A 144,179-nucleotide genomic window follows, 5' to 3' on the forward strand; every position below is an offset into this window, starting at 1 on the left:
AATTGAAGAATCTGAAATACAAATGACTCTTTCTGAATTTAAATTGATCAGTTCTGAAATACATGTGGAAAATTTGTAGTTATATCTTACACCAATCATACTTCAGATGTACACAAATAACTGTTCTTCCTCTGACACATATCGTCAATTGACATGTATTGCCTGATAATAGATAAATTTATCAACCAGAATCTCAATCGTCCGAAGGACTAAATATATGAAATACTGAATTAAGCATTACCGCATAGATATAGAAACATACGACCATACGAAGGATTTCTCAAAAGTAAGAGGTAATTTAATTGGTCATGATTTTCTTAATTTTCAATTCAATTTTAAAAATTCTGGCACTGGCAAAGCATACAATAAATGGGATTTTTTTTTTGCATCACCATCCATTGCCATAATTTTTCTTCTTGTATAAGTAACAGTCTTTCTTCAATGCTGTATACAGCACCTATGAATTCATATTCTTGAATATGTGCCACAGTATGTGCGACGGAGTCCTTCAACTCATCAATTGTCATAGATTTGCTCTAGAACTCTCTTTCATTCAGAGAGTTCCACAGCCAATAATCTGCTGGGTTAATATTGGCGATCTTGCAGGACAAATTACAGGAAAGTGCCTACTGGTAACACGACCACCAGAACAATCAAACTCGTTGTCATGATGATGTAAAAAAATCCCATTCTTGTGCAATAAGCTAGTGTCAGAATGTTTAAGAGCGTGTAGAAAATATACAAGAGAAACCGTACAGATTGGACAACTGAGGAGGAGATGGACAGATCAACATTTTTATCAGTTGCTTCGGAACTGGGAAATCAGTATCCATATCTTACTAAGGAAGAAGAAAAAGATGATGATGAAGGTGGTGGTGGTGGTGATGATGAAGGTATAATTCGTTGTATTTATTTTATTTTATTGGGTTATTTTACGACGCTGTATCAACATCTAGGTTATTTAGCGTCTAAATGAAATGAAGGTGATAATGCCGGTGAAATGAGTCCGGGGTCCAGCACCGAAAGTTACCCAGCATTTGCTCGTATTGGGTTGAGGGAAAAGCCCGGAAAAAACCGAAACGAGGTAACTTGCCCCGACCGGGATTCGATGTTGAATGGGACACAATGTAGAAAAACAATATTAATAAAATATGTGTAATTAGAAAAACGCTGTACGACTCCGAATCCATCAAACACTAAAGTAAGGGATGTTGCCAGATTTCTTTAACCCAGATCCCCTCTAAACTGTGTTGCAACTCTCATTATCAAGAGTTCTGCTCGTACTGAAAAAACTAAAGGGTTGTATCTCACCTAATATTCTTAGAAATATATATTCATCACTATTTCAGTGGCATATAAATTATGGGATACATATATGGGTGCATACCATAAATGTTACAAAAATATTATTACATCAAAAGAAGACACTTAGGATAATGCTGAACAGAAATTATAGACAGACTTGTAGACCTTTATTTATTCAAACTAAAATTATGACAGTGTGCAATTTAAATATATATATATATATATATATATATATATATATATATATATATATATATATATACATACAGTATATCCATCCTTATTTTTCTTATTAATAATAATTTACATGATTATAAAATAAGGTCACAAATACAGATATTCAATACAAAAAATAATTCAAATATTCATATACCATATTGTACGCTCAACTCAAGTTTGAATACATGTTTTATTAATGGAATTAAACTTTTTAATAAGTTATCTGTATCAGTTAAAAATCTGCCAGACAGAATTTTTAAACGGGTTATATATGAATGGCTAATTGTAAGACCTTTCTGTAGTATTAATGAATTTATTGAGTGTGAGATGGATGCTTCTTCTTTTTAAGTTCATTTCTAAAAATAACAAATAATTTGCAGTCATTCTTAATGCAAAAAATGTTATCAATGAATTTTTTTTTGCCAACCGCTCAGTGGAATTTTAAATTTATTTAATCGGTTGTATACATAAAGGAATGTTACATATGTCCTATTTTGTCTACATTTTCATCTTCTATAACTTCTGAGAAAAGTGCACTAAACATTGAGGAATTTAACATTGTAAGGTATGGAAGTACAGACTCCCCTTAATATCAGTTGTTGGACACGTCGCAGAATATGTCGACGGACTATTTGAACCGTTCAGAGCAAAAGTGGTGTAAGTTAAAATTGGGTAATGAGATTTAAAGTAAAAATTCTGTAAAATACAGCGCAAAGTAGCAATTAACATGTCCTTCTTGCAATCCACTGACTACTAATAGTTTAAATAAATTGTATATTAATTGCTACTTTGCGCTGTATTTTACAAAATGTTTACTTTAACCCTCATTACCCATTCTTGACTTACACCACTTCTGCTCTGAACGGCTCATTTAATACCTACTGTAGGAGAAAAGTAATTAATATAAAAAGTATAGGGCCTACACCATTTTAAAAAGTCCAGGAGTAATAATTTATACTGTATTAACATTATAGCTGATAAAACTGTAAGAAATAATAAATGGTATACTGCAGAATAAAAACATCCCTAACTCTATCCTTAATTGCAAAAAATTATCGCCAACCCATCACGTACCTAAAATTGCCTTTTTATGGGATTTTCTTTTGGCTATCTGACAACACTGGAAGTAAGAAGTATATTATAAATTATTTTTTTTTGTATAATGGCATGATCCTTAACTTGCCGTTATTCACACCTACTTTATGAGCGTGGTTCATAGATGTTGCTAGTGCCAAGAAACGTAGATAATCATTATTATTATAACTAGTTTATTAAGACTCAAGAAATGAAATAAATTTGTTAATAACTGATGTCACGATAAAGAACTTTCGTTTTGAATTGAGATAGTGTCCTGCAGTCCCTCACGTCACTAGGTAAAGAATTTTACAGGCGAGGTAATGCAATAGTAATAGTGTAATTATGAATATAGAGTAGTTTTACGATGAGCAACGGAAAAAAGTGTTTGATGCTGATTTCGTAAAGTTGTAAGAAATTAAAAGCGTGATACAAGATAATTTATTTCTAGAAGTAAGCAAAATGTTAAATAGAAGTTGTAGGGAATGTGTGAGCCTTCATTCCTTCAGACTCACCCACCAATTCAACTCAAGAGACGGTGTTACATGGTTAAATTATCAGATGACACATATGTTTTTCAACGCTTTAAATAAAGGGATTTCTTTTGTAGCCCACAATTTTGTTACACATAGTAGATAACTTCGAAACACATCATAGGTCGGAACTAACTCCACGTCGAATAGTATCAGACTTTCGTAAGAAAAAATAGATGTCCGTCGTCATATATGAGGCGAATTAATAGATACTTTAATATTTTTTTATAAACTATTATGATCAATGGAGATAAATGGTACACTATTTATTACATACCAATAATATTCTTATCTCATGTTCACAAAGTCAAATTTTATAACTTTCTTTTTCTGTAAGTTGTTGAAAAGTATGTCGAAACAATCCCGAAGTCAATTCACTTGAAGACATTAAAAACATAACACCAACGGCAGGGTTAGAATCCGCGACTTATTTCCTTTAATGAGAAAAATGATAGCGAAATGCAACGGATATGTTATATTAAATCAGCAAGTAAGGTACACTTATTAATGGAGCCGCCACTGCCTGGAAGCCGCACATCATCTTGCAGGTGGCCCATATTTAAAGATCTCCCCCGTGACTTTATTTCTCTCGCGGTAGACGAAGTTTGCTTTTCCCACACCCTGACATCCTACCGGAAGTGACGATATTGCTCCTTGTCTGGAGTCTGATAACACCTGTTTTGATTTAGTTAAAGGATATCCTCAATTCCCACAATCCTGCGCTCCCGGCTACTGCCTGGGACTCTGCCCCTCCTGGATCCCGCACATGCGATGCGTTTGCTAACAAGCATTGTGATGGCTGGGGCCCATGTTTGCCCTCCTCAATAACTTGGCGCCCCCATTATTACGTTACTGGCATAAGCGCCCCTTGGCTTTCAACGGATTTAGTATTACACAAAGATGGCCGCCTTCTCCTGGCTATTTACGGTCCACTGACTTCAGACAACAATAGGAAACTCTTCTTTTGTTTCTTGTGGTTTGCGAAGATTTGCTAGATGCGATTGAGATAATAAAAAAAAGTTTGCAATGGAACCAGGGTTAGCCGAATCCTTTCCATGAATAATCTGTAAGATTAAAACTAAGAGAACTGCATTTGAAGACAAATGAAGCATTCCTCTTCCCCCCTGGCGCCAACTTTCGAAGCGACTTTACGTACAATTCGGATCGTTTTTCCGTTTCGTGCTTTAGCGCGTGATAGTGTTCATGCTAATTCACTAGATGGTGGCATCAGCTCTTTTTGCACCGAAAGAGGACATCAAGCATTTTTCCGGTTTGGTCTTCGTTTTTGGTTTAGTAAACGTCGAGTTTTATTGCAATACATGTACCATGCGCATTTTATCAAATGTTGTTGTAAGCCGTTTGTTTGTAATTTTTGTATTTCAAATAGTTATACCTCTATAGTTTTCAGGACAGCTTCTATTTCCCTTTTTAAACAAATATATTACTTTAGCTTTTATGCATGCAGTCGGTGTCTTACAAGTTTTCCGAAAGAGATTTATGAAATCTAAAAGTATTCGCTTAAATGCTATTCATGTACAACTATTTTAATAGTCCCATCTATATAAACTTGATCTGGTACTTGGAATCAAAAGCTTTACTCACTCATTTAGATCATTCTTCCACTAAAGTACCCACGTCCTCTGCCGAAATTGAACCTACGTATCTTAGGTCCAGGGTCAGGTACTGCAAAAAACAGATCAAAGAGACAGTTTTAGAATGTTTTATTTTGTATATGAGTAGCCTAGTTCAAAAGAAGGCCAAGTCCATTTTTTTCGAAAGTGGGGTTAAGAGTTATTCTTATGGAAAATTATACGTGGAATCCGAATTTGCTACAATTTTCTACAAAAGTGGACAGCAATGTGTTAAATTAAGCTTTAAAAACAAGCAATCGTTATAAAGACGGCCATCTCCTAAGCGTATGTATAATAATAGCGGCCAACTCCACGCAAAACTATGAGAGGCTTGAATTAGGTCATGTGACTGAGCAGGTGGTTATGGGAGATGGGAGAGTATGTTAATAACATTGATTCCTTTTTGTTCTGTGCAACAATGTTGAAAAGCAATAACTTTACTTTCAAAGAGTCAGTGAATTTCTGCAATTTTTTTCTATAAATTGTAATGTGGAATTACTTTCTATTAAAAGTATGTTTATAACATCGATTTCTTTTTATTCTGTGTAACAATGGTGTAAAGTAATAACTTTACTTCCAAAGAATCAGTGAATTTCTGCAGTTTTATATTTATTATCTTGTAATTTTTTCAACAGTAATCTCACTAGAGGTTTTGACTTATCCACAGAAAATTAAAACTCGAGTGGGATTTAATTGACTATTACACGATTAGAAGAAAGTATATAAAGATTAGAAGTAACGAAGTACTCCAATACAATAAAATATTAATTGACTGTACAACTGTCTTGAAAGTGTATTATTGTACCATCTCAACATTATAAATATTACGCTAGATGGCAGTAGTGTGTTATGATTAGTTTTTTCTTGTTATCAGTTGTGCCAACTATGGAATCTTCATTGAATTCTGTGGACGGTTACTAGTCAAGAAGGCTTTGTTGATTCAGTTTCATTTTTATTAAAACAGTTGCATTCCACTTCAATTATCCAGATCCCAGTAATCAACGTCACTTGACAGATGATTTTCAATAAATCTTAGTATTAAACAATCTCTGATACGTGAAGCTATAACATAACCTAAATAATATAAACAAGTGTTAGAAAAGTTTTATTTAGGGATGATGAAATAAACAAGAAAAGTTTTAATTAAGTGATGAAGTAAAAAATAAACATGAATAATTTTAAAAGGAACAATTATTGAGAGTACAATTTTCAAATTTGAATGTTTTAGTGATTGGTGGTTCAGTTGATGTTATATTGGACGTGTGCGTAATAGAAGTGGAACTAGTTGATGTATATAGTGTATTCCTCAACTTATTCAGGTTTTCCGAATGGTGCTCTTCATTTTTTGTAAATAGGGTTTCAGAAAAGATGCATTGCTATGACCAGTGATCTTTATTAATTCTTGAATGCCAATGTGAGTCATATTTGAAACTGCTGTGCATCGACTGGAGTGGTTTGTAATTTTCTGTTTTTTTTTTTGACGTCCGGACCAGTGCAGTTTGAAATGTTGGCAAACAAAGAAACAAATGCTAGGGTAGTGATAAAAATAAACAAATGCTAGAGAAGTGATAAAATTAAACAAATGCTAGGAACACGATAAAATTGTGCAATAAGCAGCCATGATTGGTTGAAAGACGTCCTTTCGTACCGTTTTATTGGTCAAAAGTAATATGACATAGTAAAAGTGTAATAGTCAAATTAATTTTATGTGGTTGTACTAATACAATGTACTTTTCTTAAAATAAATCTGTTTTAGTTTTTATTCTTTAAGAGGTAAAATATACTGAAAATTTTAAATCACTCTGTTTCCCTATTCAAACACATGAGGTGTGCTGTCACTTATGTTATAAAAACAGCAACCTCTCATCCTTTGTTACATAACCGGCTAAGTCCATTTTTATTCTTCAATTATCTCACTATATATGGAAGATGAAATATTTAAATTAAGAAAATTATTTATTCTAAGCTGCCAACATACTGTAGAAAAAATTGAACTTCCTAAGTTGGCTTAAACAAACTAAAACAGTTTTTGGGATCTACTGAAAATTTTTGACAAATGAACATGACCGTCTTTGTAACTAGTAGGGTGGAGTGAAAATATGAAGTTCATGGAATCAAAATGTAATACCAGGGAAAAGTTGTGGTGATATCATAAAGAACAATGCAAAATATGTTTTCTCTAGATTAACATTTAGAGGTGCCCCAAGAGCATCATATTTTGAAATTTTCACAAAATTTTGAGGCTCGGATTTTTTAGCGAGAGAACATTCTCCGGTGATTTAATCTAAACAGGACACCGGAACATGTTAAAAAATACGTGTTAAAAGACTCGTCATATCTTTGGTCGCCTGATGTTTCATCTTGAAGTGTCACAAAAACCTGAATTTGTAAGAGAATTGGGAATAATCACAAAACTCTTAGGTATGATATAATTAAAATAATGAAATTAATGGAAATTCATTCTTCTTATGTTGCAGGGTATTTAAATCAGAATATCTCTATTATTAATACAAGAAATCCGATCTTCTACCCTGTATTCACAATGCCAGAGGGGCTGAACCCATCACAATTACCTACCTATTATGACGTAATGAAATATTATCTATGGGTCAAAAATGAATTCAAATCTGACTCCAAATCAAAAGAATCTACTGTGGGAGAGATTTCAGAAAGAGTTGCTATCAAAACTAAGGAAATCCAGGTAAAGGCATAAATTCCGAAAGTCAGTCATACAAGAATATTAAAACTGATTCATGTTTACCATGATCAATACAAAAACCTAATGAAGCCTTGTAAGAAACGACATAGTGACGACAACTAAAATGACAACATTGCAAAATTCAAAGAAGAAGCGAACAAACTATTTGATATCTGCAATTGAAAATGCAAAAAAAAAAAAAAAAATAGTAATGCTGTAGGGCTAATTGTGATAAAGACTGTCGTGTTCCAAAACAAGAAAGAATGTTTTACTAAAGCAAAGAACAGAAAGAAGGATGATAATTGGATCCGTTGATTTAGTTACCACTCACAAAGAAATGAAAAAGAAAACAAGAATAAATTCTAACTAAAAAAATAAATACATATTTATTTATTTATTTATTTATTTATTGATGTATATATATATATATATTTATGTATTTATTTATTCAGGTGGAGTTAAGGCTATCAGGCCTTCTCTTCCACACCAGAAGAAATACAATACAACTACAAGAAAAATTATACATCTATGCAATTAATCTACAGTAATAACGAGTGACAGAATGAATATGACATAAAAAACAACTGAACATACAAATGGGCTGAAATGAAATTTTTGTCATTTTATGTAAAATGCTATATACAGGATGTTTCCGAGTTGGTGTTACAAACTTTCAAGGATAATGGGGAAGGGCACATGTATCAATTTGAGATAAGGATCCCTGGTCCGGAAATGACAGTCGAAAGTTACAAGCAAAAATAGTTCTGTGGAATGTAAAATAATTTTATTCCTCTTGTACACCTTATTTATGTGTATTTATCTGTAAATGTTACACATACTGTATTCATCTGACGTTGTTTACATTGTCTACTTACAGTATTCCATTCAGTGCGCTATCTGAGGGATGGGAACAGGAAACTTTACTAAAGCAATGCAAATAGCGTAATGTGTAACGGACATAGTCGGTCCTGATATGCACGTCTATAGGGAGCAGTGTATGTGTACAAGTTGCAGTGTCCAGTCGATCAATCCTAATGAAATGAAGGAGTACACGAGAGCGGAATAAGCAGACCTGATTTTCGAATACAGATGAGCCAATGGGAACAGTAGACAAGCTCACAGATTGTATCGGGTCAAGTACCCACTTAGGAGACATCGGGCCCATACCATTTTTCCACGACTGTTCCAAAAGTTAAGGGAAGAAGGGCACGTGGTGTCAAATTACAATTCCATTTCCACACAACTATTTTTGCTTATAACTTTCGACTCAGTCATTTCCGGATTATGGTTCCTTATCTCAAATTGATACATGTGCCCTTCGCCATCATCCCTGAAAGTTTGTAACACCAGCTCGGAAACACACACACACACACATAATATATATATATATATATATATATATATATATATATATATATATATATATATTCCGTCCCCTCAAAAATTCTCTATACTGCAATTCCAATTTAGAGTCTTCCAAATAAAATTTAAAATATGTGATTTTACAGCAATTCATTAGCTATGTAATGAAAAACAAAATAATAGAATAAATATACAAAGAGGCAAAAAAAAATTATAATTTGAAGAAACTTCAATGCCCTGGGGCCACCTCAAAAGTTAAATATAGAAATTCCATATTTTTCACATTCCTAAGTTAAGTCAAAATATAGATTTTTGCAACTATTCCATTTAGAAAACAGATAAAAAACAATTTCATTTTTAGATTCACTCCACCCTAGTAACTAGGCTACTCATATGTATATGGATGTTACAGACTACAGATGCAGAGCACGACATATCTGTTGACACTTCTGCCCAGTCAGACAGGCCTATTATGCTACCTCTAAATTGCGTCGGGGGAACCCCTTTCATTAACCAGCAGGTCTTTCTTTTCGTAATAAATGTACGACACAGATTTCTATCTTTATGTCCCACCTACAATCTAAAGATTTTCATCATCCTTAAAAACCCGCCACATTTTCCATATGAATCCGGGTTTCAGTTACAAATTTTTAACTTACATGAAAGCAACGATATAAAGTATGAAGTGTATAACAATTGCTACAGCAGGGTGAATACCTTTCGACTCGTATCGAATTATGAAATCAGAATACGTATAAACAATGACCGCATCGCGTTAAAACTCATGAGAGCACTTTAATCAGAGGCTGGTCACATTGTTATAACCCTTGCAGTCCTATTCCGCGGGGAAGGGTAAATACTTGTCTCCCTGGGAAGACCGCTTCCCCTACAATTTAAATTATAGTGCAATAAATACATCTAAAACCTTTGGGTCTGTTTCGAGGTTTGGTTCCGGTGTTTAGCCGCTGAAGCAATTGTAAATCATGCGGCCGCCGCCATAACGCACCATCTCACTTTAAACTAATCGTAACGTAGCGTATAAAGTAGCCCGGATTTTATGTAATATGAAAATGAGAAATATATACATAAATATGTAGCTAAAAATGGCAAAATGTATAGATATACAGTCTATGTAATAAATAGAAACCGGATTTTAAACGGAAAATTTTTAATAAAAAAAGGACAAAAAAAAAGGTAAAGTTATAGCCAAAAAAAGACTTGAAAAAGGTCTATATTACTCCCCAAAACACACTTGATCACATTCATGGATATACACGGCACACACAATCTTACATTTATCTCTTCACAACATAAGGGAAGAGTTTGTATTTGATATAGTCAAGGACGTCAAAAAGGCCTATATTACTCCCTCAAAAGGGTGCTATTTTAATTGAAAACACACTTCAGCACATTCATGGACATACATAGCACACACAAGCATATATTTATCGCTTCACAACATAGCGAAAGTGTTGTATTTGATCACATTCAATATTTCAATAGGTTTCAATATGATTCTGCCTCTTTGAATGTAGAATGTCTTTATAAACAGAAAATTAACTCTCAACATCAACTGAAACCAGACGTGAAATTTTTATTTTTATTCTGAACTCTAAAACAGCACACTTTTTAGTTTTTCAATGTCTGAAATCAGATGAAGAACGATATTTATTTTTTTGCTTGCTCAGGAAGTTATAAGCCTATAGGAAAATTATCTAAATGTTGGAGATATTCTGTCAAAAAAGGACCAAACTAAGAGGTGTTTTTAAAAAAGGGGAAAAAGGGAATTGGACTAAAAAGGGGAAAAAAGGGAACTCATAACTACATAATTTGGTCGGTGGAAGATGGTTTTGAACATCGTAATTAATTATTTCATGTTTGGTGCTGAAATAAAAAAGGGATTCCCTTTAAAATCCGGTCTCTAGTAATAAATAAAAAATATTTAACTTAAAATCCAAGTTTTATTAGATGTATTTTTGCACACTGATAAGAAAACAACTGAAAAAAAAATACATTTGCACATGTGATTCAACCTCATTTAATTATTGTTTGGAGCCGCAATTAATAATTAAATTTTTTTCATATTTTCTGCGGTTATCGATTGCCTTCTCTCCGTTAGAATGTTCTTATAAACGAAAAACGACCTCTCAACTTCACACAAAGTAACTGGTGCGTATTTCAGATGAGAAATGATACTCGAAACAATGTTCTCAGGGCGCTGGACATACTCACCTTTAATAAGTATTTTGGAAACAGTGGAAAAAGTTGTGTATCTTTGGTTCTATACAATACATAATTAAATTTTATTGAAACACACTAACCGATTACTCCCGGCACAATACTCAGTTTATTGGTTGTATCTACCACTATCGACATAGATTCATGGAGGGTTAGTCCAGAAGTTTTCAAGTGTTCGAAATCGAACTGAAGTGATTTGTGATGTATGCTATCGATGAAGCTACTTTCGAATCTTGAAAGGCACTCATGGGCTCACACACAGATGATGCACTTTCAGGAGAAAATATTTCCACCACCGACTTCACTGTTCATTAAAGAAGTCCACAGCTTCTATCCGTGTTCCCCATCTAGTAATCACAGGCTGTGGAGGAAAAGATAGACTACATACTGTACGGTAACTGTATCCTGGAGCACTGCATGCGATAAGGAGATATGCGGAACACTTTTTTTTTTTTGTTGCTGATATTATACCATTCATTTCAGGAAATTTAGCTCTTATGGTCTCAGCCACTCTATGTAGTCCATGTGCCAAACACCATATTGGGGTAAAACACGCAATTTTTAACATATAGGATCCAGCATCTGAATAGAACACCTTTTCTTCGTTAATTCCAAATTCCTTACGTCCGTTGTTGACGAATCGAGAAACTATAGCATGATTTGTCTGTTGCAATAGTTTGCAGTAAATTAAATATCTGAATAGATTATCGGTGTTACCAACATTATTACAATCATTTTTATTCTTCCGTTTTTTGAAGTTGAGTGATTCTCGACACTGTTATTGCTAGTATTTACCAATGTTTAAAAACTGATGTGATTCTCATGCAGGAAAATGCAGTTCTATCTTGCGATTACATTACTGTCCACTCATTTTTAATACAATGCATAGGTGTTAATTGGGTAATTGAAAATTCCCCTACATTACCATAAATGGAAGTAAATTCCTCTACAACTACTCTAAGCGCTCCACATGCCAGCGGTAAATTCCCCCACTCGGAATAATGGTATGACATGTAATTTATCGAAGTCCTACCTTAAATGAATTATGTAAAACATTTGGGAATATTCATGGATCAGCATTTAAGATACGACAGACATATTAATTGCCTATACAATAGACTGAAGAAAATTATTTATACATTTGTGATAATTCGTTCTTTTATGCCAGTTACTGTGTTACGTCTTGTAATTTCGAAAACCACTCTTAACTCACTAACTTTGCTTCAGAAACATATTATAATTTTTTTATACAAATCCCTGCTTTTTCCAACCAATAGAAATAGTCTGAGAAATACACCAGTTATATGATTTAATGTTATTAACTGATTTTCATAAAAGCCGGAAAAACATGTTCTCACAATAATTATCGCAGTAGGCGGAAAGACACAATAACGTTAAAAGAGCCATGGTTTAAAACTACTAATTAGAAAAATAAAACATAGAGCAAATTTAGGCCTAAGATATTACAAAAATGACATAAAAATTCCCTCACCTTGACAATGCTAATATTAATTTTTTAAAGAGAAAAGTAAAATTTATCTTTCGGACCAATCCAACATAAATTTATTTTTAACGCCTTTTTAAGCCCTAAGTAACCGAGCGGGGTGGCTTATGCGTTCCGCATCGGACTTACATTCGGGAGGCCAGTGGTTCGCTTCCCGGACCGACTAACCTGACTGTGGTTTTTCCTTGCTTTTCCACAGTTACTTGGCAAATGCCGTATTGGAATTTTCACTGCCATGGTCCATTTCCCTTCCCATCTTGTATAGAAAAAGAATTAGATTTCATATCATTTATTTTCCTTATCTCATTCAATAGACGTATTCAGGTCAAGACGCATGTCTTCGTCCGCTTACGGGGGTGGGCGTCCTCTCCGGAACCGTCCCTGGGTTTCCAGCCTTCCGCAATATCTCTGTCAGGATTCATTCCTTAGGAGCACTTCCAAGGCACTTCAGCACCTTGGAAGAAGGGTCGTTGGAATGGATCCTAAGCTGCTTGATCACTTTGGCGGTATGATCTTGGGGCGGGAGGAGGTAGGAGGCCATTGGGTGAGCGGGTGAGGGGGTCATATACCGCCGGTGGACTGGTACACTTCATCCTCATTCATCCTATAAATTCGGGGTGCACAATAGGCCTCAGTATAGCCGACGTGCAAAGGGTCGTTCCTAACCTAACCTAACCTAAGCTAACCTAACCTATGTCTTAAGTAGAAGGGTACAATAACACTACACGTCTGTTCTAACATCTTTTTTCTTATAAAACGGCCTATGTAGGCCTCTTCTTCTTTAGGCGTGGCAAGATGGTGACTGAAGATGGTGAATGAGTAAATTGCATGTGTTAAGTAATTATGTAACAATATATAACATATTGATTATGAACTAAAATAAATTATATAGACAGGAAGCTCTTTTTGTGCCTTTTAATTTGCAACAGGTTTCTATTGTATAAAATTGTTCAACATTTAGCAATGTTATACGTCAGTGTGAATTAATTTTATATTTATCTCAGGCTCGTAGATAAACAACATTATTCTTTCTTTCTTTCTCTTCCTAACTCCCCCTTTAGTCCAACCCACACACCACTGCGGGTAGAGGAGAGAAAGCCATCGGACATCTCATTAATGCTGGCCTCCCTGGATATGGGATCGGAATGACGCAGGACCACCGCAGAGACATCACAGGACAATCACAAAACATCAGACTAACACCCAGTCCCGTGGATACCGAGAATCGAACCTCGTACCAATTGGTAGGGAAGTAAACATGCTATGCACATAGCCACAGCAACGGATAGATAAACATTATTCTAAGTTAAAAATATCATAACCATTCTGCTGGTCTTAAGATACCAGTAAAAATATCAAGAAACGATTATTATGTCACATAATTATGTGAATGAATGAATGAATGAATGAATGAATGAATGAATGAATGAATGAATGAATGAATGAATGAATGAATGAATGAATGAATGAAGTGCATTTATTGATACACAATTATACAAACGCATGTACACAAGATCTTTCGCAAGAGCCCGTACGGCCATTCGTGCTAACTATGCACAGTTTGCATTTTCAAAGAAAACAAAAAATAATACTACTAATAATAAAATAGTAAAACAACATTAATTGTTATTACTACTGTTATCATTAATTATTAGGGTAAGCATTGGTAATTTCGTGATAATTTCATGAAAACCAATTTAAAATGCAAATGTGTAAATATATCCTTATTCCGATTTTTCATCTAAACGACGATAATTTGCTGTATAAATATGGAGACATGAAAGATTGGACACGTTTTTGAACAAGTGCCAAAAACCACTTTTACAACTTAAGCTAAAAGGTTGGTTATTTCGTGATAACCTTGGTAATTTCGTAATATTACATTGATAATTTCGTGAGAGGTAGAAGAATTATGAAAAAATTCATTAAAGTCAAATTAAATTCTAATTTATTGTTATAAGACTTCAAACATAGTAATTCCGTCTAATATTCATAGCAAGAAAACATAGAAATACATATCAACACATAATAAGAATGAAATCAAAGTAAAAAATTGAAATTGAAAAGGGATCTTTTTTGCCCTGAAAGGGTGAACACTTTTATTACGGACTTTACTATAGCCTATATTACTAGGGTAACTCCAAAAGTAATGCATAACATTTGTTTAAAAATTATATTTTTGTCCTACAGCTTTGCTATTTTCACACAATGTAGATGCATCCTTTAGGAACAAAATGTCACTTTTCCACATAATCCCGGTCCCTTTCAACTGCCTTACGGAACCTAGGAACGAGGGCCTGTAGACCAGCACGGTAAAAGTCTGGATCAACACGTCTGAGCCACTCTTTAGCAGCGTGCACAAGGGAATCATCTTCTAACCTCGTTCCACAAAGGGATCCCTCAGTTTACCAAAGAGATGATAATCGCACGGTGCCAGTTCAGGACTGTAAGGCGAATGTTCCAGTGTCGTCTATCCGAATTTTCTGAACTGGTCTGTGGTCTTGTGACTGACATATGGCTGTGCGTTGTCGTGCAATAGCAGAACAACCTGCTTCTCCCGATGTCGTCGAACACGACTCAGTCGGGCTTGAAGTTTCTTGAGAGTTGGAACATACGCGTCAAAATTAATGGTGGTTCTGTGTGGCATGATGTCCACAAGCAAGAGTCCTTCTGAATCGAAAAACACAGTAGCCATAACTTTTTCTGCCGAAGGTGTACTATTGAATTTCTATTTCTTTGGTGAAATTGCATGATGCCACTCCATTGTCTGCATCTGTCTCCAGTCCATAATGGTAGAGCCATGTTTCATCTTCTGTCACAGTTCTTGCAAGTAAGTCATCTAGCACTTATCATTGACACTTAGCATGATAACAAATCAAACAGAAGCTACACTGAACCCATTGCGTCTCCGTTTTCTTTTTTGTTATCACATCTTGTCTTCAGATTTCTAAAATTCCTATTGTAATAGATTTTATACTATTTTAAAAATTGTAACACTTAATGCTCAACAAAATTTCGCCTCAAATAGCTAAGATTCCTATCAGTAAAGCTAAGCCTATATGGCGACTACAGATGTATCTAAAATTCCAAAAACATTTCCTAAAATTTCATGAAAATACAGTAAATCTTTGTACCAAATATCATATGCTTACCTTTAGTAATAAGCCTGTAATGTAATTAGAAACATCCACAAAATTTGTATGCCTGAGAAGTCGACGCAAACTAGCTCTCTCCAAACATAAAAGCTCACTGAAGCAACTACAATAGTCACACAAAGCCTAGCTGTATGTTTCTGGAAACTGGACAACATATGCAATCCCTTGGCGGAAATGTGGATCTCGTAACATCATTGGTTAGTTCACAAAAGAGCAAAGAAAAAGTGTCACGAAATAACCATTGCCACGAAATTACCAATGTTTACCCTACAATTACAATTAATTAACTTCATACCAAATTTCACAAAAATAATAAGAAATAAAATAAATGTAACATATGAAAGAAGAAAATACACAATGTATATATATATATATATATATATATATATATATATATATATATATATACACACACACAATTCAATTCAATTCCTTATTGAAACTGCAATAAATAATCCAAATAATAAATATAAAGGTGTCCACACCTGTGGAGTAACGGTTAGCGCGTCTGGCCATGAAACCAGGTGGCCCGGGTTCGATTCTCGGTCGGGGCAAGTTACCTAGTTGAGGTTTTTTTCCGGGGTTTTCCCTTAACCCAATATGAGCAAAATGCTGGGTGACTTTCGGTGCTCCCGGACTCATTTCACCGACATTACCACCTTCATCTCATTCAGACGCTAAATAACCTAAGCTGTTGATAAAGCGTCGTAAAATAACCTACTAAAATAAAAAAATAAATATAAAGGTAAGATATAAAAAATACATACACACGCAATAATAAAGACAATAAATACAAAAAGAACAATATCCCCTAATTACCTCATTCGCTCAGTGTTAATACTACTCATTGCAACACTAATAAATAACTCTTCCCCTTATTTCCTCGGCCACCTCCTCCTCGGCCAGTTCCACCCTCAGCTGTCGAACTTTTGCCATAAATTTTCCCACACTCTTACAGAATTTAGCATTATTTAATATATCGTATGTTGCTAAGTGTCCTCTGCTATAATATGTAATGAAGGACTCTGGCAGGAATCGTTTCCTCAGAGCTTCTGTGGCTTCACACTCCTATAAGCCTATGATTATGTACTGTGTACCATGCGACATATTTGGAAAATCCGCTACAATGTACACTCGATATGGACACAGCTATAGAAAATGTAAAATTACAGTCCATCATACTCGTAATTGGGATCATGATTGCGTTTATTTTTAATGATTGTGCTGTCCAAGTGAAAGAAATACAGAGATTTATGTTTCTAAGAAATGTTTTTTATACATATAAATTGACAATGCTTTCCGTAGAACCAATTACTGTTGTTAACAAGGTAAGGACATGTTATGCTGCGTAGTATTGTGAACTAGTCGTAAAGTCTAACCAGCCGAGATAACTGGGGTGACTTCCCTCATAATACACGCCCGTATTACAAACCTGCAGTAAATTCCTGGATTCATTAAAATCCCATTATAATGACATAGCGTCGTGACTATTCTACCAGCATACAACTTAAATTACGAAGAGGTGTACATTTTTTACAACAACCGTTTTGTGAATCAAAAACTTTTATGTGGAAAAGAACTTTAAATCTACTTTCAATTACGGTTTAAGTTTTTGTGTGACTTAGTTGTGATAATGAATCTTAAGTCAGAATTATACATTGTGTGTATGTGTGTAGTTATAATGGTCTGTGTTGACATTATGACGACGTTTTTTACACCGCCAGATGTCACCTTAAAGGATACGTTGGATTGACAAGATTACAGAGACATTAAAGGTTTTCAGCAGTGCATCAACGGTAATGTTTCCGACTGGAACTCCAGTGAAGCCGAGTTCGGTAATTAGCAAAGAAGTGAAAATTAACCGTTCCCTAATCACTTGATCAAGGAGTGCCGTTATTTTGAATGTTTAATATCAATTAAGTACCTCAACAAGAGTGTTCAATGCAGGTGTCAATAATCACTGAGCAACAAGAATTTTGCTCCGACGTAAAACAATGTGTCCCTTATGGTTTGGTGTGCGCTGAATCCGAAAATGCATCTCTTTTCTTCGTATCACGTAAGGGTTTTAAAATATCCTATGATTTCACTTTTCGATTTGCGCTCCCCCAGGGAACATCTGGCGCGGTTTGGAGATTGTAAACTAAAACAAAAGCTAATGCATTTTATTAGTTTATGACTTATTTCCGATTTCTAATGGTTATTAGCATGTCCTTTTGTACTTCTAATAAATAAAAAGACATTGATCCCTTCTATTCAGTAAATTTCATAACAGTTCAAAGTGAAGCCTACGCAATGAACAAACAAGGGTGTGGTTTTCAATATTAAAAAAAAAAAACGTTTACCATTTTGAGTGAAGGCAAAAAGAAGGCATTTCCATCGGTGCACAAATTCACAAAGTTATGGCTGACCCTTTGTTTGAGGAAAAACTTTCCGTTACAGAAAAATGGCATGATGCGCTTTCAAAGATGTTTGCTGAAATTTCCTTGGAAATTCTAGGGCAGTCAATTACATAGAAACAATGTCAAGTGCATATTAGAAAATGGGGTATAATATTTCTTTCAAAATACACTTTCTACATTCTCATTTGGATTTCTTTCCTCCTAATCTTGGAGCGGTAAGCGACGAACATGACGAAAGATTTAATCAAGAAATATCTGAAATGGAAAGGTGATATAAAGGAAGATCATCATCCAGCATGCTTGCAGACTACTGTTGGTTCCTTGTAAAAGCAGTCCCGGATCTAGTTATACAGAGAAGTCATCCAGAAAATTATTTTAATTTTAAGTTCAAATGCCGAGATTTTTCTCATTATACGCAAAGAAATATTTTTATTGTTATGTTTTAAGCTATGTAACATCATTTTTGTATCCAGTACACATCTTTTAAGTATTATGAGGCATTTTGAATCTCTAGTGTTTTGCAATTTACCAGTAGCAGTGAAAAATTAATAAAGAAGTTTTTTCATAAAAATATTTCAATTTATTTTCCCCGGAAAATGGTATGTGATGGGGAAATTTGGATTTTAAATTCATATTTAGGGTACACACATTAATAATATTCATCTATTTTAATTTCGGAGCAAGACAAAAAGTAAAAATTCGTTGTTCAGTGATAATCTTCAATAATATACAAAAAAGTAAGTGATAGCGTAAGGTACAAAATAATAATCGGCATTATTAGCAGTAGGGATATCAGCTCTACGTGCTTGTCGCCTTTATCCCCAAGGGAATACACTAGTTCCTATCTCTGTTAGGGGCTGAGTAAACTTCAGAGTCATAATGTGCCAGAAGGAATATATCAATATAGAAAATTCATGACTCCATCGGAAATCGAACTATCGACCTTCCGGCTTGCAGCATAATGCCTTAAGATACCTTCAATAGAAACAAATTTTGTTTTGCTTCAACATAATTGAATACCATCAGCAACTTTCTTTGTCGAATAAGTGGTTGTAAAATAAAAATTCTCCTAAGTAACTTCAAAATACAATTATCGACTCAAACAGGAAACACGTGTTCCTTATCGTTTCCGTTGAAGGCCATTAAATTGAAGGATTCGATGTTCTCAAGGAAATTTAGCCTATGGTTTGTTATAAAAAGGAGCAGTAGTAATACAGTTCGAAATCACTCCAGTCACTTAGATGTCATATTTCTTCTTCTTCTTCCTCCTTCCCTTCTTTCTTATTAAGGGCATAAACACTAACGGACGAAGGCACGGATAACCCATTGTGCGCCGTATAGACTAGAAATCAACCTAGAAGACTGCTATAGGTGACCAACGTCACGATTCTGCTGGATTTGATTTCCTGAACTTCCTCGGGAGACACTATGTACAGCGTGAGTATAAATGATTTTCCTGATTAAGAAAATTATTTGTGGACAAACGATTGAACGTAGAAAATTTTTAAATATACGAGTGTACAGTATGGAGAAACTCTCCAAGTTTTTAAACATACCTTATAGGTGCTCGATATGGGCTCCACTTGTGTCCCTGCAGACTTCAAGCCGGTAGTCCAATTCGTCCCACACACGGTAATGGAGGTACAAAAATAGAGACTTTAACATACCCCCACAGGTAGAAGTCATATGGTGTTAAGTCAGGGGAACGTGGAGGGCAGGATAAGATCTGCATGTCGTCTCTCCCCGTGCGACCAATCCAACTGTTTAGTAATCGGCCGTTTAGAAATGTCCGGACTTCGTTATGGATGTGAGGTGGAGCGCCATCTTGTTGATACATGAAATGAGCGATATCACTCTCCAGCTGTGGCATCAACCACTGTTCCAACATATCCAGGTAAGAATGTTTTGACACGGTGGGTTCGAGGAAAAAAAAGGAGCCGTACACCTTCGAGTTGGAAAGTGTACAGAAGACATTAAGTTTCGGGGCATTACAAATGTACTCCACGTAAGCCCGATCAGGAGATTTTCTTTTACACAGGCATCTGTGGTCACTAATTGATTGTACCATCGTCTAATGGTCTTGGCGTCTCGTGGATCATTATCGAATCTCGCTCGAAAATGTCGCTGCACAGTTATGACGGATTTTGGCACGCTCAGCACCAGTCGCCATTTCCTCAAATCCTCTACCGGTAGGAGGTGGAACTACGTCGCGCGGATAATTTGAAATAAAACTTTGAGATATATTCTATTCGGTAATATCAGTACCATTGCTGTGTTATTCACGGTTTGTCTATAAAAAAAACCGCCTAACTAGGGCAATCATTTATACTCAAGCTGTATTTCTCAAAGTATTGATGCCAGATGTAGCATAAACCTGGACAATATAGTAAAATGTGAGTTGATGACTAACATCCATGCCATATTTCCTACAAGTTGGGTCCTGTGTGAGGTTCAATATATGAGGCGTTCAGAGCTAAAGTGGATCAAGTCACAAATTTTCGTAAATTGAGTTTAATTAATTTGCTGATTATCTGAAGTTGGATCTTTTCCGAGCAGTAATGGTTTAAGTCCTAATTCCAAGCATCCATCGGTAAGTAACACCAGTCACTTTTGGCTCAGATTATTTGTTCACGATGTTCTGAGCCATAGTGGATCAAGTCACCAAAGTGGTGCATCAATTAACATCACAATTGTTTATATTTTAAAAGTCTATAATTTTAGAATGGAGCAACATATAGTTCCTGGGGTAGCTCAGTCGGTAGAGCATTTGTGCACTAAGCGAAGAGTCCCGAGATCGAAACCCGGCCCCGGAACAATTTTTCCCTTGAAATTATTCAAGCCTGCTTCACAGGAAGCTTTTACCTGAAAGCCAGATTTGCATAATATATTCGTTACTGGAGGTACGTTAACAGAAAGCCACAATTTAAGTCACACAGAATTGTGTGCACTCAAAGTTGGGTTTCTGGCGTCTTGTCAGCCCATTTGAGTTGAACGGATATAAAGGGAAGAAATTGTGACGATGTCGTGTATAGTTCCTAGTATAGCTCAATCGGTAGAGCATTCGTGCGCTAAGCGAAGAGTCCCGGGATCGATACTCGGCCCCGGAACAATTTTTCCTTTGAAATTATTCAAGCCTGCTTCACAGGGAGCTTCTACCGAAAGCCAGATTTGTTTAATGTGTTTTACTTGTAAACCGACGAATACATATTTTTTTCTTTCAAATAATTCTAAATTTTTAAAAGCTTACTTCGTGTCTAGGCAACCACTAAGTAAGAGAAGTGTTATTAATAAAATATAACAAATAAAATATATATGTACATCAAAAAATAATTTAATAAATAAATAACAAAAATGTAAGTAAGAAATTATTATTCAAATGCTTTGGATCTTGCATTTTTTTTTCATCGAAAAACGTAACAAAATCATAGAAATAATATTTTACAATAAGAAGGAAAACGACTTCTGGTATGCATCATTCGCCACTGTTTTAAAATAAAATTATACTGCGTCCATGACATATGAACAGTAGACACCATGTCATGACCCGTGTGACGTTTTATGCAAGTATAATCTCTGGTTCAAATGTTATTAGCAAAGTCAATCGCAAAGATATGCCCACTTCACAAGTCTAGTTTTCTAAAATGAGGGTAAGACAACTGTTTACGTAACTGAAAAATCTGTTGCGTACACCCTTTGCGACTATGGTTGATAGGAAAGTTGTTTGTTCAAGTCGTGATTACCTCAGTCATATCACATTTAATGCTTCATACGCACTTAATGAACGATTAAGATAATGATGTGGATTTTCTTAACTCATATTAAATTTTAATGTTTCTACAAACAAAGAAACGTAAGACTGGAAGTGACTGGACTTAAATGGTTTCATGTACTGAAGAAGATAATTATACTATCTACATGTATGAACATGGTCAAATAAATGTGGTGGTAATATATTTTCTTTTGCAGATGATACTGTAATAACATTTAAGGGGGAAAATTGGGATAACACTTATTTAAATGCTAGCAATGGAATTAACGTAGTGAAAAACTGACTTGACTCTAATCTTCTGTCCTTAAATACTAATAAAACTACCTATATTCCATTTTCTTTAACAGCGAAAGGTTTACCTCAATCCATGAATAATTATCACTTAGTAATTGAATTAACAAATAATTATTACAATTGCCCACATCTATCAACTTCCACACAAGTCAAATATTTAGAAATTATTATAGATCAGCATTTACGTTGGGATAAACAAATTGATTTTATGTGTACAAGTATAAGAAAGACAATTTATAAATTCACAATACTTCGAAATTTTATCACTAAGGAGAGATTGAGAATAATATTATTAGCTTTAGTACAATCATTAATACAGTATGGTATAATAAATTGGGGTGAAGTAGCATCATCTGTACTTAATCCATTAATTATAATACACAGACGATTAATAAAAATTTGTCGAACCAAAAATATGGATTGCCCAACAAATTCAATTTATACATATTTTAAAGTATTAACTATTGAAGAAATTTATAAATATAGTTTACTAACTTACTACCACAGAATCAAGTAAAACAAATTCAATCGACATGAATATCGTATTCGAAGACAAAAGTCTACTTTCCCATTAATTGAGCCTAAATGTCATACAAGTGCAGCTCTTAAACATGGTGCTAGTTTCGGCCCAAGAATTTATAATACAATTGCAAACCATTTTCCAAATTTGAAATATTTTAAAATTGAACATTTTAAAAAAGAAATTTATAAAATTATTCATGATATATAATATTAACGAATGTGTGTATTTTTTACCTTCTATATTCATGCTTTTATTGAATATCAGTGGCTTCTCTCTATTTGTCAATTTATATTAAATGTATTTTTTCTCTCTTTTTCTATTTCTTCTCGTTTTTTGCTCTTGTATGTTATTTATTGGTTTGAATTAAGTTAATTACTGTATTTTGTAAACTGTCTTTGTAAATTTTATGTTATATCATTGGCTAAGACTACACCGTACACGAGCCTGGCTCTTACGATAGTGGCTAGAAACATTTTTGTTTTATAAATTTAATTTGTACTCACTAGCTAGCTAGCTAATTAATAATAATAATAATAATAATAATAATAATAATAATCCAAAAGCAAACCTTAAATTGTTTAAAATGTATGTAATGTATGGAATTGAAATCTGTTAGCAAAACGAAACCCATGGCAACGTAACGACACAATTTCTTGGAGTTAATGTTGCAGTTAATGGCCACATAATTGGAGTGGTGCAAACATTGAACATTTATATATATATATATATAACGGATGTACGCCTGCAAACAGGTCTGACTTATTGCTGCGACGTTCGAAATGTTCATGGGCAAGTACGAGGGTTGATTCTTATGCTGTAGTCCTGACTTATTTCCAGTTGAACTAAAATTTCTATTTTGTGAACACACAAATGACTGAAATGTGTTACGGATACATGCCAAGATGCAAGTCAGTACATGTTCATGTTGGCTCATAGCAGGTGTTACAATGGTCGGAGATGCTGCTTCATTAGAGAAGCTTAGCCTATCTAGCAAAGAGCTGTGATTAAATACCTGCAAAAGAAGGGAATGTCTCCATCTCAAATTTAGTGCTGCAGGATGGACAACTCACCATAGGGGATATAATAGAGGAAACGGGCTTCTCATACTATAGTGTGCACAATATTTTGGTAAACGAATTGGGCACGAAAAAAATAACTGCAAGGTGGGTATCTCGAATACTGACGCCGACGCAAAAACGACAAAGAGCAGTGCTCTGAGAGCAACATTTAACTAATTTTAGAGCAAATAAAAGAAATCTGAGCGATATGTGACTATGGCTGAAACATGGGTTCACCACCTGAAACAGAAATTCAAAGTATGGAGTGGAAACATAAGGGTTCACCGACCCTTAAACAGCAGAATTTGAATTGCTGGACCATCCACCCATTCACCAGATCTGCCACTCAGCGACTTCAGGCTATTCCCAAAAATGGAATAATACCTCAGTGGGAAGAAATTTACTATCTAGATGTGTTGATTTATATGCGAAGGCTTTTTAAATATGATAAACAGCCCACTTAGAGGTGATTCAGGGCGTCAGCTTTCGGCAATAAAATCTCGTGGCTTATACCTTACATTTACTTTCTTATGGCTTTTAAGAAACCCGGAGGTACATTGCCGCCCTCACATAAGCCCGCCATCGGTTCCATGTCTTGAGCAAGATTAATACATTACAAATTTAATTCATTCGCTTAACTTATAAGAAGTGCTGAAACTATCGACTGCTGGAAATGTATCAGAAGATTTCTTCGTAATAGTCGTATACGCATCATACTTTATGGGTATACGCTGTGTACTATACTGCCATAAAAAACTGAATGAAAGTCAGCTGTATACTAATGCTCTAACCTTGACGTCTATTTATTCTATGTTACTTACCTGTAGGCCTACTAGTGTCGTGCATTTCAAGCTCTATGTTCGGTTCAAGTTTGTCGAGCGTGACAAGAACCGAAGTCTGCTTTGAAGAAGCGGATCTGTCTCGCTCGCTCGGTCTTGCCCCTTGTATGATCTGTGCTCTTGAAGTTCGCTGGCCTCTCCTACACTCCTCTCCTAACCCTTCATACTTTTAGCTGAGTAAGGATTTTAAAACAAATCTTGTGAAGTTTTATTTAGATCTAAGGACAGGTAATTTTTATTAAAAAATATGATTAAACTTCGACAGAAACAAGCTATATGCACATATAAATACACCACATTATGTTTAAAAAATGCATTACAGTTATTATTATAATATCAATTATCGAAATAAAATAGCTATAATTACATTCTTCACATAATATTAAAATAAATCACAGTTGCTCGGTAACAATATTTAGGGCCTATGTGATTATACGGATGATGGAAGCATTACAGGCATTAAGTTCGATTCAAGTTAGTCGAATATGACGAAGTTCGACATTCGTCGATTTTCGCTCTGCAGAAGAAGGGTTGTCGTGTTTGTTCCACTTAGTTATAAAATATTTGCTGTCCTCCACTCCCACCCCTCATGTTTTAGCATAGGCCAGCGGTGACCAAAACGGGTGTCGTGATTACATCGTGTAATCACGACAGAATGGGAAGAGGAATTTATTCGCTGTTCTGTTGGAGAAAATGTAATATGTTGCTTTGCTCAACGGTTCAATTAGTAGTAGTACATAGAAGCGACATTACAGGGCATTACGCTGAATACACAGGCATAACAGGTATTATTATTATTATTATTATTATTATTATTATTATTATTATTATTATTTATCAGGAAGTGTTACCATAATTCTTATATATGTGCCTGAATATGTAGGTCTACATCTTCCCTTGAAGGATAAAATAATTACTAGACTACGCTATATCTCCATTTTAATTTTTTTTTAATCTTTTGATGACTATTATCAGTTATTTACTAATTATTGATATAATAATAATAATAATAATAATAATAATAATAATAATAATAATAATACAAAGAAACAGATTGAATATTACGTGCTAGTGTAGTAATGAAACGAGCTATTAAACTCCAAGAACTGAAATCAGCCTTCAATCACCGTCATGAAGAGAAAGATGACATAAATAAATGTAAGGAAGCCAGCTATCTAGTGGCGAACGAAATAGCTCGTTCTCTTAAGGCTTCCAACGAAGGAGAGTTTTATAAAAGCGTAATGATCAAGGTGGCTGAAATAATTTGTCCAATGAAAGTTGTTAACTAATTTTGAAAAACTGCGCATTTCTCGACTAAATATCCAGAAGAGAATTCAGGAAATTTCTGATTGTGTTCACGAGGAATATTTAAAAAAAAGCAAGAAAATGACAGTAGTGACATTACTGATACAGCAAAGCTTGCGATTTTTATTAATGGACTGATGAAGAACTCAATGTTACTGCACGAACCACCACTGGTTGTAGTTTTTATGCCAAGTACCTCTCCCCCATTTCTTTACTTCATAGACTGTCTCTCGCGTGTAATCACTGCCGTTCGAGTTTTGGTCACCGCTGGCATAGACCTTGCGATTATTTATTTTTTTTTTTCATATGGAATAAGACGAAGTTTGCAATGTTTTGGTTTCTTCTCTCATATTTGAACTTTGCACATACTAGTCGGTACAATGAACATACGCGTCTTGTAAATATATTTTGTTTAATTTCTTTATACGTATATTTATGTGAATGTTTAATCATATTAATAACAAGAAAAATTACTATATACTCATTACTATGCGTAACATTGCAATATATGTGCCTGATATCCTTATGCAACTAAAGAATAAAGGCGCAGGGAGAGGAGGAACTAAGAAGAACATATGTAAGGAAGTGGAAAGATTGAACAAACGCAAAGGGAGCTTCAGTTCTACAAAGAGTTGGCAAACTTTAACCGAACATAAGGCCTCTCACCGGTTTTAATGGACTCGGTTATTTTAGTTTACATGCTTCACTTCCACGTACTGTTGGGATGCCTTAGGGCGAAGATTGTAGTATTTTGATATCCCCTCACATGTTCGAACACATTGCACGACGCTAATCTGTACTAAACAACACAAAACCCTCCCATCTCGATTTAGAGGAAATATGCACACTATTTCCCCGGCAGTCACGTTCAATCTGTAAAAGTACAAGGTCGACGAAATTTACAGATCGAAATCTGTTTTCTGGCGAACACTCTGTATAACAACGAAATAGGAAAGCTGAAGTCTAATAGCATTTTATGGACATAAAAATTGAAACAAAGCTTTTTAAAATAAACCAGTTAATAGTGTAAGAGACACTTAAGATACACGTGAATTAAAAAGAAAAAGTAATTTGTATATGATGAAAACTGAAGCTGAATTTCACCTTGCCAGCCAAGATATCAAGCAGGGAAAAAGTTAGAAATTCCACTTTTCGAGAAAAAAAATTCATGTAAGTTAATATATCCTACATACATACATACATAGGCCTACATACATACATACATACATACATACATACTTCGAAATACTTTAGAAGTTATTTTTGCTTACTATCTGTGCACATATTGTGCCCATATCATATGTAATATCTGAAGAACTTACATAAGAGAAACACATTTTCTTGACCGGACATCGTTATAACATTAGGAATGTGGGATAAATAAACTTTGCCTTTATAGAATCTCTCGTAGAATTAGCAGCAAACTCTACCCTAATCAATTTAAAGGTCCTGAAAAAAAATCTACGCATCACAAGAAACATGGGCATATTATGAAATTCAAATTTCACTTTTTCGTACAATCTCACAAGCTTCCACCAATCTACTTTACTTGGGAAGTTTGTATCCTTGAGCATAATTGGGAGTCTACAAAGTTAAATACTATCAAGACTATGTATAATATATAATATATAAGGCAGCATAATTGATGAGACACACGATCAGATTTCTTGAGAAGGAAGTAATCTTACGTTTCTGTTGAGAATCGAATCATGATCGGTTTGATTTGTAGCATATACTTCGTCATTCGAATCACAGGAGACGACACCGACGACGTTGATTAATTGACGATGATGGCAATAATAATAATAATAATAATAATAATAATAATAATAATAATATTAATAGCCTAATAATAATAGCCTAATAATAATAATAATAATAATAATAATAATAATAATAATAATAAACTTTAATAGTCTGAAGTGTTTTTACTCGTATGAAATTTGTAAGCATGTAGGCCTAAACTTCTTTACAGGTGAATAAAAAAGGAATTGAGTAAGAACTTTCCTTCCTTTGTATGATATGAAATCTGCTATGTGACTTTACAGAAAATAATTTTTAGAAGGAAGAAAAAATTAATTACAAATCAATACGCCTACCCTGATTCTCGAATATGTCATTTATGTTCATCATATTCATCAATTTTATGTTTTAACCAAATACTTGTACTGTCTAATGTAATTAGGGCTTTGCCTTGATAAACAAATAAATAAATAAATAGACAGACAGAGATAGACAGACAGACAGATAGATAGGTAAATAAATAAATAGATAAATATATATAAATACATAAATAAATAAATAAATAAATAAATAAATAACTAAATAAATAAATAAATAAATTAAATAAATAAATAAATAAATAAATAAATAAATAAATAAATAAATAAATAAAACATTTTCTACAGAAGAATTACTTCATATTCTTATGTAGGATCATTGATTTTTTATTAATTTTTCTTCCTCCTCTCAAGTTACGTAAGAAAAAGACACTATTTTGTCAAACGGGGTCCGATCGTATTCTAACAAGTCGTTTTCGATTTCAGATTCGATAGCATAATAATTAAGCTACAAAGTTCGTTCGCCTTGTACTTCGAATACGCGGTGCGGTTATGTTCGAGGTCAGCATCCTAGTAAGGTCGTCTGATCGACCCCCAAGGTCGTAAAATCGAGTCAAATGATTCGAGTTTCGATAACCTTCTTTCAACAACAGCTTTACTAAATCGAAGAAATTAGATTTTACGTGTAAAATAATAAAATATAAAACAACGAATATATAATAGTTATGTATGGAACTTGTCCCTACGGTAGTTGCGTGGTCCATACCACCAACCTGTAAAGCAGAAGAACAAGAGAAATGAAAGGAGAATTTCGATCGGGGATTAAATTTTTGTGACAGTCAATTCCCAAGTTATTTCCCTATACCTAGTAAGGAGAAAATACTTAGGTTTATATAAAAATTCCAAGTGTGATCGGGACTGAAACTTGTACCGTCTTACAGTGAGACATTTTTCGAACTTCCTGTCCAAAACTTCCAAAACCTCCAAAACTTGGCCAAAACCTCCAACAGATGAATCACTACTCTTGAAAAGATTAAGAATGGTTGTAGAGCTGAATAGTTGCAAAAAATCATATTTGGTGATATTTATAACCCTTTATTTACAAATTTTGTAACCTCATTGATATGATTTTAAATAATGGAATTATAATCATCATACAATCCTAAGAACATAAGTGACCAAAGTTTTTTTTAATTGGTTATTTTACGAGGGTTTTTCAACTGTTATGGTTATATAGCTCCGAATGAGACGAAAGCGATAATGCCCAAAATGAGTCCAGGGGGCAGCGCCGAAAGTTACCCAGCATTTCATCGTATTGGATTGAGGAAAAACCTCGGAAAATCCTCATCCAGGATTTGAACCCGGGCCCTCGTTTTACATATGATGTTACTCTACTACGGTGGACTAATTGACATGAAGTAGACACAGTCAGTTTCTATGTAACGTAATTAATAGGTATTTTAGTTTTGTTGTGTGTGTGCGCGCGAGCGCGCGTTTTAGCGCACACTCGTATGTGCGGTTGGTTTATAAATAGGCCTCTGACGAAAATGAATTATTTTGTTTTTCATCAGGAGTCGAAGTCATAGGTTATGAGGTAATGTATTGTAATTAGAGTGAAATGAGTTGACGTAGGCTGAGAGTGATTGTGTTGTATTATAGCTATATCATGTGATAAGATAGAAGATCAACTTTAGGAAAACTGGATGTAATTATTGTGATGTCATTAGGATGATGAGATGAATATGTGTCATGTAGAAATTAAAAAAAAAAGAAAACTAATGGCAATAACTTCCTGTATTACTCGACCAAGGTCAATGGAGTCCTGCAGCCCGGAGACATGGCGCTACTGCTCCTGCGTTCGTAATACCGCATGCGATAGTTCACATTACGCCCGCGGCTCCATTCGCCTTGATCGAGTAATACATCAGTTATTCCCTTTACTGTGTGGCCTAAAATCGCTTGAAATTTTATTTCTACACGTTTTTCAGTAAAATTAAGCTTTATTTTTTAGCTTCAAGAAAAAATTACTGAATTCTTGTGCAGCTGAGCTTAGTGAATATAGCTGGCCTGGCTTGAACAAATAGAGGCGTTAATGATCATAATGATAACGGCAATAATAATAATAATAATAATAATAATAATAATAGTAATAATAATAATAATAATAATAATAATAATAATAATACTCTGTGAAATTAGTTTTGTGTGACTTGTTTGTTAGTTGATCTCCAACTGAATTTTAAAGTGTCAATTATATACATACATATATATATATCTGCAAATTCTTTTTTTCTTGGTTAATAATGTAGAATTTTGTTTGGAATTTTTCCCTTACTGTCGTGAAATATCTTGCAGCTAGCTGTTCTTACATTCATTAACTGCTTCTAAAGTTGCAGTAACTTGAAGCGTCTGTATGATTTCATCATTCTTTTCATAGCCTGACAAGTATAATCTGTTCATCTCCAGACGAATTTGATCTCTGTTGAGGTTAGTTTTTCTCTTTTCAGATTAATTTTCGCCTTCGTGCCACTATAGAGATATCAGTTTGTTGCAGAACTTTGGTCTAATAGTTTATTTCGCGTAATGTACCACACATACTTTAATCATTTTCACGTTTGAAATCACTTGACAGAAATTGCGGAGAAAAATTAATGTGTTAAAATATTTGGAAACTTAAAATTACAAGTCATAGGAAAATTATTAATTTATTGCAAGAAGACAAAAAATTAATATTTAGTTTTCTCAATACTGCTGTTTTGTAACATTCCCTGTTTTCTTGTGGACAATAGAAGTCCAGCGCCGTGGCGTCATGGTCTTCCCTGCCTAGGACTCGCATTACGGATTCGCGCTGGTTCGAGTCCTCATGGGGGGAAAAATTTTTCTCATGAAATTTCCGCCAATGAATGGGACCGTTTCCCATTCAGCATCAGATGCACTTGAAGAACTACGATAGATAGCCAAATCCGGTTACGAAAGCCAGCTCTAATGGCGCTAACCACACGATACCACCATCTAGTTGGATGATCGTGCACCTCCACTTCGGCATTTGGACGTGAAGTCAGTAGCCGGATGATTGGTCTAGTCCCTAAAAAGGCTGTAGGACATGTATTTTTTGTGGACAATAAAAATTTTTTTGCCTGACAATTTAGAATAATATGCAACTCTAGCAGAAATAAATAAAGTTAAAACTCGGTATTCTTACACATATCAGAGAAAAACCGTCAATAATAAGCAATTTGCATAAAATAAAATGCTTCTTTTATCAATTTTAACACTCCATATTTTGTTATTCTTAGTGGATATATCCTGGTTTTTAAGTGCATACCTGCATCCAGATATTACCGTTCCTAATACATAATGAATCCGCTCCCTAAATCTATTGTATCAGCTCAATAAGTGATCTATACTGTTCTTTGGTCCTGTTGATCCTCTATACTTACATACTTACTGGCTTTTAAGGAACCCGGAGGTTCATTGCCGCCCTCACATAAGCCCGCCATTGGTCCCTATCCTGAGCAAGATTAATCCATTCTCTATCATCATATCCCACCTCCCTCAAATCCATTTAAATATTATCCTCCCATCTACGTCTCGGCCTCCCCAAAGGTTTTTTTCCCTCCGGCCTCCCAACTAACACTCTATATGGATTTCTGGATTCGCCCATACGTGCTACATGTTCTGCCCATCTCAAACGTCTGGATTTAATATTCCTAGTTATGTCAGGTGAAGAATACAATGCGTGAAGTTCTGTGTTGTGTAACTTTCTCCATTCTCCTGTAACTTCATCCCTCTTAGTCCCAAATATTTTCCTAAGCACCTTATTCTCAAACACCCTTAACCTATGTTATTCTCTCAAAGTGAGAGTCCAAGTTTCACAACCATAAAGAACAACCAGTAATATAACCGTTTTATAAATTCTAACTTTCAGATTTTTTGACAGCAAACTAAAAGCTTCTCAACCGAATAATAACAGGCATTTCCCATATTTATTCTGTGTTTAATTTCCTCCCGAGTATCATTTATATTTGTTACTGTTGCTCCTAGGTATTTGAATTTTTCCACCTCTTCAAAAGATAAATTTCTAATTTTTATATTTCCATTTCGTACAATATTCTCGTCACGAGACATAATCATGTACTTTTGATCCTCTATAGGGCTTTAATTTAATTTGTATTATTTTTATCAGTGTTCGAATTTTTTGTATTTTTATGTGCTATTTAGTAGGATGGAAGAGAAGGCCTACTTACTGGCTTTTAAGGAACCCGGAGGTTCATTGCCGCCCTCACATAAGCCCGCCATTGGTTCCTATCCTGAGCAAAATTAATCCATTCTCTATCATCATATCCCACCTCCCTCAAATCCATTTTAATATTATCTTCCCATCTACGTCTCGGCCTCCCTAAAGGTCTTTTTCCCTCCGGCCTTCCAACTAACACTCTATATGCATTTCTGGATTCGCCCATACGTGCTACATGCCCTGCCCATCTCAAACGTCTGGATTTAATGTTCCTAATTATGTCAGGTGAAGAATACAATGCGTGCAGTTCTGTGTTGTGTAACTTTCTCCATTCTCCTGTAACTTCATCCCTCTTAGCCCCAGATATTTTCCTAAGAACCTTATTCTCAAACACCCGTAGTCTCTGTTCCTCTCTCAAAGTGAGAGTCCAAGTTTCACAACCATACAGAACAACCGGTAATATAACTGTTTTATAAATTCTAACTTTCAGATTTTTCGACAGCAGACTGGATGATAAAAGTTTCTCAACCGAATAATAATAGGCATTTCCCATATTTATCCTGTGTTTAATTTCTTCCCGAGTATCATTTACATTTGTTACTGTTGCTCCCAGATATTTGAACTTCTCCACCTCTTCAAAAGATAAATTTCCAATTTTTATATTTCCATTTCGTACAATATTCTGGTCACGAGACATAATCATATACTTTGTCTTTTCGGGATTTACTTCCAAACCTATCTCTTTACTTGCTTCCAGTAAAATTCCCGTGTTTTCCCTAATCGTTTGTGGATTTTCTCCTAACATATTCACGTTATCCGCATAGACAAGCAGCTGATGTAACCCGTTCAATTCCAAACCCTCTCTGTTATCCTGGACTTTCCTAATGGCATACTCTAGAGCAAAGTTAAAAAGTAAAGGTGATAGTGCATCTCCTTGCTTTAGCCCACAGTGAATTGGAAACACATCTGACAGAAACTGACCTGTACGTTTCATTGGGAAGAGAAGGCCTTATGGTCTTAATTCTGTCAGATTACACAAATGAGGAGCTCATTTCCAAAACATCTCTTGTTCACCCGATAAAGAAAATGAGATTCCTGTGTCCATGAATTCTTCAAATAAAACTCTACATACAACTGTCCTGATTTGGCTTCAGACTGCCCTCTAAACCACTAAAATCTTGCGTTAAAAGTGACTATTGGAATAAAACTGACTTTTGTCCACAGCAAAATTGCGACGAAATATTAGTTCCAGCTTTGGAATCAAAGAGTCGGATGCTCCCATTTGAATCTAAATGCACCCAATCTCTTTGGTTTCATAATGTCTCTTGTCTAGCTGGTAAGAAATTATTGACCACAAAGATTCGTGATTTCCCACAAAGATATGGAATGGACATGGGTCGTTTTGAAAATAAGCTCCTCAAATAAATTATTATAACTACCAATAAAATTACCTATAGTAATGTCACAAGAGTTCTGAGATTTCCCGATAAATCCACGAACGAAGCGAGAAGCGAGAAATAAATAGGATATTATTCAGTAATGTGAATTGAGGAAAGCGAAATACAGTTTTAACAAAGTTAATTACATGTACTCCGCTTTTCTCTTCTTATTATAAAAAATACATTTTCATTATCTGCTGAAATCATAATTTAATTTAAATATTTTATAACATAATTACAAATAACCTGAATAATACATTAATTAAGTGAACAATTGTTATGAAGGAGTGTCATTTTCTTTAAATACAATGGACATGGAATTAGAAGATGTAGATGTGGAAGTAGGATTTCCCACTTTATTTAGTAAAATGGATTCATTCTCATCGATTTACAGGGAAACAGTTGGCGACACTGACTAAACAAAAGAACGACCATGTGATAAATTGATAGTGATAAATAGAGCTGCAGAAATTATTAGGATGTATGACTGTGATTAGTTGGTATTCAGAATTTAATTACACGTCATTAGTCGAAAATAGAATGACGTCATATAAACAAAATAGTCATTTGTAACATTATAAAAGAATTGAATTATTGCGAAATGCCAAAAACCACAATATGAAAATATATTATCTTCATGACACGGTTGATCTTTTAGATTTGAGACGGTCATAGCAGTGTTTAATAATAGTAATAATAATAATAATAATAATAATAATAATAATAATAATAATAATAATAAATAAAATAATAAATTACAACATCAACTGAACTACCGCTGGGATTATTCAATCTTTAACACCCTGGTGTGTACGAGCATTCTGTGGGACGTGACATATCGCCTCGGGAAAGACGCAATCTTTCAAGGTCACAAAAAGAGCAAGAAGTGGTAACAATGATGGAATGCCACACATACCTAGGTGCGGCTCCGTATTTTATTGCTCGACAATTTTTTTCTAATGCTACCAATCACGCACCCCTTTAATTTTCTTTTAACATCGTCGACCTCGCTTTTTCTTATTTTCGTCTTCATTTTTTTCTACATTACTGAACTACTGTTTTCGATTACAATCTTCGGCTTGTAATTTTGGTTTCTCATAGGAACAACAGGCGTCGTGTTGCAGTGGAAACAAATATTTTAATTGAACGACTAATGCATTAAGGAATTTCATGCTTCAACGAGCTCATTTGAAGAACGAGAAAAGAAGGCTGTAACAGCCAAACGAAATTTTTAGTCTCTTCTTCACATTACTAACCCATTTAAATAAACATACTGCTCCAACGCTGCTGGTCTCTTTCATTCATTCATTATGTTCTGCCCATGGCAAGTCTTTGACTGCAAATTCAGCATTCTCCAGTCTTTCCCATTTTCTGCCTTCCTCTTTGTCTCCGCATATGATCCATATATCTTAATGTCGTCTATCATCTGATATCTTCTTCTGCCTCGAACTCTTCTCCCGTTTACCATTCCTACCAGTGCATCCTTCAGTAGGCAGTTTCTTCTCAGCCAGTGACCCAACCAATTACTTTTCGTCTTCCTGATCAGTTTCAGCATCATTCTTTCTTCATCCACTCTTTCCAACACAGCTTTATTTCTTATTCTGTCTGTCCATTTCATACGCTCCATTCTTTTCCTTATTCACATTTCAAATGCTTCTATTCGCTTCTCTTCACTTCGTCGTAATGTCCGTGTTTCTGCCCCATACAATGCTACACTCCATACAAGGTACTTCACTAGTCTCTTCCTTAGTTCTTTCTCCAGAGGTCCGCAGAAGATACTCCTTTTTCTATAAAAGCTTCCTTTGACATTCTCCTTTTGACCTCTTGGCAGCAGCTCATGTTACTGCTTATAGTACATCCTTAGTTCTTTCTCCAGAGGTCCGCAGAAGATACTCCTTTTTCTATAAAAGCTTCCTTTGACATTCTCCTTTTGACCTCTTGGCAGCAGCTCATGTTACTGCTTATAGTACATCCTAAGTATTTGAAGCTGTTCACTTGCTTTACTGCCTCATTTAGAATTCGCAAGTTTACCTTCTTTACTTTTCTTCCTATGACCATGGTCTTCGTCTTATTTGCATTTATCTTCATTCCATACTGCTCACAGCGTCAATTAGCTCCAGTACTATATCCCTTATTATCGTCTTCTCTTCTGCTAACAACAACCATATCATCATCAAATCTTATGCACTTTATTCTTCTTCCTCCTGTTATCACTCCTCTCATGTTCTGAAAATAGTTCTTCATTAAATCCTCCAAGTAGATGTTGAACAGAGTAGGTGATAAAGAGTATCCTTGTCTTACTCCTCTCCCTATTTCACTTCCTTCTGACATTTCTTCTCCTATCCTTACTGACTCGTTATTTCATATAAAGATTACTGAACAGCCTCCTGTCTTTCCAATTCACGTCAATTTTCTTTAGGATCTCCATCAATTTATTCCAATCCACTTTGTCAAACACATTTTCTAGGTCCACAAATACTACACACACTTCTTTGTTCTCCTCTAGCTATGCTTCGCCGATTGTTCGCAGCAGTCTAATTACATCTCTCGTACCTTTTCCCTTCCTGAAGCCAAACTGTTCTTCTTCCGACTGTTCTTCCATCTTAGAATATAAACGTCGATTCAATATTTGCAGAAGAGCTGGTCTCATTATACTCGTTAAAATTTTCTTCTCATTCTTCGTCGTCATCATATTGTCGTCATTGTTATTACCACAATTAATTTCAAGCAGAAATAACTTTTTTTATTTTGGCGTCTGTAACGCAATTTTTCATGGAGATTTCGGTAACAGTTTTTTATAGTGCCACAGTGCTTCCAACTCATAGTTCGTATTACGAGAAAGTAAACTAAGTTTAAGTAGAAAGAGGACTGAAAGGAGGAAGGAAAGTAACAGTAAAATGCTATGAAGAGAAGTAAAATAATGAAGAAAAGTACTGTAGTAATATAAATTCTATGAAGAGAAGCGGCGCAGTGAGAAGAGAAGTAAAAGAAGAAAGGCAAGTAGTAGAAATGCTATAAAGAGAAGCGACAAAGTGGAAAGAGAAGTAAAAGAAGAAAGCAAAATAGTAGAAATGCTATGAAGAGAAATTACGAAGTGGAAAGAGAAATAAAAGAAGAAAAGAAAGTAATAGAAATGCTATGAAGAGAAACGACGAAGTGGAAAGAGAAATAAAAGAAGAAAGAAAAGTAGTAGAAATTCTAAGAAGAGAAGCGACGAAGTGGAAAGAGAAGTAAAAGAAGAAAGGAAAGTAATATAAAATGCTATGAAGAGAAGCGATGAAGTGGAAAGAGAAGTAAAAGAACAAAGGAAGGTAATATAAATGCTATGAAGAGAAGCGACAAAGTGGAAAGAGAAGTAAAAGAAGAAAGGAAATTAATAGAAATTCTATGAAGAGAAACGACGAAGTGGAAAGATAAGACAAAGAAATTTAAGAAAGAGAGATAAGGTAATTCCGGGAGAGTTGCCCCACTTAAAGATTTTATCGTTTAAAAATTAAATAAACCAAAGCAGATATTTTATTCATGTGTTATAGCAAGTGAAATACATTAAAGTTTTATGTAAAATATGAAACAATCGATAATTCGTACACAATAAGTGGTAAAATAAAGATTAATCAGATACGATATCACTGCAATATACACACATATAGGGGAGAGATGCCCCGCTGTGGTAATTCCCAAATTACACTATTAATTTGATAAATAACACTCTAAATAATGTTGCTTATTTTATTTTTGCAATAAGTTCATTTTCTGAGCTAGTTTTTCAGTGTGACCACACATATGGCACTTAGCCCACATGTTATGGAACTTCTTGCAGAAAAGTCACTGAATCCAATCAACAACTTCCTTCATTTGATAAAATGTTCAAGGCACTCAACAAAGTAGGAACTATCTACTTTGTTTCATTTGACGACACTCTCTTCATATTTTCGCCAAAAGTGTCTTCTATATCTACTAGATTTTGAAGAATTTGACTTTGAGCTTTTTGGAACTGGGAGGCTTTCAAAGATGGTATTTCCATTTTTATCTCCACCTGTAACGCGTTCTACCGATCGCTTTCTTTTGTTCACAGCAAAAGATATTGCTCGCACATAGTTTATTTCATGAAGGGATTTGAAAGGAGTCGCTGTCGCTGAATTTTCCATTGTGGCACTTGAGCCGAAATTACAACTTCTTATCCCGTTATCATCAGAACTTGCAGCCGATAAAGTTTTCTCTTCTTTGAGATTTCCTGAAGAGGCACAGAAAGGAATTTTTACAGCTGTGTTGTTGATTGATGCATCATAAATACTGAAGAGGTGCTCAGGAACTGCATCTGGATGGAAAGGATAGAAACCTTTGGCTCGAAATCCAAATGACCTCTCTATTACTACCAACGCAGCTTTCTAGATGGATAGTCAGGCTTGCTTTTTATAAGCTATCCATTGCTGTGATTCTCTTCTTGAAATAATGCTTGAGAGACTTAAAATGTTAGCGATCAAGAGATTGAAGTGCCTGAGTTGCATAGGTTGGTAGGCAAACAATTGTGATTCATTATCCTCATTCTAGCACTTTATGTTATATAAATGTGCTGAATGTTCATCCAAAATTAAGAGAATCTTGCCAGGATTCTTTCTTGGAGTAAAATTTTCCTTCAATCGCTTCATAAATAATTCTGACGGAACATAGGACGATTTTGGATTGATATAAACCCCCGTTTCTGCTAGGAATCCGTCAAAAAACTTCCATTTTCCCTCTCAAACATTGCCGGTGGAAGAAATGTTCCCTCGGAATTGCAACATGTTATGACAGAATCACTTCCACCTTTTTCGCTTGAAGTTAAGACTTGAACATTTTTGGATCGCTTTTTCTCAACCACTTTTCCTTCTAAATTTGTTTAGTTGGATGCCACTTTCCTCTATTTTATGTGGCTTTCCTACAAATTGCCTTCACATAGAGTTGTTTCCAGTAGGTCAAAATACTGCTTGTCTCGACATACCTTGACCTCTTCAGAGAGATGGATGATCCTTCTGACTGCCTGACAGGTAACTCAAGGTTTCGCTCTAGGAAGAATTGCAGCCATTGGATGTTTCTTGAAGACTCCACTAGATTTCAGTCGGTTGATTGTTCTCTAAATAATTCCATAACAATGCGATGCTTCATTAATTCCCAATTCCCCAAAAAGTTACAGTAAGATCGAAGAAATCTCTGGGATTGCATTGACTAACGTTTGGTCGTGAAATGTGTCTTTCAAACACAACTTTGGACATCCCTTAAAATTTTGAAGGCCCTCAACTTTGGGCACCTATTGAAAATGTCGCTGCAACAAATTTAGAATATCGATATTCCTTAAAATGTTCATGGATTTCAACTTTGAACACCTCTTGAAAATGTGATCCTCTAGCAAGTTTTGGCCACCCTTTAAAATTATTGGCCTCTAATATACAATAATTCTATTCTAATATAATAATTCAATTAAAATTCCAATAAATCAGCAAGGACACTAATAATAATTAGTAATATCACTCTTAAGTACATGGGGCGTCTCTCCCTCAAACAGGTGAGGCATCTCTCCCTTTAGCATGACCATTACGCCTTATGCATTTCAGGGTAACCGTAATGGACAATTACTTATTTTTTTTTTTTTAGAATGGAGTACAATGCATGTACTTGTCAAATATATTGGATTAAGCAACATATACATAGCCATTATCCCAATTACGAATTTTGAAAAATTATAAATATTATAACAAAGCCTGCGAAAAACAGCATTTTCTTTTCCTATTCACTTTTCACACACAAAAAAAACCGTCATAAAGATTGCACTGCTTGCCTTCGAGGGTGGTATACGAATTAAACAAATGGTCCCATGGTCGATTCCTTAGAGGTTTTGAGATAAGGAGAAAATGAGGGTGGGGCGACTCTCCCCGTGGGGCATCTCTCCCGGAATTACCTTACGTGAAAAGAAACGTTAGCTAAGCTATATGAGTGATGGAGAAATAAGAGATATGAAGTACAATATCTTAATTATTCTGACAATGCATTTCCCACAGCGGCACTTACAATGAAAACATTCAAATAAAATTTTCTGAATCACAAAGTGTTTTAGGTCTCTACATAGACGAGTACCATGGGGCATAATTTATTACATCAAAAAAATATGAATATATTGAATTAGGCTATGTTATTGAAAACGTTATATGGTGGACAAATATGGCCGTTGGCAAAACACTTACTGAAGTAGGAAACTGAAAGCTCTTGAAATAGACTAACAGGAAAAGTGTTTATAAATCAGGTTTCTTCAACCTTTGAAAATTATAAGAGTGTGTTATTGCATTTTAACTGTGAACTTAACAGTTGAAGCATTTTTTCAACTACTGTTAGTACTAACAGGCTGTCAAAACCCATGTTAATTATTCAATATGACTGGTGTGTTAGATGCTGAACTTTTATATCTTGCTTATTTAGAAAATGATATCCATGAATACATAAACAGAGCGGATGATTTCAGTGATTTGACAGACCAGAAGTTCATACAAAGGTATAGGCTATTTTCTACCAAGCCTCACTTTTCACTTTCAACGTAGATCCGTTTGTTTGTTTATTTTCAATAATTGGTTTATACTACGAAATTATTTCCAGCAGAAGGCTTCTCTCGAACGAAGAGAAATTAGTCCAACGATTTCTTTTTGTTCCAGTGTTTTCCATTTCACAGCAGCAATACCAATACGCCCCTCCACGCTACTGTGATGCAGACGACGGAAAGAAACAGAAATCTAACCTGAGAGATTAGAAATACTTCTATCCTCTCTGATTCAAACAACGAAAACAAGCGAGAATCGCAATTGTCAGAGTTCAGAAAACAGATTCGTTACAGGTTATGGTTAAACTCCAGAATCTCTGGTCCTAACAGAGAGTTAACAAACAGAATGTTAAAATGTTAAAGTAAAGTAACAGGATTTTATACTTTTAACTTACAGTTAATTAACGCTATGTTAGGTGCATTAGGGAAAAATGGTGTAGTAAAGTGACATAGCAAATTTGAAGTTGATACTCAACTTAAAGGCTGATTTCTTTTAAGAAAAAAAAATTGAAAGATATTTTTAGTTACATTATTTAGCAACGCTATCAGTTGTGTGATTTTCTAGCGTCAGTGAAATTGTTGAATACAAGAGAGTATTTCTCTTTTTTTTTTTTTAGCGATGAGTCCAAATATTCACCGTGAAATTAAATTAATATCAGTCCTACAGCTTGGGTTAACCTCGCAAAGACCCGACCGGGATTCGAACCCAGAGCACGTCTCTTGCTTCTTAACTTCAGGCAACGCCGATGGCTGAAAATAAAATGGAATATAATTGAGGAGAGGGAATGTACTAAAAATAAATACAGAGTGAATCAAAAGTCTGGAACCATATACATATCTTCCATATGCTTGATTTTCGATTACTATAGGTGTTACCAGTATTTGTAGGCCTAAGACCAAATGCTCTATTAGTTGCACATTCGATTCTAGCGCTCATCTATCTCAAAAGCCGCCATTTTGAATGCAACTTTGAAATTTTAAAAGGAAGGAGGATCATGTAGGTACTCTAAATCATGTGAAATTTTCTGAGAAAAACAATGATGCAATCCGTTTTGAGATATCTCTAATCGTTTTTAAATTAATTAAAGATAACTGTCATAATGACACAAACATCAGTTACTGCATCTACAGGTATTTTGGAACATGGTACAATACTAAGGAGGCTTTGGAATAGTAATATGCGTTACAAGAGCGGTATGTTGGAAGTTTTCATGTTCGAGGAAAAGTTTGAAAAAAGCGAAACGTAGTTGAGCTTTTTTAATTTCCGAGAATTGAAAGAAAACATACCGCTCGTATATCGTACATCATTTTGTGCGAATATCGTTTATTATATACCTGAAAGAGGAATTTCTAATTAGCTGCAATGAAATCCCCATCTTGGTTTCTGTTCAATGACGGCAATTTTGGAAAACAAAAATATCTATCTTCAACATTGTTGCTTTAAAATGTTTTCTGTGTTTACTATACTCCAGCAGGCCGTGATATACGTCTGTCTTTTTTTCCCCCCAGTCTATAAATGCGAACTTAAAACAAACGACTACCTTAATGTTACATGCATCACGAAATGCAGTAACTTTAGTGGAGTTGTAGAGTTTACTTAATTTTTGCAAATATTTAAAAACAATAATTAACAATGCAATTTAGGTGAAATTGCAGTGGTAAGTTTCCAATTTATAATTATTACTATATTGAAGGTCTCTAAAAATAATATGTTAAAAGCCTAAAGCAGTAAAATGAATATGTCACTTAAGCGGTAAGAAGAGGGAAATTGTTATGTGTGTTCGGTTGGGAATACTGAATGTGGAATTTTAGACTTACCGCGGGTTGGTTTTGTGCGGAAACCAAGCAAATACGCACGATCTCGCACAAAAGGTATTTGTATGCAATTCTGGTAATTAACTTTTCCTGCTTTACTGTTTGGTTAACTTGTGACAGTTTCAGTGCATTGTTGTGATTATTTGAAGCTTTCCTATAACAAATTTCTTGATTTTCCTTTGCCAAGATGCCGTCCAGTAGCTATGAGTTGTTCAAAAATGGAACTCACAGAGAGTGAAAAGTCAAAACGAAACTAGCAAGTCGCGCGTGCAAACGAGTCGAATGACAAGTTTCGAACGAACGAAAGAAGCGGAGGAGTAGAAAGACTAGGATAAGCCGGGGAGTAGGAAAATGAGTAGCAGCAGCGAAAATTTCTCTCTCCCACTCTGAAGAGAATCTCTCCGACAACCAGGAGTAAAAGCTATATTCAACAGACAGCTGAGGCATAAATAAGGAAAAGTGATTAACAAATAATGCAAAATATTCAATAATATTAATTTATTCATGTATTGAAATAACAATGTAAAACTTAAATAATAAAATAATACAGAATTCATTTAATATTTTATTTGCTTATCTATTTCAATAGTTAAAAAAAAAGTATGAAAAATTATAACGTAATGAAAGATTTGCGTAGACAATATATTCCCTATTTTATGACAAATATTTAATTTGTGCTTTTGTTTCATGTGGAAGGAATGGCTAGTTACAGCTGAATATAATATTGCAAACTGTATTCCTTAAAATTAATTACCGTAAAATTCTTACAAAATTACCAAAATTGAGTGTTTCGGGAAATATTAAAACTTAATAATTAATCCTCTTAATGTTGAATGGTTGAATGGTTGCTTGATATATTTATTGTAACTGATTAAAATACAGTAATCCATAAAAGCAAATAATTATTTAAGAAATTTGGGTAATGCAATTTGAAAAATATGAATAATAATGAAAAATAACTTCCTTGTGAAGAAATTTTAAAGAAAATCTCAAACCTTCCATCATTTAAGTTACATATTCTGCTTCCTAATACAATCTTTAATTGTAATTGAACAATCTTATAGTCTAAATAAGCAGATTTTATTATTCGTTAAGATTGTTTTGTTTGTTTCCTACGTTTTTTTGGGAAACATTCAATATTCAGTTATTTGCTTTTTCAATATCACAAGCAGTTATCAATTATTAATTTACGGTTAAAAAATGTTTGACTTTTGAAGTTAGTACAGGTCTTATTGAGTGCTACTATGAAAAACACAATTACTTTTTTCACGTGCAGTTTCGGAACAAAAATTGAAATAAAGAACTACTGTTAACATATTTCACAATTCTGTATAATAAGTAGACATTTTTCCATTCAGTGCGTTCAACAGATATTAATCAGACAAATTTTAGGCTTTAGGATTGTTTTAAGGAAAAGTATTTTTAAGCCATCCTACGACCTTCGATATGCTGAGATTGCAGATATTTTACAAGATTTACTGGTAGATCTTATGCAGAATATAGACAAAATATTGTTGCTTGTTCAAAAATAAAGGCGAATATATAAGATATTTTAAGTTACTTAACAAAATTCGAATGCTTTATCATTGAAATTGTTTTTTCAGTTTTTAGAAACATCAAGACAGTTTAGAGACAAACTTTCTTTCGAATAGTATTGCACGTGGCAACAGAATAATGGTAGCAATAATGATAAATACTGCTGGCAGTTATAACAGGAATACTTCGCAAAAAGCTGTCCCAAACACACTAATCATTCAGTAGAAATTTTATACGAACTTGTCAGAATTGGAACTCTGGACAACGGCATAGAAAGTCGGCGCTCGAGTCGTTCGGATAATGGCACACCAAATTAGAAGCTATAGATTAAGGGTAGAATATTTTCTCAAAACCTTAAACATACCCAACATGATAATTTAAATACTCATTCATCGGAATTATTCAGATTTAACGTTTTAAAATGAAATCAACATTATCTAAATCTACTCGAAATTTAAAATGTCCAGGACAAATGAAAGGTTCAGAACTATAGTGGGCCAAGCACCATTTACTAAAACCGTAGAAAACAAGGGTTAAAATGAAGTTATCATAAATCAATGGAAACATATAGCAAGTAATATAAAGTATGCACATTAAAACTAAATGATATGTCAATCTTCATTAAACAATGGTATTCACTTAACTTTAACCCTTGCTTTCTCAGTTTTTAATAAATGGCGCTTGGCCCACTATGGCTCTGTACTCTTCAAATATAACAAATGCTTTATCAAGAATTCAAGGAATATTTTTGTAACAAAACTTCAAATTTTGTTTTGTATTTGAGAACTGAATTAAAACTCTGATACATTTTCAGGTGTTGATGTTGCATTTAAAAGACATCCAAGTATAACATGATCAATACATTGCAAAAAGGAAAATTCTTGCAATACTTGCATTGTCAACTTTTTGTATGATTGTGTACTGTGGTTAAATAAAAGTTGTTTTAACAGGAAGCAGGAAATATGTAGCTACTTATAATGAAGGTTTTTTAACAAACGGCCATAGTTGTTCTTTTAGCGGATTTACCACTTTCATTCCCACAAAGTGAAAAACTTGGTAACGTTTTAAATTTCTCGTTACATTGGAATCTCACTTTTATTAACATTTATGTAACAGGAGGTGAAACACAAGGAAGACCAGTTTGTACGATTCTACCATTATTTTCAATTGGATCAGCAGAAATACAGTATCACAGTCATTAGACAAGCGTGTTTTCTGTATGTGCAGTTGTGCACCTAGATATGTCTTTGCTAAATGGCAACCTAGAAGTCATTTATATATACACAGAGTGTTAAGTAAAATGTTTTACAAAATCCGAGGTGTTATAAGGGATATAAAACAAGTAATTTGTAACCCACGATTGATGGCATCTATTCGTGATATTACAATTCTACACTAGTTCTAGGAAGCTTTGTGCTTTTATTTTGTCTTGCTGCTTGGTTTGGAATTGTGAGCGATTTCCTAACCATTAACGTTTTATACAAACGTGACAAATTAATCAAGAAAGGCGTACAATAACACTTCGTTCAAGCCGTATTAGTCACTTATAGTTTATAAATCTCCAAGAGAGATTGAGAAGGATCATTAATAAAGAAGATAAAATAAAATAAACTAAGAAATATATATATATATATATATATATATATATATATATATATATTAAATTATATCGGCAGGCTGCCTATTTTGATGTAGAAGTAAAGTATAAACTATAATCTTTGATCCTGTGTTGTAGATGCCAAATTACTTGTATTAATATCGCGTATAAACCTTACGATTTTGTACATACTATTCATTTACACCCTGTATTTTGAAAGAAATAAATATAATATATTAACTCGATAAAATGCTTTTCATATCAAATCACAATTGAACAATTAAGAGAAATATTAAGGTTACAAAGATATTTAAATAATTTGTCATACAGATACTGTACTTGCAACCTGTAATAAGTTATAGGCTATATAATTACAAAATAAACAAGAATATTGGCAATTACTTTTATCTGTACAAATATACATTGTCTGTTTACAAATAATGTATTTAAAAGCAATAGTACAACCATGAAAACATATGAATCATCCATATGTGTCAAAAATAATTAAAAAATGTTTCCAAAACATTTAATATAATTTAGTGTGAGCATTTTACATCTACAGCTGAGAAACAACATATAATACATTTTTAAATATTGAAAATAACTTTAAAGCTGCCAGAATATGCATTAAAGGATTATGTTCGATTTTGACATTTAATTATGAAAAAAGTAAGCATATTTTCTGTTGATATAATTATAAAGGGTGTAATACAAGTACAAGAAGAGTACGTAATTTTTAAGTTATTCTGCTGAACAAAGCCGACACAAAAAGCATTTTACAAAAAAAAAAAAGTTCATTTTAAATATCGTAACAGTTGTGACATTATGAAAATATATCATTCTATGTGATTCTAGTGTTTTCGTAAAGTAAACTTTACGATAATGAGGAACTATGACTTTTTTAATTTTACAGCTTTTTACGTCCACATTTGTAAATTTATATTTTATGTTCTGAAGATCAAAAGCAACACGAATGCAAGACTTGAAAAATATTTGTATACATATCTTTGGCGAATTTCATTGTAAATCTGCAGCATTTTTTACTAATAGAAATTCAATTCTTCAGGTTTTAGATGAAACCTTCAGTTTACAGAAGTTTATATGTCATTCGTAATACATAGTTTCACAGTTCGTATATGGCGTAAAATAAGATAGATTCACAAATAATATTATCACAATAGTTTAACTGAAGAAAACAGTATTAACAATAGATGAATTAAAATAAACTGTTTTAATGCTGCCCGCAGCTCTTTTATTATGCAGAAATGTTCCATATTTCTTCACAATAAGTAAACCCCGAGGAACAGCTCAAACTCGCTAGTTATCACATTGACTTTGATGTATAATTGTTTGTGCTTTTAATTTTCCCGTTTACTTCACAGTTTACTTATGTTGCATAACGCAGTTATGGAAAATATTGTTGCATAATGTAGTTATGAAAAATATTGTTTCAGTTATAAAACACACGTCAGAATATTCCGTCAAGTAATTAGTATTTCTCAGATTCATTCCATGAATTTTGTTACAATGAAGATTAATTTCACTTTTTAATAGCCGCCGAGGAATCCGATGTTAAGGATTAAAACATTACTCTGTTTCCCGATTCTTGCTATCAGCAGAACCTTTTTCACATGCTTTAATTTTCACGCACGTGACAGAAATCTGAGAGCGTACTTGAAAGAAAACTCGCTTGCACATCTTGCCACTTCGGGCCAGGAAGTGTACGTCCGTACATTCTCAACAAAGACATCTCAACACCAGAGGCAATTAACTAATCGCCACTGGTAATGTACGAGTCAGATTAATCGCGGTTTCAGAATCATATCCAAAGAACCTCGCTCAAATATATCTGGTTCGACTTTACCAGAATAAAATCGTTGAGCTTTCTTTGACGATTCTGAATATTTTCATAAAAACCCAAAACTTAGGGCAAAAGAAGATATTCGCAAAGCTACCAAAAGGCAGAGATCAGATGTTGAGGCAACGGAGTTTCTTGGGCGGCACTCTTGACGTGAACTGGAAGGAATCAGGCCTGACAACGGGTTCGCCGCCAGCGGCTCCTTCGTCGTCGGCGTCCTCCAACTCGTGTGGAGGTGTTCTGGGAGGAGATACCGGCAAGGGAGAGCCTCCCATTAGTGTCTTTAAGCATAGGTTCTGTTCCTTTATCCGGGACCTGACCAGGAATTCTAAGGTGAACAAGTGCTCGTCCATGGCCTCCGGGACGTACTCGTGCATGAAGCCCGCGAGACGCAAGAGGTACTCCACGTTGTGGCCGCTGGGGCCGCTACACTCCACGATCTGACTGGCTATCTCCGTGAGGGGCGCGTCCCCGAGCCACAGCCTGTTGTTCGGCGTCGCGACGTAGAACATGGCGGGGAACGGAGTCTGGTTTCCGGAGCTGTCGCTGCTCTCAGAATCTGAGCTGGAGGAATAGTATGGCGACTGATGAGGGAAGAATGTGGTGAGCTGCACGACGTAGCCCCCCAGTTTGCACTCCCTTGTATCCAGATATGGCAGGGCAGCCTCGCCTCGGACTTCGAATGCTCGACCCCACACTATGCTCTGCAACAAGAACAGAATATTTGTTTCAGAACAAATTCATCCTCGAAGATCTGTAAATGGACTATGTCCTCTACATGTGAATTCAAAATAACTGTATCAATATAACATAAATAATTGTAACTATAAAACATAATGCAGTACTGATATAAAAGAGAAAGAATGTAACGGTGGATTGTGGCTTCTTATCTCAAAGAATGTTTGTAAATTTCGAGCTAAACAGGAAACACTAACACCCATCCTCTGGTCTTCGGCTTCTTAATTCCTTCTTTCGCTGCTAGATGGCAACCCACAGAACCAGATCAGAGTGTCTGTTTTTTTTTTTTCACATATATTCAACAGATTTACGCTAGCCCACTGTTGATACACATTAACAGCATAGGCTGAGAGAGAACAGTTTCCTGGGGGGGGGGGCAAAGCAAAACCATAGAATCCTCATATAACGGGATTATGGGGGGACATTATTTACCTCCTCCCCCCGTTACAGCTTAACCGTGGTACAGTATATCGAAATATGATCATTTAATAAAGGTGTTTATGGGGGCATGTTTCTTAAAGAGTTACATCCATATCCGCGATGTTTCGGATCGAGTTGTGTAGGACTTGAATTGTAGGACTACCACAAATTATAATAGAGCATAACTTAAAACAATTTCCTTCTTTCTGTCTCTCGTACAGAAACACATGCATACATCAACAAAACTACATAACAATGCTAACAGAAGCTATGAAGCTTATCTTTCTGAATATATCATATTAAATGTAAATCTTATTTTATTTAATCTCGTATTTAAGTTATTATACTTTTCTTTTTTCTGCATTGTTGTGCAGTACATTATTCATATTTCTCCAAGTGGCGGCCTGAACACATGCAGACTTCTAACACATAAGTGCAGGCTGTTACAAAAGAAACATTACAATGTTTCCATTCCTCAAATGTGGCATAGCAATTCTTATAGATTCAGAAATTTAAAATAAATATTATAGTCCAGACACATGACCTGAAGATATTAATTCGTCACTTTCAGCACAGTAACTTAAACATAAATAAAAGCAAAAACGATCTTTTGAATTTAATATTTTCTAACGTTAATATAAAAAAAGAGTTGAGACAAGTGTGGGGGGGGGCAGTGCTCTCCATGCCCCTCCATAACTCCGCCTATGATTAACAGTTAATTCCATTATACTGTCTTTCTCAACTTCATGTATCTATTTTGTTTAATCTTTCTACGTTGTTCCTTTCATTCACATAATTCTGATCTGTAGCCCTCATATAGAGAGAAAGAAACTGACCACCCTACCCCATAGTTGCCTCACAAGTGGTGCCTTGATGGTATCACTTGTGAGGTTCAGACCTGTCTTCGGACAGCTGACTAAACAACAACAACCCTCATATGAAGGGTTCAGAGCCATAGTGGGCCAAGCGCCATTTATTAAAAACGGAGAAAGCAAGTGTTAAAGTTAAGTGAATACCATAGTTTAATGAAGATTGACATATCATTTAGTTTGAATGTGTATACTTTATATTACTTGCTATATGTTTCCATTGAATTATGGTGATAACTTCATTTTAACCCTTGTTTTCTACGGTTTTAGTAAATGGCGCTTGGCCCACTATGGGTCTGGACCCTTCATATGATCTTTGTTCTTATGCCTTTGTAATATTCCGCTTTCCTGGTACCACGAGTGACGTCAAGTAAACCTACAATTTCAGAATATTACGAATATTCTCTTTTGCACCTCGAACATAGACTTTCAAGGCAGGGTGATATTTATAAAGCTATGACCAGAATAAATTAGGAAGCCTCTCAGAATAATTGGGAAAACCAGTCATTTAGGGGGATTTGGAACTGAAGTACGACTATTTTCCGTAAAATATTAGAACAACTATGTCATTGGAATTTGATTTACTTGTAGAAAATATTTTGCAAAAATACGTCACAATCTATTTACTAGACTAGGCAGATAGCTTCACTGGCTGTTCTCAGCGAGGAGGGTTACATAACGAAACTTGCAACATGTTATTTTGATCTCTTTTCTTGAATATGCAACAAATTCCTTCAAAATAAATCACGCAGCGTTTATCTTGTTTATCTGTAGTGGGTGTGGAATGTAGCATACGCGTGCTTGGATCTCCAGTTTCTTGAGGTTATCGTGCAAGGTTTTCAAACAAAGGTCTTGACCTCGTCCAGAGGTCACGTGGAAGCAGATGATGTTCCTCTGCGGTTTGCCATACTGTCAGACACACTCTGGTACCCTTAATTTGACAGGGATGTACAAGAAAATAACAAGTCTAAAGATATGAATGCAAGTAGTAGTGACCAGGTTCGATTCCTAGTATGAAAAAATCTTTCTCCTTCCTCCCCTTCCTTTGTGTGGTTTCTGTGCTCTCTTAGGTATATTATGGTAGTTAATAACATGTTAACATGGCCAGAAAGTCACAATATTTGTAAACATCCAGTCTAGTTCAATGGCGACTCGTGAAATGTTTTGTTTGTAGCATATGAGACTGACGATTGATGACCAAGACAGAAACTAATAATAATAATAATAATAATAATAATAATAATAATAATAATAATAATAACAACAATAACAATAATAATAGAGCATGCGCAATTAATTTCTTGCTACAGTTAAATTCTTCTAAATAATCAAATATAAATTCAGACATTCTTTCGCCAGTCCTGTCATCTGAAAGTCCTATTAATTCTTGTGTTTTATTATAAGTCCAGCACTCTACCACTGTGTTGGTCAAGTCCGGGGAGCAGGCAAAACAAGTTTTCCCCGGGTATTCCCGTTCCCTTGTGATATTCCAAAAAATTCTCCATCATAACTACTGATTAGGAATGTAATGTAGGCCCACAGCCTGTGGTGCATTCTGGATAGTCTCTGACGAACTAAGTAGTCTACGCTTTTCAGCACTAGACACATCTATGATCCCGCTTGTATAGTCGAGGTGAACGACGATAAGCTAAGGGCCCTGCCATTAGAAAAGGAAATGTCACGGTACTTAGTGTAGCTTGTCGGATTATTTATATCAAAGAACACGCAATCGATTATTCTGAACTCGAGGTACGGGGGATAAAACTAATCGAGGCTGACGGATTTTTTTAGAAGGAAGAAAATTTAAATCATAATCACTCTTTCGTCCCTTGCGTAGCTGTTTGGCTTCAGACGACATACCTTAGAACAGAATTACAAAATGAGTGCTGGATCGGGCCTTCATGGCGGAAGAAATATTATCATTAAATCAGGCCAGTGTATGGGATCGGTGGCCACCTAGAATTTGATGAATTGGAGAGATACAGGAGGTAATTAAATTCGGTTTCGCAAACCAATTATAACAGCTGTAGTTGTCATCGTGCTAACAAGGTACTTCCGTGCAGGTTGGATAATGTGATCCTTTATTGAGGTGTGTGGATGTGAAGCCAGCAGTCGGCTGTACGCAAGGCCCTCCATGGGCTGCCGCGCCATGGAATATCTGTCAGTTCATAAAAATGAACAAATATATAATTCTAATAAAGATTGTTGAGACAAGTAATGGAATCATAAACTCACTGTCCAGCATCATTTGCATGTTACAAACCTGTCGACGTATTAACATGAGGCGCCAAAATTGGTAACAGGGCATCGATTAAACCGAGGAAAGTTAAGAAGAGCCAGCAGCATGTAACATCCAGTGTTCGGCGTAAGAAATAGTAACAACGACAATTTATTTATTCTGATGTCCAACCAACCAACCACCAACCAACCAAACCAATCACATGACGTGACGCATAACTTTAGTTATGCAATTTTTTTCAAGTAACACACCAAAAGAGGTGTTTGCCTTGTCAGGATGTCACATAAAACATGAGGAAGTCAGCCTCCAATAATACAAAATCATTTGAATACAAATGCTACAGATACACAACAAAAATTATTGGATTAATTGGCTAGTAAAGCTTTTGGACGTCTGTGTGGGTCTATAATATTATAGTTTCCAAGAGCGTTGAGAAGTGGATTTTTGATGCTCCTGTAGATATCTGCCGTAGAGATGAGTGATGCGTCGGATTATGATGCTTTGAATGGATTCTAGACCAAGGGCCTCATGAAGTTGGGCGATGGGAAGTCCACGTGGTGAATTTGTAATCATTCTTGCTGCTCTGTTTTGCACCCGTTGGATTTTTAATAGATGAGTCTTAGCAGCAAAACCCCAAGCTTCGCAGACGTACAAGATGGCGGATCTGACGAGTGAGTAGTAAAAGTTTTTTTTTTTTTTTTTTTTGAGTGAAAGTTTAGAGCTGCGATATAGTGGATAAAGTCTCAAAAGTTTAACATGCGCCTTGGCTACAATCGTGTCTATATGCTGTTTAAACGTGAGCCTTCTATCTAAATGAATGTCCAAATATTTGACACTAAGTTCATAATTGATGTGGTTTCCGAATACACTGATGCTTTGAGGTAGTTAGAGAATATAACGGCTTGAGCTTTAGCAGTATTAATGTTAATTCTACATTTCGTAAATCAATCTTCAAATTGATGAACATAACCTTGGAGAATACGGATTATAAAACGAAGACTCTTAGCAGAATATTAGACAAGAGTACCGTCGGCGAAAAAGGCAATTTGACGATGTCCATCAGGCCTTCTCTCCCACATCACCAGAAATACAAATACAACAATAGAAATAAAAAAAATCACACTATAAACAAAGTAAAGCCACACAAAAATATACATAGGTTATAGTCACACAAGTAGTACGACCTTATCAAAGAAACTTCGAAAGTAAATCTCGACTAAGGTATAAAATGAAACAAAGATTAAATTCAGATTTTAGACGTTACTACATGATATTTCATTCTTAATATCGATCTATCGTATTGTTAAATCCAGACGTTGCAATGCAACTTCATTCTATTCTCGAAAGAGAGCTGATATGCACAGGAACAAAATAAATGAAAGCGTTAGAATACCCAGAATTCTATGCGCTCCGTAGGGACTGGTCAGTTCACATGATATCATTACATGCAGCACAGGCATTACTATCAATGAAGCCCTGTAATCTTACAACAACGCCGATAGAATTTACATCGAAATGCAATTTTCCATCGCTGCAGCAGCATAGCGTAATAATAAACGAAAGGAAAAAACCATCACGCCAATTCAATTGTGATTTACGTGACGAAATATGAAATTCTTATCAAAGATTCGAAACCGTTCTCACTGGATGTTTAGAAATTAAGTTCCTTAAGTATTGTTTGTATTTTAAACTATGAAATATATTATAAGAATAATGCCATTTAAAAAAAATTAATCTCTACATTGTAGTAGTAGTAGTAGTAGTAGTAGTAGTAGTAGTAGTAGTAGTAGTAGTAGTAGTAGTAGTAGTAATGATAATAATAATAATAATAATAATAATAATAATAATAATAATAATAATAATAATAATAAACTTCTTGTTGTTTAATCAACTATTCAAAAACAGGTCTGAACCTCGTGATACTAATAAGGGACCATTTATGAGGTAACTAGGCCAGAAGATAATAGGGCAGGTGGCCAGTTCCTTTCGCTCTCCATCGCCGGTTAGCTACATATTACATTAATCCGCCGGTTAGCTACATATTACATTAATCAGACTTCAGATGCATACAAACAATAACTGTTCCTCTGGCACACATCGTCAAGTGAGATGTACTGCCTGATAATAGATGTACATATCAGACAGAATCTCAAATGGAGGTCAATAATAAACTTACAGTATTATTAAAAATTGGTTTGATTCCAACATATTTGTTTTAAATCATTCTAAAACTACGGTTGTACCATTTTCGTTAACATCTGTTGGTATGAAATCTCCTGATTCGCTCTTGTGTTTAAAAATTCATACATTCAATTGTTCTTCTAATAGTTGTAACTGTCCTATTCTAAATGAATCTCCTCAAGTTAAATATCTCGGAATAATAATCGACCAGCATTACGTTGGGATAAACGTGTTTTTTTCTATGCAATAGATTAAGAAAAATTGTTTACTATTTTGTCATCCTACGAAATTACTTGACTGTCCATACTTTAAGACTGATTTATCTCGCATTAGTACAAGCTATATTACAATACGGCGTTACAGGATGGGGTAGTGCTTATAGTACCTCCCTCATGCCAATAACTCTGTTACAGAAAAGAATAATAAAAATATGCCTTAATAAACCTCTTGATTATTCTTCAGAACTGCTGTATTCAGAATTTAAAGTATTTGACTTCCATCAAATTTATAACAATGTATTACTGAATTTCGTACATAAAAACCGAAACATATTTAATTTATATTCACATAAATATAAAACCAAAAGATCAGACAACATATCATTGACAGTTCCTAAATATACTACAACTGTAGCATATAATCATAGTAGCAACTTCGGTCCAAGGCTTTATAACATGATAATAGATACATTCCCAAACATACAATTTGCTAATGCTCTTTATTTAAAAAAAAAAATGTATTAAAAATTGCTGTTAACAGAGAACATTTAAAGTTAAATTTTTATAATATTGTGTTTTTCTTCTTCTTTTTTTCTTTTATTACTTTTTACTCTGTTATGTAATAAAATATCATACCATTAACTTATGTGGAATTCCACCTGAGCACGAGTATGTAACTTACTCTTTCTGGGGGTGCTAAAGAGTTCTTATATTAAAAAAATCAATATGTATCTTTGTTCTGGCAATAAATTATTATTTTGTTATTATTATTATGCCAATCAACAACAACTAGTCAATAACAGATTAGTACAGCCTTATTATAATAATACAACATTAGTGAAAATAATGATGGTGGAAATGTGATAAATATTTATTTATTTATTGATTTTATTGATATTTGTGTGCTGATAAAGTCATTGGCCAATTATAGACCAGTACATTAGTACAATAAAAACAAATAATACAAATGTTATTAGCATTTTGAAGCTTAAATACAGATAGGCATATAATATTAATAAAGATTAAAATGATTAGTGTTGAATTCCTAAGTCTCATATAACATAAAATGTCAAAATTTACAGATTACGTAATGCAATGAAATCATTTATCAATATTAGTCACTACTATAAATTAAGTAGATCGAAATCGCAATAATACATATTGGCATTTTTTATGCATCTAGAGACCGAAGAAAGAGATTTAGAATTTCTAGTATAGAAAATTTTGTGAACTCTAAATTCTTTAGTAGAAATACGAAAGTTGACATTACTTATGATAGAGTTACAAATAATGTCACCCTTGATGACATTACGAAAGACTATGCAATTAAGTTCATATCATTTAGCATAAAGGCTTCAACATCTAAAGTATTCACTAAATATCTCGTAGCTGAAATCAGAGAGGGGGTACATAAAAATCTATATGCACATAAGGTTATAAATTTTCTTCTAATTTTGCCAAATCAGTTGTTGTTAGAGAATTCCAAACTATAGATGCATATTCAAGTTTCGGTCTCACTAATGTATAGCATAATATTAACAGGAAGTCTAGTGTAGGAAAAGAATAAGGTTATTGACCTTATTAATCCTAGCATTCTTAAGGAATGATTGTAAATGTAACTAACATGGTTATGGAAATATAATTTACAGTGAAGTAAAACGTCAAAGTCTGTAATACAATCTACAATAATAATAATAATAATAATAATAATAATAATAATAATAATAATAATAATAACTGTTGTAAACTATTTAGAATTATGCTAAATCTAAGTTTATAATGTGGATTGAACAAATTTATTCCTATAGAAATCGGTAGTTTGATTGCATCTGGAGGCAGGGGAGACCTTGTCTGGAAAATGAACAGCAGCAGCAGCAGCAGCAGCAGCAGTAGTAGTAGTAGTAGTAGTAGTAGTAGTGCTGGTGGTAGTATTAGTAGTATTACTACAGTAGCAGCAGCAGTAGCAATAATAATAATAATAATAATAATAATAATAATAATAATAAACTTCGAAAATTGAGAAATTTGTTACATAATCCCCGATTACCTATAAAAATATTTGCACGTATAGTCCTCTCACTCTGTATAGCCTATGTGATTAGGGAAATGAATTAGAACAAATACTTAACTTCTAAACTTGTAGGCCTATATAAAAATTGCATTATTGTTACTAAAATTAAACTCGGAAGATTGGAATGGCTGGGACACTTACTCCGAATGAATAATAAAGTTTCAATATCCAACCTCAATACAAATCCAGGTGACAAAAAAAAGTTGGAAGCCAAAGGTAAGATACTAGATGGATCCAGGTGAAACTTACGTAAGGGTAAGTGGCGGTGTGCGGAGGATGAATCGAAATTGTTCAGTCCTGCATGCGAGTCCAGCGATTATAATTTCAGAAATGAATAATAACTAATATCAAGTAAATCAAGGCAAAGCAGCCCGTGGGGGACTCAACACGCGTCTGGGAGCGGAACTAAGGGACAGGTGGAATTTCAGAAGCAAGTGAGGAGCCCACTCGAGCGTTTAGGCCTGTAGAACTCATGCTGTTCCGTCCAGTGACCACCCTGATCATTTATTGAAGTTGAGAGCGCGTGGCCTTATGTAGAGGAATCAGAGAAACATGCAAGTCAATGAATAAATAAACAAATACACAAACAAATAAGCAAGGAAATAAGTAAATAAATAAATAAATTAATTAATTAATAAACGAATAAAGAAATAAATAAAAACAAGCAAGGAAATAAGTAAGCAAAGGAATAAATAAATAAATAAATAAACGAATAAAGAAATAAATAAAAACAAGTAAGGAAATAAGTAAACAAAGGAATACATAAATAAATAAATAAATAAAAATTAATTAATTAGTAAACAAACAAATAAATAAACGAATAAACAAATAAATAAAAAGAAGGAAGGAAATAAGTAAACAAAAGAATAGATAAATAAATAAATAAATAAACGAATAAAAAATAAATAAAACAAGCAAGGAAATAAGTAAACAAATAAATAAAAATTAATTAATTAATAAACAAATAAATAAACGAATAAACAAATAAATAAAAACAAGCAAGGAAATAAATAAATAAATAAATAAATAAATAAATAAATAAATAAACGAATAAACAAGTAAGTAAATAAATAAGAAACAAATAGTTTGACATACCGTAACTTAATAAATTATCTGTCAATATTTATTTTGATTTTTTAACAATCAGAAATATATAAAAGCAAAAAAGATATGCAAACGAACAAAAATCAAACGAGTGAACAAACAAATTGATAAATAATCAAACACACGAACAGGCAATCAAACACACGAACAGGCAATCAAACACACGAACAGGTAATCAAAACACAAAAAAATTGGGTAAACAAACAAAAACAGATAAACAAATAAGCGAACAAGAAACTGGTAAACAAGTAAAAAGAAACAAGTGAACAAATCAAGCAAAAAAAAAAGTGAACATAACAAGCAAAACAAAAGTCACTAAAACGAACAAGTAAACAAAACAAAAACCAGTGAACAAACACAAAAACTGATGAACAAACAAAAACAGATAAACAAACAATCAAACAGGCAAACAAACAAACAGGTTAACAAACAATCAAACAGGTAAAATAAAGAATCAAAAATGTAAACAACAATCAAAACGGTAAACAAACAATCAAAAAGGTAAACAATCAATCAAAAAGGTAAACAAGCAATAAAAAAGTAAACAATCAAAAAGGTAAACAATCAAAAGGTAAACAAACAATTAAAAATGTAAACAAACAATCAAAAAGTTAAACAAACAAAGAAACAAGTAAACATGTAAACAAGCAAACATTTAAACAAACAAACAGATAAAAAAGAGAGAAACAGGTAAACGAACTAGTCACCAAAGAAGTAAACAGACAAACAAGTAAACAAACCAAGAAACAGAAGTAAACACAAACAAGTAAATAAACGAACAATAATAGAAGAAAATAAACAATCAAAATAGCAAATAAACGAATGATAAAACAAGTAAATAAACAAACAAACAAGTAAATAAAAAATCAGAATGATAGAAATAAAATATAACCAAACAAATAAACAGAAAATCATACAAATAAATAAACAATCATATTGTAATAGCTACCGCGCATACAAATAATGGAATTCGTTCCGGTTTCATATTAATTGTTGTTGAAATAAAATTCACAGTTCCTAGAATTGAAGAAACACCAGCTAAATGCAGTGAGAAAATTACTAAGTCAAAGTAAATAAACAATCATACAAGTAAATAGGCAATCATGCAAGTAAGCAAACACGTAAATAAATAAAGGAAAAAACGAAGAATTAAATAAACAAACAATATTACCGTGGAACGGAAGAAAGGAAAAAAATGAATTCGAAGTATGTTTGAGATTAAATAAAAGAAGTTAGAAGAAGCGAAATAAGGTAAATGCGAAAGAAAGAAGAAACATAACAAAAAATTAAAGAGAGGAAGCAAGAGAGGAATGAGAAAAGAGGGGGAGATGGTAGGCAAGAGAAGGATAAAAGTAAAGACAAGAAATAAATCAATGAAGGAGAAATGAAGAAAACGAAACAACAAAGAAAGGAAAAAGAAAACTAGTGTAAGGGACAAGAAAGAAACAAGGAAATTAAAAGTGGAGAAAGGAAACATGTAAGACAGGAAGAGAAAAGAAAAATAAATGAAAAGGAAAAGAGAATAAGGGGAATTGAATTGAGAATTGTAAGTCATGTAATAATATGTAGAGGTTGGATTTTAGGCGGAACATACGGAAGTACTAGCAGTCTACTATATACAGTCACGAAGCTTAAGTTGTGAGGGTGCTAGGAACAATAGACTGTGCCGATACTATTTCGCATTGTCTGTAATGAGGCGATATTAGCGATCCTAGTGGTTAGCAACTATCTATGGATGCATATTTACTACGTATTGAGCTTCGTGACTGTATATACTAGACTGTGGTACTAGTATCATCGTAGTGATATGAAGAATCATGAGTTACATGTGAAATTAAATTTTCTTTATTAATGCCAAAATGAAGATAATTTAATGTCCAACTAGCAGGTTAGAGACGCCAAAATTGGAGCCTCAGAAATATAAACGAACCACTATCTTGTGTTTATATACAGAAATGCGTCTCACATGCTGATGTGAATGTGAGTGTGTGTTTGTGTGGGAGGGGGGGGGTGCTCACAAAGAACGCGAGATTTAATTTCGAAGCGCATGCACTGCTGAGCGCCAACAATGACCAGTTCTGCGCGAGAAGTCTCGCTGCAGCATACAATTACATCGCCAAGGAGGTTGCGAAGGAGCGGCCTCCTACTTCAAAATTAAAGCTGTCGCTCAACTAATCTTGAGGTCAAGACTTTTAGAGTTGTTATCCCAAGTAACATGAACTTCTGATACTACGCAATGAAATCCTTGACCCAGTTTCAACAATTTAAATTATTTAGGATGCTATTATCGAATATTGGAAAGACGAAGATAAAGACAGATTAGATTTAGTTATGTTTTATGGCATGATTAGGAAAAAAATAGAATAACACAGAAAATGGATAACAACTTTCAAAATTAAAAAAAATGAAGTTATGATATGAATTACGTTTATATAAAACAGATTTTTGTTCCTAATTCAGGGGCTGAATAACTAAATAACCCATTCATTTACCTATCTATCCCAGATATTCAAGTGTTTGAAAAATGTACTTTGAGAGGGGAATATAAATAATAATTATATCGGGAAAAAGTTTAATAACTTTAGGTTATCGATAGTCAGAAAGAAAATAGAATTGAAGTCTCACATTGAAAATATGGAAGATATACATCCGCCGTAGCAAGTCACACAATATAAACTGATGTACGTGGTTCTAGAAAATACTGGTCAGAAGATTTGGAAGATGGAAACTAGTTTGGGCCCGAATTATGACTTGAAGAGATAGAAGAAGATAAAATACCCCATCACCATTCGACTATTATCACAATCAACATATCATCTTTATATCATGGGTTAGCAGAAACTCCTATTCTGGCCTTTTTATGTTAGACTATTTTTTACTTCATATACATTACGAAAATAAATAGTATATTATGCAACGAGCCTATAATGGCGAATATGTTCACGCTCGTTTCATAAACATACTCGCGTCTTAATTACTATTATAGGCAAGATGGTTACCACTGTTTTTGTTCGACCATAATTAGATGTATAAGTTTTGAGTTTTTACAAACATCTTACCTTGTTACTTTACTGTTAATGAAACGGTGACCATGAGTGTATTTTCAGACTATTGTAACATATGGCAGGCACAGACCATTAGCGTCTTTTCATCGTGTTCCCGACTACAGCAATAGATGATAAGCACTGAGCACTTTCATGTCTACGCCGTATTTATTGATTTTTTGCAGGGCTTTGGTTTGGAGATTTTAACCTCAAAGCAACACAGATTAAAACACAAGAAATTAACTCAGTTTATTAGAATATTAAAATTAACATAAACAGAATTGATTTTATTTTAAATGCATGTTGTTGACAATGTTGATTGTGAAATTTATTTGGAGAATGACTACCAGTGGAATGTTTGAAGTTGGGTTATATTTATTTGAGTGATTCGATCAATGTCACTTTCAGAACTCGCACCTGCTATTTTGGATTGCTGCTTTCAAGGCTTGAGGGTTGTTCCGCGTACGATATTAATCAATACTGCATATGCTAAATTGGAAATCGATAGTTGGAATAACATAATGAATAGCAGTACTTTAATGTATATCATTAGGATACGGTTACGTTACATGTAATTAGCATATTATAGTATGGTCGAATAAAAACATACTAAAGGAACTGAAGATACCAATGATTTTAACTCCCTAATTTACAAGATAACGCAACATAAATTAAAAACGGGCTTATTTAATAAAATAGTTACCTCAAAGTTTTTGTTTGACGCTAACCGAACATCAAATTATAATATGTTTACATAATAATGAGAAAAAAAAAACAAATGGAAGAATGAAGAGAGCAAATAGAAATTTAGCTCGCTTCACACTAAAGTAAGTTATTCTTACCTATCGCTAGCTGAAAATGCTGCGGCTATTTAAACTTTCGGTTATTTTACTAGATATATCAACGAGGGACGAGAGAAAATCAGAAACAATGATTACAGATGTGAGGAATGATAAGTCGACACATTTCATTATCCTGCTTTTAAGTGAAGTAGATTTGTGGGAGATATCTAAATTAAATATCTGGGATTCTTCTTGTTTTAACATTCACGTAGCAGTAAATACCAATTATAAGACTGCCATATTATCTCAAAGATATACGAAAACAACTGAGTTCACACGTACTTCCTTTTATTTACGTATTATGTTCATAATTCAGTGGGTTTTATTTATGACTATTATCCATATCTTATCTAAACTGGTCTTTATTTTAGTCTCTCTTGGGTTTTCCTTACTCTCTTGAGTTCACTCTCTCCATGACAATGAACACATTAGCAGCAATAAAATCCAAACATTCATTTATAACTTCTTCAGAAACAACACATTACAAAGAAAAGGCCTGCAATTAAAATTAAATTTATATAGTAGTAATGCATAAAATATTGTATAGCTGTAAACAGATGTTAAGCGCTTGTGGAAATTACCACTCTCGGCTACGCCTCGGGCGCTAAGCTTTTCACTCGTGGTTAAAATCTAATTTTACTTCCTTATACTATAAATTACTTCTACAGTTATTCACAAATAGTATGTAAGACTCCGTATTTCAACCAATCAGAGCTGTAGCTAAAGGGCAGTAATACAGTAATAATATTACATCAACAGATAATAATAATACTAATAATAGTAATAATAATAATAAATAATAATAATAAATATTAACTATTAATGATAATTAATAATAACAATAATATTAATTATTATTAATTTTTTGTATCTTAACTAAGTACGAAGTAGGCTATAGCTTAAAATTCCCAGAGCTGAAGGAAATACGAAAAAATGTCTGGAAAGGTTTGTTTATTAGCTTTCTTACAAGTTGTGGCCAAGTGTGTTCGTACAAACAGCTGTGGAAGGTGTTGACTCTATAGCTGTGTGTGGTGATGTTGAGATAAGGGTCCTGGGTCAGTGACAAGACGGAGCAATGAACTGCGTCATGATGCCAGTCATCCTATTTATCAACATATACAAGGAGGGACTTCATCTATCGTGCGAAGTCGGCAGCAGGCGGCCGAGTTTTCGAAGAAGAGAAAGAGAAAAAAAGATTTCGTCCTCACTCATAGAGTGCTAGAGATATAATAGTTTAAATGCTTTGTACGTTACAAAATTTATCTTGTAATGTTTGTTAACTTCCGCTCGACTTTATACGCAATGAATTACAATATAAATAATTTCGTCCAAACCTGTGGAGTAACGGTCAGCGCGTCTGGCTGCGAAACCAGGTGGCCCGGTCGGGTTTTTCCGGGGTTTTCCCCCTCAACCCAATACGAGCAAATGCTCGGTAACTTTCGGTGCTGGACCCCGGACTCATTTCACCGACATTATCACCTTCATTTCATTCAAGCGCTAAATAACCTAGATGCTGATACAGCGTTGTAAAATAACCCAATTAAAAAAAAATAAAAAATAATTTCAGTTCGCAGTTTTCAACGATTGGTAGATACGTTTACACCAACCTATATACGTAGAAATGTTGTATGTCTTTGTCCTGTTTCTATACATGAAACAAGAAAGTTACGAAGAAGAAAGTAGAAAAGAAATAAAGAAAGAAAGAAAATAGGGGAAATATAGAAAAAGGAAGGGCCAGAAAAAGCAATATAACAAAGGAAATAAAGCAAGAAGGGAGGAATAAGAGAGGAAGCAAGAGAGAAAGACAGGAAACAAGAAAGGAAGAGAGGAAGCAAGAGAGAAAGAGGGGAAGCAAGAGAAGAAGAGAGGAGACAAAAAAAGAAGAGAGGAAGAGAGAAAGCGAGACAGGAAGAGAGAAAGCGAGAGAGAAAGAGAGGAAGCAAGAGAGAAAGAGAAGAAGGAAGAGAGGAAGCGAGCGAGGAAGAGAGGAAGCGAGAGAGGAATATAAGAAGAGGGGAATAGAGGATACGGGTGGGGAACAGAGGAAGCGAGAGAGCAAGAGAGGTAGAGAGGAGAAAGCAAGAGAGAAAGAGACGAAGCAATAGAGAAGAGAGAGAGGAAGAGAGGTAGCAAGAGAGTTAGAGAGGAAGGAAGAGATGTAACAAGAGAGAGTGAGAGGTAGCAAGAGAGGTAGAGAGAAAGCCAGATGAGACTAGAGGAAGCGAGATGGAAATAAAGGAGGTGAGAGGAGAATAGAGGAAACGAGAGAAGAAGCAGGAGAGTAATCAAAAGAGGAAGCGAGAGAGGAAAAAAGAAAGCGAGAAAGGAAGAGAAAAAGAGAGAGAGAAAGGAGGAAGAGAGTAAACGAGTAGAATAGAGGAAGAGAGAAGAAAAGAGTAAGCGAGAGAGGAGTAAAAGAAGAAGCAAGAAAGGAAGAGACAAGGCAAGGGAAGAAGGGAGAACCCAAGAGACGACGAGGGAACCCAAGCAAAGAAGAGAGAACTCAAGAGACGAAGAGGGAACCCAAGCAAAGAAGAGAGACCCCAAGAGACGAAGAGGGAACCCAAGGGAAGAAGAGAGAGCCCAAGAGACGAAGAGGGAACCCAAGGGAAGAAGAGAGAACCCAAAAGGCGACGAGGGAACCCAAGGGAAGAAGAGAGAACCAAGAGACGAAGAGGGAACCCAAGGGAAGAAGAGAGAACCCAAGAGACGAAGAGGGAACCCAAGGGAAGAAGAGAGAGCCCAAGAGACGAAGAGGGAACCCAAGGGAAGAAGAGAGAACCCAAGAGACGACGAGGGAACCCAAGGGAAGAAGAGAGAACCCAAGAGACGAAGAGGGAACCCAAGGGAAGAAGAGAGAACCCAAGAGACGAAGAGGGAACCCAAGGGAAGAAGAGAGAGCCCAAGAGACGAAGAGGGAACCCAAGGGAAGAAGAGAGAACCCAAGAGACGAAGAGGGAACCCAAGGGAAGAAGAGAGAGAGCCCAAGAGACGAAGAGGGAACCCAAGGGAAGAAGAGGGAACCCAAGGGAAGAAGAGAGAACCCAACAGACGACGAGGGAATCCAAGGGAAGAAGAGAGAACCCAAAAGACGAAGAGGGAATCCAAGGGAAGAAGAGAGAGCCCAAGAGACGAAGAGGGAACCCAAGGGAAGAAGAGAGAACCAAGAGACGACGAGGGAACCCAAGGGAAGAAGAGAGAACCCAAGAGACGAAGATGGAACCCAAGGGAAGAAGAGAGGAACCAAGAGACGAAGAGGGAACCCAAGGGAAGAAGAGAGAGCCCAAGAGACGAAGAGGGAACCCAAGCAAAGAAGAGAGAACCCAAAAGGCGACGAGGGAACCCAAGGGAAGAAGAGAGAACCCAAGAGACGAAGAGGGAACCCAAGGGAAGAAGAGAGAGCCCAAGAGACGAAGAGGGAACCCAAGGGAAGAAGAGAGAACCCAAGAGACGACGAGGGAACCCAAGGGAAGAAGAGAGAACCCAAGAGACGACGAGGGAACCCAAGGGAAGAAGAGAGAACCCAAGAGACGACGAGGGAACCCAAGGGAAGAAGAGAGAACCCAAGAGACGAAGAGGGAACCCAAGGGAAGAAGAGAGAGCCCAAGAGACGAAGAGGGAACCCAAGGGAAGAAGAGAGAACCCAACAGACGACGAGGGAACCCAAGGGAAGAAGAGAGAACCCAAGGGAAGAAGAGAGAACCAAGAGACGACGAGGGAACCCAAGGGAAGAAGAGAGAACCCAAGAGACGAAGATGGAACCCAAGGGAAGAACAGAGGAACCAAGAGACGAAGATGGAACCCAAGGGAAGAAGAGAGGAACCAAGAGACGAAGAGGGAACCCAAGGGAAGAAGAGAGAACCCAAGAGACGAAGAGGGAACCCAAGGGAAGAAGAGAGAACCCCAGAGACGACGAGGGAACCCAAGGGAAGAAGAGAGAACCCAAGAGACGAAGAGGGAACCCAAGGGAAGAAGAGAGAACCAAGAGACGAAGAGGGAACCCAAGGGAAGAAGAGAGAACCCAAGAGACGAAGAGGGAACCCAAGGGAAGAAGAGAGAACCCAAGAGACGACGAGGGAACCCAAGGGAAGAAGAGAGGAACCAAGAGAGTAAGGGAAAACCCAAGACAGTAGGGAAGAACCCATGAGAGGAGAGGAAGGGACATGGAGGGAAAACCAGAGATGAACAGAGAAAACGAGAGATAAAGGGAGAAAATTAGAGATAAGGAGAGGAAGTGAAGAGAGGGAGCGAGAAATGAAGAGAAGAAGAGAGACTGGAAGGGAGAGAAAGAGAAATGGAGAGGAAGCGAGAAATGAAGAGAGAGAGAAATTAAGAAAAGGCAATAGAGGAAGAGAGAAGGCAATAAAAGAAGAGAGAAAACAAACAAAATTAGCGAGAATAGAAAGGAAGGAAAAAAGCAAGAAAGGAAGTGTTAAATCACGAAATGAAGAGGGGAATAAGAAAGAGAGAAAATAAGAAAGAAAGAGGAAAAAGAAGAGAGAAAGTAAGCATAAAGTAAGGTAAATGCTTTTGAGACAGTTTTCCTGCCAGTACTCCCTTTTTACTTTATTGTCATTCCACCATTTCTATAGGCCTATAATATTCATAATGCTCTTTCCATTGTGGCCATAGCAACAAAACTGTAGCAGTACACCATTTTTTCTCAAGAGATCAATTTTATTGATGGCGAAAGTTACACTGAAAGTGGACTAAGACTGCGAAAGTCTCTGAAGTTGGCACCGATGATGCGTAGTGTTTCAGTAGGCCTAAGTAACGCAACAATGAGAATAAAAATTCAAATATATGGAATATTTTATACTTGGAATCTGTTAGAAAGAAAAAAAAAGAATCTTACATCATTTCTTTTTCAGATTAATGCACAGATCTTACGACTAAAGACAAGGAGCAATATTTTGCTCGTTTCTTGGTACAGAAACAAACGTTGTGACTTACATCATTGCCCCCTCGGGACTAATGCCATTAATATGTACGGGTATAAATGACTGTGCTATCTCTATAATTAAGCGTAATCACTTTGTAGAGGAAGAAAGTGAAAACAAACTATTATATATCACCACATGTCAAATACGTGACTGCAACATTGACAAATATGTTGTTTTACGGTTTGTTAGCAAGAGATAAACAATAATTTCGAGAATTTAAGTTGCCCAAAGTTCACCACGGTTAATATCAGGGGTCAACACCTTTCATGCCAGGCAGAGAATCATTCAATGTTAGTTTTGTGATATACACAGCCGAGAGTAGTATAGACTACACAACGACTAGATCCTGTTTTAAGTTTAAGGCTATATACAAGTTATTGACGTAGGTTGGAATTCCACCTACTTTTCAATGCAAAGTTGATAAGATACAGAGAAAAGATTAACGAAGTAACATACACGCTTTTTATACATCGTCTCTTTCCGTGTATAGGCTACAGTATAACACAAACTAGACGAAATAAACGGTTGAGAATGGACGGGAATATACGCAGATTGTAACTTCAGAAAAAAAGCGCTGTATTGATAAGCGAACTTCCTTCGGCTGTCTTCCCTTTACACATTCTAGAGCAGTGGTATTCAATATTTTTTGTTAGCGTATCCCCAAAATACATTTTTTTTCACCATCGTACCCCGAAATTATGTAAGAAATAACATAAGTCTGTGATTTATGATCTACTACTACTACTACCACTACCACTACCACCACTACTACTACTACTACTATTATTATTATTATTATTATTATTATTATTATTATTACTATACATACGGTATATAATTGATTGATGCAATAGTATCAGTCTAATAATAAATTATGTAAAATGTTACTGAAGCAAGAAAAACAAATAGGCTATTGATATAAAAAAATGTAAACCGTAATAATTATCAACAAATATAACAAAATAGATATGTAGTCAGTTGGATGCACATTGCATACTCCTTGAGACAATTCCACGTACCCCTGGGGGTGCCTACGCGTACAATACAGTAAGGTCCGAAAGTTTTGTCACCCCCTCCCCCTTATTTGCATGTTGATGTGCATCCATTTTGAACATGTCATAGCAGATGTGTGACAATGGTTGATACTTTACGTTCCAGCTTGTTTAGTGATCCAGAACATCATTATGGGACCATCATTGTCGCGGCACAAAATGATGCAGCACCATGTCCTGTGTGAAATTTTCCGCAGCAAAGGCGGTGTGATTTCCCTGAATGCCTCCCTAACAGCTTGCTTCAAATCTTCAATGTTTCGAGACATGCTGCTTAATTATTCCCCAAATGGAAATCACACCGCTCTTGCTGCGGAAAATTCCACACAGGACATGGCGCCCATCATTTTGTGCCGCGACAATGATGGTGCCATACTGATGTTCTGGATAACTAAAGCTGGAACGTGAAGTATCAACCATTGTCACACATCTGCTATGACAGGTTCAAAATGGGTGCATGTCAACATACAAACAAGGGGGGGGGGACAAGACTTTCGGACCTTACTGTAGATTGAATACCACTGTTCTAGAGAAATAGAGTACCTGGAGTGAGAACGTGGTCAACAAACAGGCTTGAGTATGCAAAGTTTATCCACAGTTCAGAGACTCCGTGGGAGTTTAATTTTCTTCCAATCCCTTCCACCGTCTATAATTTCAAGGTCATTTCACTGCTGTTGTCACTCTTTTTGGACCTGTATCGGTATATTATTGTTGAGACACTGGATTGCTCCCATCTATCGACAAATCCGTTTACTTCCGTGCCATCCAGCTGCCAGTCTAATGTGTATAATCAGTGATCGAGGAACCCGGGACATTCTGGGTGCAAGCTGAGTGTTTTAACACTCAGACATCTCACTTGGTATAATATATAGCATTTTTATTATATTAGAATGTATTATTATATTCTTACAAGTAGAGGAAACTGATGTTTTTGCGAACAAAATGAAATGGGTGTTACAATTTTCTTCTAGCTGTAAGAAAAAAAGCACATATACATGCATGCACACGCACACGCACGCACGCGCGCACACACACACATACACACATACACACACACACACACACACACACACACTAGGCAATGCTCAATTATCACTCATTTTGCTCGTAATTTTACGAGGCTATTCCCTGACCACAGAACGCATACACTAAAAAAAATTGACTGACGACTTCAAATATTAGCTGTCAGCAAATGCGCAACAAGGACGGGACAAATAAAAGAACTGAACATGTGACTGCAGCCATTAGGTAATAGGTTTTCAGCACATCAAAGTTTTTGTACAAGGTGTTTACAAACTGACGTTACTAATGTAATGCTACAGTAAATTTAAAAGATCCCACAGTATACACTTAATTTTAGAAGGCGATCAAAGTTTATATTAGATATAAAACTGATTATATGAACTCTGACAATTTGGTCCATGTCAATAATTAGGGTCCGAAAAAATACGTATTCTGCGGTCGAAATCCGATTGCAAAAGAAAACATCGTGAATTTGATAAAGCATAAAGATATTCGCTAACATCACAGAATGAAACGAAAAATTAGACATGAATGAACCCTAAGTCAAGTATGAAAAAATGTTACTATCTTTATTTAAACTAAAAAATTAAATGAACTTAGCTCAGCAGCAGGTGAAATTCGCACGTGACAAGGGGACTAGAAATTGGGTCCGAGGCAGATCCTGTGAGATTCGACTTGAACAATAGCCGCTATAGGAGCAAATTACTATATCTAGGCCTACTAGTGGAATACGAATAGAGGAAGAGTCGAAGTATTTCGTCTTTTTTGGGTGATGAAAAACTGTCAAGATGACAAGGCTAGCAAAATCAATGGTAAAATAAAAATGAGAAACAGAAGGCTCTATGAAAACTACTACACAATTGAATTTAGCATCACATGGGAAACGAACTGGGCACCCTACCTCATTATCTCCTGGCCTAGTTGCCTCATGAGTGATGCTTTATTGGTGTTACTTATGACGTTCAAACCTGTCTTCGGACAATTAACTAAACAACACAACAAATCTCCTAAAATAGACTAAGTACAAAATGAAACTGTTCCCTCCGTTAGAAGCCGGAAGATCTATCAGAGTAGGAAAAGAAGAAAGAGAGCCGTGGGAAAATAAGGCAGGAGACTACGGGAATAACTAGATGGAAAAAAGGAGGGAGAGAAAAAGAGGTGGAAAAAGAGTAAGAGGGAGAGAGAGAGAAGTAATAAGAAAAAGAGGAGGAACAGAAAGTTCGACGAGACCTGAGGAAGAGAAAGGGAAAAAGAGGGAGGAGCAGGAGAAAAAGGAAACGCAGGAGAAAGTAGTGGATGAGAAGGAAGAGGAAACGGAGGAGAAGTAATCGGAGAAGGAAGGAGAAAAGGAAGTGGAGAAGGAAAAAGAGAAGGTGTAGATGGAAGGGGAGGAGAAGAGAAAACGGAGGAGAAGGAAAAGGAAAGAGATGAGAAGTAATCGGAGGAGAAGGAAGAAGAAACGGAAGAGAAGTGGAGAAGGAAAAAGAAAAGGTGTAGAAGGGAGTGGAGAAGGAAGAGGAAACAGAGGAGATGGAGGGAGAAGGAAGGGGATACAGAGAAGTAATCGGAAGAGAAGGAAGGAGAAACTGAGGAGAAAGAAGTGGAGAAGGAAAAAGAAAAGGTGTAGAAAGAAGTGGAGGAGAAGGAAGAGAAAAGAGAGAAGGAAAAGGAAACAGAAGGAAGGAGAAACGGAGAAGGAATTGGAGAAGAAGGAAAAAGAAAAGGTGTAGAAAGAAGTGGAGGAGAAGGAAGAGAAAAGAAGGGAGGAGAAAGAAGAGGAAACAGAGAAGAAGGAAGAAGAAACGGAGAAGTGGAGAAGGAAAAAGAAAAGGTGTAGAAGTAAGCGGAGGAGAAGGAAGGAGAAACGGAGAAGTGGAGGAGGATAAAGGAAACGGAGGAGAATGAAAAGGAAGCGGAGAAGGGAGGAGAAGGAGGAGGAAACAGAGGAGATGTAAGCGGAGGAGAAGGAAGTGGAAGAGAAGGAAAAAGAAAAGGTGTGGAGGAGAAGAAAGAGGAAACGGAGGGCTAGGAGAGATAGGAAACGAAGGAAGCGGAGGAGAAGGAATCGGTGGAGAAAGAGAAAATGGAAGAATCGCAGAAGGAAGAGAAAGAATCGGAGAAGAGAAAGGAACGGAGGAGGAGAAAGAGGAAACAAGGGGAAGAGGTAAAGAAAAGAGGAGGAAATGGAAGAAGAGAAAACGGTGGAGAAGGAACTGAGAAGAAAGTGGAGAAGAAAGAGGAAACGGAGAAGACGAAAACGGATAAGTAAGCGAAGGAAGGGAAAGTGAAAGGGGAAACGGAGGAGAAGAAAGCGGAGGTAGAAACTGAGAAGCGGAGAAGAAAAAGGAAACGAAGAAGAACGAGAAAAAGAAGAAACAGAAGAATGGGTGGAGGGGGAAGATGTACAAAAGAAAGGTAAGTTAAAGAAAAATATGAAAGGAGAGATGAAGAACAGTAGTACAGTACTATAACAGTTGCAATTTCTTTTTTGACAAGTCTTTGCACTGGCAGTAGGTGATGGATTTTCTTCGCTCGTCAGCTGATGCTTCATCACATCTGTGCACTGGGAAGCTTGCAACAAAATAAGAAATTAATAGCACGCTTATCTTCTTGCTCAGGACCTTGATCCCTCGTCGGGCAGGCAGACCTCTGTGTTTCCACGAATGTGTGCAGACCACACCGCTTTGGTGTGGTACATGAAGAGGTTATCAAAATCCTTGTACGTCATGGGATTTATTGGAACGAGGCTTGACAAGGGCATAATAAACTTCTGATCGTTCACTCTGTGCTCGGATGTACAGACCACAGCCATCCTTCTTTCCCCACCTAATTACGACCAATTATATGCAGGATACGACTTTCTTCCCTTCAAATAAGAGGTCACGAAGTTACATATAAATTGTTATCTTTTGGCGTGTTTCATGGGTGACTACAAATACGTCGGACTTCATTTCGATTCCAGGCTGTTAAGTTGATTTTTTTAATTTCCTTTGCATATGGATTTATGAGTCATCGTATCTTGAGTTTGTCCTCTATTGTCTGTCAGCAGCATAATCATTACATTTTCATTATATTAATGCTATTATTAATATTCAATATTTTAGTTTTATTAGTTATTTTTATTCAGTATTCTACGAATGTACGTAAGACTACACACGAGCTCTCAGACGAAATTAAAGACGATGAAAACACGCTGAAAATGGTTAACTGACACAGAGGTCAGAACAGGCAAATTCTTTACTGCGTGACATTTATTATTATTATTATTATTATTATTATTATTATTATTATTATTATTATTATTATTATTATTATTATATCGGTACTGAATTGTGGACTAAAAAAACTCAGACTATTTGCTGTATGTATCCGTATACAGCTATTTATCCTAAACTATTCTCCGGGTTTTGTTCAGAACCAGTATCCGAGTCAATTTATCAGAGAAAGATGTACATTAAATATAGACCTAATAATTATAGTTAAAATAATGTCTTTATCAACAAAGCGGTTACTTAGTTCAAGTAAAATCTAACGACTTTATTCGCAATTTTTTTAATTACTAAACTAACAAATCAATCCATACAGTTCACAGGAATAAAAAACATTTTATTAAGACTATTACACTTTTACTAAGTCACATTACTTTTGACCAATAAAACGGTACGAAAGGACGTCTTTCAACCAATCATGGCTCCTTATCGCACAATTTTATCGCTCCCTAGCATTTGTTTGTTTTTATCACTACCCTAGCATTTGTTTCTTTGTTTACCAATATTTCAAACTGCAAATTCTTGAAGGTACTCTAAAACATGCTTTGCGATCGTCATTTGTTTCCCGCATAGATAGTCGACTGAAAATGGTGGCTCCGCTCAAACATTTTGGTGAAAGTAACATTAGTGAAATAGAATTTTAGTAAGTCAATTAATATATATTTTATTGTATTAGAGTACTTTATTTCTTTTAATCTTTCTATACTTTCTTTTAATCTTGTAGTAGTCTTGTAATAGTGAGATTTACTCACTCGAGTTTTCATTTTCTCAAGATAAATCAAAACCTCTAGTGAGATTACTGTTGAGAAATCAATTATTACATGTACAGAGTGGACACAAAATCCCATTACTCCTATACCCTAAATATCTCAAATATACACATTATTTACGTAATTCCGGTCATAATGTACACATACATCCACTTTACACTAACTGTGTGTTCCAAGTGTCCAAAGGGTCAGTATGTACACCTCACACAAAATATTGCGTCGCCAGGTTCGGTGTGACATTCGCCTCAGCATGTAATCTGTTGGAAAGCGCGTCGCACGGCGTCCTTCAATTCATCAATGATATTGTACCGTTCCTGTGCAACAATGCTTCTGATGGAACTCCACAGCGCAGTGTCACATGTTTCCACAAAATTGGATTGACCGTGGGTCACCCATCTTACCAGCTCCTCTCCACTAGCCACCTAGCAGCCCAGATCTCACAATCTGTGACAATGCGCTGTGAGATTTCAACAAGAGCATTATTGCACAGGAACGGTAAGACACCATTAATGAATTGAAGGACGCCGTGAGATGTGCTTTCCAACAGATTACACCAGCAATGCTGAGGCGAATGTCATACCGAACCTGGCGACGAATTTTTTTTTTTGTGTGAGGATGATGGGGTACTGACCCTTTGGACACTTAGAACACACAGTTTATGTGAAGTTGATGTATGTCTGCATTATGACCGAAATAACATAAATAGTGTGTGTATTTGAGGCATTTATAAGGAGTAACGGGACTTTGTGTCCACCCTGTAGAATAAATTCTACTTTTTGTTGTAACTTTAATGCACTGAACTACAAAACTGCATGCTCCTCATCACTATAAGACTCCATGTTAACGGAATTTTCAATGAGTGTAAAGACAGAGCTCTTTGAAAGTTACGCATAACAAGCCTATATTCTCTGAACGTAATTCAGGATGGAAGTTACAGCATCCTCGGTGAATTTATGCCCAGCCGTTATCTTTCGAAGAGAGAAGATAATTTTTTATTGGTTAGACCTTCTCAGATACGCTCCAATCACAAAAGCAATAACGTATCTATCAATAATGTGTTAGTATTTCCAAAAAATGACTTATCCATGTCAATTATACACAGAGTATAACAGAACGCTGTCATATCCCGAGTTGATGACGACAAAAAGGTTAGTAATTTTAAATTTCAATTTTAATTAAAAGTTATCTTGTGGCTTAAAATTTATTCACTGTGGATGGTAGTGGTAGAAATCAATGCATTGGCGTTGGTATAAAAATTATTCCTTGTAACTAGAGATAATCCTTTCAGATCAAACTGTGACAACACCGCTTGACATTACAAGTATAAATTGATACGTGCAAAGCCTATCTAACGCAAAACTTTCCGACGAAAACTACGTGAATTATAGCGGCGACCATATTTCGTTGCATCTATAGATGACAATTTTTCTTATCAGTGGGCACACCAACATAAATGAAATGTACAAAAGCATGTGTACGTTGTTCATTTCACCAACAATGCTTGGTTTAAATAATTAAATTTAATCTTTGACTATATTGTATTATTATCTGGAATAAAATACATATGCTAATGCAATAATATTGTTGAATTAATTAAATGTTTACTTAAGTAAAGGGGATACTGTGGTGAAATTGATATTTCAGAAGCCTATGCATCTTTTCGTTTCATTTTTTACCACAAAGAACTTCCATAGACTTACTTGCGTGTTGAAATTTTTGTAGTGATTCATTAAGGTCTGTGTTGTTAAAAAATATTTTCACATAAATTGTATAGAATCCTAGGTATCATTCTGGAAGTGTATCTGAAATTGTGATGACATATTTTTGTGCTCAAAATATAGAAACAACGTCGGTCTATGTACTCCTTGTTATTGCTGGTTAACATCACTTTCTTAGCCAGAATTTTTTTCTTTTATTAAAATACAAATATTCGAATGAAAAATTAAATACAATACTAAAACAATCATATCTCCAATCTGCTGTTAGAACAAAATGAATCCTAGAGTTGTTGCATAATATAATACTGAACTTGTGTGCAAAATTTTATGCGTCTAATCCAAGGCAATAAATAATAAAATGAATCCCAGTATTGAAAAATGAGAAATTTGGCAGGAGATTTAAAAGGACGGGGGTGTGGTCCTTGAGCAATGTACACATTTAAAAATCGCTGTAATAAGAAGTGTTCTAGTTGCGCAAAGGTCACCATATTTATCATACTTGTTTAAAAAAAAAGTATGGAAAATATTTAAATGTAAAAAAAAAAAAAATCTAATTTTTAACAAATACGGCCATATTTTACCACAGTACTCCCTTCAATAACAATCAGTAAATGTAATCGCTTCACACATATTGCTTTGCTACTCCAGGGAATTTAAGACATAATAAACACAAGTGAGAGGTAGTCTACGCCAGTTTCATATCACATGAGATGGCGACTTCAATGTTAAATGCAGATAAGGTTATGTAAGAGGGCGAAGGACGTTCCGATAACAGTAGACAGTCTGGCTGCACACGGCCCGCATACTACTCCTGACAGTCATGCATCCTGCACTCATCTTAATTTGTGGTGCGCGACCTTCCCACCAATACTAACCGGTAGAGTGGAGCATTTCGAAATTTAAACTTTTTATAAATAATTTGGAATATTGTTAAGTGCTCAAAGCTTTGACGCTAATATAATATTTTAATCTCTTTGCTTCTTCATCTCTGTCTTTCTCGTTTCGTCATTTTCTTTCTTTATTTTTTTTCCAGATTATTGTACTTTAATGCTAATTTATTGCCCTATTTTCGTCAATAGGCCTATTATACTAAATAAATATGACAAGACTCACCTCACAAGAAAATAACGTATCTTTGCTATCACTTGAGATAATAGGACGTAACAAGGAGAACGGTGAAACATTTATGTCTCAGAATGGATTCAAACAACGACACACAGCCGACATCGCGATAAAAACGGACAAAATATATGTCTCCATATTCCTCATTTATTGCACTGTAGGAACTGGCCACCCTACCCCATTATCTGCTGGCACAGTTGTCTCGTAAGTGGTGCCTTGTGAGGTTCAGATCTGTCATCGGACAGTTGACTAAACAGCGACAACATAAGTTAATTATAATTTCATTGTGTGTAACATTACAAATGTGAAACACATTTTTAACTAAATATTTCAGTGGCGTTCAATTTACAGTGCGTAAATAATTTAAATGCTATAGACTGTATTATTTAAGAGGGTGGAAGCGCATTATCTAGCGAAATTTATAAACTTGTACTTGCAATTTGAGAAAAGGAAATTGTACCAGAACAATGGAAGGAATTCATAATTGTACCTATTTCTAAGAAGGGAGACAAAACTGTGGTAACTTTCAAGGAATATCGCTGTTGTTGACGTCATACAAAATTTTGTCCAATATTATTTTGAGAAGATTAACTCCGTATGTAGATGAAATTGGGGATCATCAGTGCGGTTTTAGGCTAATAGATCGACTATTGATCAGATTTTTTGTATTCGACAGGTACTGGAGAAAAAATGGGAGTATAAGGGTACAGTACATCAGTTATTCATACATTTCAAAAAGGCACATGACTCGGTTAAGAGAGAAGTTTTATATAATATTCTTATTGAATTTGGTATTCCCAAGAAACTAGTTCGATTAATTAAAATGTGTCTCAGTGAAACTTACAGCAGAGTCCGTATAGGCCAGTTTCTGATACTTTTCCAATTCACTGCTGGCTAAAGCAAGGAGATGCACTATCACCTTTACTTTTTAACTTTGCTCTAGAGTATGCCATTAGGAAAGTCCAGGATAACAGACAGGATTTGGAATTGAGCGGGTTGCATAAGCTTCTTGTCTCTGCGGATGACGTTAATATGTTAAGAGAAAATCCACAAACGATTAGGGAAAACACGAAAATTCTACTTGAAGCAAGTAAAACGATAGTTTTGGAAGTCAATTCCGAAAAGATAAAGTAATATGATTATGTCTCTTGATCAGAATATGGTACGAAATGGAAATATAAAAATTGGAGATTTATCATTCGAAGAGGTGGAAAAATTCAAATATCTTGGAGCAACAGTAACAAATATAAATGCCATTAAATTAAACGCAGAATAAATATGGGAAATGCCTTATTATTCGGTTGAGAAGCTTTTGTCATCTAGTCTGTCAAAAAGTCTGAAAGTTAGAATTTATAAAACAGTTATATTACCGGTTGTTCTGTATGCCTGTGAAACTTGGACTCTCACTTTGAGAGAGGAACAGAGATTAAGAGTCTATGAGAATAGGGTTCTTGGGAAAATATTTGGGGCTAAGAGGGATGAAGTTACAGGACAATAGAGAAAGTTACACAACGCAGAACTGCACGCATTGTATTCTTCACCTGACATAATTAGAAACATTAAATCCAGACGTTTGAGATGGACAGGGCATGTAGCACGTATGGGCGAATCCAGAAATGCATATCGAGTGTTAGTTGGGAGACCGGAGGGAAAAAGACCTTTGGGGAGGCCGAGACGTAGATGGGAGGATATTAAAATGGCTTTAAGGGAGGTGTGATATGATGAGACTGGATTAATCTTGCACAGAGTAGAGACCGATGTCGGCCTTATCTGAGGGTGGCAATGAACCTCCGGGTTCCTTAAAAGCCATTTATAAGTAAGAAAGACTGTATTATTTAATTTAAAATATATATTATATAATTATATAATATATGTATATGCATATATATTTCATTGTGAATTTTAGACTTCTTTTTAGATCTTTTCTTTCTTTTTATACATAGTTTAGGTGTGACTGTAGACAAAGTATATTTTTGTGAAATAGGACTGTATTCACTTCCAAGGTTCAATAATAATAATAATAATAATAATAATAATAATAATAATAATAACAACAATAATAATAATAACAATCATCATCATAATAACGTGTACTCGTGTATCTGCCTCATCATTTCTACATGCCTATGAATCCACTGAATAATTTATAATATATATTTTTTATTTGAAATCAATTGCATTACATAAGGTTCTTAGAAAACTACAGATCACAAGACTTTGCACTTGCTTTAAATGAGTCAAAGTGAGGTAAAGAGAGCAAAGACTTCAATGTTAATATTGTTCTGAACATGCGCAAATTTTGCATGGAGGCCTTATTCTTCCGGAAATTTTCTGCCTCACATCACTGGCTACAGAATCTCAAACTTGATGTATCAATATTCTGATGGTGATAAAAAAACAGACTATAGCAAAAGAATTGATGGTCCGGATTACCCGACTTCGAGTGACCTCGCTTAGCGGTCGGCGGGGCTGCGGTCGCCGCGGATTATTCGTCACAGCGGAGCGTATTTTGAACGAACGCTCTGTATATTACTTGTTCTGCGAAAAGCCGATAAACTTTATGAGAAGCGAACCGAAGAAACAAAGGGTTACTATACTGATAACTACTGCTCCACAAATAACTGCAAACGCAGATATAATTCTATTAGACATCTTCTTTTTTAATGTAATCTTTGACATGAAGTTGACACAGACATGATAAACACGTAATTACAACAGAGTAACTCTTACGTAATTTTCGCTCCAGACATGGACTTAAGTGATAAAATAAAATTGACGAGACTAAAACGAACAACCTATTGTTGCCATTTGCGATCTCTAGGGTGAAACAGTGTTTTAATATTACGATGATAAGCTAATGCATTAGTCATGTTTACTGCAGATAAGAGCTATGGCTCTTATTGTTTTAGGAACATCTTCATTTGGGTAAATGTTTGCTATTGTATTCCATACTAAGGTAATATTTGTAAAGGCTGTAAGAACACTAATTGCGGCCTATATAGGAAATGTTGTTATACTTTTTCACTGCTGTAGCACGCATAAAACAAGGGCAAACCACAGTATTACATAACATATGTATTTACAAAACTTTATCTTACAGGTTGTATCCATTAGCACAGCTGTACACTTGAAACTGATTAATCCTCTTGAGTTCCGCGATTCGATACTCGATAGGCTACAGGTAATTAATACAAGAGTTCTCAAGCTGTGAGACCTAGTTGTTCAAAGGAACTCGAGGTATGTGTGGAATTAAGTTCTTAGCACAGAATGTTCACATACATACAGTATTTATATTGTGTTCACTGAACCACCGTTAGCAGACAGTTAGAATAGAGGGAGGCGAACTCGGGCAGACTAGTCTGGAGGCAGATGTGCTACCACAGAGCTAACTCGGCGGACTATAAAATATAATATAACAAATTCCGGTCCACTATTGTGGAGTAACGGTTAGCATGCCTGACAGTAAAACGAGCGGTCTCGGGTTCAAAACTGGTTGGGAAAAGTTACCTGGTTTAGGCTTTTCCGGGGTTTTCCCTCAACTCATTTAGAGCAAATGTTGGATACAGACCGATTTTTTAGTCCTGACAGCTTAGCGACGCGAAAGACAGGACGTAATAGGAGTAGTGGGGAGAGCTCCGGAGTAGAGATAAGGACGAGCGGTCGGTAAAGGAATGTAGTACAGCTTAATTGTACTAGAAACATACCGCTCTACCGCACGCATGACATCCGATCGCTCCGACTACAAGCGAGAGACTAACCCAAACACCCCTAAGGGATTGCCAGATAGGTATAACTAAAAGTAGCGAAAGCTGGCTGAAAAAGTAGCCAACATTCAGAAAAAGTAGCCCAATATAAATAGCAAATTTAATTTCGCGGAATATATAAATATGTTTAACTGAATCGGAATGTTTTTTTCACGTCTCCCTTATAAGCCCTAATTTGAACTTCATAAACTTTACAATCTGCTTCATTGCTGTCATCTTTCACATCCTGAAGCCAGTTTCAGAATGAAGTAGCCTATCATTTAACCATTGGCTACTAAACGTTTTAGTATAGTTCTCCCACTTTCCCATTTTCAGTAATTACACAATGAAATAACAAATATTTCCATTTTCAGTATGATTACAAAACAAAATAAATGTATAACAAGTTATTCTTTGTCACAATTTTAAAATGTTACTGTATATCACTTGTATAACAGACAGAGTTCTTTAAAATTATTTCACTAACGGATTCAGAATAAAGTAATTAGCCTACATTATAATTTGACTACAAAAAATGTCAAAAGAGCAATTCCCTAATATAATTTTAAAACTGTATATAACTTTTACAACAGATGCTAATTAATAATTTAAGATTATTGTAATAAACTACATCGGCATTCACAAAAATATTAACGCTTGAAACGAAGGAAAAACAGCACCTGATTATTATCTACTTGCAGACTGTACTGCGCCACTGCATTTCTGCTGATACTGGTAATGGTGAAACATTGGCTTGGTCATGTGACACTGTGAAATATACTTTGCATAGATACTTCGTTTCTCGCGGTGAAGCTGGTGCTGAAATAAGGCTAGATACACTGTAACAGTTTTTTTTATACGGAAAGGAAGACTATTACTACACCTATTATTATTATTATTATTATTATTATTATTATTATTAATTTTCCATAAATTCAAATAAGAAAAAATAGCCCCGAAAATTTTTGAGTAGCCCAAAAAGTCACAAGTAGCCCAATGGTAAAAATCAATAGCCTATTCAAATTTCAAGTAGCTCAATTGGCTACTTGTAGCCCAATCTGGCAACCCTGGCCCTTGGCAAAACTAAATGGACTCGCCTGATCCAGGCGCACATCGCAGGGGACTATCAGGACTAAAGAATCGTACTGTAACTTCGGTGTTGGACCCTGGGCTCATTTTGCTGGCATTATCACCTTCATCTCATTCAGACTCTAGATAATTTTAGCAGTTGATAAAGCGTCGTAAAATAACTAAATAAAAAACAAATTCGGAATGAGAGCCTCCCAGTTGAATGACTGCACTGAGGTCGGACCATGCAACACTGAAGCAAGTCTGAGCTTATTGTCCATTATAGTTCCATAATCGCGTTCAGCGACCCGCGGCGATAGCTGGGAACAGGGTAAAATAATTGCAGATATAAAAGAAGCTGAGCAATGGTGTGACGATAGGAGAGGTCGCCTTGCTGGTTGACATTGTCCTCTTCAACAAGATGACAATACTGCCCTGCGAATAGCCCCATTAACCACTCGCGGGATGATCGACTTATCGGCTGCAAAGTGGAACGAGGTCACGTGTACGTACATTCTATGTCACCCAGCCGTTTATTTACGACTTATTTGCACCATGAGCGATCGCAAAATTCTATTCAGGGATACATGCGGTGAGAAGGCTACTGTTTGAGCTTTCATCAATATTACTCTTAAAACACATACTGTGCTTCAACCACGAGAAAGTCTTTCCGGAATGAAACGCAGGGGGGTTTATGCTGTGAATGAATGTTGATATAAGGTCACACACGTGGATACTCGTTTCTCTATTGGCTAGCTCTCACAGCACAAACAATAAAATTGACAGACACATGTTTATACTACCCTAGTTACAAAATTAGACCACTGTTAATCTCCTGGTCTTTTAATCTATCCATACATATGCAGGAGAGCGCATGGTCTTTAAACTGACGTTATAACGATAATATCATCTATCTACTTCGCTCCAATAGATGACGCAATAGTAAGCACATTCCTTTCACAGTTGATCTCCTGGTTGAAGAACAGTACATACATTTGTTTACCTTTCACTGCTTCGAACCCGGAACATGTACCTTTTCTCTATTCCTCTGCACAGAACATCCTTTTACTCATCATCTTTCAGCATATCTATTCCACGCCTCTGGAATTCTCTCCCTGACCATGTCAGAGACTGTCGGACAATATCAAAATTCAAATATAAATTAAAAAATCACATTCTAGTGCATGGAATTGCTTGTTGAACACTGTCAGGTTACGCAACTTCGCCTTAACCCATGACATATAGTAAATATTGTAACTATGATGTTGTAAAATTGACAATTAATATGTACTGTAATGTATTTATTTTTATTTTTATTATTATTATTATTATTATTATTATTATTATTATTATCATCATCATCATCATCATCAGTTATCACTATCACCATTGCTATCTCTATTTTCTTTCTTTTTTCTTGTATTAGCTCGATGAGAGCTCTATAGTATTCTTTTGACTCTGTTGACCTCTATAGGGCTTTAACTTAATTTGTATTATTTTCATCAGTGTTTGTATTTCTTTTTTGTATTTATATGTGCTATCCGGTAGGATGGAAGAGAAGGCCTTATGGCCTTAATCCTCTCAGATTAAATAAATTATTATCATTATTATTACTACACCTCAGATTTTTAGGCTCGAGTAGGATGGCTTGCAACAATTTTGTATAAAAATCTCTAAATGTATGCAACACGAGAAACTGCCGAGCGATGATATTGTCTAAAACTAGGTGTATTAAAGAACCTATGTTTCAGCCTACGTTTAACGAGCCTATAAATCCGAGGTCTAATTATTACGCATAATAATAATAATAATAATAATAATAATAATAATAAATTATAAATAGCTTTTAGAGACCCGGAGGTGAGGGCATAGTTGCCATGACTTAGTAAGTGACCCTAGCATGTGCAGCATAGTAAAGCCATGCACCTGTCGATGTTTTTACTCCCTGGTCCAGAATTCCATTTTCACATGGGTATCTAGGGTTAAAAATGGTTCTCATTCTACAAATGTGGAAAGCATATCCATTCTCAACAATGCGAGCGCACACTTAAGTATGTTTCTAGACTTTCACGGTGATTAAACTGATTAACGTGGTACAAGGTTTTTGGATATTTGCATGTAGATATATCCAGCGCTTCTTCGGCAATATATCATTAGGGCGAGCAGGGAAGGGAACAGACTACTCTATCTGTTGAATTCGTTATCAGAACTGAACCACACACACTTTCATCTACAGTTCTACACTATTACGACCTGCATACATACTATACGTTTGACCTTGCTGTTTTGCCAATTATTGAGCGACAATGTCATAGCATTCCCAGACAAGTCTGCAGTTAGACTCAAAGTGCAAGTTCTCAGAGCTTTTAATACTACTTGATTGTGTGATAAGATACTAAATTGATCACACCTGAAACCATTACTTGGCATATTCCGAATGTAAAACAATGTGACAAGAATTTCCACTTGAAACTAGTTTCTCAGGACTTAAGTACTCTACATTTAGCGCCATAAATGTTAATGTTCATTATTTTTTTACCAATTTATAAACTAATTTCATACTCCATCGAAATGTGGTTTGCCATTGGTACATGCAATGCCGATCTGTAAATATTATTTCAAATGAATGGCTATAGAGACTACTAATGTACAGCATGCTTCAAAACAAACAGTATATCTACTGAAATTATCTCTCGGCTTCTGTAGCCTACATGTTTGTTTATTCTCCAAAATATTCAAACATATTGTAGATTCAGTGTTTGGCTTAGTGCTGCAATACAGAGGAAAAGATATGAATTGTTGAGTATTATTTCCGTTTCTTCGAACTTGAACTTGCAAATGACCCAAGTTTGAAACACGTTTCAGATGGTTTTCCTGAAATGTTTCATAAGCCACGATTGAATAACGCTGTTATGTTACAAGTTATTGACACGCAGAACTTCACTCATAGTATTCTTCACCTAACATAATTAGGAACATTAAATCCAGACGTTTGAGATGGGCAGGGCATGTAGCACGTATGGACGAATCCAGAAATGCATACAGAGTGTTAGTTGGGAGATCGGAGGGAAAAAGACCTTTGGGGAGGCCGAAATATATATGGGAGAATAATATTAAAATGGATTTGAGGGAGGTGGGATATGATGATAGAGACTGGATTAATCTTGCACAGGATAGGGACCGATTCCGGGCTTATATGAGGGCGGCAATGAACCTCCGGGTTCCTTAAAAGCCATTTGTAAGTAGTAATAATAATAATAATAATAATAATAATAATAATAATAATAATACTTCATTCATAGCTTTCTGCCCAGGCAGGTCTCTCACTGCAAACCCATCATTCTCCATTTTTTCCTATTTTCCGCCTTCCTCTTAGTCTCCGCATGTGACCAATATACGAGTATCTTAAAGTTGTATATAATCTGATATCTTATTCTGTTCCGATCTTTTCTTTCGCTCACCATTCCTTTCTTTCTTTTTTTACTTGGTTATTTAACGACGCTGTATTTACTGTGGGGTTATTTAGCGTCGATTACCTAAAATTCACCTTACGGTTGGGGAAAACCTCGGAAAAAACCCAACCAGGTAATCAGCCAAAGCGGGAATCGAACCGCTCCCGAGCGCAACTCAGGATCGGCAGGCAAGCACCTTAACCGTCTGAACTACGCCGGTGACTTCACCATTCCTTCAAGTTCGTCCTTCAGAATGGAATTTCTTCTTATTTAATGGCACGGCAAATTTATTTTTCTCTTCCCGAACAATTTTAGCATCATTCTCTCTTCACTCACTCTTTCTAGCACACTTTCATTTCTTATTCTGTCTGTCCATTTTACACTCTCCGTTTTTCTCCATATCCACATTTCAAATGCTTCTAGTCGTTTCTTTTCACTTCGTCATAATGTCCATGTCCTCCCCCCCCGTACAATGCCACGCTCCACACAAGCACTTCACTAGTCGTTAGTTCTTTTTCTAGAGGTCCCAGAAGAGATTCCTTTTCCTACTATAAAGCTTCGTTTGCAATTGTAATCCTCCTTTTCACTTCCTGGCAGCAGCTCATGTTACTACTTATAGTACACCCAAAGCATTTGAAGTTGTCCACTTATTTTACTGCTTCATTTAGAATTCGCAAGTTTATCTTCTTCAATTTTCTTCCTATAACCATGGTCGTCGTCTTGTTGCATTTATCTTCATCCCAAACTGTTCACAGATGCCATTTAGTTCCAGTAGCATATTCCTTAGTATCGTCTCCTCTTCTGCTAACAATCTTCAAATATTAAGCACTTTAATCTTCTTACTCCTACTATCACTCCTCCCATGTTCTGAAAAACAGTTCTTTACTAAATCCTCGAATTAGCCGTTGAACATTTTTTTAAAGATGTTTTTATTAAAAGTACCAGGTCTCTTGGACCCTTGCTTTTACAAAAATATTTTACAAATTGAAATGTAAATAGGTTATTTTATGAACATGGTAAGTGATAAAAGACATCTTTGTCGTACTCCTCTTCGTATTCCAATTTCTTCTGACATTTCTTTGACATATATTCCGGCACTGTATTGCAACACACGATGGTTAGCTAATCTCGGGTTGCGTAGTAAACAGTCTTTTAATTCTTGAGATTCTTGAGCACAGTTTTAATAACAAGGGAGTCCAAGTAATGCTTCGTTTCGTTAGCCATGTTTCAATAGTAATTCGCCTTTTAACGACCCACAGACCGACATTCCATTCTTGTCGACTGGTTCCAAAAATACACGTCATAGCTTACTACAGCCTGACCTATATAAGACGGTTCGCGAGCAGGATTGTAGCTGTGTGAGGAAGATCGCAGTTTTGTTCGCAAAAATTGTGCGAGATAACCTCGCTCATGTGTTTTCAACATTCGGTGACCCAGTTCACACAGACGGTTTGTTGACCTAAAATTGTTATCAGTAAGGATGATGATTGCATGAACTGTAATACTGAAATGCAATGCTCAACATACGCTCTTCAAATGACACTCTGAAAGAAATGTAACCCTTATTGGTTTCTAAATACTCTACTGTTACCGCTAGCTGATTTCCGGGAAAGTGATTACAGTAATGGGGCAATGACATTCTATACTGCAACTAAAGTAGTAATATTTCTGTGTACATATTCTGCGAACCAGATTTCGATTTTGCGATAGAGAGCTGGAGATTTACTATCTGTCTTTCGTCGGACTATGGTTCCTGCCCTATTAGAGCAGAATTTTCACAGTGAAAAATATAAATATACTAGTCGCTTGTGCAACAAATGGTACAAGCTACGATTAAAGGCTCGTTCACAATAACCCGGAAACGGAAACAACGAGAACGGAAATAATTTTAAATAAATGTATTTTAACAATATTTCCGTTTCTCGTTATCGTTGTCGTTTCCGTTCCCGGTTTATTATGAACCAGCATTTACAAGAAGAGGTAAACAGAGAAAACAATTTCCGGCCTGTATATATATATATATATATATATATATATATATATATATATATATATACATATATATATACATACATACATATATAATCTCAAGAAAAGACGCAATTTTTATTACAATTTCATAGGTAGCCTATAGTTGCAATACTCTTATAATAAAATACATTAAATTAGACCTGGGCGCTAATACCTCAATCGAATTACTGCAGACTATCTCTTAACTCCCCCCCCCCCCCGCTCCACCTTCCCTGGCAGAGACAGTTATGTTTCGACCGTTACGAATAGACAGGAAGGCAAGCATTGCTGAGTAACGGATTATATAAGGCAGGCATAATAGCTTTCGTCTCTCGCTCGTCGTTTAAAATCCACCAGTGATGCACAGTACCTTACTGTGTGTGTCTTTCTAAAGCAGTGTAAGCGAAAAGGACATGGGCCCCTTTATTACCACGGCTCCATTAGATATAGAAAAAGATTGAAAAAAGAGCAATTTTAGGTAAAATTTCCATATAAAGTAGCAGAAGGACACGGATGAAAACTTTCCACCTTTATCTTCAAATCGTTATGAAATTACTATGAAAAAGTTATTAACTGAAAGTGGGAAGCCAGAAGAATGTTTTTTCCCTTGCTTCAAATTCTACATAACTCTCCATTCATGTCAATTCGTTCTGAGTATATTCTACAATAAACTTAAAGCATCGTTAACTATACAAATTTTCATCTCTCTAGCATGAATAGTTTCAGTGAAAAATGTACGTTTTGTAAATGAAAATGCATTGAAGAAACAAAATTGGAAATATAATTTAGTAATGAATTTAAAGGTACAGCCACTCCAATTATATTATGTTTCGTAGATGAAGTTACAACAAATTTAAACCAGTAAAAATTAGAAATTACATTTTTTGACAGACATTTCACAGGCCCCATAAGTGGAGACCGGTAAAGTCTGATTTATTAAATTCGGACATATTTAACTAAATAATAATAATAATAATAATAATAATAATAATAATAATAATAATCCGTGGCGTTACAGCCCATGAAGGGCCCAGACCGACCAGCCGCCTGCTGGCCTCACATGCCGAAGCAGAGGTGGACGATCAACCAACGAGAATGGAGGTATCGTGTGGTTAGCACGATGATCTCCCCAGCCGTTATAGCTGGTTTTCGCAACCGGATTTCGCTACCTATCGTATCTCCTCAAGTGCACCACGATGCTGGGTGGGCACCGGTCCCATACATTGGCCGACATTTCATGACAAAATTTCTTCTCCCATGAGAACTCGAACCAGAGCGCATTACGTAACGCGAGTCCTAGGCAGATGCCTTAGACCACGACGCCACGGCGCGGGACTAATATAATATTATACATTATAAAAATAATTGAGATCCTAGATCTCGTCTATCCAACACATGGACACCTTAATCTGGTCACCTTGGTTCTGTTGGTTGTCAAATTATGTAATCTGTGTTTAAGGCGTGCAAGGGGTGGACAAAATGATTATTACTACTAAAGGAACTATGATGTATTTCAGTATGCATGCAACGAAGAAAACGTATCCGTATGTTTCAAAATTGTTTTCAAAAATTTACAACTAGAACAAACATTCAAGTTACTTACTTCTTTGTCTTCAACCAGTGTTGCCACGCGACCAGGCTGTAAAAATAAAGCAGAAAAAAACAAAGATAAGTTATCAAGCAAGAAAGATTTTCTTATTACTAGGATTGTAGCGCGGGGACTTTGGCTGGCTTTTTAACTCGGCTGTGTAAATAAACGGAGATTCCGCCGCGATCACGCATTCGCCATGTGGCGCGACGCTAAATTTATGTACAGCGTGTCGCGAAAACCGCGAGCAGAAGCGTTTGCCGCAATACATCACAGCGAGATTCTCTCCAAGGTGGAGTAGTATGGAAATGAGGTGCGAACGATAAAATCTTCAACAGCAATAACTTCCGCCATAATCTTGCGTACCACCACCACCATTAAACAATATCATCTAGGTCTATTATTATTATTATTATTATTATTATTATTATTATTATTATTATTATTATTATTGACATTTCTAGTGGGACATAACAAAACAACAGACCACCTCAGTGGTGTAGGGGTCAGCATGCTGGTCTCTTACGCAGAGGGCCCGGGTTCAATTCCCGGTTGGGTTGAATTTCCTGGTTGAGGTTTTTCTGGGTTTTTCCTCAACCGTAAGGCAAATGTCAGGAAATTCGGGCCACAACATCCCTGAAAATCACCGGCCTCATTCATCACCGATATCATATTCATAACAAATCAGTTATATATATATATATATATATATATATCGGTCGCCTTCTAGTTCACAACAATAGAACCAGTCTCAACAATAGCACACAGGCCTTCGGATTTCAACCAAAGATTAACTCGCGATATGACCAAAGATGTTAAATCGAGTATAAAAACAGCGAGAAAAAAAACAAAACAATATAGTGTAAGTTACTATCTTATATAATACGAGTGCTGATAGTTTTTCGGTAATTTAATTGAACTTAACGAATGTTTGTAATCATGATAATTATTTCGAAATCGGAGGTCGAGAAATCATTATCTAATGACAGAAAACATGAGTTTAACAAGCGAAATTAAATTACCTGAGGATAACTATTAACACGAATTTTATTGTCTTCGACAAGGTAATCCCAGTGCGAACAACTGTAATTCTGAACAACAAAGCATTCGAGGTTATAATACAGTCTAATGTATACAATCACGAAGCTCAATACGTAGGGAATATGCATTCAGAGATAGTTGCTAACCAGTAGGATTGCTACTATCGCCTCATCACAGACAATGCGAAATAGTACCGGCACAGTCTACTGTTCCTAGTACCCTCACAATTCAAGCTTCGTGACTGTATTTATAAATATGATCCAGAAAAACAGTCGAATCGAAGCAGAGATGATAAGAATGAAAGGCTGCTTGGAATAAAAACAACTGAACATTTGAGGTTATAACAACACTTTATTTTGAACTCTTTTATCATTGTTTATCTATAATTTTCAACATGTTTAATTTCATTGTAAACATTTTTACTTATAATAATTAATTGTGAAATTATTGTAATTAATTATTCTTGCATGTTGAGACTGCGAGTCTCATGTAATTGCTTGATTGCTGATACATCAAAGCAGAGAAGATACAAATAAAACAAATGAACGTAGGGAGGAAGGTTATCACCAGTCTAGTATATACAGTCACGAAGCTTGAGTTGTTGAGGTTGCTAGGAACAATAGACTGTGCAGATACTATTTCGCATTGTCTGTAATGAGCCGATAGTAGCGATCCTAGTGGTCAGCAACTATGCATATTAATTATTACATATTGAGCTTCGTGACTGTATATACTAGATTGTGCTATCACATTTTAATTTTGAGCAGCATACTTTTAACTATCAGTGCAATTCGATTCTCATTTGTGAATCCCACGTCAAAGAGCTCGTTCATTGGATGAGAAACGTTCGCGTGGGATTATCAACAGTAATCTCACTAGAGGTTTTGATTTATCTAGGGAAAATCAAAAGTCGAGTGGGATTTAATTGACTATTACACGATTAGAAGAAAGTATATAAAGATAGAAGAAATAAAGTACTCTAATACAAATACATACTAATTGACTTACTACAATTCTAGTTCACTAATGTTAGCTTTACCACAACGTTTCAACGGAGCCGCCATTTTCAGTTAACTATCTATGCGGAAAACAAATGACGACCGTAAAGCATGTTTTATAGTACCGTAAAGAATTTGCAGTTCGAAATGTTAGCAAACAAAGGAGCAAATGGTAGGGAGGTGATAAAAATAGAAGAAAGTATAAAGATTAGAAGAAATATAGTACTCTAATACAATAAAATAGGTATTAATTGACTTACTAAAATTATGTTTTACTAATGCTAGCTTCACCAAAACGTTTGAACGGAGCTGCCATTTTCAGTGAAGGTTATCTATGCAGGAAACAAATGACGATCGAAAGAAATATTTTATAGTACCGTAAAGAATTTTTAGTTTGAATTGTTGGCAAAAATTATTATTATCATTATTAATATTACTAATATTATTATTATTATTATTATTATTATTATTATTATTATTATTATTATTATTAATTTCAGCTTGTAAACTCTTTCGTAAATTCCTTTTTTTCCCCTCCTTTTTGGTATATCAGAGTACTCTGTTACAATTTTATTATGAATTAGAATGTTAGTATTGCGAAAGTAGATTATTTCAGAGTGCTATTTGCATGTGAAGTGCTGTACACTTTGAAATCCCAGCTTAGTTCAGTGTTCCGTCTTCAAAACAAGTTTGTGTTGAAAGCAAAAGCGCCTTCACGTAGCGAGTGAAATCTTGGCCACGCCAACACTTGCCAAATCGTAATTTTCTGCTATAAATTCGCGATTTTATTTGCTACCGCTCCTCTGAACACGTGCTTGGCTCGGGACACACTCGTCCTTTATAACGCACGCGGGTAACGATGCCAAGGTCGTTGACTACTCCATCGATAGAAACCCAGGGTGGCGAGTCCACTACTGAGAACTACTGTAGGAATAGAAAACTACGTCACTTCTCTTAGTATTCTATTTAGAGATTTTAATTTCCACTGTTTATTTTTAACGACAACGTGAACCGAGTAGGCCTATCACGTGCCCACAATATTTCGGGCCTAACAGCTTGGAGCAGAAAAGACCCGAATCACCAAATAACTTTATAGGATATAGACAATATTTAACTGTTACATGAAAATTTATTTTAGAAAGTAGCATCTGACATTATTATTATTATTATTATTATTATTATTATTATTATTATTATTATTATTATTATATTATTATATTAGTATTATGAAAATTACTTCTCTTGAATTCAACTATATAACTACAAATAATAAATTAATTAACAGAACAACTGTGTTAAAGACCTTGCAGTGTAAACTGATAGTAGGCCTAAGCATATAGATTTCACATATCAAGGGTATTATATCAGAAGAGCGTATGAACAAACGTACTAGTACTAGTGTTATTGAAATATTTTAAACGTTTGAGAATAATTACAATGGATACGAGGAAGAATCAAAGGAAGTAGCCTACCTTGTTATATAGACAAAGATAGAAAAATTATTCTATATTTAAATGGCTCTAATGTAAAGTTGCAGTTTTGTTAATACGCCCTTTTGGCATGATAGCCTCGATTTATGATCAAACAAGAGTATTGCGTCTCACACAGTCAATGACTTATATTACGGGTTCGGATATACCACAAGTCTTACTAACTGACATTTTCCGTAGGAAAAAAAATCCTCCAAATGAAATTTTTCGGTCTGCAGGTGAGATTAAAAAAGTTAATAAATGGACTCACGGAAAAGAGCAACAATATCGCATTATGGTCACGTATATGTTCGAAATACATTTGGAGCAAAATGAAGGGAATGAAATTTACAAGCATGGTTTATAGTGCTGTTAACTTAAGTTGGAAACAACCAGTACAATCGAGGAGAAATGTACCATCTTAGACACAAAACATATAGGTTTGCATGTGAACAACTTTCTTACGTACGATCCCAGAATAAACAATTCCAAAATTGAAGTATGTTCTCGCGACATCAGTAGATGCTAAGAGTTCGTTTTCTGCCCACAAACTTGAGGGACATGAAGGTAGAGGCCCATGTTTTCTTGACCTCGGTGGAGATGGTGTGATCGGCACCACGCTCGGACTGCCTTTTACCCCCGGAAAAGACCCGGTACTCAATTTGTTAGGAGGCTAAGTGAACTTAGGGGCCGTTCTGGAATTTGTTAACGATAAAATATCGTCACCATTCCGGAATCGAACCCCGGACCTTCCAGTCCGTAGCCAATTGCTCTACTGACTGAGCTATACACGGCCGCCGCCTACAAACTTGTGCTAACAGATAACAAAACTTGTAAATTGTCTTTCTAAGATTTGGAAAAGTGAGAATGAAGGTTGTTCAAATGAATAAAATATAAAATATAAACATATATATAATATATTAATGTAAATTTAGGGAATAAAATAATTCTTCGTTTTTCATCATTATCGCGTACCATATCCATTCATTTTTAATACACCCCCTTTAAAGAGAATTAGAGAAATACATATTAAGGAAATTTCCGAAGTACAACATTTTAATAAGACTCTTAATACTGACTTAATAATGGTAGATATAAGATATATAAGAGTATTATAATTAATTTTTAGTAAGATGAGATGAAAGGTCATTTTAGTTATGGTTTTTAGAGCCTAGTTTTATTTTTCAGAGACCATTTATTTCATAATTTTATTGAGCCTATTTTAGCCACCTAAAATCTAATTTTAGAGCCTAAAAATTCGAAGTCTATTATAACCATTCCTCTGAAAACCCGAAGTCCAGCCGGAGAGCAGTGTAGGCCTATACGGGGCCAACGACTTTACTTCGTCATCAGATGGAAGCAGCATCTATGACTTTTTCCACTCACGGCATAGATTGAATCTTGTGTCCAGAGGCAACCATTAGGACGATCAAGACATCTGTACACAGAAAATTTGTCACTTACGTCAAATATACCGAATTGCATACAAAATAAACCTATAATTACGTCAATCTTTTAATTGCTAGTTGTACAAAGTGTACGTGTCAGGTATTCCTGGCCCAGGGCCAAGATCCTACGACGCATACATCATTAAATTTCTTTTAAATCTTTAATTGCAAGTCCAGAAAACAAGGTATAAGGTAGGCCCTACAAGTTCTTGATATCAATTCTTCATAGTTTCTATTTTTGAAATGTAGTTTTACTTCTTTTCTTTAAATGTACCTTTACAAGTCTTTTTACTAAAAACGTAAGCACTCAGGAAAGCAACTTCCAGGTAGTCTATCAAATATTAAAATATTCTGACAGGGAAATTGAACATTCAAAACCAATGATACACGTAGGTTGTAAAATATTTATCAAACTATTTGGACATGACTTGTTTCTATTTATGTCGAAGAGTTATCCGAGAGAATAAAGCATCAGAGACCCGGGTTTCGAGTCCAAGCGAGGTTTGCAATGGACAAAGGTGGTGTTTGAGCACATTTTTCGGGGTTCTCTCATTTTTCCTACCACAATTTTACAATTTCCTTATGGTGAAAAATAACTTTTTCATTAAGTTATTTAACGAAGCTGTATCAACTACTGGTTTCTTTAGCGTTGATGGAATTGATGATAGCAAGATAGTATTTGGTGAGACGAGGCCGAGGATTCGCCATATATGACGTGACATTCGCCTCACGTTTGGAGAAAACCTCGAAAAAACCAAACCAAGTAGTTATCCCAAGCGGGAATCGAACCCACGCTGGAACGCAACTCCGGATCAGCAGGCAAACCCTCTGAAAAGTGGCCGACAATGTTCCAGATAGTTTGATTTACATAAAATTCTAATGGATTTCTTTTGCAAAATCAAGACACTACCAATTTTGGTTCCATTTCCCCAGAAAATTAAATTAGGACAAAGAAAAGTAGGCACATCTTAAATAATTTTGAGAAACGCAAGTCGTTAATTTCTTTAACAAGTATAAAACTCTTTGTGCATATGTATTCGATGTGGTTATCCCATGTTAAACTGGAGTCTATAAAAAGTTCTAGAAATTTTGTATAGTTGAGTCTATTGTCCTTATTTATTAGATAATTTACGCTAAAAGTTATGTTGATAGTTTTTTCTTGATTAAGCAAGAAACCATTAAGTTTAAACCATAAAGCCATCTGTGATAAAATATCGTTTTCAAGAGCATGTATGCCTAATTGATTTATAGCATAGCCACGAACCTAAGTCTGAGAATAGATTGTCTATACACGAGGTACCACAATTTTGAAGATTTAATTCGTTTCTCATATTCTATTTTACTTGACATTTCGTACGTTTATCAAGGATCTGAACGTATAAGTAAATGATTGAATGAGAATGAATGAATAAATGGGAATGAATAAATAAATAAATAAATAAATAATAAATAAATAAATGAATAATGAATAAATAAATAAATAAATAATGAACAAATAAATAAATAAATAAATAAATAAATAAATAAATAAATGAATAAATAAATAAATAAATAAATAAAATACCACAGTTACGCACTTTCGAAAACACTGTGCTCTGGTAAGTGGTTAGGATACCGTCAATCATAAAACAGCCTTATATTTTCAAATGTCTTGTGTTGATTTTATTATTCCATAAGCATTGAAATTTGGTACGTGTGTCGGATTAAATCAATGTAGGCCCTACCGGTAGTACGAATCTCAAAAGTCCCTGAAGTACTAAGCGTCAAATTCATTACATTCTCTGTTGAGTGATGAACTTGGAACTTTCTTTGAAAAGACAAAAGCTCCTCATTTTAAATTAGTGAGGTAATAAGACGAGTTAGAGTAAAATGGTTCCATTTCCACTCATCTCTTAGAGGTCAACACAGAGACAAGAGCCTAAAAAACCGGCCTAGAAAGTCGTAAATGGGTAATTACTTCTTACGAGCAAAGCGAAGGAAATGAACGGAAGGTACGAGAATATAATTGGGACTCTGTCCTTTTTTGCCAGTTTATCTTAATGAAATGACCTTTATATAATGATCACTTCCTTTGTCGGAGACATTCTGTGAGAACGTTAACTGTTTCACCAAGGAAGCGATTTCAACATTTTGAAGAAAGTAGTTACCGGTATTACAGGTATAGCTCATATCCTCTAAATCATTTTTTTATTGATCCAATTCTAAGGAAAAGGTCCTGTCATAGCTCTTCACTCAAATGGACTGCAGTTCGATCCAGAACACACATTACAAACTTCCACATACGTGACTGATGTATTACCTGACAAGCCATTATTTTGTTTCTACCTGTTGTTGTTTAGTCAACTGTCCGAAAACAGGTCTGAACCACACAAGTAATATTTTTTGTTAAACTTGGGAAATTTTATGTTTATACTTTCTCTTTTTGGAATTAAAAAGTATATCCAAGGTTATTTAAAGGTGTTTATTTGCTCAATTATTTTATTATTTGTAAAATTTTTCTCCTACTTGAGTCCCCTCGCAGAGTCATTCATTTTGACATGGTAGAACCATAGCTCTATGTTATTGTTTGTCACATCTCTATTGATCTTTGTAATGTATCCTCGACTCTGCTACTATATCTGCAAACAAAATAGTACGAATTTCTTTGTTTTTTGAAATGTTTAAATCTTTTAGGTTGATTCTTTCCATTTCAATATACAGTAATATTATTTATATATGCATAAGTTACGTAAAGTAGGAGAAGAAGGTATCTTTGTCAAACACCTCTGTTAATGTTCACAAAATTTGTCAAATTTAGTAGGCCTACCTATTTTACGTTTTATTCTATTATTATCATACATTTTCAATACTGCTGTAATTAACGGATTAGGCATGTAATGTTCTTTTAAAATATGGAACAAGAGAAGTATCTTCTTTTCATTAAAAGATTTGTCATAATATATGAAGAGAAAATGGATTTATAGAATAAATTTCCTTTTCTTTTCTAATAATAACTTAAGTGTAAAGGCTGTATGTACAAGATGGATCCTTACGAAATCAGCATTGGACTTAATCTAAAAACGTCCTAGAATTTGTTTTTAATTCATTATTCAATATACTTGCATAAATCTTATAACAGAGTTCAAGGCTCTTATTGTGATGTAATGGGGCAGGTTTAATAATCCTAAGCCTAGATAGGTTTATGATTATTAAGGAGAAATTAAGCTGAATGCAACAATTTTATTTCTATGCTACTGGAGTACACAACATTCAAACGCATTTCTAAGATGATACCTTCATATAATTAGATCACTCTCTTCGATAGTGGTGACTTGGCATGAGATAGAATTCTGCACGTTCAAGACAATAAATCAACAAAATCCCCAGACAACCTGTCTGCACTCAAAATACGCACAACAAACTAAAACCTGATTATAAGGATGACTTGACGAAATTTTCAATCTACTGTTATAAAATTTAAATGTCCTTGTGCTGGGCCGAAGTTCCAGCCTTAAAATAAAGAAATAAAATCAGTTGATAAACTTGTTGTAACAGCCATTTCGTATGACCTAGAAACTGGTCAGCTACACCTGACCAAAAAAAAAAAAAAAAAAGACAAGACGAAACGCATTCATCAAATAGTATCCTTGAATTGAACGAAGAATATGGACAACTTTCAAGGTAAAAGATGCAGATACATAACAACGTTTTGAAACTAGAGATTAGTGAATGGAAGAAGTTAAGAAGATTGTGCATATTTTATTGAGACTGAGAAGAGACATGAAATAAAACTAAAAGGAAACCTTCACATGTTTACTTATCTTACGCTATATCATCTTGGATCCACGAATTAAACGTACTTAATTTATGAACTACGAGTATTTTAACATGTATAGATGAAGAGGCGAGACCTGGCATGTGAGCTGCGAAGAGAGGAAAAATTAAATTGTCAGAAAGAGAGTTCGTTTCATGATGGTTAATATTATACGAATCTACCGACACATAAGTTTTTCTCTGCCTAAAACCTACATTTCCTCTCCATACCCATTGGTGATACAGCCACGGCACATAATGTCACAGGACAGGTGTTGCTTTCTCTACTGTGTATTATAATATAATACACTGTAAGTAAATACAATATTAAAACAATATAAAATGTAGTTTGTTTTATTGTTTGTATGCTTATTTTGTAAATACAGTGCGTCTAGACATAGAGTGGACAGTATCTGGCAGTAGGTAAGGCAACTGCGACAACTCTAGCCCAGTCCAAGACCATCACCGCGGTCCACTCTATCTCTAGACGCACTGTACAATTTACAGTAAAATCTGTCTACCTTCAACCCTTCACAACATACGCAAATTCTCGAACAAGATGAAAATGTAGTGCAATCTTTATCTTATTCCTTTTCCTCATCCTTTGGAGTGTCTAATGTTTGTCCATTTTCTGTTGCTCTATAGAAACGTTGCAAAAATGCATAGAATTGCAACTTTTGCGGAATACCTTTGTCATCTATAATATAAACATAGATGTTAATCCTGACAAACACCAACGAACGTGACGTATTCTTCAGAAGGGAAGGCAAAGACCTCTGTGCCACCAGGACAAAGAAGAGGCTGAAGATAACGGGATATAAACCCGGATTACACATCCGTTTATTGCCTGTGAAAATATTTGAGTCTTGCAGTATCCTTTGTACTGAGTGTTTTAAAAATCGGACTGTAAACATGGCTTAATTGCATGTTTTGCTTTAGGCTTGAAAGCAATGACGAAGCTCAGCTATCTACTCGTTATCAAAATGCAGTGATTGTGTAACATGGGAGCCGGAAGGTTAAACTGCACTCAGACAATTCTGCGATGAAAGAAAGATAATTAAAGGAGGAAGAAAGATCTAAGGATGAAAACTGTTCATTAGTGTCCGCCACTGGGGCTTACAAGCAAACATTCTCATGGGGGCAGAGAAAAAAGTTAATTTTTTTCTTCCACCATGTTAATAACGTCAAAACAAATGATAGTACAAATTTTGGCCACTCCAGCGCAATTAAGAGGGTCATCCAGAAAATAAGTTTCCCTGGGACCGTTTACAGAAAGAAAACACAATTTCGTCCGAAAAATTTATTGGAACAGATACAAATGTTGAGCTATTTTTCAACATATTCCCCACTGGAACTGAGACATTTGTCATACCGTGGGATCGACAGAGAGGTGTAGACGGCTGTCACACACTGGTTCCGATCCCAGGCAGAAGGCTTCTACGACACAGGGATACAAAAGTTAATCCCACGGCATGACAAATTTCTCAATTCCGGTGGGGAATGTGTTGAAAAATAGCTCAACAATTGCACTTCATAGGTTTTTCATCTTACGGAAAAACATTAACTGACAGAAGGTGTAATGTAATCTTTTTGCTGAAAATAAGAAGTTACTTCTGTTATATTGTAACCTGTGTCAGTGTTGAGTTCAGCCGAAGTAAGATATTATATATTATTTGGTGTAGAATATTGAGTTACTGTACCTAGTTTTTGCATTCCAGTAAGAATTTCATAATAGCGAAAAACTATTTATGCACATTTATTGTATTTTATTTGGTAGGATATTTAATATAGGTCTAGACAGAATTATCAATCTCTAGAGGCTTATTTTGTAAGTATTCATAAATATACCTACTCAAAATGATTTAGCAACGAATATATTTCGGCGTTGAAATATCTATTTCATGTTTTCATATTTTGCCAAAATAAATAATATATTTTTGTAGAAATTTCTGAATATTGTGACGGCCTCTGATCATAAAATTAGAAGTCGTTTCTTATTCATGGATATATTATCATCATAATGGCACAAGAAAATATTTCAGTGGAAATAAAGTAATCGAGTTGGTATGCTGAAAGACTTCCGTATAGTGTCGGAACTAAGAATTCAGTGACAAGCATATTGTAGTGACCATAGTGATAGTCTGGATGTGGTAATGGAAGTGATGGTGAAGGTAATTGTATACAGAGTTGTTTCCGATCTCTGATAACGAATTTGAATGACATGATGTGTCTCAGGAGTCACACGACAGCTGAACTGTGGCGCGAGGTGACAGAACAGTAGTTAGTGATCTCATAGAGTGCACGGCGACTCACAGGAGAAATTCTCAAGAAACTCGAGTCTTTTTGGGAGGAGTACATAACCCTTTCCGATGCCAAGTACAGTTAAGTGAAAATAAAAGAAGCCTGCAATAAACGAGGTTATGTTATTTCCAAAAAAGACATTTTCTGTGTACTTAAGATTGGTAAAGCTCGAATGGAATTAATTTGTATCATCTCGTGGGGTACGCCAACTTGTGACGGGGGGTGGATTTACTTCCTTTTTCCACTCTGGAATTAATCTCATTCGAGCTTTGCCAGTCTTATTAGGTACACACAAGATGCCTTTCTTGGAAATAACGAAACCTATGATTTTCACTTAACTGTATTTGGCATCGCAAAGGGTTGTTATGTACCCCTCCCAAAAAGGCTCGATTTTCTTGGGCATTGCGACTGTGATACGCCGCGCACTCTGATTATGAAACCACTCGCTACTGACCTAGATCATATATACCCAGATTGCTCTGCGTTGTAGGCTTTGACGGTAACAACTTTTGTCAGGTTTACTATGCTGCCATCTAGTTGTTACATCAGGAGTCTCGTCATAACTCCCATTTGAATTGCATTAGCGATTGTACTGTCATCTCGTGTTCGTTTACGGCGGACGGGTGGCGATCCTGGCGGTTGTTCTATTCAAAGTGCAACCGATTTTAACATAGGAACGAGCAATCTATATGTGATCTGGGCTACTGGTCTGTCACCTCTCGCCGCAGTTCAGCTGTCGGTGTGATTTCTGACGCACATGACGTCATTCAAATTCGTTATCAGAGATCGGAAACAACCCTTTAGTCAAGGGTGGGCATAATGCAATATTGATAACGGTTACGGGGCTTATACTTATAATGATATTATAAATTGTGATGGTTTCACAAACATTGCCGGTAATCTAATGGAAACATGTGGGTCCCTGAATACTGGAACATCTCTTGCAAATGAACCATACTGCCGCTGTGCAAACCTGCAATGCTAATCAAGTGAGCAGTCATTATGAATGTTTACACGGAGTTATGACGCGATCACGACGAAGCGTATACTTTTCACTTAGAAGTGGTACGAGAGCGGCAGCAGCTACAGAGCCCTTGTTATGTAAGTGAAAGACAGGCTATTGTAATGATAACTCATTTATATACTGTCAATGAAGAAGTCAATTTCCTGCTGAATGGACGGGGGATTCGAGTACACTCTACTGCAATTCGTATGCAAACACGTGTTAGGGCTCAGTGCTAACCTTGGGGACTCTTGCCAATAACAGTCAGGGCTTCACCAAGTAGTGCCACGTTTATTTGGCACGCTTCAAACTACACTGAGCAGTCTATTTAGCGAGTGTTCACGATTTAACTTCATGTCTTATAAACTATTATTTATTTTATTTATTTATTTAATTAATTTATTTAACCTGATAGAGATAAGGCCGTCAGACCTTCTCTTCCCCTCTACCAGGGGATTACAACTATAATATTAAAAATACATTTACAATTAATATCACATTAATTACAAATACAATGAAAATCAAAGTACTAAAACATTAACTGATTAATAAAGGGTAAACAGTTCATTGTAGAAGTTAAGAAGGAATACTTTTTTTTATTAATTAAGTAAAAATTAAACCTACTCTACACAGTAAGAAAATGCTTAATAAGTTTGTTTTTGAGTCCTGCTAAATTCTGACAGTCTCTGATGTAACTGGATACGGTATTCTACAAGCGCGACAGCGAGCTTGTGTATGGTGATGAATACGATGATATCTTATGTGTTGTATGGCTAGTATGTGGCTATTTCGCGTGCGTGTGAAGACATTATGACATGATGACAGGTAACCGAAACGGGAGGGAAGGGAGAGGTGTGAAGGATTTGGAAAAGGAGAACAAGGGAATGAAAATTTCTACGTTCGTTAAGTCGTAGCCAGTTTAGAGTTTGGAAGGATGGGGTAATGTGGTCAGCGCGTCGGACATCGCAGACGAAGCGAACACAAGAATTATGAACACGTTCTAATCTTCGCGACCGATTGACATTGAGGTCAGTCAATAGAAAATCACAATAATCATAGTGGGGCATTACTAGTGTTTCCACTAGTATCTTTTTTAGTGATAGTGGGAGAAATTTTCGAATGCTGTTTAAGGAATGTAGTATGGAAAGCACTTTTTTGATCATATTTTTTATTAGTCCTACACAATTATGTTATTTTTTTTAGATAGGTAGCCATTCCTAAAATTAAATATTTTAACTCTTAGGGATGAAAATGAATTAGCCAGCAGATAGGCCTACAAATGAAAGTAACATTGCAATCTAGAAAAATAGCATTGTAGGCCTATAATTTTTTAAGAAGGCCTTGGAAGGCCAGAAAAATGGAATAACCAATAAGTGTCGGAACAGCTCTTTGATTAGGTTATCTATCGACGTTGTATTAACTTCTAGGTTATTTAAAGTTGACGCTATTGGTGAGAGCTAGATGATATTTGGAGAGATGAGGTCGAGAATTCGCCGTGGGATTACCTAATGTTTGCCTTACAATTTAGAATAACATCGAAAAAATCACAATCTTATAGTTTATCTAACTGGGAATCGAACTCACTCCCAGGTGCTATTCCGGATCTGAAGCTTTGAGTTGTACACACTGCACGGTATATCTTGAGCGATAGCGACCGTTAAACTGGAATTTGTGGTACCTATTGATCATGTGTTACACTGATTTCTACACTGTAGCTACAACACACAAGTCGTGTCAGAGGTGATCGATTTTTGTAGTTTGTAGTAGGCTATACGAACGAGCATACGCTCTTTCTTTAATCCTAATGTCCACTGAAATCACCTAGCACTTTAGATACCGTTTACCATGATATGTGTAATAAATTATTATTTTGTTCAGAAGAGGGAGAAAATCTGAAGGTTAGAACATCGATTTTTCCATTCTGGAAAGTGTGTTGAGATTTCTGAAATGTATTTTTCCATTCTCCTCTATTCCCAGCAGAGAACTTTTTCGCGAGTATTAAAAAGCACAGAACATTTTAAACAAATATTGAGTAACTTACACTTACAGACTATACTACGAACATTATCCTTTTGTTTATTTCAGACATTAGTGGTCGGAACGTTAAATGAACTACCATGGATACAGAGCTCTAGTTCTTTAAACCCTGCAACCTTGGACTTAAAATGTCGATACAATTTACAAGCGTCTTATTCTTTAGATAAACTTTATGCATGAAAAATTCCTTGAATTGATTTGTTTTTGTTATGAGAATGTCGCACGATTTGCCGAGGCCAATGTATCAACTATTAATTGATAATAAGTTTATGACCCTTGAATTTGTTTAATACTGAGACAATGATTTGTCATTTATTAATCTATAGATGAAGTGACTGCAAACGGATGCCAGGAAAGATTATCGTCAAACTAGAAGAGACATTGGGGGTTATATTCAAGTAGGGAAGAAACTGTAGCGTAATAAAAAGAAAAATCCAAAGGCAGCCAAAGTTATCTGCTAACAGCATCTCACAATGAAGGAAGGATCTTGGGCCTATTCTGTAATTCAAATAATATGTATGCTGAACGAAATTTTCCCCCTGACACTCATTCTATCTTTGCCACAATGACATCACAGATCACCGCCTGTAAGTACATTCTACAGCTTAAACTGACATTAAATGAAGACCTTACTTTCAAATTCATCTGCCACAATTAAGTTAATTGCAAATTACCTACATATCCGTGTATGTTCATATATACTTCTACGCCTTTGTATCACGCCGTTATAAACTAGCAATTTTTTTTTTCTCGAAATTAATTCTTGCATTACATAGCATTTTGTTTGCCGTATTTATGTAACGAAGATACAACACAATTGCTTATTTTTATTTGACTTATTTTTGAAGACAAGATGAAATTGTATTATTAAAGGGAAGGAAACGCTAGAAATGTTTGAAAACTCTAAAATTTACGTGTATGATTATTTTTTCTTTTCGTCTTCTTCTTCTTCTTCTTCTTCTTCTTCTTCTTCTTCTCCTCCTCCTCCTCCTCCTCCCTTATCTATTCTTTATACCGGTTTTTATCATCTTCTTCCTTTCTCCGTCCACATCAAGAATTAGCACACAACACTACCTTCTTCGATTTTACAACTTCATCAATACATGCATGCGATGGATTTTCCACGTAGTGATGTATAAATACTAATATAATTCAAGTGATTTTACTGTAGCTCGTATGTATCCCGGAAACTTGTTTATGGTTGAGATAACGTGGCAAATTAGTCTTAACATTTCAGTAACAAAGAAATTACATCACTGCTCTAAAACCCACAAATCCACAATATGTGATATTTAGAACGAAGTCCACATCCGATTATTTCTATGAAATGTGACTAAATATAAGTATTTTAGTGAAGGAATACTGAGTCAGTATGCAGAAGCGTTCATTAGTATTACCGACAGAAATTTATTCTACTTTTCGCGGACTTCAGGAGACAACATGGCAGAGTACAGAACTAAACTTCTGAGATTAATTAATTCTTTATTAATTTTAAATTATTCACACAGTTTTATTTTGTAACACCGATAAGCATAACACACTAAAAATAGTAAACGTACTGCACTTTGTATACTATACACGGCTTTCTTTATTATCCATGAATATTTTCACTGTCACAATCGATAAGACATAATCTGCATACCGTATTAACAGTAAAAAATACAATTTTATTATTTAATGTAGCTACGAAACTTAAAAATTAATTTCATTAAAACATTTAATTAGGTACACAATTGAAATTCAAATGAAATGAAATTGGTGAGGCCTATTGCATGTGGGCATATCTTATATGAAAATAAGTGCAAATTTGGTGGCGGTTACCCATAGTCATCCAGTCAGAAAATACAAGTAAAAATGTGGAATATTTGAACTGTCTTTTGTCACAAGGAGCACCAAACTCATTTCCAATCTATTAATGTGTTACTCCCTGCCCCGTTTCTCTTAAAAATAAATTCTATACCGAAAACAAACAAGCTAAATGCTATTAGATTACAAAACTAGTAGGTTTTATAATGCCTTCTGTATATAGTTATGTCTTTTGTTTTCGGGCCGATGTCCTCGTTGAAGTGGATATCGACTTCGATCGGGTATATTAATGAACGCTTCTGTACTAATATTATTTTGATAAAGAAAGCGTACTGAAAAGTGAAACATTATCTTTGAAACAAATTCTATTTTCGGCAGTAATTAGAAAATTATATTCACGCGAGAAGGATGTACCAATGTCTCCGAATACAAAATCCGGAGAACCTAGTTCAATTTATGGAGTTCAGTGAAGATATAACAATTATTTTTCGAAAGTAGGTGTATCCCTCTTGCCTTTCATTTGCACCACGTCATCTTGTTAAGCGGTATTTTTTCTCTTTTTTATCTATCTGATCTGAGAATCGCCTTGCTTATAAAATGCCTAACACAAATTAAGTATGTGAGCATATAGGCCTAGCCTATCCCCAGGCGCAGATGTATTAATGACTTCTTCTTCAGCAGCAGCAATAATAATAATAATAATAATAATAATAATAATAATAATAATAATAATAATAATAACAATGGTAATAATTAGAGACGAGAATTCCATGCACTTTAAAATCCCAAAATATGCATGCATTCATGCACTATCAAACTATGAAACATGCACGATCAAGCGAAAAATACATTAAAATATGCAATTCTATTTTTGTTCCAAATTTCTTATTTCACTTTTCTTCTTTTTTTGCACAGTTAACTAACAGCATGTCTAAATTGGTTTCTGTAAGGTTCCTGCGCTTGTCAGTCAATATGCTTTTGTAGACTGAGAATAACCTCTCTACATTGCAAGAAGTTATGGGTGCAGACTTGAATGAACTTTTTTCTGTTATTTAGTTTTTTTCTTTTCTTTTTTCAATCCTAATTCCTGAAGCTAAACGGAGGGTCATAAAAATCGAGAAACTGAGGTGTCCACTCAAAACCATTAAAACATGCATTTAAACTGAATATAATGTATACTATATGCATGATTACACTAAAAAATTGCTTAAATATGCATTATGCATGTTTTTATCCCCAAAAAGACCAATACGCACGGAAAAAGTACTAATATTTGGAACCAGAAAGTAATGAAATTGATAAGTACCAAGTTTGAGCTATGCCCTATGTTCCTATAAAAACATGCATTTACATGGAATTCTCGTCTCTAGTAATAATATTACTGAGATAATTTCTGTGGTTTAGAAAGACCGTAAAATATTTAAAATTGTAATTTTAATCTTTTCAATTAAAATCAGAATGCACTAAGTGAAGAACGAAGGAAGAACATTATCTTTAATTTCAGGTCTAATGAGGTTGATAGTGCTAGGACTGCCATAGTGATTCTTCGTTGAACTGCTGACTTATCCTTGTTTGTCCGTGAATTTAGTTCAATGTCGCAAGGCAAATGGGAGGGATTATAAAGTTTATTTATGTAGCTTAACGTCAAGTGAAAGTTACAGCAGTTACACAGGCCTTAGTCTTAAGCTGAAGGTCTCTGCTGCACCTCTCTAAGGGCAATAATCTCTTCTGTTTTTTGTTACTCATGGAAAGTTCCCTCTTTGCATAGTAACTACGCTGAAATGATTTAAGCTGCCATAGGGAATATACAAAACGTACTGGTTAGATTATTATAAGCTGATTTAACACAACATAGGTGTCTCAAATTAGGTTCGGAAATGTAAAGTGTATTGTTATTCACAAAACTCTTAAAAACACACCAAGATGTCAAAAAGACATAAACTTGTTACGTTCTTTTTCATTTCAGAAACAGTGATTCAAGATACAAAAATTCAAGCACCGGCAACATAAAATGAGGAAAAAGAACTATCAGAATCAAGCGTGCTTTATTAAGGGTCAAAATATTGCAGCCTACCCTCTCCACAGCATTCACTAACCCACAACGAATTTGTAAACTCTTGAACAATAGTAAGTAGGTACATATTTTTTTTAAGTCTCTATAATGCAGTTCATCATTAGACACTGGAAATTTGGAGCTTATTTCGACAATTCCAGATCAATGACCTAAATGGAAGCAAATTTGTGTGATAGTGAGCGAACAGTGGATCTCACATAATTTTCTTGTCTGTATTTGAAACAAAAGGATTTACTGGCAACCTAATCGGCAGTGTATGCAATGGAGGGGAAAATAAACTGGCCGCCCTACCCCATTATCTTCTGGCTAGTTGCCTTATAAGTGGTGCCTTGTTGGTATCACTTGTGAGGTTCAGACCTGTCTTCGGGCGGCTGACTAAATAATAACATTATGTGGAACTACATAAAGACATAAGAGATAACAAAATGGCTGATAGGAAAGGTAGATTTGAGGCTAAACCAGGACAGAGTTTCTACAAAGGTGGTTGAACTATTATGACGCAAGATATATCAACATGGAAGTTCTTCAGTTTGCGTATTGGGGCCGAAGTGTTGTTAGCTGTGTTCCAATGGGAATAATAAAAAAAAAAGATAGGTTATAAATGTTTCCCATCGGACAATTTTAAAAAGATATCATTAATATCCATTGCATACAGAATTTGCCAGTTTCATAACATCGAAATAATAATAACAATAATAATAATAATAATAATAATAATAATAATAATAATAATAATAATAATAATGAAGTGTTGTTAGCTGTGTTCCAATGGGAATGATAAATAAAGACAGGTTATAAATGTTTCCCATCGGACAATTTTAAAAAGATATCATTAATATCCATTGCATACAGAATTTGCCAGTTTCATAATATCGAAATAATAATAATAATAATAATAATAATAATAATAATAATAATAATAATAATACTAATACTAATACTAATACTAATAATAATAATAATAATAATAATAATAATAATAATAATAATAATAATAATAATCAGAGACCAGAACTTTGGCAGAATGCCTTTTTAAATGTGTTAAATCCATCTTCATTTTGAAAGTAAATCTGTACGAAATATACCTTTGTGATTGAAACGTCACAGTTTTATGTTGCCCTTTTCTGCCTTTTAAAATATAAATGCCTAATTTACAAAATAAACGCTTTTTTGCCTTTATTTGATTATTTATCATTATTTATTAATTTATTATTAAAATTGCCTACAGGTATATTTTAATTTATTTCTATAACCGCTACAATGAAAGTGACTTCACCGAATGTATATTATTGTCTTTCAGTCAGTTCATATTATCTTTGTAGCTAGCTAAATATTTCATATCGCAAACATATCAGTACAACCACACACAAAAATGCACTTTTCAAGGCTACTAGGAAGATGATTTCTTTGCTTCCAACATTAATTGCAACATCGAGTCGAAAATCTCAATTTGCATTCGACTTATGTAAAGTTTCTCTTGCTGCCGAAATCCCTTTGTGGAAAATGCAAGGTTGTGGGTCTAGTGCAAGGTTTTTGTAATTGCCTTTTATTGCGTATTTTAGCTATTTATAATGCCTTTTTGCCTGCCTATTTTAGCTATTTATGATGCCTTTTTGCCTGCCTATTTTAATGATTCATAATGCCTAAACTTCCGATCTCTGATAATAATAATAATAATAATAATAATAATAATAATAATAATCATCATCATCATCATCTATTGATGTAATAGATATTTGTAATACCGATAGGGCTATGTAACATGATATGTAGTTCTCATTTTTGCTACCACTGGCAATACTATTAATTTATGTCAACAGACTCTCCATCGTATATATTGAGTTGGAGGTCTTCTAATATAGCGTACTTTTCAGTTGTTTCTACTGCATGAAAAGAAAGATGGAGATATAAAATCCCTTTTTGCAAGAAAATGTTAGAAATGCGTGCATTACACTGTAAAATCATAGCATTGCGTTTCTTAGAGGATATCTAGGCAACAGACGTCGAGAAGATCAATTAGAACTTCGAAAATTGCAAGTGTGTATCTATAGTACATAGGAACAGATATCCACTTGAAGAGAGACATGTCTCGGTGTGCGTAACGGTGCAAGGCTATTGAATTCAGATGTCCACTTTCTCGAGTGACCTCCCAAGTACAAATATCGCTCCTCGGAAGTACAGCCAAATAAAGACTGGCAGCCTTCAAGCTATGAATATTTTATCGACATTACCAGTCTCTATTTTCCCTAGCTTGCTCAGGTATTTGTATTACTTATTTTGTTCTCTACTATTAATAGCCATTGTGAGGATAGAATACAACTTTTAAGAAATAATGACGTATTGCAGAATAATTTAAAATGAAGTTAATATTAGGAACAAAACGGGGTAGTTAATTATGAATTCCATCGAAGATAAAATCTGGGCATTCTAGAACATCGGTATTTATTCTTCCGCATGCTTACTTAAAATGTGGAAGGAAACAAAAGCAATAACTACGAAACACTTCCATTGGCTACCGGAGAAGTAATACCATTAAAGAAAGCGTAGTGTAGTCCCATGATAACTTTTTTTTAGTAGGCCTAATTTAATGCTTGTGACTAATGGTTGAACTCTCACTTTAAGGCGATATGCTACTGAAATTTCTAATATCCACAATTTTTTTTTAGCTAGAGTGTTGAAATTTTTACTGAATATGTATAAGAAAACCATAATCACACATTATAAATTTCAATCTTTTCTCGTAAAAACTTTTTACAAAATTAAGCTTTTGTTTTTTTTTTTTTATTTTAATTTTCTTAGTGAAAATCCTATTTCCAAAAAGAAATTATTTGATTAAAAATTTAAGTTTTTCTTGAAGGTAACACTGCATATTGTTCAGTGGAGCATTAGTAATTCCGTACACTAATTTGTTCATTTGTAAAAAAAAAAAAAAGGTATAATTTCTTCTATGTTCAAACATTAATGAAAAGATAACACTGCTTTACGTATAATTCTCTAGCAATAAAACTATGCTGAATACAGCCAATCAAGTGCTCCATTTCATAACAGATATATTACTGAATAAGTTTCATCACTAGGGCTCGGAAGTTGATGAAATATCATCTTTTTTTCTGAGACATCACAGACAATGCAGGTTGCAATACAAACGCGTTTCATTTCAACACGAACAAATATAGCCTACTTTTATTTTGCATTTTTCGGCATTTAATTGTCTATTGGTCATTTTTAGGAAATGTTTTACTTCTTGTTGCATTTTTGCCCTTTTCTCCTTATATTCTAGAATCTATTGCAGATTGCTTACGCAATTCGATTGCGCCTTTCAGGAATTTTCTTTATGGTTGGATCAGCCTTGACTCCTGATCACGTGTGCTACGTGCTTCCCCCCATTCAATGCAACAGAACAAATACTGCAGCCGCAGTGCTCGCAGTCAGAATATTGTATCTCACAAGTGAAGACGTAAAAATGCCGAAAGGAAAACAAAGCAGACAAAGTTCTTTTGCGACAGTTAGTCACTGACTTTGGTGACAATGTGCATCCATAGATGAAAATATACTATTTTTTATATTTTATCGTTATAATCATGCCTTTTTTTTTTAATTTACTGTCATATTTTGAGAAATTTAAGATCATTTTATAGGTCATTTTTATGTGATTTTTAGGTCATCAACTTCCAAGTCCTATTCACCACTCTAGCTTTAACCACTGAGAAATAAAATAAATACTTGCCGTTGAAAACGAAGAAAATCTCTTTTTTTAAATAATTAAATTTTAAGATTTGGTTACAGTGAACTCGTACATTAACACAACATCTGCCAATTATATGAAAGTATACTTGTAATTAAGATATTGAAATAAAATTTTCATGAAATCGTACATTTTTTAGAGTAAAAATAAAAAATAAAATAAAATTTGTCAAAATTCGACTATTTCCAGAAACGCATAGCCTTAATATCTTCAAACAGTAGATGTCCTCCTGTTAATAATCTGTTCATAGCTTCCGATTTGATTTTAGTTGCCACAAAACACATTTTTATTATTTGAAGTTTCTACGGTATTTTGAAATTTATTAGGCTACATGAACTTTAATAGCCAAATAAGGAGCACTTTAAGGAAAATAGATAAGATTAGCAAACAATTTAATGTGAAAATGTAATGGCAACTCGCTATCATTACCTCGCAATGAGTAAGTGTCGGTATATTAGGCCTAACTGAAACTTCAGTTTCGTAAACTAAAAAAATATGAGGCAGGTGAAAATTGGTGTGATGAAACTTATGGCTTCGTATAAGAAACATCACCAAGGAAAGCAAAGCCTTAACAATGTAATGAGAAAGAGAATTGTACTTAACATGTTTTACAAGTTCGCTGATGAAGTCAGGATTGATGATATTACGGGAATTACAAGTGAATTTATTGGTACAGTATTTCGGTTCCAACAATTTTTAAGGCTCGAAAAGATTTCTAAGAAACAGGAAAACTGACTATTTCAGACAAATATTTCAGACAAGTATTTCGGTTCCAGCAATTTTAAGGCTCGAAAAGATTTCTAAGAAACAGGAAAACTGACTACTTCAGACAAATAGAAAGAGTCACTTTGCGGAGGAATATATTGGCTTTTAAGCGTTTTTGTTTATCTCCACTTTTTAGTAAAAGCGACAGAAAAATAGTAGTTTAACAAGTATTGAATTGAAATAACCGACGTGCAAGCGGACGTTATCATTAGGTACTGCGGAAATATCTTATTAGGGAATTGTAAGAAACTTGGTTAAAAAGTACATCTATTGCATTTCTGTTTATCGAGTTAATTCGGCTATTGGGAAATGAGTAAAATCATTAAGAAATGAATAGGCCTACATAATCATTATGTATTATTTTACGCATTTCGGAGGACTTAAACATAACTCGAAAACTTTGGGTCAAAGACCACCATCCTAAAATGAAGTGATCGAAGTGACACATTTTTGATTAGATGGAATACATTGTATGAAATCCGATCATAAAGACCGCCGAGCCGGTAGATGACATTGTCCAGTTACAACTCATTATTAATCGACACCGACAACGATTAAACAAGGATCGATTCTGACAACATGAAATTTAAAGGACATGACTGTTTTCATTTAAGATACTAATACAGAAACACTTTTATAATAAAATAAACGCTAGATTTATCATTGTAGGCCTACGCTTAGGCATAGGTAGTTCCGGGGACAGAACAACTAGAGGCTTCAGTGACATCACTATAGAAGAACTCACATACAGCAGAATAATGAAGGATTCAGAGCCATAGTGAGCCAGGCGCCATTTACTAAAAACGGAGAAAGCAAGGGTTAAAGTTAAGTGAATACCATCGTTTAATGAAGATTGGCATATCATTTAGTTTTAATGTGTATATTTTATATTACTTGCTATATGTTTTCATTGAATTATGGTAATAACTTCATTTTAACCCTTGTTTTCTACGGTTTTAGTAAATGGCGCTTAGCCCACTAACTTATGGTTCTGACCCTTTTGTTCGTTGCACTACAAACTGAAAACACTGACCACTTACTTTCATGATCTAGCTGCGCTCTCACAATAGGGATATCTTATGCGAAGTTTTACCGTCAGATGGCAGGAGCGTTCCATGCGGCGCAACATGTTGTAAGGCTATGTTTTGTCATAGGCCTATGCCTCAGTTGATTACGTTTTCCCGCTTGTTGGTTTTCTGTGCGTGTCAAAATTATATTTACAATTATTTTGTATAACCTAGTATAATTTAATATAATTCAATATTTTCTTACCTCATCATTTAATTTAATTTACAATAAATAATAACGTAAACCTGTATAATATTCAGCGATTCCTCGAGATGGGTGGGGAAATCTGCAGTATGCAGAATATAAATACGAGTAAATTGAATGTTCATGAACCTAAACGAGAACTTTGAGAACAATATGCACGAATAAAAAAAAATAGGAAATATGTCGAAAGTGTTATTGCCCTCTTTAATAATTAGTATTTAAGAACCGTACGCTAAAAACAGGATATGCAGCCACCAATGTTTTTTTTTATAGGGAAGAGACTATCGAGATTGAATTCCTTGTATTTTTTTCTGTAGATCCAGAAAGATCGAATGCAATTTTTAATAGGATGATACAATATGATCGCAGTAGTATCACGGTTAGTCGTGTGTTTTGTAGGTTAAGGACATGCAGTTTTGAATACTATGTAGGATGAGTTTGAAAATTTGAAGTTAAAACATGGTTTTAATAATTAGGGTACAGTACATTAAAAACATTATTCACGAAATGGGTTCCACTACGGATCTTCCTGGATAATAAACATCCCAGTTTATCGAGAGTTTACTGCAGGCGTAAACTTCGGAGACTCCTACAACTACTGCATATAATCTAAGCTAACATAGCTCGCTGTCGAGGTTGCATAGGTTTTTATTAATTTTTCTTTTTTTCTCTTCCAAAATGAAACTGTAGTCAACAATTCCTTACTTGAAGTAGTTACTTTTATTTAAGAGCTAGCACTTTCGAGGCGCAATTTAATTACTTATATTTTTTTTAAGATTTAAAGCATATATTCAGAATATTTCGGGATCTGATTGAAGACAAAAAGCTTTCCCTGTGTTTACATATAGGAACATAATAAAAATTTGCCATTTTTAGTTGTTTTTAAGAGTATTTAATATACTAATACACTACGTATATCCTCAATGTTTATATGCCGAAAATCAAATGCACACGCAAAGCGCGTCCCTCATAGTATACCTTATTTTATTTCAAGAAGTGCAATTCGATGGCTCCTTTGAACACCCACTTACAGATTTATGACTTCCTACATAAACACCTCTGACAATTCCATCCTGTCCCCTCGTCCCAACATTGCACAGTTGCCATAATCCTGGTGACCCTGAAATGAGACTGACGGGATTCTTGGAATTCGGAAAAGATGCAGCAACTCTGCCTCCACGTGGATTTGACGAGAGTATGTCAATTCTTCTGAACAAGGGTTGTGATTGGTTACTGACAGGAGAAGACAAGATTTCCGTCACCGTAAGGAAGATAGTTATTTATGACAACCAATTAGTAGGGGGCAGTAGAAGGTCTGTCGGCAAAGTCCTTTCTATGAAACTGCACTCCATGAAAAAAAAAAATGCAGTATACACGTGCACTATCTGTTGGTTCAGGATATCCCTATACAATAACTTCCGTTTCAAAAAAAATGTTTTGCAGATGAATGGTACTGTACCTGCTAGTGCGGAAGGAAGGGGAGGTCGGACCGCTTAAAAGTAACGGTCTCCAAGCTTCTAGATGTTCTGTCCCCGGTGAAAATTTCCAGCAGGTTGTTGTCTCAGTAAATGTTACTGATGCGTGTTAAATATTGTTTTCGAATTGTTTGTAGGAGTTTCGTGTCAAATGAATTTCTTTAAATAGTCGATCCTTCCAGAATCTTGTTCTGAAAGCAACCAATGTGTTGTAGCTTTCAGTACCTTTGTTTACGTTTCACTGCTCAAAATTTAGTGCCTATTCAATATAAAAATCTACCTGCCGATAGTGTAAGCACATTTGGTGTGCATGGATAACTCTCAAGGACGTATTTTGTATTTGACAATTACACAGAAAAAGAGACCCAGTGCCACAACAGAATGTCATGTATTTCATATTCTGGAAATAATATAACTCACAAAATAAGTGAAAGTTGCAATATACGAGAACATGAGCGAGCATGGGACGAAAGTGTGTAGACAACACTACACAATGCACAATGATGACGGTGAATGATGATGATGATGATGGATAGTAATAATAATGATAATAGTAATAATATAATAATAATAATAATAATAATAATAATAATAATTTCATTTCATCTTTTACATTTAACTGTCTTTATTATACAGGAATGTGTACGACTTTGTTATTATTTATATTTGATCTAGAGGTCTGGTTCGGCACCTAGCAGAGTGAGAGTGATTATGGGCTCAAGTGATATCTTGCTCGCCTTCCATACAGGCGACTCGATCGTGATTGAATTTGAAGTGGATAAAGCAGACTTTGCATATGATTCTTCTCGAGGGTACTAGGCTTTGCACATGGTTCTTCTCGAGGGTACTCGGTTTCTTTCCCCCCCTCATATCATCTATCGTCTGTAATAGCGTCCACATCTGTGGAGTAACGGTTAGCGCATCTGACCGGAACCAGGTGGCCCAGGTTCGATTCCCGGTTGGGGCAAGTTACCTGGTTGAGGTTTTCCCGGGGTTTTCCCTCAACCCAATATGAGCAAATGCTGGGTAACTTTCAGTGCTGGACCCCGGACTCATTTTCCCCGGCATTATCACCTTCATCTCATTCAGACGTTAAATAACCTAAGATGTTGATCAAGCGTCATAAAATAACCTACTTTAAAAAAATAGCGTGGATATCTGTGGAATTTCAGGGTCTCCAGCATAGAAAACCACACATTGGCTCTTCGACTAATAGTGCGGCTATATGACAATGACAATTGCTCGGCTTTGAATGGACATCACAATATTCTTTGCCGGCAAAGGAGCGGTCAGTCACCGATAAGAAAATAATACATCGAAAGCCGGGACCAATTTTTATCGAAACATAAAGTTACGACACTATTTTACTGGAAGTGCGACATGTATTATGATACTAACACTATCAACAAGAAGAGCAGCAGCACCGATAATAATTTATTTATTTATTATTCATATTGTGTGCTGAACAACAGCCAGAGGCCAATTATAGTTATAATAATAATAATAATAATAATAATAATAATAATAATAATATAATTAGTATAGGCATATATATATATATATATATATATATATATATATATATATATATATATATATATAACATAAAAACATTAGCACAGAAAAATATTCCATGGCTTATTAACTTCATTCCAGCTTTTCTAATTTCCCGTCAGGAAAAAAATGTCTTAAGTAGGCCTATTAATCAGTGTTTTACGGAAAAAACACGGAAGTATACAGAGATACAAATAATCTTCACAGATAGAGATAAAAACACACTTCTTAGACAGATGTTGATACAATTTCCATGCACTTGAGATAATCTTATCTAAATAGTTTTCAAGAGAAATTTAGAACAAGCGATATATTTTAAAATTCGCGGTATGCTGGCGTATTGTTTCTCTACATTTAAACGGAATGAAGATAACAGTAACCCAAGCGCGTGTTGCGGTTTAAGTAGGAAGCAAACGTAACGAATCTAGGAAGTGAAGTTTTGAGCAGTAACCAACTACAGTTACTAATAAGGGGAAAGAATGGGTGAGAAGATGATAATTATGATGATAGCTATAGGTAGACTAATGAGAAAATTTGGTTGCAGAATAATTTTGAACCGGTCAGGGTTGCCAGAATGTCATATTTTAAGGGACAGACCCGAATTTATGAGAAAAGTGTGTACCCTATAATTCGACCACAGAACGCCAATTGTCCAACATTTCGAACTCACGTTTCAATGGCACAAATGATAAAATGGTATGTAAATATTAAATGAATAACAGTTTTTAAAATATATGGACAATAAAATATTCAAATTAGTACATTTTCACTTAAATATATTAACTTCAAATGCATTTGTAGAATGAGAAATAACTTCGAAGTTAAAAGACATAAGGAAAAGTATTCATTAGATGTAATTAAAACATAATGAATAGTTAATTTCGATCAATTTTTTTTCTTGCAAAGATTTTTTTCATTCACTTTAAATTAAATAAAATTTATCGGATAAGGGCCTGAAAGGACAACTACAGTTGTTAAATTTGATTCTGCAAGTGAATAAATAAAATGAAACTTCAATTTATTGGTAAGTGACTACAAATGCTTATTTGCTCATTGAAAATAATGATTTTCTTAACATGTCAATATATGTTTAAATGTCTGTCTCTCTTATTTCGGTCTGATATATCTGGATACCTGGAACCGGTCAAAGTGGTACTGTACCTAACTACAAATACATATAAAACAATATTGTATTTACCTTTGCTTCAGTCCCTCTGTGCGTCGTGTTTCCCTGCCAGAATTTCCTTGTATATCCTCTGATGTATCCCGTTATAGATTTCTCAAACTCGAAACCAGGATGCCAGCAAAGAGATCCGTAACCAAAAATCCATAAACCGGTAGTAGATGCTGCTTCTTGTTGCTGCATGTTGATGGCTTTTCTTCTTAATTCTTCAGTGAAGTAAACTAGATCACACGGATGAAAGACTAGTGAGCAAAACAAGTGAGAAACGATGCTAAGAATAAGCGAACATCGATAAACGTTTCGTTTCTATGTGTTTGTCCTCCCGCACTTAATCTCCAGACTGTTGGAAAACTAAGACGATGCTTCGGACTTATAATACTGTAAACAAACCGCGATCAAATCATGACTCGTCCATATTGTCATTACAGACGTACACTTCTGACCGACTCCTTTGACGGAAGCAATGAGCTGCTATCGGTGAGGGGGAGGGAGGGAAGCAATTTCCCTAGCAGTAGAGATCTCGGCCAACGCTCGACGCGCGGGAACACTCGAGTTTGAACCTGATTGGCCGGTTTGCCAACACAGCTGAGAGCAGTCAATGACAAGTCAGCTGATGTAACACACACGGCTAATTTCAGGCTCTCACCACGTGAAACTGGTGGAGTGTGCGTAAAAGCTTAGTCGCGTATATAGTGGCGTGCGAGAAGAAGAGGGCAGACGGAAAAGCCACAGCTAAATGACGTAAAAGAATGAATTGTTTGTTGAAGCTTACCACCCATATTAAGTGTGAAGACGCAGGGAGATGGATGCATCGAACAAGAGAGTTTGCAATGGTCAGTAATCCGCATCAACGTAACCTCAAAGTTGTCACTTTTTCCAGTAGTTACACAAAATAAGCATATACCTACTTCTATATGTATGACGTTCGAAATGTAGCGCAGTAAATTCTCTTAAAGCAGAAGCGTCATTTAGGAGGGCATTGCCCTCCGCCTGAGTTAAAAATAGAAAAATTGAGTAGTACTATTAAAGAAAAAATGTCAGAACTGTACTTTTAATAATGAAACATTCCACGTTTATAAACGCCTAAAAAAAAAGAGCTAGTTAATGACATTGCTAAAGCAAACAAACACGGCATTACCCTTTTACCACATTAGTGGTTGTAACCTACTGTAAATAAAGACATAATTTTTTGTTAATTGAAATTAAAATGTGTGTGTTCATTAAATTTGTTCGCATCTACGTCATGTTAACATGTAAACTGTGTGTCGCAGAAGTACGATAAGTTGAAATTAAACCTATGTGTGAAAACTGAAAATTTAGGCGTACTGAACGGTGGGATATACTTGACACTAAAAAATTAAACCATAACGTCAGCCTCATTTGTCACTTAAAATAATAATAATGAAGTGGAGAAAATAGTAATGAACTTTAAAAATAAGTTCAGTGCACTTGATATGGTTTAAATCCTTCTCCTTTACACTCAAGTTTACGGCATGGAAAATAGTTCACTTCAGAGGAAATAGGGAGGGAGTACGCAATGCGATATACCCTGTGAAATTTTGCTTCCTTTCCAAGTAAAAATTGATGAACTAAACTAGCTTTAATTTCTGTAGTTAAGATTATTTCCTGCATTTATAATAACTCCTGAGATGTCATATAAATTCTGTATCGTTTAAATAACTTACAATATCAATAAAAATCATACATGTTTCTAAATTAAACTACATGTGCTTTTCAATCATTTCTTTTATTCCTTAATTCTTTTCATGTTCAATGGTGTGATTTTCTCCATAATTCAAACTATTTTAGGAATGAAGAGAATAATTATCTACTAGAACATTTGTAGATCCCCATTGTTATGACACGGTCGCTTTCGTTCACTTATTCAGTTATTGCTATATTGTTTCGTAGAATTCTTGTGTCTTTTTTCTGCCCTCTTCTGGAGCATAAACTGTAATACTATCACTCTTAGGTAGTTTCTCTTTCATATGTATTAGTACAACTTTTAGTTTTTGTACTCATTTTCCATGCATAAAGATGGCTACCCTGCAACTTCCCCTTTTATTTTGTTCTATGCCATTAAAAATCATAGTGAAATTACCGAGCTTTTCTATTCCTTTTTGCTGCTATTTTAGTTTCTATTAAAATTGCAATATTTACATATTTTCTTTTTAACCATTGTTAAGTTCTTTTTCTTTTGTTTCTAACCTTCTAACGTTCCAGGCACCTAATTTTAATACGTCTTCTCACGCAAGTTATTTTCTTTTGTTATGGTTATGTCTTCTTCCAATGAATCCACCCGTTTAAATAGCATTAATGTATTCATTTATAAATCATTAGATAACAGTAGCGTTATTTCAATATGGGGTATTAACTGTACTTGAGCGTGCAATGCAGTATCTTTCTTTTCTTTTTGCATAGATGGCAGTCACAGATCGAAGAAGTGAGTGATCTTGAACTTGGTGACATTATCTTTGACTTGGGGCGTATCTACTTATCACATCCTTGACGAAGGGAGAGGGGAGTTGCCTCCAAAAATACACACATTTCTAGTTTTGATAAGTGGAATCTAAAAAGGTTATCTGTGCAAGTTTGCGAATGTTCCTGACAAGCAGCAAGGTTATTAAAATATCCGAATTCGTTAAATATATGAGATTTAAATTAGACAGATAACTAATGGATACTATTTAATCACGTTTAATATTTATAGGATTATAAATGCAAATAAGACGAAGAGCATGGTCATAGGAAGAAAAACACAGAAGATAAACTTGCGAATTCTTAATGAGGCAGTAGAGCTAGTGGACAGCTTCAAATACTCGGGGTGTATAATAAGCAGTAACATGAGCTGCTACCAAGAAGTCAAAAGGAGGATAGCAATGGCAAAGGAAGCTTTTAATAGAAAAAGGAGCATCTTCTGCGGACCTCTGGAAAAGAACTAAGGAAGAGACAAATGAAGTGCTTTGTATGGAGTGTGGCATTGTATGGGACAGAAACATGGAGATAGCGACGAAGTGAAGAGAAGCAAATAGAAGCATTTCAAATGTGGATATGGAGAAGAATGGAACGTGTCAAGTGGACAGACAGAATAAGAAATGAAGCTGTGTTGGAAAGAGTGGGTGAAGAAAGAATGATGCTGAAACTGATGAGGAAGAGGAAAAGGAATTGGTTGGATCACTGGCTGAGAAGAAACTGCCTACTGAAGGATGCACTGAAAGGAATGATGAACGGGAGAAGAGTTCGGGGTAGAAGAAGATATCAGATGATAGATGACATTAAGATATGTGGATCATATGAGGAAACGAAGAGGAAGGCAAAAAATAGGAAAGATTGCAGAAAGCTGGATTTGCAGTGAAAGCCCTACCCTTGGGCAGAACACTAAATGAATGAATGAATGAATGAATGAATGAATGAATGAATGAATGAATTGATAGTTCTTTTGGAAATTTATTATAATTTTACTGAGCGAGAGGAAGATCGGTGTTTTGCGTCAATATATTAAGGGAATGTTCGTGGAAAGTTGCTGCACAAAACCGGTCCTTCTCTCGCTGAGTAAAATTTTAATAAATTCTCAAAAAGAACTATCACAATATTACTCGTATCACAGTATTACCAACCTTTACCCTACTGGTCAGAATTTGACCTTTGGAACTCTTTTTAAGTTAGTAACATGGAAAAAAAAAAAACTTAAAACTATCGCTGATTGACGTGAGTTAATAGTTTGTCTAATGTCCATATCCGTAAGAAATATGAAAATTTGAGACATAGGTCACAATCAATCTAATTTAGACATGTAGCAAGAAATGATCTATTACGTGGTTCGAGATTTCCACTGTTTCCAACGTGGTGTGAATTTTTTCGGTGTTTGTATCGTGCCATAGTTCCAGTATAATAAAATTCATTGTTTAAAAGATTTTACTACAGTAAATAAAGATGCGGTCAGAAATATCCTGAAGATATCGGTTAACTGCAAGAAACGTTTGACAATTCTCGGTAGCTTTATTTCTGGCAAAAAAAAAAAATGCACACAGTGCGCAATTCCTCTTGCAACACTGTTCTAAATTAGTTATAGAACAGATTGAATATTGTGTGAGACTTACCTAGGAAATGAATTAGAAAACATTTGTGATGGGAAATGACGGTGTTTCATAAAGGTGTACAAGAATTTCAATCACTTTTATTATCAGAAACTAGTGTTCGTGTTACGAAACGAAACGTAAACCTGATTCTCTACCTTGAATGTTAAACAAATTCCACTTGTCTCAATCTGAGTCAATAGAAAAGAGCTTTATTATTTTTATGACGTTGAAAGTAATTTTAATGTTTTTCTTATTTTTAAACGCAGCACATTAATTTGAATTTTAACAGTTAAACTTTTAAATATGATCTTAATATTACTTTTTTATTACAAAATATCTACTTTAAAAACGTAAGATGTCTTGACAATTTTATTACTTTTCAGTGTTTGCGTCACTTGGAAACTAAGTCCCGAGTTGAAATCTCGGAGAATCCAAGTGGAAGTTCTTTTCTCGGGCTGCCCTCATTTCAGAGTAAATTTTCACAACTTCTCCATAATTTATTACTAATCCTCCAGATCGCTACAAAAAATACTGCACCGTGTTATTTTCCGAGGAGGTGATACCATGATGTTCATGAAACTACTTACGAAAGAAGTCCTGAAATGTGCAGTTTTGGTAGTCTTTACTGTAAATAATAGCAGCTGTGTATATTCGTAAGAACATTTCTGCCGAGCACGGTGGTGTAATTGTTTACACTTTTTCCTTATGCAAGGTCCGTTTTCGAAAATTAACTACTTACTTAAAAAAAAAAAAAAGAGAGAGAGAGAGAGAGGGAGAGGGAGAGGGAGAGGGAGAGGGAGAGAGATAGGGAGGGAGAGAGAGAGAGAGAGAGAGAGAGAGAGAGAGCCTGGCTATCCTGATTTGGGTTTTTGCGGTTTCCCAAGTCCTTCCAGACAAATACTGGATTAATATAGGCTAAATTACAAGGACCATGACCGCTTCCTTCCCAATCCTACAATCCATAACATAATTTCGTTGTCATCTTCTCACCTTCCACGACAGGACAGCCACATGTCCGAGAAGTATCGTAACTGGCTGAATGTGCTTCCCTCTACCGCGAGAGAAGAGCATTAGAGGCAACTGCTGAAAAACGGATCGCCTAACAAAAATAAAAATAAAAAATAAACAAATCTTGATCAATTTTATAAATCGCAGAGTTACGCATGCATTTTATCATATAAACGATTATTAAAGTAGATGAAACTGTGAAGATATGAAAAAAAGTGTAAATAATGTTATTTGAAAGTATTTAAAAATAAAACTAGTACCTACTTCTTTAAAATTTTATAATGTAATTTAGGCTAAAAATTATTACGCAAAAGAAAAACATGTGTAAACGAGATGAAACGTTCTGAAAGAAATGAAATTAGCCTACATCTTTTTAATATTTTGCCAGGAAAAAAATGGACATAAAACAGCAATGCAAGCAATTATTGCGAAATGCTTAACCTAAATGATGATATGAAGAACATACACATTACACACACAATATCAGACTTGCCATGCGTAGCGATTGAACATTTCAATACTAGCTTAGCACTTCGAAAAATAATTATGTCCAAAAAATTAACGTTCAATTGAAGAGACGTAAATTGTTGCAGGCAATAGATAGGCTATGTAACTTGTACAGGATAATAGTGATTTTAATCTTCACAGTCGAGTTTTAATTCAGAAAAGTTTGAAACAATTGTTACGTACCTTAACCTTCTCAAGTTGTGGTTGTGTTGAGGAACGTACCTGTAAAAAATGAGATATCTTTTTATTTAGAAGGAAATATAAATTAAGAAATCAAAAAAAAATATTTTATTACTTTCGAACCAGTTATTTCATTTAAAATTCAATTAACATTCTCTAAAATTTATTCTAATATTCTGTGTAACTGGTTATTTTATTCTAATACAATGCCACCGAATGCACTCAGCGTCCGGAAAGAATACGAACTAAGATGTGCATGCCCAGGACCTTCTAAATCAGCGGTGACCAAACTGGGTATCGTGATTACATCGTGTAATCAAAGACATTCATACTAGTAAGGGCAGTTTCCTGTACAGTAATGGCAAAAAAAAAAAATAAATAAAAAAATAAAATAAAAACCGGACCGACTCTTGTAGCTGATTTCAGAGTCACAGATTCAAATTTTGCTAGTCACAAAGCACGTCCGTCTTGTATAAATTAATTGTAACAATGAAATTTATTGCATTTCTTCGATTCTTACCGTCTTTTGTTTCCTTCAGTGCCTCACATTTACAGACGAAAAAACTTTGAGAGTTTTATTTTCATCTGGCGTCAATATTACATTCGGAAAAGATAACTGCGTATTTTTACATTAAATAGCAGTAGGCCTACATACTTCTGGCTTCACTATCCATATTGAAATTACAATTTCAAACAATACACAGCACAGGATTCTTTTGTATCGGCTACAAGGGTCGGTCCGGTTTTTTTTGCCACTACTGTACATTGCTCTCTGTCTCGCTCACGTACTCAAGCTAAGCAGTGTCGGTACCATGTCGCTTTACAAACCCTCTGTCTCTACGAACAGGAACAGAAGGTTTCGTACAGAGTAGTAGTAGTAGTAGTAGTAGTAGTAGTAGTAGTAGTAGTAGTAGTAGTAGTAGTAGTAGTAGTAGTAGTAGTAGTAGTAGTAGTAGTAGTAGTAGTAGTAGTAGTAGTAGTAGTAGTAGTAGTAGTAGTAGTAGTAGTAGTAGTAGTAGTAGTAGTAGTAGTAGTAGTAGTAGTAGTAGTAGTAGTAGTAGTAGTAGTAGTAGTAGTAGTAGTAGTAGTAGTAGTAGTAGTAGTAGTAGTAGTAGTAGTAGTAGTAGTAGTAGTAGTAGTAGTAGTAGTAGTAGTAGTAGTAGTAGTAGTAGTAGTAGTAGTAGTAGTAGTAGTAGTAGTAGTAGTAGTAGTAGTAGTAGTAGTAGTAGTAGTAGTAGTAGTAGTAGTAGTAGTAGTAGTAGTAGTAGTAGTAGTAGTAGTAGTAGTAGTAGTAGTAGTAGTAGTAGTAGTAGTAGTAGTAGTAGTAGTAGTAGTAGTAGTAGTAGTAGTAGTAGTAGTAGTAGTAGTAGTAGTAGTAGTAGTAGTAGTAGTAGTAGTAGTAGTAGTAGTAGTAGTAGTAGTAGTAGTAGTAGTAGTAGTAGTAGTAGTAGTAGTAGTAGTAGTAGTAGTAGTAGTAGTAGTAGTAGTAGTAGTAGTAGTAGTAGTAGTAGTAGTAGTAGTAGTAGTAGTAGTAGTAGTAGTAGTAGTAGTAGTAGTAGTAGTAGTAGTAGTAGTAGTAGTAGTAGTAGTAGTAGTAGTAGTAGTAGTAGTAGTAGTAGTAGTAGTAGTAGTAGTAGTAGTAGTAGTAGTAGTAGTAGTAGTAGTAGTAGTAGTAGTAGTAGTAGTAGTAGTAGTAGTAGTAGTAGTAGTAGTAGTAGTAGTAGTAGTAGTAGTAGTAGTAGTAGTAGTAGTAGTAGTAGTAGTAGTAGTAGTAGTAGTAGTAGTAGTAGTAGTAGTAGTAGTAGTAGTAGTAGTAGTAGTAGTAGTAGTAGTAGTAGTAGTAGTAGTAGTAGTAGTAGTAGTAGTAGTAGTAGTAGTAGTAGTAGTAGTAGTAGTAGTAGTAGTAGTAGTAGTAGTAGTAGTAGTAGTAGTAGTAGTAGTAGTAGTAGTAGTAGTAGTAGTAGTAGTAGTAGTAGTAGTAGTAGTAGTAGTAGTAGTAGTAGTAGTAGTAGTAGTAGTAGTAGTAGTAGTAGTAGTAGTAGTAGTAGTAGTAGTAGTAGTAGTAGTAGTAGTAGTAGTAGTAGTAGTAGTAGTAGTAGTAGTAGTAGTAGTAGTAGTAGTAGTAGTAGTAGTAGTAGTAGTAGTAGTAGTAGTAGTAGTAGTAGTAGTAGTAGTAGTAGTAGTAGTAGTAGTAGTAGTAGTAGTAGTAGTAGTAGTAGTAGTAGTAGTAGTAGTAGTAGTAGTAGTAGTAGTAGTAGTAGTAGTAGTAGTAGTAGTAGTAGTAGTAGTAGTAGTAGTAGTAGTAGTAGTAGTAGTAGTAGTAGTAGTAGTAGTAGTAGTAGTAGTAGTAGTAGTAGTAGTAGTAGTAGTAGTAGTAGTAGTAGTAGTAGTAGTAGTAGTAGTAGTAGTAGTAGTAGTAGTAGTAGTAGTAGTAGTAGTAGTAGTAGTAGTAGTAGTAGTAGTAGTAGTAGTAGTAGTAGTAGTAGTAGTAGTAGTAGTAGTAGTAGTAGTAGTAGTAGTAGTAGTAGTAGTAGTAGTAGTAGTAGTAGTAGTAGTAGTAGTAGTAGTAGTAGTAGTAGTAGTAGTAGTAGTAGTAGTAGTAGTAGTAGTAGTAGTAGTAGTAGTAGTAGTAGTAGTAGTAGTAGTAGTAGTAGTAGTAGTAGTAGTAGTAGTAGTAGTAGTAGTAGTAGTAGTAGTAGTAGTAGTAGTAGTAGTAGTAGTAGTAGTAGTAGTAGTAGTAGTAGTAGTAGTAGTAGTAGTAGTAGTAGTAGTAGTAGTAGTAGTAGTAGTAGTAGTAGTAGTAGTAGTAGTAGTAGTAGTAGTAGTAGTAGTAGTAGTAGTAGTAGTAGTAGTAGTAGTAGTAGTAGTAGTAGTAGTAGTAGTAGTAGTAGTAGTAGTAGTAGTAGTAGTAGTAGTAGTAGTAGTAGTAGTAGTAGTAGTAGTAGTAGTAGTAGTAGTAGTAGTAGTAGTAGTAGTAGTAGTAGTAGTAGTAGTAGTAGTAGTAGTAGTAGTAGTAGTAGTAGTAGTAGTAGTAGTAGTAGTAGTAGTAGTAGTAGTAGTAGTAGTAGTAGTAGTAGTAGTAGTAGTAGTAGTAGTAGTAGTAGTAGTAGTAGTAGTAGTAGTAGTAGTAGTAGTAGTAGTAGTAGTAGTAGTAGTAGTAGTAGTAGTAGTAGTAGTAGTAGTAGTAGTAGTAGTAGTAGTAGTAGTAGTAGTAGTAGTAGTAGTAGTAGTAGTAGTAGTAGTAGTAGTAGTAGTAGTAGTAGTAGTAGTAGTAGTAGTAGTAGTAGTAGTAGTAGTAGTAGTAGTAGTAGTAGTAGTAGTAGTAGTAGTAGTAGTAGTAGTAGTAGTAGTAGTAGTAGTAGTAGTAGTAGTAGTAGTAGTAGTAGTAGTAGTAGTAGTAGTAGTAGTAGTAGTAGTAGTAGTAGTAGTAGTAGTAGTAGTAGTAGTAGTAGTAGTAGTAGTAGTAGTAGTAGTAGTAGTAGTAGTAGTAGTAGTAGTAGTAGTAGTAGTAGTAGTAGTAGTAGTAGTAGTAGTAGTAGTAGTAGTAGTAGTAGTAGTAGTAGTAGTAGTAGTAGTAGTAGTAGTAGTAGTAGTAGTAGTAGTAGTAGTAGTAGTAGTAGTAGTAGTAGTAGTAGTAGTAGTAGTAGTAGTAGTAGTAGTAGTAGTAGTAGTAGTAGTAGTAGTAGTAGTAGTAGTAGTAGTAGTAGTAGTAGTAGTAGTAGTAGTAGTAGTAGTAGTAGTAGTAGTAGTAGTAGTAGTAGTAGTAGTAGTAGTAGTAGTAGTAGTAGTAGTAGTAGTAGTAGTAGTAGTAGTAGTAGTAGTAGTAGTAGTAGTAGTAGTAGTAGTAGTAGTAGTAGTAGTAGTAGTAGTAGTAGTAGTAGTAGTAGTAGTAGTAGTAGTAGTAGTAGTAGTAGTAGTAGTAGTAGTAGTAGTAGTAGTAGTAGTAGTAGTAGTAGTAGTAGTAGTAGTAGTAGTAGTAGTAGTAGTAGTAGTAGTAGTAGTAGTAGTAGTAGTAGTAGTAGTAGTAGTAGTAGTAGTAGTAGTAGTAGTAGTAGTAGTAGTAGTAGTAGTAGTAGTAGTAGTAGTAGTAGTAGTAGTAGTAGTAGTAGTAGTAGTAGTAGTAGTAGTAGTAGTAGTAGTAGTAGTAGTAGTAGTAGTAGTAGTAGTAGTAGTAGTAGTAGTAGTAGTAGTAGTAGTAGTAGTAGTAGTAGTAGTAGTAGTAGTAGTAGTAGTAGTAGTAGTAGTAGTAGTAGTAGTAGTAGTAGTAGTAGTAGTAGTAGTAGTAGTAGTAGTAGTAGTAGTAGTAGTAGTAGTAGTAGTAGTAGTAGTAGTAGTAGTAGTAGTAGTAGTAGTAGTAGTAGTAGTAGTAGTAGTAGTAGTAGTAGTAGTAGTAGTAGTAGTAGTAGTAGTAGTAGTAGTAGTAGTAGTAGTAGTAGTAGTAGTAGTAGTAGTAGTAGTAGTAGTAGTAGTAGTAGTAGTAGTAGTAGTAGTAGTAGTAGTAGTAGTAGTAGTAGTAGTAGTAGTAGTAGTAGTAGTAGTAGTAGTAGTAGTAGTAGTAGTAGTAGTAGTAGTAGTAGTAGTAGTAGTAGTAGTAGTAGTAGTAGTAGTAGTAGTAGTAGTAGTAGTAGTAGTAGTAGTAGTAGTAGTAGTAGTAGTAGTAGTAGTAGTAGTAGTAGTAGTAGTAGTAGTAGTAGTAGTAGTAGTAGTAGTAGTAGTAGTAGTAGTAGTAGTAGTAGTAGTAGTAGTAGTAGTAGTAGTAGTAGTAGTAGTAGTAGTAGCAGTAGTAGCAGTAGCAGGAGCAGCAGCAGCAGCAGCATATAGAAGCGACATTACAGGGCATTACGCTGAATACACAGGCATAACAGGTATTATTATTACTATTATTTTATTATTATTATTATTATTATTATTATTATTATTATTAATCAGCAAGTGTTACCATAATTCTTATATACATGTCTCAATATACAGGCTTACATCTTCCCTTGAATGATAAAATAATTACTACTCCATATCTCCATTTTAATTTATTTTTTAATATTTTGATGACTATTAGCAATTATTTTCTACTTATTAATTTAATAATAATAATAATAATAATAATAATAATAATAATAATAATAATAATAATAATATAGAGAAACCTGGTTGAATGTTACGTGCTAGTGTAGTAATGAAACGAGCCATTAAACTCCAAGAACTGAAATGAGCCTTCAATCATCGTCATGAAGAGAAAGATGACAAATAAATGTAAGAAAGCCAGCTATCTAGTGGGAACGAAATAGCTCGTTCTCTTAAGCCTTCCAACGAAGGAGAGTTTTACAAAAGCGTAATGATCAAGGTGGCTGAAATAATTTGTCCAATAAAGTTGTTAATTAATTTTGAAAAACTGCGCATTTCCCAACTAGATATCCAGAAGAGAATTCAGGAAATTTCTGATTGTGTTTATGAGGAATATTTAAAAAAAAAGCAAGAAAATTGATTGGTTCTTGATGACAGTAATGACATTATTCATACAGCAAAGCTTGCAATTTTTGTTAGCGGGTTGATAAAGAACTCAATGTTAGTGCACGAACCACCACTGGTTGTAGTTATCATGCCATGTACCTCTCCCCCGTCTCCTTACTTCTCGTGTGTAATCACTGCCGTTCGAGCTTTGATCACCGCTGTAAATGCTTCTGGACATGACACTGAAAGCGGAAGTGAGTAAATATGGTGGACAGCTGAGTGGTAACGCAGTTGTGAAAGTGCTTGTACTTCATGTGACTATTCATTGTTTTCTCGTATTATTTGTCTCTAGTAATCGTCGTGTGGTTTATAAGTTGACGCATTATAAGAGCCTTGATCTTATAATTGATATAGTAATTGTTTTCATAATGAACAACACTTGAAAGTTTTATTTCTTATGTTGTAACCAAACTTAACCTTGAAATGCTCAGCACATGCAATGTTCCAGGTTGTAAATCGAATTACGATATTAAAAATTCCCTTCTTACATGCATTTTTGTTTCCGGAAGATAAAGATTTAAGGGATAAGGGGGCATTTTACCCGAACAAATAATTCAGTGGTTTGTATGAAACATTTTGATTCTAATTTCGTTACCAGAGAAAATAAATTTCCATGTGGGGACGGTTCGTTTATAACTGTGCCTAGAAAAAAGTTGGAACTTCAAGGATTATATCAAACGATTCTTTTTAAATATACTCTCCTATTTACGTAAATAATTACCACAGAAAATAATACCCCTTTTGTCGTCTTTATAGTACATTCTGTTTTAATGTATTATATTATTATTATTATTATTATTATTATTACTGGATAATGTATTATTATTCATAGTTTATTATAATCCTTTCATTATACACACTTAAATCTTGCATCAAATTATGTTTATTGTAATTCTAACACCCTAATTATAATAAACGTTTCATATCATAGGGATTTCCTCACATACCCTATCTCTCTCTCTCTTTTTTTTTTGTTCTTTCGTAGGCTATATATAGATGCGAATTTTCTTCCTTAGTCGCTCAAGGAAATGGAAATATAAAAATTGGAAATTTATCATTTGAAGAAGGGACAAAATTCAAATACCTTGGAGCAAGAGTAACAAATATAAATGACATCAGAAAGGAAATTAAACGCAGAATAAATAAGGGAAATGTCTGTTATTATTCAGTTGAGAAGATTTTGTCACCTAGTTTGCTCTCAAAAAGGCTAAAAGAATTTATAAAACAGTTATATTACCGGTTGTTCTATATGGTTGTGAAACTTGGACTCTCACTTTGAGAGAGGAACAGAGATTAAAGGTATTTGAGAATAAGGTTCTTAGGAAGATATTTGGGGTTAAGAGAGCTGAAGTTACAGGAGAATGGAGAAAGTTACACAACGCATTGTGTTCTTCACCTGACATAATTAGGTACATTAAATCCAGACGTTTGAGATGGACAGGGCATGTAGCACGTATGGGTGAATTCATAAATACATATAGAGTATTAGTTTGCAGGCCGGAGGGAAAAAGGCCTTTGGGAAGGCCGAGAGGTAGATGGGAGGATAATATTAAATGTACTTGAGAGAGGTGGGATATGATTATAGGGACTGGATTAATTTTGCTCAGGATAGGGACCGATGGCAGGCTTAATTGAGGGCGGCAATGAACCTCCGAGATCCTTAAAAGCCGTAAGCAAGCAAGTCGCTCAAGGAAATCTTAAAATACGCTAAAATATATACTTAAATAAAAGTCACAACTTTTCTTATGCGCGCGAGAACATATTTAAAAATCTAAGAAATTCAAGCAGATGAATTAGAGAGCTTTTGTTTTCGATTAATTGAAGATTCGAAGTAAGTATAATAGGGCTAAAGGGATCATGTTGGCATAAAATCTGCACTGGGTTTCATAAAAGTCTAGGTCCCATTTTGGACATGAGTGTCAATAAATCTACTTTAATTTCATTGGAACGAAAATAAAACTGAAGAGAGAGAAACTATCCCCGTAGCCTTGATCCCATATACTATACCATCATTGTTTCCGATACGACGAGATTTTTTTGAACTCAACCTATTATCACACAAGGAAACCACAAATTTGCCAGAAATTGAACCCATACCCTCCGGACTTTTTGCCAGACAGAACGTCACTCGACGAAGATAAAGTCTTATTAGGCTACTAATTAAACTGTACTCTATTATCAACAAACCTAGATAAAAGTTATGTAACATACGTCGAACTACTGGACCTGCCGCCTCGAGTCAGATTCCATGTCTGGACGTTTATCTGTAACGGTTCATGGGTCTATCAGCATATTTTACACTTCGCATGATTCTCAATTTCTTCCTTACTTAATAAAATATGTTTGTATCTTTCTGCGCGTTTCATTGTGTTACAACATATAGTGTGATTCAGAAGGAATAGTGAATATTTTGGGACGTGGACTATTCTAAGTAAAAGAAGTTCATAGTGCCTCTGATACAATATCTTGTTATTTTTCGAGGGCAGAGCTCTTCACAATGCGAGCGATCAATTCCTTAATTGTGTTTGCTTTGTTTTTGTATACTTCACCTTTCAACCACTCCCAAAAAGCCGGACAAAAATCGAAAGAAATAAGGTCTGGAGACGTTGGTGGCTAACATACGTTGCGTAAAAACACAACTAGTCATAATTATCTGCTATCAAAAAGAAGAACATAGATGTTATATATATATATATATATATATATAAACATTCCAGAATCGTCATTCTTCCACTTACTATGTTCTTCAATATATATATATATATATATATATATATATATATATATATATATATATATATTGGAAAATTCAGATCTTATATCTTCATTTGGCGTTGCTGAAAATAAAATAAGTTCACGGTTAGATTTTATGATCAAAGAAAAAAAAAAAATTACCAAGTACCTATGGCAGCTTAGTTTTTAAGGTTTAATATATGAGATTACATCTAGAAACCCTAGAATCGTATGAAAAAAAGATTTTTGGCATCCTGACACGTGTTTCAGCCACTTAACCAGAATATCAACTCGATCATTACATATTTTGACTCTATACGAACAAATGAATTAAGTTTTATTTTGTTTTTCTATTAAATAAATGTTAAAATAGCAATTAAGTGTGTAAATTTATTTTTAAATTTATATTAAAATCCAAACAAGTTATTCATTTCTTCTAGGGTTGTGTTTTCCATCGGTATATGTAGAATTGAACGTAGCAAATACACTTGATAGATTCTATACAGTGGTCAGACTGGGCAGGCTCTGACGAATTAGAGCACAGCACGAAACAAAACATAGTAACTGTAGTTGCTAGGTTTTGGAAACAAATTTATGATTAGTTGAAGATATAACTGATAGATGAAGTCCACAGTAAGTAAACTTACTGGCTAATGTTTCATAATATGTTCCAGAGAATTTGTTTTAATATTATCATTCGTTTCACGAGGTATTTATATTGATTAATGACACTTGCCCATTGATATTATGGGTACAATAAAGAGTATGTTCAATCTTCATAACGAGATATCTAACAAGGGGACCGTCCCAGATCGTGAAGCTTGAATTTAATGAAAATAGACATTTAAGCTAATCTTCTTTCGTTAAGAAACATGGTGGTAGTCTTCGCTTCGCTTTTTCCTCGTTCAAGAAACATATTGACTTGAAAAATGTTGCTACTTATACCGCTTCTTGCGTGCACTCAGATCCTCGTAGTCAATTTTTTTTCTTAACTCACATTAATACAGTAGCAGTGTAATCCATGGCATCTTTCACTCATTTGTACACAGTCCAAATCCACAGGTATGCAGGTGGAAGTTTAAGAACACGACTGTATATACTATGCTTTCAGGAACCGAAAGAGGAACTTGGACCTAAAGTAAAACAACGTGTAGACAAAGATAAGCCATTTAATGTCGTGGTCGATACAAGTAATTCCGGTAAACTGGCAAAAAAAATCACGTGAGAAGATGTTTAAGATATGTATTTCTCCCGGATGTTAAGAAAGACACACTACTACTTCAGGATTCTTGGAGTGGTCAGATAAATGACACCACATTTATTTTTCAAGGAGTAAACAATACTTTACAGTACATGGTAAGACAATTAAAACATAGATTATCCCTCCAAAAACTACAAGATTTGTGCAACCCTTGGTTATGTACTTTTTTAGACAATATAAAATTGTAATTCAAAGATTAAACGAGTATTTCAGACATAAAATTATCTGTGAAAACATTCCAGATACATTGCAGGATAGAGGCTTTATCATGACATTGCATTCTGTTGAATATCAACAGTTTCATTTACCTGTCCTCAAAGAATGCTAATATACGTGTAGCAGAGGTGTGGATATGTGACTGACAAACATGTGAAAAAGTTTGATAACGTTCTTGCAACAATGTTGCATGTTGGAAATAGTATATGTGTTTAAAACAGTGTAAAAACCAGCCTATATAAAAATGTTTGTACTGTTCAATGACTCTTTGTTCCGACCACTTCATTTAGAATCCACACCATCATATTTAAAGTGAGTCACAAACTTAACATATATTTTAAATTCAAATTGAATTTGCATTTCAGCAAGAACATTCTATTAATGTGAGTTAAGAGAAAAATAAAATAGACTAGAGCATAAATACGGGAGCTGTGATACGATGTCGCGAAACTGAAGATCCGAGTGCGCGCAAGAAGCGGCATGAGTAGTGACGATTTTCAAGTCAATATATTTCGTAAACAAGGAAAAACCGAAATTAATGACTTTCACCATGTTTCTTAGCGAACGAAAATGAACTTAATATGCACTTTCATTAAATCCAAGCTACACGACATGGGACGGTTCCCTTGTGGGAGATAGATAACCTGTAGTACCAAAAATACAGAGACGTCTTCAAAACCCAAAACGTAGTGCTTGATATTCCAAGGCAATATTAATGTGGAGAGTGTTTAAAAAAAAGCAAGTAGATAAATAAAAAATTATAATGTAGAACACATCTAAGGTATCCTATGTGTTAGAAAATTATTGTAATGAGTACCTACGTCTGATATACCGTAGATAATAGTACATTATGCAACGAGCCTATAATGAAAGTAATTAAGAAGCGAGTATGGATATTTATGAAACGAGCGCAAGCGAGTTTCATAATTTTCATACGAGCTTCTTAATTACCATTATAGGCGAGTTTCATATGACTTTTTATGTTCGACCATATTTCTAACTTGATATTATTAATTTTCTTTGTATCTGACCTTGGCCAATGTCCCGTATGTTGTGAGATGTGCGCAGACGCGAAAGTATTGATTTTTTCCGAGGAACAGATGTTCACATTGACCTTGCTAGGCCATAAGAACCTACAGAGATAACATTAAAATTAAATTAGACATTGAAAAACGAGATGACAAATTGAATTTATTTAAATATTATTTACAATTAACGCTAATTATTATAGTAACAGAACATAACCTTCTGCGACAGTATTGGATTTCCAGCCTCCGTGACTTTTCGCTAATTCTCTTTCGATTGCAAATCCGAGAATAATCGATACTTGCGGTTTTATAACGGTAGAAAGCTGACCTGTCATTGGCTGAACAGTTGTAACCTGAGTCGTCATTGGCTGAAAGACCTGACCTTTAATGAGTAGGTGTACTTTAATGACATACATTAAAGGTCTGCTACCAGGTGTATAATTACTACATTTCGGCATGGTCGAGCATAAAATGCATTAAACAATAGCCAGAACAGAATACATTAAAGACTAAGAAAGATAAGCAATTGTTGTAAGAAACTGATTCCATTACTACTTGACGGAGTGAAACGTGGGTGATGAGAGAAATGGACAAAACACGAATAGAAGTAGCGGAAATGAGATTTAGATATGTATGATCTCTACTGGGAGTAACGTTAAGAGATATAAGAAATGATCTAAAACAGCGTTTCTCAAACTATGGTCCGCGGACCACCTGTGGTCCTCGACGTCTGCCTTTGTGGTCCTTCAAAAAAGACAGAAGAAAAAATAAAATTCAAACGAATTGCATATCGTACTATAGCTGAAAATCTCAGAGTTTGGAAATGACACATGACAATCGCCTTTCACTTTTCCTTCCAGTAGCCCAGTGATATCAAAGCAAGCGCATTTTTCTGAACTTGACGTCATGCGCGGGCATTAATCGCTAGGTATGCTAGGAGGAATAAGCAGCCTGTTGGATTAAGAAAACAGTGGTGCACAAACTTCAAACGGAAAGTGAAATTTTATGTCGTTATTTTTATATGGCTTCTTTCTGTTTGTTATTTTCTATATTGTCTGTAAAACAAAAGTACTAACACCTATTTCTTAGCCTAATATTGCAGTTGTGTTTTAAACGTTAATAACATAATAAAGAATAAAGAAGGAATATTCACACGAATTCCATAATAACTGCAACTATACTGTACTAAGTGAATTAAACACATCATTCATAAAGAAAGTGTTATCCCAAAGAAAGACACTGAATATGACACGATAAGTTGAAATTGATATTGATAGTATCTTTAGCCTTATAAAAGTAATCAAAACAATATTATAGTACAAAGCAAATTTGTCTAGGTGTATGTTTTAACTGTAACTAATATTACATAATAAAACTTTTATCGCATTATGCTTTTAGGTGATATTAGTGCGCAACTTTCTGTTATCAGAATATCGAAATCTGCTGAAGCTATAGAGTTGACGTTTTACCAACACATAGGCACATATCTTTTGTTTGTGATGTAACAGTATTTGCTTTGTTAATTAATTTCCTTACAAGCATTTTCCATGCGAATATTTTCAGTAATACGTATTTACGATATATTAGATTTACGAAAACATTGTTTTAGTACCTGTAAGGCTACTAAACAAACATCTAAAAATTTCACTTTTCTGTAAAAAAGTTGAAACAATATTCCTTTTGAATAAAAAAGCAAACTTGTGAAAAATGAACATTAAAATTAAAACTTACATTCTTATAATGCACTTATACTTCTCACACAAATCTAAAAATTAACATGGATACAGTTTCAATAAGTTCTCTTCCCTTTATCCATTGAATCAGTGCTGGCCATCTCTGTATATAGCTCGACCAAGCGGCATATACTACCTCTTTCGTCTGTCTCTTTCCTCTCCGCCGTAAAGCGCTCAGGCTCTCCTGGGCTCTAAAGCGCGCACTTGCTCCTATGGTCATCAGTTGACATTACTGCAGTAGCCTAGTAACAGACATAATGAAATTTATTTGGCGCCTGTAATCCAGCCAGGGTCCACCCGAATTCTTAACAGAGGACCAAAATACGAGCCTTTCCATGTATTTATGACTTTAATAGTTTTGCCGATACCCAGTATGCACATTGAAATGGTGACGTACTGTACGTCGTAGGCCTGCACCAATAATACAACTCTGAGGTCACAATTTAAAACTTATTTTCCAACTAAATATGACGAATTTTCATGAGTTCGTGATCCCTTTCATTGTGATATTGAAAATAAATTTTCATTGAGTGAAAGAGAACAGTTAATTTAACTCTCGAATGAGACTAGACTTAAAATGAAATTGGAAGCGGAAGGTGTAGTTAAATTCTGGACCTCATCACAAGTCAAAAGAGATTATTATAGGGAACTGTATAATGGTGCTTTATAGATTATAATTCAGAATTCAGTTTTTTTCTACGTATCTGTGTGAGATAAGGTTTTTATCACTAACTAATAAAAACGAAGTACCGAAATAGACTTTATGTACTGTATGTGACGATCTCCGATTCTAGCTTACCAGCATACGTCCAACAATATTCAGGCTCATCCAGCTCATTAATGCGAGTACCAACATTTTTTTTTTTTAGTTAATTAGTTAAAGATTATCCAAACTATAATACCTTGAATTATTAAAAAAAGAAAATAAATTTTCTTCTATTAATATTAACTTAATTAGTTAATACTAATATAAAATTAATTGAAAGAGTAAGGTGGTCCGCGGAATTATTCTGACTTAAAAAAGTTGCCTCCACTTCAAAAAAGTTAGAGAAACGCTGATCTAGAAAAAGAATTAAGGATAAAATTAAATCCAGTGAATGAAACAAGAAATAATTAGGGAAAACGATAGGCCTACCACCACGAGCAGAGGATAGCTCGAATCGACTCCACTGCGAATTTCATTATACACAATTGGAAAGACGGGATATAGGGAGTTGGAGAATAAGATGGAGATTAGAGTTCAACTGAATTCGGTTCGATATGGAGTAACACAAAATCCTTGCATATGATAGAAGAAAATAAATAATGCTATGAAGAATACAAAGTAGCCTAGTGAAAATTGTTTGAAAAATTGAAATTTGACCAAAATAGCTCTGTCCACCACGGTAGTCACATAATTTACTTGGAATTGAAACCCAAATCCCTTAGTAGGTTTTTGAAACGTCTAAGTGCAATGTTTTCTATCCATTGTATCATAAATATTAATACGAGTATCCGCACAAATTCTTTCACTGACGTGAGGTCTCGTTGTAAACATAGCATAAAAATATCCAAGCCTATACGTAATTCATAACAAGGAAATATTTATTAGCATGAAAACTAGCATACGGCTTTGAAATCTATTTCTGCTTTAAACTGCATTTCTATTCATGGAAAGCAGTTTGTACTTTGTCAAGAATGTACGGAAATGACATTTAATTTATTATTTTAATAGCGCAGAGTAAAGGAAGACCAGAGTTTCCGCTTGTATCCTTGTCGTGTCTTGAATTTCATGGAAACGTCACAGGAAATATCCGCTATGTGGTGTTTAAATATTTAAGCAACTTTAAATGTTGAATGCGACAGTGTTTTCCTTGAAGTATTCAAGCTCATGAAAGGCAGAAAGGAAATTTCCTTCAGGAAATGACGGATGCTTAAGACTGATTCTCTACATACAATCTGCAATGTTAAGAAAGGTTTACCGAGCGAGGTGGCCCATTCTGCACGGGACTCGCATTCGGGAGGTCCGAGGTTCACATCCCCGGACTGACCGATCTGATTGTGATTTTTCCGTGGTTTTCCACAGTTTCTTAGGCAAATGCCCAAATGCTGGGTTGGAATTTTCATTACCACGGTCCATTCCCTTTCTCTTCCCTGTAGAAAAAGAATTGAGGAGCGTTTTTGCAAAAGTCGATAGATGCGGAAATCAAGATTTTACAGAAATTACACTAAGTGACAGGATCTATCAAGTTTTGAAAAAACCTGGAAGGTTTGGTAGTCTCTACATACGGTATGAATCAAGTTTTGGTAAATCTGATTTCATAGATCGATTCCGGAGGAAGAAAATATACGATACCCATATGTAACTCACTTTCGAAAAATTCTGCATCTATCGACTTTGGCAAAAACGCTCCTCGATTTAGATATCATATCATTCATCTTCATCAACTCATTCCATAGACATATTCAGGTCATGACGCATATCTTCGTCCGCTTGCAGGAGGGGCGTCCTCTTCGAAACAGTGTCTGAGTTCCAAGCCTTTCGCAATAGCCTATCTCTGCCAGGATTCATTCCTTAAGAGCTTCGACACCTGAGAAGGGCCGTCGCAATGGATCCTATGCTACTTGATCACCTTGGCGGTATAAACTTAAGGCCCCGGTGTAGGGGGCTGAAGGGTATTATGCGGCCGGTGGGCTGGTACACCTCATTCTCATTCATCCCATAATTCGGGTGCACAATATGCCACTATCGAGCTGACGTGCTAAAGGGTCGTCCCTAATCCGCCGCTAGTTGCTACTGCTACTAAGGAAGGTTTAACCTGTTAGTAATTATTAGACATCGGATTTTTAGGCACTAAAAATTGCAGTTTTAGGCGCCTAAAATAAGCTCAAAATTTGTAAAATTAGGCTCTATTTTAATGAAAATAGGCATTTTAGGCACATCAAGGTATCATACTTATTTCTTTCACTGAAATTTTTAGTTATACACTAAAATACGCACAAAAAAGTATGTTTAAACATTAAAAAAGAATACTATATTATATTTATAAACAGAGCTGCACAAATTTAATATATTGAAACTAATGAAATAATGATTATTGATATCAAGATTACTCATTTTAAGTTATTGAAATTCAGTTCCATGCTCAGACTTTATTATAATTATCTGCACAGTACACCACCAGAATTTTTTCTAAATTCTCCACAGTTAACCTTTGCCTTTTGTCACTGAGAATCATTTTGAAAGCAGAAAAACTTCTTTCAACCGAAACTGATGTGAGAGGCGCAAATTTTTAATTAGGTACAATAGAAACATCAATACTTACTGGAACATTTACACTTTCTCCCGATATCACTCTTGATACTTTTTCCAACAATGAAAATCCTACATTCTTATTTAATACGTTGTCCCACTTATTTTTAACTTTTTTCCCCAGTTTCGCCCAAAGCAGAATGTATGTTCACTTGAGCCTCATTTACTATTGCTATTTGGCTACAAAGAGATTGTTTTTCACGTTCTAATTGTTCAATTCTTGCAGGTATGAAAGAAAAGTTTGATGTTATATCGTTTTTCACTCGTGTGTCATTCAGACAATCTTTCACTGCTTTCACACACGCTGCACTATCAGTTTCAGGTAATTTATCAATAACTGTGACCACTTCTTTAAAATAGTTAGAATAATACACCACTGACTGAATCCAGGTTCCCCATCGTGTAACAACCGGCTGAGGTGGGAGTGGGATATCTGGAAAGTTCTCTCTGAATATTGAAATCCTGGATGGGGCTTTACAAAAACATTTCTTTGTGTTAGAAATAAACGAATTGACAAGAAGAAATTCATTCCGGATTGTTTCAGAAACCCTGTGAAGGCCATGTGCTAGACAGGTTACATGCGTGAGGTTAGGATAAAATGTTTTAAGAAGTGGAGCTGCAGCAACCATGTATGAGGCAGCATCAGTACAAAACAACAGAACTTTAGAATCGTCTATATTACCTGAGTATAAAGACCATAGGCCTTTATTTACAAAATAAGCAATGGCTTGGCTATTCACTTTCGAAAGTTCCTTAACACATACGAGGTGTGGAATCGAAGGTCCATCAGGACTAAGTTTTCCTACTACCATATTTGCTATATGAGTATACCTATTCATAGGATCTGAGGTTTCATCCACAGAGACCCATATGTAAGAATCACCTATATCCTCCCGAATGGAAGCTAAAGTTTCATTGTATATTCTATCTAAGTAATTTTTTCTTAGGGTCGATTCAGATGGGATATTTTGTTTGCAGTATTTTTGTAAAAACTGTCTTAAAACCGGATTTTCAATTGCATTCCAGGGAATGTTAGCAGCAACAAACGCTCTGGTTAAATCAGCATAGAAATTGCTGCTGAGATTGGATGAAGTAGGCTGTGTTAGTAAAGTTTGTTGCAGTTGATTTTTCTGCTGAGCTTTAGCCTTATGAGCCGCTCCTTGCACATGCTGCTTTAGGTGGCACTTCTTTTCTTGCGAAATCTAAAAATGTAAAGTAAACTGAATTAAAATAAAATCCTAATTGTTGTATTGCCGTATTTCTATCACAAAGTTAGTGGGTTCGAACAATCAAAATTTTAATGACCTGCAAATACTTTAACTATCGGAATTTAAAAGGTTAAAGTGTAGTGGTCTTAAAAAGAATTATACCTCAGGATAGCTCAGTCAATGTATAAATATTATAGGCCTACTCATTAAAATTAATAGAATTTATATATTTCAACTATTGTTACATACCTGTTTGCTACAAATCTTGCAGAATATTATTTTTCCATCATAAGTGAATTCTGAATATTCTGTTAGCCATTGCCGGATCAATGTAGATTTTGCACTTATATTTTTCGGCATTATCGCGTTAAACTTCACAGGAAAACGTCCTACCGCTCAAAACTTCTCAACACAAATAAGGTGAGGGAAAGAACAACTGTTAACGAGCATTCAAATGAACCGTTGTTATTGAGATTCAATTGGACAAAAATACAAAGTTCACTTATTGTTGCATTTCCTGGTAGTGTTAACACTAGGAGGGCCATTCTTTTAAATATTTTGTAACGGTTTACCCTACTAATTCGCAGTTTTACGACTTTTCATAAATATTTCAAAAACATTCTTTCTCCAAAAATTGTGATTTTATGACACTCTGAAGGGCAGTACAGCTAATCGGTTTCAGACCGAAAACAGTCATTTTTATAGTATAGTATATCTCTGAATCGGTAGCAGCACATGTTGTGATTGTTGCCTGCTTCAAAACTAAGGTTGGTTCTTTGTCGGCATTTATGCCTCCAAACATGTTAAATTCGGTGAAATCTATTGCGAGTGTCGTGAGAGTCAAAACATTTTGTTTCCTTTATCAATGGTTTCATGGCCGGAGTGAAGCAAACTTTCCACTTTTTAAATGCCTTAAATTTCGCAGTGAATGCATGTATAAATTATAAAAAGTAAGAGTAAAATGCGAAACTTTACAGTGAGTTAGGTATTTTTAGGCGAATATTAACAAATTAGGCTCTAATAACCGTTTTAGGGCATTTTATGGCACTATAAAACTCTTTGAATACCTTTCAATTTCCATGAAACACAAATATTAATAATTATTTTTACTTTTCTCCTAAAGAAACAAAATAGGCATTTGCCCTAGAATCCGATGTCTGGTAATTATTTATGTAACAAGCAAAATAGAGCTTCAGCAGACGAACCTAGATGTGTGAAAAAAGCGCTAGTCGAGTCCATAATATAAGATGTGTCAGCTAAAGATCTTTCCATACTAATTAGACTTATTACATTCTAATGCTAAAATTTAACACAACTTTGAAACATATGTATTCATCATTATTTAAAAAAGTATTTTAATTTATTTTAGCAATACGAACTGTATCATAACTTTCTCAATCTACGAGTATTACCTTACACATGAAAAAAATTATTTGAACATACAGCAATTTTCTAGCATTCACAGTACGGTGTTAAATTTTCAGTGCATTGTTTACGGGTAATTTTTTTTGGGGAAAAGCGGCCATTGCAATAGTTGTCAATTTTAAAATGATTTCAGCCAAATTTTACAAGGAGATACATTAATCATCCGTGAGTATCACAATAGCCGCACTCCATTGCTCTGCATAATATGGCAAGATTTATAGCACTGTATCAGAATAACCCTGTAGGTGTGTCACAATAGCTCACATACTAGTTTTGTTTTAATATTAATCATTATTACAAATAAAAAATAAAAATCCTTCTTATATATCTAAAGTCCCACACGTAATATATTTTTGTTTTCAAATTTGATATGCTTTGACAGAAAATTATAGCAAAGGATTGATTGGTTGTATCATAATAGCCCTACTTGACCTTACAATAGTTAAAAATAGGCTGTGGTGAAGTCTTGGGATGGTACGGATTGGTAATATGGGTTTGTGATATATGAAGGGCGTGCGGCTCCAGCTCTGAGACTTACCAGGCATTCATTTAAGGTTAGGTCCTAGCTCTTTCAGACTGAGACAAGTTGGTCCGCCTGTCAGCATCGAATTCACGAATGCCACCCAGGCACCGTCCTGTCGGACTTGGGACAACCATCCCATATAGGGTACACATTGTTTAATGCAAGGGCTCTTGAATTCATTATTAGCAACGGGTGCACAATACACTGTAAGTGTCTGGATCAGTCCCAGATCCGGTCCTCGAAAAAGCGAAGCCATATAAATATGATATAATAAAATGGAACCTAATCAAATGTACGTAACACAACATAATATAAATATAAATATAAACACAAATATATATTGAGTAACGTAGTCTGTATAAGCTGGCCTTCTGTGCTCGAGGTTGCGGGTTCGATCCCGGACCAGGTCGATGGCATTTAAGTGTGTTTAAATGCGACAGGCTCAAGTCAGTAGATTTACTGGTTTGCAAAAGAACTCCTGCGGGACATAATTCCGGCACACTGGCGAAGCTGATATAACTTCGGCAGTTGCGAGCGTCGTTAAATAAACCATAATTTAAATTTTTATATATAGACCTAGGTATATATACTAGAGTCTGGCTGGGCGGAAGAGAAGGCCTACTGGCCTTAGCTCTGCCAGATTAAATAAATAAATAAATAAATAAATTAATTAATTAATTAATTAATAATAATAATTATTATTATTATTATTATTAGATGTTTAGAAAATGTCATTTCCCCCGACGCCACAGACAGTGAGGTGCTAGGAAAAGCCAAAAGGCAATAAATAAATTTGGAAATGCAACATTGTTCGACGGAAGGAACTCGAGCATTTTCATGAGGTTTATAGGGTTGATTCTGATCTCTGATAACGAATTTGAATGACATCATGTGCGTCAGGAATCACACCGACAGCTGAATTGCGGCGAGAGGTGACAGACCAGTAGTGAGTGATTTCATAATCAGAGTGCACGGTGTATCACAGTAGCAATGCCCAAGAAAATCGAGCCTTTTTGGGAGGGGTACATAGCAACTCTTTCCGATGCCAAGCACAGTTACGTGAAAATCATAAGAGCCTGCAAAAAAGCGTGGTTTCGTTATTTCGAAGAAAGGCATCTTGTGTGTACCTAATAAGACTGGTAAAGCTCGGATGGGATTAATTCCAGAGTGGAAAAAACAAGCAAATCCACTCCCGTCACAAGTAGCTGCAACCCACGAGATGATACGAATTAATTCCATTCGAGCTTTACCAGTCTTATTAAGAACACAGAAGATGCTTTTCTTGGAAATAACGAAACATTGTTTATTGCAGGCTTCTTTTATTTTCACTTAACTGTACTTGGCATTGGAAAGGGTCGTAATGTACCCCTCCCAAAAAGGCTCGATTTTCTTGGGAATTTCTGCTGTGGCTCGCCGTGCACTCTGACTATGAGATCACTCACTACTGGTCTGTCACCTCGCGCCACAGTTCAGCTGTCGTGAGAGTCCTGACGCACATGGTATTCAAATTCGTTATCAGAGATCGGAAACAACCCTGTATAATCTCTGCTCACAAAATTTGATTCAGTGCCTCAATTTCTTCACGAACCATGTAACCATCTCTATCAGCCACTTTTATGGTATTCATTTGTTCTTTTTTCCTGATCTAGGTTCGCATCTGTCAGTGCCACTTCCAAGTCTGCTGCACATTTTCATATGATATCCTTATTGTTAGATGCGGGGCCCGATTAGGATAAATTTGTCCAATCGGCTCTGACTCACAGTATTATTATTATTATTATTATTATTATTATTATTATTATTATTCGCAACATTACAAAAAAACAATAGTTGTAAAGAGCGTGGAAAGTATGTACAATGAAATTCTGTTTGTGTAAAATTCGTGACTCTCATTTATAGAGCCTATGTATTGCACATACATAAGCGCACAAAGTTATTCATTCCCCTTGTAAATCTAGAGCATGGCGCTCGCGACTTCTTTCCCAATGGAAATCAAGTTCTGATCTTCGTCCTCGGTTCGCAAACCACGTAGCTAACGACCAGCTGGCAGCCACTCAAATCCAGGACATGATAAGAAGAATACAAAGAAGTTTGGATCATAAACGATTAGATAGCTGCACAGGCATGACTACGATGAGCTGTGAGGGCGTGGAGGACTTCTAGTGAGTCGTGTTACGTAACTAAATTGACGCAACTGCAGTTTACATTAAAAGAAATTAAATGTTTCTCGTTAAAACCTGAACGATTGCCTCACAGCCTGTTTTCCACGTTTAGTCATGCACAGCGGTTTGTTGTAAATATATGAAAACTGACGTACGCTGATGTTAATGTGCACGAAAGAACTTTAACAATAATTTATAAGCGAAACTAATGTTATATTACAATGGCCGGGTCTGTGGCTCAGTGCTAGCAGGATGGTCTTCATTCAAGCGATCCGGTTCGATCTTCGACTTGATCGTAATGAAAACTATGGAGCACAAAGGCGTTGAACAACATTTTTCTTGGGGTACTCCCGTTTCTCTCTTTGATTCCATCAACACTGTTCATCTCTCCCTAATTTCATCTGTCATTACGTACAGTAATTAAAAATAGGTTGCGGTGAAGCCTTGGGAGTAACAGATGTAGGATGTATGGGCTAAGGGTTCCGGGCTCCGGAACATGGGTTTTATCTGTATCTCATTTGTTTCCTGCATAATTTAGATAGTAAACAATGACCTAAAATCAATTATTTCATGGACGAAAAATTTGGGCTAAAATTGAACTCAGAGAAATCACAGGCAATTATAATGGGACATCAACGACGTTTAAGTAAATTAGGCCTAAACATAGGTGACATCTCCTGTTAAAATGAATGAAACTATTATCCCTTACAGTGATAGAGTAAAAATCTAGGAATTTATATGGACAATAACTTAAGTTGGAATACTCAAATCACACACACATGTAAAATAATTTTTCTGAAAATTCACACACTAAAGAGTATCCGAAATTTCCTTCCGTTGGTTCTCAAGAAGAATTTAGTGCAGTCGCTCTTGATGCCTCATTTTGATTACTGTGATACTCTCTACACTGACCTTAACATGAGACAGACAGACTACAGCGTGTTCATAATGCATGTGTTCGATTTATTTGCAACGTCCGTAGATCTGACCGTATCGCACTTTCACTAAATATGCTGTCCTGGGTGCGTCTCAAAGAGCGAAGAGCTATTCACTCTCTCACGTTACTCTTCAATATTCTTCAAAACTCTAACCCTACCTACCTAGCTTCTCGTTTTCAACGTTTCTCCTCATATCACGAAATAGATACTCACTCACAACACCATATCACACTCTCCATTCCTAAATATAGAACATCCTTCTACTCTTCATCTTTCACCGTCTCTGCAGCTCATCTCTGGAACTCTCTACCACAACATGTCAGAGACTGTCTGACATTGTCTAGTTTCAAAAATAAACTAAAATTGCACTTTTTCAATTCAGATTCCTTTCAGTTATAAGCCCTTTTCTCTGCGATAGTTTTGTAAATATATGTATTCCTTTTCCTTCCTTTCCCCTTTTTGTTCTCTTGATCAGCAGATAAATTTATTATCATACTCTTTTTATTGTGACTTCTATTTAATTTTTGTATTTATTTTCTTTCTTATTATTATTTTATTACATTCTATTTTGTTATATTCTTCCTTACGTTTCCCATATTAACTATTTGTACTAAATGAGTTGCTTTTACAATATTCCAATGTATTTTACTTTCTTTTTTCTATTATGGTATTATTTTCATGTTGTTTAGTGTCGATTTTATTATGCTATTATTATTATTATTATTATTATTTTTTTTTGTAATATGTTAGTATTCTGTTCTTTAACTGAGTCCATAATCGTGCCTATTTTTAAGAAGGGGGACAAGACTAACTGTAGTACAGCCCAGTTACTTTATGGTGACAGCTCGTCGACGCGAGAGAGGAGAAGGTTCGACTGTGGGAGGGAGACCGACCCGAGACGGAGCGAATGGAGGGAGGGAAATACAGTCATATTAGAAATGAAGTCTCACGTTGCAGCGTCTGCATAATTTTGAGCTCCTGTCACTGTGTTCACTTCATACTCCGGAACAGTAGTCACTAATAAACACTAAAGAAGTAAACTAACATGGAAATACAATGAGCAGCAGTTCGGAACAATAATAAACACTAAAGAAGTAAACTAACATAGAAATACAATGAACAACAGTTCGGAACAATAGTCACTAATAAACACTAAAGTAGTAAACTAATGGAAATACAATGAGCAGGAGTTCGGAACAATAATAAACACTAAAGAAGTAAACTAATGTGAAAATACAATGAGCAGCAGTTTGGAATAATAATCACTAATAAACACTAAAGTAGTAAACTAATGAAAATACAATTAGCAGGAGTTCGGAAGAATAATAAACAATAAAGAAGTAAACCAATGTGGAAATACAATGAGCAGCAGTTCGGAACAATAATCACTAATAAACACTAATGTGGAAATACATTGAACAGCAATCGTATCACTATATTTAACAGTCAATCACTAATTAACAATGAAATATACTCATGCGGAAATATCGGTAATGTTCATCAGTGCTTCACTGTTACCTTTCCCACCACTATCATCATCATCATCATCATCATCATCATCATCATCATCATCATCATCATCATCATCATCATCATCATCATCATCCATGTAAAAGATGGAGCGGCCTTCTTCTCTGTACTTCTTTATATTCCTCAAATACTGCAAACTTTTGGCCCTAATGCTGTGATGCTCGACCAGAATTTGGCGATTATTTTGTGTTTTTTTTTTTTCAATGAAATCGTAATTTAAAAATAACTTTCCTCAAAGTCGAGATACCTCCCTGAAAGTCGACAGTCTTTCAATTCAAATAATATATATATATATATATATATATATATATATATATATATATATATATATATATATTTTTAAGCGTGGGCCGCTATTTCTGTGAAATATAGAACTCGTGCTTTGGTTCGT

The 144,179-nt window shown here is 35.0% G+C and overlaps 1 protein-coding gene across 1 annotated transcript; it reads right to left on the reverse strand.

Moving 5' to 3' along the window:
* Nucleotides 1–42,505: 42,505 nt before the first annotated feature.
* Nucleotides 42,506–115,008, reverse strand: LOC138698218 (glutathione-specific gamma-glutamylcyclotransferase 1-like). Its single transcript, XM_069824009.1, has 3 exons — nt 114,473–115,008; nt 86,510–86,545; nt 42,506–47,717 (listed from the first exon to the last, which is right to left on the reverse strand). Exons 1-3 carry the CDS (start codon nt 114,638–114,640, stop codon nt 47,124–47,126), a joined length of 798 nt encoding a protein of 265 aa, XP_069680110.1. The 5' UTR covers nt 114,641–115,008; the 3' UTR covers nt 42,506–47,123.
* Nucleotides 115,009–144,179: the final 29,171 nt, after the last annotated feature.

Source organism: Periplaneta americana, chromosome 4 (genome assembly GCF_040183065.1).
Source record: "Periplaneta americana isolate PAMFEO1 chromosome 4, P.americana_PAMFEO1_priV1, whole genome shotgun sequence".
NCBI classification, from domain to species: Eukaryota; Metazoa; Arthropoda; class Insecta; order Blattodea; family Blattidae; genus Periplaneta; species Periplaneta americana.

Bases quoted from the DNA above. Each gene is read 5' to 3' on its own strand.
- LOC138698218 (XM_069824009.1), bottom strand. From the start codon at position 114,640: ATGCAGCAACAAGAAGCAGCATCTACTACCGGTTTATGGATTTTTGGT. The intron at 86,546-114,472 runs GTAAATACAATA...TTATTTTTACAG, and splicing joins ACAGAGGGACTGAAGCAAAG to CCTGGTCGCGTGGCAACACT. The intron at 47,718-86,509 runs GTAAGTAACTTG...TTCTTGTTGCAG, and splicing joins CACTGGTTGAAGACAAAGAA to AGCATAGTGTGGGGTCGAGC.